The sequence below is a fragment of the Ambystoma mexicanum genome, chromosome 11 (genome assembly GCF_040938575.1).
Source record: "Ambystoma mexicanum isolate Mex_15411 chromosome 11, UKY_AmexF1_1, whole genome shotgun sequence".
In the NCBI taxonomy this organism is placed as follows: domain Eukaryota; kingdom Metazoa; phylum Chordata; class Amphibia; order Caudata; family Ambystomatidae; genus Ambystoma; species Ambystoma mexicanum.
The window spans coordinates 35549789-35693967 of record NC_090934.1 but is presented as its reverse complement, the minus strand read 5'-3'; the positions used below and the strand labels follow the sequence as shown (position 1 = coordinate 35693967).

Here is a 144179-nt window from a genome sequence, read left to right as displayed (position 1 = left end):
AAAGCAGGCGGTAGCGTCTCTGCGCCTGTAATAAATGTGCGCCAAAAGGTGCGCCAACAAATAGCACCTATATGCAGCTATGATGAATGTCCTATACTGTGGCCCTCCAGGACAAATGACGTGCAAAGGGGTACCAACAAACACGGACACCCGCTGACTGAAAAATAACGTGTGCGTGTATTCCGGGGTGCGCGGGAAGTTTCACACTCGATTTGGCCGGGAACGTGGATTTCAGGGGTGCGCGGGAAGTTCCACACGCGATTTGGCCGGGTACGTGCGCGGGAATTTCCACACGCGATTTGGCTGGGTACGTGGATCTCAGGGGTGCGCGGGAAGACTCACACGCGATTTGGCAGGGTACGTGGATTTCAGGGGTGCGTGGGAATTTCCACATGCGATTTGGCCGGGTACGTGCACAGGAATTTCCACACGCGACTTGGCTGGGTACGTGGATCTCAGGGGTGCGTGGGAAGTTTCACACGCGATTTGGCAGGGTACGTGGATTTCAGGGGTGCGCGGGAAGTTCCACACGTGATTTGGCCAGGTACGTGCGCGGGAATTTCCACACGCGATTTGGCTGGGTACGTGGATCTCAGGGGTACGCGGGAAGTCTCACACGCGATTTGGCAGGGTACGTGGATTTCAGAGGTGCGCGGGAAGTTCCACACGCGATTTGGCCGGGTACGTGCGCGGGAATTTCCACACGCGATTTGGCTGGGTACGTGGATCTCAGGGGTGCGCGGGAAGTTTCACACGCGATTTGGCAGGGTACGTGGATTTCAGGGGTGCGCGGGAAGTCCCACACGCGATTTGGCCGGGTACGTGCGCGGGAATTTCCACACGCGATTTGGCTGGGTACGTGTATTTCAGGGGTACGTGGGAAATTCTACACGTGATTTGGATGTGTGCTCCCAGGTATTCTCTGTACACCCCCCATGGCCCCTGCAGGCAGCTGACACCACAGGGGACTACCCTGCACACCTGCTCATGTCACCCAGCACCCCCACCCCCCAGCACTGTGGGGCACCCTCCACCAGGCCCCCACTCATGTCCCCTATCACCCCCACCCCCCAGCAGTGCAGGGGCAGCCTCCACCAGGCCCCCACTCATGTCTACCACCACCCCCACCCCCTAGCAGTGCAGGGGCAGCACCACCAGGCCCCCACTCATGTCCCCTATCACCCCCACCCCCCAGCAGTGCAGGGGCAGCCTCCACCAGGCCCCCACTCATGTCTCCCACCACCCCCAGCCCCCACCCACCGGGGGCAGCCTCCACCAGGCCTCCACTCATGTCCCCTATCACCCAGCCCCCAGCAGTGCAGGGGCAGCCTCCACCAGGCCCCCCTCATGTCCAACTCATGTCTCCCATCACCCCCACCTCCCAGCATCCAGGGGCACCCTCCACCAGGCCCCCACTCATGTTCCCCTGCACCCCCACCCCCCAGCATCCAGGGGCACCCTCCACCAGGCCCCCACTCATGGCCCCCTGCACCCCCACCCCCCAGCATCCAGGGGCACCCTCCACCAGGCCCCCACTCATGTCCCCCTGCACCCCCACCCCCAGCATCCAGGGGCACCCTCCACCAGGCCCCCACTCATGGCCCCCTGCACCCAGGTCCTCACAATCCCCAATCATGTGCGTTATGGTCAGCCTCCACAGCCAAAAGGAAAACACCCAACATGACATGCATGAAACCAATGAGATGATACCACACAGTGAAGTATGAAAACAAAATTGTATTAAAAAAAATTGAATGAAAATGAAATGAAACAAACTACAATGAAAAAAAGATAAGCTGCATGTCCGTCAAAAAAATATTAAAACTACAAATCCAAATTCAAAAAAATGTTGTCCAAAGTCACATTAAAAATAAAATCAATCCGAGAGAGAAAAATAAATGCAAAGACCATTGCTCCATGGTGAATAAATAAAAACAAAAAAAATAAAACAATCCAATGAAGAACTATGTACAAAACATCCAAGGGTCCATGAGCCCAACTGAACAAAGGAATCCTACAAAAAACCCTAACTAAAATGCAACTATATACAAAAAGTGGAGCAGTGTCCGTCGACTCCAAATCATAAGAAGAAACAAAGGAAACCTAAAACTAAAGAACTATATACAAAGGCGGCGGGCAAGTCCAGCGGCTCATTCCGTGGTGTTCCGGGCCAGGGCATCATCAAACTCCTCTTCGATGTCCCGGAGGCGGTCCTGTTCCATGGCCCGAGGGTCCGCAGGGACAACGCCATCTGCTCCTCCAACCCCCTGCGGATTGCCTCGAGGCACTCGGCCCGCCTCAGGGCCCTCCGCATGGAGTTCTCCGCCCTGACCATCGTGAGCCGCGCCTCTTCCGCCCGCCGCCGCTCCGCACCTATCTGCTGGCCCAACCGCAGCCACATGGAAGACACTTCCTGTCCTGGGTCCTCCTGGCCTCCGGCGGATGCCTGCCCCTCCGATGTTGATGGCCCCGAGCCATGATGCCTCCCACGTTGACTCTGCTGCTGCCTCCGACTCAACTGCCTCTGCCAGCACGACGGCATCCAGGCTGATGAAATCCACCAACGCCGTCGTGCACGTGCCCTGCCTGATGATGCCGGCACATCCTCCATCTGCTGGGGTACATTTGCTGTGGTGTCCACCCCTGCTGGACCTCCGACTCCCGACTGTGGCAGGGATGGGATCCCCACCAAGCTGGCTGCATTGGTCAGGGCAGGACAACAGGGGGCCCTGGTGGCATCTGGGCCGGAAGACGGCAAGGAGAACGACCGGCGTATAGCCTCCACAGAGGAGGAGGGGGCCGCAAGATTGGCCGACACATGCAGGAAACCCCCGAACATGGAAGATCCCAATTGGGCCACGTCGGCACGGTGCTCTTCGTGATGACATGCGTGCTCCACCCAGGAAGCACGCACGTCATCACGAATTGCACCCGCGCGCATCGCGACCCCAATCAGGACCTTCTCCATACGGCCACGGGTCCCCTCGTCCACAGGTGGAGGGGAGTCAGGTGACATGGACATCCCCTCTACCTGCGGACGGGCCTGGGACGGGGCATCCCTGCTGGTGCATGGTGGTGCACTCACAGGGTCAGGGACAGCGACATGCACAGGCCCCTCCACGGTGACCTGTGCTGCCTCCTGCCCCTGCCCAAGGACTGCACCACATGCACCAGCAGAGATGCCCCCTCCAGGCCCCATGTGTGCCTCAGTGGCGGCCTCCTCCTCCTCTGTGGAAACCACCAACCTGGATGGCTCCTCACCGTCTTCCGCCGTAGCAGGCCCCTGTGGGGGTTCACCCACCCCTTCCACTGCAGCCGTGGGGGCATCCCCGCCGCCTTGCTCCACAGCGCCGTCGCCGCCCTCTTCTTCACTAGCCGCTGCGTAGAGGGAGACATAGAACACAAGCATCAGGGTACTGTACAATGGTCCCCTAGACAGGAAGCAATAGCAGATGAGTACCACTGTCAAAGTACACTTCCATCATGTCCCTCCACAACACATGGGTCAGTCCAGGCAAAACACACACAGTAACAGGCATGGTGCATGCCATGGACATTTCCATACATGTCCAATGGACTCTTGAAACATACAATGATATGGAACTCACATGCATCATGGGTCATGCCTATCACATGCACACACTTCACCTCAGTCACATCCATCTGGCCTCATACATCCCAAATACAGCGGATACAAGGATAACTAGGCTGCATCAGTGAATCTGTGCATTGTCACACACATGTGTCATGCATCCATGGCATTCACAAGTCACAGACACGCAGGTCAGGCACACAGACATGGCTACCATATATGCACCTGGCATCAGCACCCATCCCTCACCCCCACCCATGTCCAGGAACAGAGACTGGCATGCTCTCATGTGTAAAATCTGCATAGGGCTCCCCATGTCGCATTTAAACACATGCAACGACCATGTGGTTCACACATCACAGGTCGCACATGCATCACCATGATATCCCTGCACACATACATGCGTACATGGCCTATGTCACACATACAGGCAAGTATCAGACAACCAGCACACTGCAACATGCCCTGTCTCACGCAGCAATGCTTAGCCACTTACTGCTCAACTCCAGACGGGTCTCCCTCTCAAGGATCTGGGCGTGGAGCGCTGGGCGTACGCGTTCCAGGACCCTCATCTGGATGGAACTCATGCGGCCCTGGCCCCCCTCCACGAGGCGCCGGGCCTTCACGAGGGTCCTGGACCTCAAGTCCTCCCAGCGCTTCTTGATCTTCTGGACGTCGCGGGTTGCCACCCCCTCCGCGTTGATGGCAACCACACAGTCGGCCCAGATCCTCTCCCGTCCTTCCTTGCTGGCGCGGGACGATCCAAAGAGGGCATCATACTATCATACTGCCCCAGGACATGCTCCACCAGGACACCAACTTCGGTGGCAGTGAAGCTGGTGCCCCTCTGCCCCTCTGGCCTGGGGTTGCCACTGGTGCCAGATGTCGAAGTGCCCGACATGGCAACCCCAGAGGCAGGAGTGGGTGGGCAACTGGGTCCTGGGGCTGGGCTGTGGAGCGATGTTATCCCAGTCAGGAGTCTTCTGTTCCAGCAGGGGTGGACACAGCAACTGGACCCCTGCAGATGTCTGATGTGCAGCCACCAAATGGCAGGGCACGGTGGCAGCAGGCAGGCAGGCAGGCAGGCAGCAGCAGATGGCACGTGAGAGGCTGCTCGGGGCACTGGGGGGCAGTAATTCGGCCTTCTGGGCAGGAGCGTGGTCTTCCGTGTGTTTTCGCGTGGCCAGCTTGATACGGAGTGATTTGGCACGTGAAAATCCTGCACGTCAGCGTGAAATTTGAGGAAAGGCCCTTAGCGCGTAAGCGCGTCAGCACGCATACGAGATTCTATTGGACCAAAGGCCCTCAGCGCGTAAGCGCGTCTGTGATGTGACCCGCACGGGTGTTTCCCTCATAGCACGTGATGACAGAGCACACGTGGAAAGACTGCACGTCAGAGTGTCATCGCGTGTAATTGGACAAAAGTGCGCGTACATGCGATTGGCCTATGTACGTGTATTTCAGGGGTGCGCGGGCACTTACACACGCGAGTACATCAGCGCACGTGTATTCCGGGGTGCGCAGGAATTTCCACATGCTATTGGCCTGAGTACTGGATTTCAGGGGTGCGCGGGAAGTTTCACAGGCTCGCCTACAACACGCGCAAAGAAACACGTACGCCAGTAGGAAGCAGGCATACGTCGACCCGCGACGCATAAATTTGCGCGCAAAAAACTAACAAGCTCAGACGCCAGGATGAATATACCGTTCCTAGCAGCAGTGGCCGTGGGCTACCAAAGGAGGAGGAGGAGGATAGTCAGGGCCAGAATTTTCACACCCAGAACCAGCCTTTTCGGGATGTCTGATGACCAGGTGTATGGGAGGTACAGGTTTCCACCACACATAATACTGGACCTGGTGAGTGAGTGGGAGGATGACCTCACATCACCCACCCTGTGCTCCCAAGCACTCAGCCCCCTGGAGAAAGTCCTCAATGTACTGCACTTCTTAGCCACTGGATCATTTTAGCGGACAAGTGCCGTAGTGGGTGGGGTGTCACAGGCCACGCAGTTACGCTGCCTACACCAGGTCTTGAACATCATCACTGCACGCCCATCAGTCCGCAGGCACATATACCTGCCCAGAACACCTGCAGAAAGGCATGCTGCCGCCCCGGATTTTTACGGTGTGGCACGATTCCCCAAAGTGCTAGGTGCCATCGACTGCACCCATGTGGCTCTACGTCCCCCCAGGGCATCTGAGCACATCTATAGGAACAGCAAGCACTGGCATTCCATCAACGTGCAGGTAGTATGTAATGCCAAGGGAATCATCACCTCAGTATATGCCAACTATCCCGGGTCCACCCACGACAGCTTCATTTACCGAATGTCCACCCTAAGCCGGGACCTAGAAGCTGGGCGGCATGGCGATACATGGCTGCTTGGTGAGTATGAATGCCACTGCACATGCATGCATGTCAGATACTGAGCAAGGTCACAACCCCACCAATGATACCCATCACCACCTCCACAGGGGACAGTGCCTACCCTCTCAGCCCCCACATGATGACGCCAATTCGGAACCCCACCACGCCACCCGAGGTAAGATATAACACAGCCCACATTGCAACCCGGGGCATAGTGGAGCGCACATTCGGAGTGCTTAAGTCATGCTTTCGCTCCCTTGACCGTTCTGGCGGGCAGCTGTTATACGCTCCCCCAGTACTGTGCAGGATCATAGTGGCAGCATGTGTCCTGCACAACGTTGCAATATGCTGGGGCCTGGCCGTGGACATGGTGGTGCCCCCACATCCCCAACCACATGCACGCCCGCTGCGCATGGGAGGGGGAAGGGCACGGGGGGAGGCAGCCCGTACACAGCTAGTGGCTAATTACTTCACATAGAAATCACACCCCTGTGGAGTGCACACTGCCCTGGCACATACCATCTGACAATCAATGATGACTCAACCTGACACTGATCCTGAATGTCTGGAGAATCAACCGTCAAAACCATATCAGCCTGAGATTGTTCACCTGGAAGTGTTACAATGTGTGCATCCCTACCTACACAGCCACCACCAATGCAGTTTCGTAAAAAACACATTCATGCAGCTAAAATGAATACCCACTTGCAAAATGCAACATGAGGACAGTGCCATGTCACCCAACCCATCCCCAGCACCGCCACATGACACACCATGCCATGTCATGCTATGTGCGGGTAAACAAAGTAATCCCCACAACATGACACAAGTGTCACAAAGTACAGTGTCCCTAATTGAAACTCGCGACACCTGAAATGCTCACAGTAATGCAGGACCAACAACACATTTGAGCAGGTATTTAGCAATAACACTTATCAGCTACTGACCATCAAAACTACCATTAACATGACATTACGAATGTAAGGAATTAGTAGTCTCACCACCTGGAAATGCCTGCACTCCCACCACTTCCAACTGTACAGTGTTGCCGCCATGTAGATTTGTAGGTGCACTGCTGCCAACATGGACTCCATCTCCAAAGTAGAGTGCCTTGTGTAGACATGAGGAAAGGACCTGCAAATTAGGAGGTAGACATGGATGATGAGTTACACATCAATGCAACATTCAGTGTACAACACAACAGCAATATGCACTAGGAATGTATACACAGTATTGACTAGACTACCCACACATGTAGTGGGAGTCCAATGTCACCATGTACGTCAATGTCTCTTGGGCACACCCTTTGCAAGCCCATGGAAACGGGAAGCAGGAGGGGTGTGTGTGACAAAAACCCAAGCATCTGAACCAAATACATGACAAGCCTGCATGTGCCCAGCCACAATGCAGCGTATGCCCACGGGAGCCACACAAGGCAACACACTGTCCCAAAAAAAAAAAAAAAAATCAAAAATGGCCATTAATGGGCCCGGGGGGGTTGGGGAGGCCACCCAGGAGGTCCGAGGACAGGGTGCACACCAAAACCCACCTGTGTGGATCTTGCAAAAAAAAAACACCTCCATGGGCTCATGGCCCACACGGCTACCCTGTTGTGGGAGTATCACTGCTGTCGCTATTCTCACCCTGTGCAGCTGCATCCGGAGGTGGTGGCACTATGGGAGGCAGCCCACACAAGGCCCTAGTCTGTTCCTCCATGGCTGCAAGCATGCGGGTGTGGTAGGTCTCGTTCTGGAGGATGAGTGTGCGGAGGTCCCCATGCAACAACTCACGGGATGCCCGGACCTCCGCCCTAGTTGCCTGCATCTCAGCTGAGAGCGTACGGGTGAGACACTCCAGCTGCTGTTCTGTCCTTCGGTTTGTTGAAGCCTCAAGCTCAACAAGAGTCGTCCTGAGGTGAAGGAGTTCCAGCCTCAGGGCTTCCCTGTGGCCCTGGGACTCTATGGAGATGGCTTCCTGCAGAGTCGCCAGTGCCGCCCGGCTGTCCCTGTTGGACGCCAACATGTCCTCCCTGTGTGACTGGCAGATGGAGTCGGTTGCCTGCTGTAGTCGCTCCATCAGCCTTTCGGGGGGGATAATGGAAGTGACCACCCTATCCATGGCCTGAGCCACCATCTCTGATGATGCTGCCTGTTGGGTTGCCATACCGTAAATGGATTGCTCCCATGCGGTATTGCCAGGTGGCGTACGGCCACCACGTCGGCGGGCACCACACCTGTCTGGGGAAAGGCGAACTGCGCCTTGCTGTGCCGGCACTGCCTGAGGCTGCAGGACTGCATTCCCCCTCTGATCTGCTGGCCCAGGAACAGGATCAGATGTCGCGGAGTGTGACCCTGCATCCGTAACCACCAAAGGCGTAGCTGCCAACACTGACATCCCCATTGAGTGTTCTGACCCTGGTGCAGGTGGGTCGGACAGAACAGAATCCCTCCCAGGAACACTCACCTGCGACGGCACGTAGGTCTCATCATCCGAATCAACACCTGAGTACAGCTCGGGGGAGGTGCAGCCAGAGAGACCCCTTGAGAGCACGACCTGCAGCAGTTGTGGGTTCTCACCCACCACCACACCACGTCCCTCACTGGTGGTCGGTCGGCCCTCAGACCCCTCCTGGGTCTGCACCATCTCCACAACCCCAGCAGTATCAGGTGCGTCATCCCCTGCAAAGACATAAAAGCAAACAAATGGAAACAGGCATTAGCACCATGGCACACAATGAGGGCTGAGAAGCTACAGAACCAGTACTTGATTGACACATGTCCCACATGACTAAAACCCTCCCATGCATGCACCCTCACTGCGTATGAAGGGTAGGCAAATGGCACACACTGATGACACCAAGATGGAAGATGAACACAGTTTCTGCATGCTGCCTAGCAGTGGCATCACACATTGGCCTGTGATTGCCAGGTGAAATACACATGCCATCACATAGACGGCATGTACCATTGCTATTGAGTGAAGATGGAGAGGAGGGCAGCACTTATTCATTCAGTCCAGTTCCCTCATATAATAGCTTTTCTAATTCAAACAGGTCTGATTTTTCACCTGGAGCTGCCAGTCCAAAATGGTCCGATTGCACAGGGACATGTCTAAACAAATGATATCCAGGTAACAAAGTCACTCCACTTTACCATAGCCATGTCAGACATGTGACTAGAGGACTGAGAAATGCCTAGTAAAAGTGGTGGAATGCAAACAATCTGCCTGAATGAACATAGAAAAATAAGCAACAATGTTGTGGCAAGGTGACACATCAAGGGCAACTGGCGTGCTGTTGGGCTAGATGTCTACTGTTGGCAGAAGGGATACTGCTATGGCCAAATGCTGCTGCGCAGAATGTATTGCATGAAGCACATGGGTGACCCAAACGACTCAGGCGCACACACCCTCACCTGGCACACAAACAGAAGCCCTCACACACACACCATGCACATGGATGACACACACATGCATGTGCACTCACCGGACAATGCCTCATAATCAGGCAGATCTCCCACGCCTTGGATCTGTTCCTCCGTGACGTAGGTCCCAGCGACTGACTCATGTGGAGTGAGTTCCATGTCTTCTACTGGAGACCCACCTCCAGTCACTAGAGTTGCGGCATGACTTGAGGCCAGCTTATTCTTTGCCCTGCGCTTTAGGTCATTCCAGCGCTTATAGCAATCATTGGCTGTGCGCCTCACGATTCCAAGGGCACTTACGAAGTCCGCAACGGTCTGCCAGTGTGCCTGGCGTTGTGCAGGTGTGGTCTTGGATCCTGCAACAATGACCATTTCGTTATCATGTGTGGACACATACTCGACAAGTGCATTCAGTTCGGCATCCGTGAAGCTGGGCTTCCTCGACGGGCCGGACTGTGTAGCCGTGTCTGGGGCATCAGCCTGTGCCGGACGAGCACTCTTCCTCTTCCGCTTGGAAGGTGGTGGTGATCCTGAGTGTCCTACGCCGCTCTGGACACTAGGGGCAGGAGCCCTGGTGGACTCTGTATCAGGAGTGTGGGATTGCACACTCAGCATGGGAGTTGGTGCAGGCATTGGCTCAAGTGTAATGGTGTCAGGGGGAATGTCAGCAGGATGGACTAGGACCGACACTGTCCTGGCTGGGTGTGTGAGAGCTGGGGTGGATGGAGCCGCAGATGCCCCTGCAGCCTCTCCACCCTGCCTACTTGGGGCAGCAGATGACCTTGCTGCCCCTGATCCACGTGGCCTGATGACATCAACGTGCACCAGCACACGTGTCATAGGCCTGCTGACCTGGAAGTCAGCCATGGAGTCAGCCAGGTCTGGTGCCACAATGGGCTGGTCCAACAAGGGCTGAGCATGGATGGTGTCAGCCACATCAGCCTCAACCAGGGGGGGTGGAGGGGGGATTATGGGTGCCCTTGACTGGTCCTCCACACATGGGGGGACAGGGTCACCCTGCAAGTAACGACCACGTCCCCTACCGGATCCACCATGGCCACCACTTGTGGCTCGTCCACCTTTGCCACCCTTACGGATTCCTCGCCTCCCAACCATGGCACTGATGTTAATGTGCGTATGGGAGTGGCTGTAAACTATTGTCCTGGGCAATTCGGGGTCAAAGGGGTTGGATACCATATGGAAATTGTACCCTAGTGCTCTAGCAAGGCTGAATGTGATCCCTGGGGAAAGATGACGGGTCACGCAAAGCACAGGAAGCCCAAAAAAGGGAGATGACGTGCACGCAACCCCTCCTAGACCACGTGTGCAGAAAAAAAACCCTGCACTACGCTGTGGCACCCAGTAACACAAGAATGAACGTATGCATGTCACACGCAGCCTAGAATGACCTCTGAAGGGGTAGGCTACACACGGGGCAAGCACAGATGTAAGATACGTGCGTGACTCACCGTCTGCCAGGAAAAAGAGTGTGAAAAAGAAGCGCGTGTGTACGTTGGCAACACCCCCGCCAAAAGAAGAATTGTACGCTGTCTGAAGAGACAGGACAACAGTAGAAGGGAACGCTGTTTGAGGGAACAGGCCCAGGAAAACCAGAAAAAGAGAAAAAAGAGAAAACGCTGTCAGAGGTAACAGGGAGTACGAACTTGAAACGCCGTGAAGTAAATCACGTGTGAAACGACAAGAAGTACAGATTTCACCCACTCGCTCTCCACGAAAAGCACGTACAAGGAAATGGTGTTCTACACGTACCTTTTATGCAGGCCCACACGTCCAGCGTCACTTCCGCGTGTACGCACTAGGGCCATTTCCACCAATTACACACTTTGTCAATTCCGCGTGTACGCGCTAGGGCCATTTCCACCAATTACACGCTTTGTCACTTTCGCGCGTATGTGCTAAGGCCATTTCCACCAATTACACGCTTTGACACTCAGACGTGTCTTTCATTTTTTTAACACGCAATATTTCAAACGTGTGCCATATTCAACGTGCACGTGACTTCATAGACGCGCATACGCTGGTGGCCTTTGGGCCAATTAATGTACAGACGTGTGCTGACACGCTTACGCGCTAAGGGCCTTTCCTCCAATTACACGCAGACGTGCTGAATTTTCACATGCAAAATCACTCGGTATCAAGCTGGCCACGCGTTCACACATGGAAGACCACGCTCCTGCCCAGAAGGTCGAATTACTTCCCCTCAGAGCCCTGAGCACGCTCCCACCTGCCATCTGCTGCTGCCTGACTGCCTGCTGCCCACGTGCCCTGACATTTGCTGCCTGCACATCAGCCAGGGGTGCTGTTGCTGTGACCACCCCTGCTGGAACCGAAGACTCCCGACTGCTTTTCAATCGCCCCACAGCCCAGCCCCAGGACCCAGTTGCCCACTCACTCCTGCCTCTGGGGTTGCCATGTCGGGCACTGCAACATCTGGCACCAGTGGCAACCCCCGGCCAAGGAGGCAGAGGGGCACCAGCTTCACTGCCACCGAAGTTGGTGTCCTGGTGGAGCATGTCCTGGGGCAGTATGATGCCCTCTTCGGAAGGTTGCGTGCCGACAAGGAAGGACGGAATCGGATCTGGATGGACATCGTGACTGCAATCAACGCAGAGGAGGTGGCAGTCCGCGACTACGAACGTGTCAGGAAGCGCTGGGAGGACTTCAGGTCCAGGACCCTCAACAAAGCCCAGCACCTCCTGAAGGCAGCGGATGCTAAGGGGCGCCGTGGTCACTTGTTGGAAGATCAGATGAGGGTCCTGGAACGCATATCCCCAGCGCTCCACGTCCAGGTCCTTGAGAGGCAGACCCGTCTGGAGTCGAGCGGTAAGTGTACATGCATACTGATTGTAAGCTGTGCGTGTGGTGTGCCAGGAGTGTGCAGGTTGAACATGTATTTTTATGTGGGCAAGTAGGGGGGGGGTGTACAGGGCCGTGAGGGTGACACATGCGAGGGGTCTCATGTGTGACACATGGATGGTGCTTTTGTGTGTGCGCTTGCATGGCACAGGATGTGGAGGAATGATTGTCAGGTGTGTCATGGATGTCGATCGGAACACTGCGACAGTTGGCGGAGGTGTACACATGCATGCAAGTTTGGTGGTGTGTGTGCATGTGTAGTGTACTCCCTATGTTGCATGTGATGTGTGGATAACCTTTGGCTGCTCATGCTGTTGTATGTGAATGGATGGTGCTGGCTGTTGCAATATGGCTGTGGTATGGCTCATGTGTGCAAGTTGAAATGACATGTGTGTTGGGGATTGTGATGCCATGTCTGAGGTTTACCAATGCCACTCATGTACAACTGTCATGTGTGTATGAGTCCATTGTACAGTGCCCTGATGCCTGTGTTTTATTTCTCCCTGTATGCAGCGTCAACTGATGAAGAGGGTGGAGAAGGCGCTGTGGAGCAGAGCGGCAGGGGTCGCACCGCCAGCCGGAGACGCAAGGCCCGGCTCCCCTCCCATGTTGTGATCTCGTCGGGGAGTGAGGAGTCCGGTGCCGCATCCCAGGCCACAGCTGCCGGGGGGAGGTCCAAGAGGCGGAGGTTGGAGTTGGACTCCTCGGCAGCAGAAGGGGCAGCTGGGACCCCACAAGGCCCAACGGAGGAAGATGGCACGGAGTCATCCAGGTTGGTGGGGGGTTTGGAGGAGGAGGAGGCCGTGCAAGCGACAGAGGCAGGGTCTGGAGGTGGGGATTCCACTGGTGCTAGTGGTGCAGTGCAGGATCAGGGACAGGAGGCAGCACAGGCCGCCGCGGAGGTGCCTGTGTGCAATCCTGTCCCTGCTCCTGTCACTGCATCATCTTGCACCAGCGGGGATACCTGCCTCCAGATCCGTTCTCAGGGAGGGGATTGGCTTACAACACCTGGCCTTCCTCTCCCTGTGGATGTGGCTATCCTGCACCAGGTTGAGCCTGTCCAGGGTGGGGTGGCGTTGCGTCAACGGGCCATGCGAGCTGACCTGCAGTCTTTTCATGATGAGTCTGCACGTCTTCTCGCATGGCTCGTTGACCGCGTTGACCCACTGGGATAGCTCACCAGGGCTGGATTCCTCCGTTTCCTGGACCTTGTTCCGACCCCCTCGTCCACCACGGAACCCTCTATGCCCCAGTCGTCCTCCATGCCATCTTCCCACCCATGTGTCACCTGGGTGCCCTGTGGAGCTGCCTCTGACCGTGCGGCCAGGCTGGTGGACAACAGATCCCTGCCACAGTCGGGAGTCGGACATCCAGCAGGGGTGGCCACATCAACGACTGCACCCCAGCTGGAGGAGGATGTGCAGGCACCATCGGACAGGGCATATGGACAGCAGCAGCTGCAGCAGCAGCAGCAGGAGGCTGTAGGTGGGAGCCACGATAGCTCGGGGCCTTCAACATCGGAGGGGCAGGCATCGGCCGGAGGGCAGGAGGACCCTGGACGGGAAGTGTCTTCCGTGTGGCAGCGGTTGGGCCACGCCATAGATGCGGAGCGGCGGCGGGCGGAAGAGGCGCGGCTCACGATGGTCAGGGCGGAGAACTCCATGCGGAGGGCCCTGAGGCGGGCCGAGTGCCTCGAGGCAATCCGCAGGGAGTTGGAGGTGAACATGTCGGCGTCCCTGCGGACCCTCGGGTCCATGGAACAGGACCGCCTCTGGGACTTAGACGAGGAGTTCGATGATGCCCTGGCCCGGAACACCACTAAGTGAGCCGCTGGACTGGCCCGCCACCATTGTATATAGTTATTTAGTGATAGGTTTCCTTTATAGTTTATTTTTATTTGGAGTCGACGGACACTGCTCCACCTTTTGTATATAGTTCCATTTTAGATAGGTTTTTTGGTAGGTTTCATTTCTTCTGTTGGGATGATGGACCCTGAATACTTTGTACATATTTGGACTTTGGATTTGGATATTTTTTTTACTATGAATATTTTTTCCCATGGAGCAATGGTTTTCTATTTCTTTTTTCCCTTCATTTCCTTTTTATGGACTTGAACTTTGGAAGACATTTTTTTGGATTATCATTTATTGATTTTAATTTGAAAAGTGACAGCCAGCTTAATTTTGTAATTTTGTTACTTGTGTATTTTGTTTAATTTTGATTGCCATTACTGTTGTTTTTAATACATTATTTGGATTTTTTCATTCTTCAATTTGTGGTTTCATCTCATTGTTTTCATGCATGTCATGATATGGGTTTTCAGGTTCACTTGCAACCATTGTGTGTGTGTGAGACACGTGTGTTGATTTACATTGTTTCCATTGGAGTAGTATCATGGGCACATGTAATACTTGATTGTGTCTTTGGGCTGTGGTGGCTGGCCATGAGGCCCATGCTTGAGGATTGTCAGGGCCTGTGGGAAGGGGGACATGAGTGCGGGCCTGGTGGAGGCTGCCTCTGCACTGCTGGGGGGTGGGGGTGGGTGGGAGACATGAGTGGGGGCCTGGTGGGGGCTGCCCATGGTGGTTGGGGGGTGGGGGTGGGTGGGAGACATGATGGGGGCCTGGTGGGGGCTGCCCATGGTGTCTGGGGGGTGGGGTGGGTGGGAGACATGAGTGGGGGCCTGGTGGGGGCTGCCCAGGGTGTCTGGGGGGTGGGGGGGTGGTAGACATGGGTGGTAGCCTGGTGGGGGCTGCCCATGGTGGCTGGGGGGGTGGGTGGGAGACATGGGTGGCAGCCTGGTGGGGGCTGCCCATGGTGGCTGGGGGGTGGGGGTGGGTGGGAGACATGAGTGGGGGCCTGGTGGAGGCTGCCCTTGCACTGCTGGGGGTGGGGGTGGTGGTAGACATGGGTGGGAGCCTGGTGGGGGCTGCCCATGGTGGCTGGGGGGTGGGGGTGGGTGGGAGACATGAGTGGGGGCCTGGTGGAGGCTGCCCCTGCACTGCTGGGGGGTGTGGGTGGGTGGGAGACATGAGTGGGGGCCTGGTGGAGGCTGCCCATGGTGGCTGGGGGGTGGGGGTGGTGGGAGACATGGGTGGGGACCTGGTGGATGGTGCCCCGCACTGCTGGGAGGGTTGGGGGGTGGGAGACATGAGTGGGGGCCTGGTGGAGGCTGCCCCTGCACTGCTGGGGGGTGGGGGTGGTGGTAGACATGGGTGGGAGCCTGGTGGGGCTGCCCATGGTGGCTGGGGGGTGGGGGTGGGTGGGAGACATGAGTGGGCGCCTGGTGGGGGCTGCCCATGGTGGCTGTGGGGTGGGGGTGGTGGTAGACATGGGTGGGATCCTGGTGGGGGCTGCCCATGGTGGCTGGGGGGTGGGGGTGGTGGTAGACATGGGTGGGAGCCTGGTGGGGGCTGCCCATGGTGGCTGGGGGGTGGGGGTGGGTGGTAGACATGAGTGGGGGCCTGGTGGAGGCTGCCCCTGCACTGCTGGGGGGTGGGGGTGGGTGGGAGACATGAGTGGGGGCCTGGTGGGGGCTGCCCATGGTGGCTGGGGGGTGGGGGTGGGTGGGTTTACATGAGTGGGGGCCTGGTGGGGGCTGCCCATGGTGGCTGGGGGGTGGGGGGGTGGTAGACATGGGTGGGAGCCTGGTGGGGGCTGCCCATGGTGGCTGGGGGGTGGGGTGGGTGGAAGACATGAGTGGGGGCCTGGTGGGGGCTGCCCATGGTGGCTGGGGGGTGGGGTGGTGGGAGACATGAGTGGGGGCCTGGTGGAGGCTGCCCCACAGTGCTGGGGGTGGGGGTGGTGGTAGACATGGGTGGGAGCCTGGTGGGGGCTGCCCATGGTGGCTGGGGGGTGGGGGTGATAGGGGACATGAGTGGGGGCCTGGTGGAGGGTGCCCCACACTGCTGGAGGGGGGGTGGGGGGTGGGAGACATGAGCAGATGTGCAGGGTAGTCCCCTGTTTTGTGGGCTGCCTGCAGGGGCCGTGGAGGGTGTACAGGGAACACCTGTGAGGACCCACCCAGCCTAATCGCGTGTGTAACTTCCCGCGCACCCCTGTAATACACGTACCCAGCCAAATCGCGTGTGATAATTCCCGCGCACCCCTGTAATACACGTACCCAGCCAAATCACGTGTCATTATTCCCGCGCACCCCTGTAATACACGTACCCAGCCAAATCGCGTGTGACAATTCCCGCGTACCCCTGTAATACACATACCCTGGCTAATCGCGTGTAAAACTTCACGCGTACCCCTGTCATACACGTACCCAGACAAATCGCGTGTGATAATTCCCGCGTACCCCTGTAATACACGTACCCTGGCTAATTGCGTGTAAAACTTCACGCGTACCCCTGTCATACACGTACCCTGGCTAATTGCATGTAAAACTTCCCGCGTACCCCTGATATGAATGTTATTCGCTTTGCGTTCCTTGTTTGGCAGCCCTGTAAACTGGTCCAGGGTTAGCGCAGCCCTTTGCGATGATTTAGCGATTTTGATGGCTTTTCCTTGTGCGAGGGCGTTCTTGCGGGCGTTACTGGCGCTGCTGCAGGGTCGCTGCGATACTCTGCGCCACTGCTGGTTTGGGAGCCTAAAATCCATGAATATGCTGTGCGCGGAAATCGGTTTTGGCGCACGCGCCTGGCGCAGACAATCGCACGTGGACACTCTGCGCCAGCCACTTGCGACACTTTTCTGCGAAATTCTATGAATTACCCTGTTAATGCTTTGGCAAAAAGTATAGACCTTAGAACAAGTAAGGGAAAGGTTATGGAGGGAGGCGGGAAAACAGAACATAGTCAGAAATAGAATAGGATATATATATACATATATATATCATGAAAACATGGAGGAAAAAAAACGCACTCCACGTGTGAGGTCAAGAAGTCCCAAAAAAAGGAATAACCACAAACTCGAGTGAAGTAAACAACACGAGTTTAATATATGGTAAAAAAATGTTTTTACAAAATGGACAAAACACACAGCAAAACAAAACAGGATGCCAGAGCAGTGTCCTGAACGACGCATTTCGCGCTACACACAGCGCTTGATCCATAGCTCTCAACCATTTGTGTCGCAAAGGCGGGTGAAATCAACCGAATTTGTTTTTGGCGGGTGAGACGCCCATTGGAATGAATGGGCGTCCAGGAGGCTTGGCGGGTGAGTCAGCCCTTTACAAGGCGGGTGACACCCACCAAAAGCGTGTGAGTTGAGAGCTATGCTTGATCACGTTAGGGAGACGTGGAAACACTGACAATAGATATTGTAGGTTAGTCCTTTTTCCATGTCGCCTCACAACACAAGTTAACAGCTTAGTCAAGAAATCATGGTGGCCATTTTGAAACGTAGCAAGAACCTGCAGTGTATATGGGAAGAGCAAGTTAAAAAAGACAAATTTATACATGGCACATTGGAATCATACTGAGAATATATAAAAATGTAATATGCATTTAAAAAAGAGACATATAATTCAATACATTTAAAAAAGTCTCACTCAGAGAGATGAATAGAGGTAAACAACTGCGACATAAAATGCAAGTGCATCCCTATGCTAATAAATGAACCTGAGAGCAAAAATGCAGCGTACAGCTGACAAATAAAGTGCAAAGGCATATCTGGTTAAACATGACAATATAGTAGTCATGGACAGAATGTACACAGCTGGGACAGAATAATACTATCTAATATAAACTCTCTGATGACAATAATAAACAATCAATATACACACCCCTTGAAATAAAAACATGTTACAAGCAGAGACCAAAAAGTGCCAATTGTCAGTCTTCGAAAAAGCGGACACATAATGCTACAATATACAGTGCAAATGCATATGACAGTAAACATATCGACTTAGCAGCAACGAACAGAGAAGATAGAATAGTAGGCATAAAGTGCAATTCAAGTGCCAGTGTCCTTCTAATATGTGTGTCTTGATTAATACACAAATAACTGCTGACTGGGTGCGAATACATACCCTACGCATATATATATGGGAAGGAAATAGTGACTCAAAGGGTGAATAAGTAGCAAAAGGGAATACAGGGGAGGACACCCGAGAAGAGAGAGGATACCGGGGGTGGGGGGACACCCGAGAAGAGAGAGGATTCGCCTAAATTCCTACGCTTTGATATAGCGGCTAGAAGAAACTTGCATCCAGAGTCCTAAATTAAGAGGAACAAATAGGTCACCACAGCGTTTAAAGACGCTTTGTGAAAGGGATGGATTTAAACTCCATGTCGGGGTAATATTAGAGGCAGAGGTCTATGTAACCAGCTGGAGTTTGTCTAGTCTGTCAACGTCTGTTTTATGTGTTATTTGTTGTGATGTCATAGGTCGAAATATTTTCTTAGAGGAACCAACATAAAATGTACGCGATTAAGTAACGGAGATATTGTAATGTACAACCTGATGTTTTTTTAGTAAAATAGAAGATATAACGTTTTGTGGAAAAAACAGGATTGGTGCTCGCTCATATTGTTGAAATTGTTTAAGTAACGAAAGACATTAACAAGTGTTGTATAAAGAGGAAGTGAACAGATTTAAATATGGAAGACATGACTCCATTAGTGCACATGTGCAAGCAGTTTCCAAAACATGCACCTAAGCTGAAAAAGTACAGTGCAGAATGGGTTAAAGGAACTGCAAACAAGATGTTTATGCCTTGGCCCCAGGGTTGATTGTTATCTAAAACAGTCTTGCTACACATAACAACATACTTGCACGCCACATACACAGGCAAAATGTTAGACAAACGGCGAGCTAGTCTACAAATGTGAAAAATGTACCAACAAGATAAAGAGGAGGAGCCGCCAGTAGATTGGATACTTAATGTCTGCACAGAGGGGGGTGAGACGCCCTCAGCGCCACCCGCCCCATCTGAAACGAAAACTGAAGACAGTAAGGACGAAGGGTTATACCCTGTGAGGTGGGACCCGGAGTGGAAGGGGTAGCAGGAGGGGTAGCAGGACTCCACGGGGTCGCGGCAGCGGGCCGCGAGGCGGAGAGTGCAGCCCCATCCCGCCTGTCCTTACCAGAATTCGCCGAGGCTGCCGTCAAGGCTTACAGCCCGGGGTCTGGGCTGGTGGCGGCAAACCCGCGGGAGATGCGGGTAGCCGCGGGCAGCAGACCCACGCAGCCCACCAAGCTTCTCTCACCGCCGGGAAAGGCGCGCAGGGAGAGACGGCTTGCTCGCCGAGGCGGTCCGCTCTGCAGCAGCCGGCATGCGCTGACCCACATGGCAGGAAGAAGAGCCTCCCAGGAGGGGGGGGCCTCACGGGGTGGACAGGACTGGGAACAGGTCTCTCCTGACAAGCGGGGGAACCAAGTGCTTTGGGAGGAAACGGCAGCCTTTAAAGGAGGCGGGACATGGCATTATCAGCCAATGGGAAGCCCGATTGACATGGGAGGTTTTCATTGGGGGGGAAGTAAGTCACTCACATCCCATAAAAGCCCGGGAACTAATCTACTCGATGTTGTTGATTTTCCTAGTCATACGGAGAGGACGAGGAAAGAAGGAACAACTGGTGGGCCTATCCGGACACCAAGGAGGCTTAGGAGGGTTAAGTCACGTCCTTGGAAGGCTGCCTAAGAGTGAAGCAACTCTCAAGGAGTTGATGGACTGTATTTTCTTTTGGTTAAAGTTATATGAATAAAGTCTAATTTCAGCAAATCCAACCTGGTCCGGGTCTTTATTCTTACATTGGCGACGAAGGTGGGATTATCGACAACGCGATGGAGACCCTAATTAAAACCCTGACGGATGGCCAACAGCAGTTGCAGCAATCAATACAGCTGCAAACACAACAAGCGGCGGCTGACCGCCAGACATTCCAGCAAGCCATCCAACTACAGGGTACCTTACAAACCACAGCCCAGGGCAAACAACATGAGAATATTACCAGGCTCACGGATGCTGTGGCCAGCACAAGGAACCAACCCATGGTGCCGTCCACCCTGCTCCAGAAGTATAAGGAAGGGGAAGATCCAGCCTTTTTCTTCACAAGTTTCGAGAGAATTGCGAGAAATGCGCAATGGCCACCTGAGCACTGGGGACAGTATGTTGCTCCCCTGTTATCTGGAGTAATGCAGGGAGCATATCAGGCTGTGAACCCCAATGGCAACACTCCATATGGGGAAATCAAAGCAGCCATACTGGACCGTTTAGGCCTAGATGAGGAGGCCTACCGCATTCAGCTAAGGGACACCAAGCTAAGAAGTGGGGAGAGTCCCAGGCAGTTATATTACTGCCTTAAAGATCTGACGGAGAAATGGATGCAGTCCCCCACACCAGCCAACCAACCCCTCCTGGATAAGATAATACTGGAACAATTCATAGAAGCCTTGCCAGGCCCAATGCAAAGATGGGTTAGACAGCATCATAGGCCTACATTGGTGGAAACCGTGGACATTGCGTCGGCTTACCAAAAGGCCGGTTATAGCCGCTTTCCCCCTACTAGTATACCAGGAAGGATGACCTCGTCAAGCATCGAACTTCAGGTACAAAAGGCCCCAAGAGTGACACACACCAGATGGAGGCAACCAGAGGAAGCTTTCAGGAAACCAGAAGAAAGGAAGACTGGGTATGAGGAGAAACAGTCTCCTATATCCCCAGGGTTTCGACAGCCCCAATGCTTTGAATGCAGTGAATGGGGCCACATCACCCGATTCTGCCGCAGAAGGAAGACTACGGAGCCTATGGAAATTGGCTATATGAAGCCACATCCGGAAGAACACAGCCCGGGGCCATACATTGTGGATATAAGGGTGGATGAACGGCCGACTCAGACACTGCTGGATAGCGGGAGTAGACAAACAGCCATATCTCCGACCGTGAGTAATACACCTAATTTATCTAACATTTTTATACCGATAAAGTGTATACATGGGGACGTAAAAACATACCCGATGAAAGAGATACAGATAGAGATGAATCATGAAACCACTCGGTTAAAGGCTGCCATCCTTCCTGCCCTACCCAACCCGGTGGTCCAAGGAACAGACCTGCCTCACTTTGATAAAGCACTAGATGAAGAAAGAGCGAGGAACAACAAAACCTCAAACGTAGGTGACTCTAGAAACCCTCCCGGACATAAAATACGGAATAGATTAGAGTGGTGCCAAGCCAGTTACATGACCCGACCCATTAATTGGAAACCCGAAGATCATGAGGATTCCCTGAGGGGGGAATCCCTGACAGATCCCACCCTTCGGGTAGCCCGTGAGAGAGTGGCCAATGAGGAGGATCCAGATGTAACGAAAGGACCTGGCTTTCTGTTCCGTCACGGACTTTTGTATCGAAAATATAAGGCGGAGGATGGGAATGTAAGGGAACAACTGGTATTACCAAAACCCCATAGGATGGTCATAATGTAGCTTGCACATAACCACCCCTGTGGCAGACACATGGCCTCCCTGAAAACGCAGCAGAACATCCTGAGACGGTTCTACTGGCCAGGCATATATGGTGAAGTAGCTCAGTTCTGCAAAGCAAGCCCCACTTGCCAGCTAACAAGTGGCGTCTTACCAGCAAGAGCCCCTTTGCAGAAAATGCCCCTTATTAATGTTCCTTTTCAATGAATAGGCATGGACATTGTTGGACTAATAGAACCCGCGTCCCGAGGATATAAGTATCTACTAGTCGTTGTTGACTATGCTACGCGGTATCCAGAGGCATTTCCCTTGAAGGGAACATCAGCCCGACAACTATGCGACCAGCTCATTCCCTTCTTCGCAAGAGTGGGATTACCCTCGGAAGTTATCACCGACCAAGGGACCAATTTTATGTCCACCTTACTTCGGCAGGTATGCGAGAGACTGCAGATTCATCAGTTATGCACCTCGGTATACCATCCCCAAACTGATGGCCTTGTCTAAAGCTACAACAAGACGATCAAGAAAATGATATGGAGAGTGACCGGACCAGATGGGAAAAACTGGGACCGCATATTGCCCTTGGTCTTGATGGTGTTACGCGACACCCCACAGTCGTCTACCGGCTTTTCTCCATTTGAGCTCCTTTTCGGAAGACAACCCCGAACCATATTGGATCTTGTAAAGGAAGAATGGGAGACTTCGGATGAGGTTTCATTAACAGTGTACACCGAAGAGTTAAAGGAACATCTGACAGCACTCCACTCAATGGCTGAGACGAATCTAGGACACGCACAATTAAACCAAGAGAAAAACTATAACAAGGGAAGTCGGATGAGAACCTTCCAAATAGGAGACCAAGTACTAATCCTACTACCCACCAGTACTAACAAACTATTGGCCAGATGGAGAGGTCCTTATGAAGTTAAGGAAGTTCTCAGCCCTGTGACGTATCGGATCCACCAACCCGATCGAGCCACACCAGACAAGGTATATCATGTGAACTTGCTAAAAGCATGGACCACACCTGTATTAGCAGCCACAATGGACACCGGTGGAGATACCTCAGAACAGAACGTGAATCGTGAACAGGCCAAGCTGGAAGACATACAATGGGGAACCATCTTGACTCCTTCCATGAAGTCAGAACTTTTGACCCGACTGTCACCCTTTGGAAACACGTTCTCGGCCTTACCAGGAAGAACGAATATAATCGAATATGAGATCAAAACCAATCCCGGACGGACTGTTAGGCTAAGGCCCTATCGTATTCCAGAAGCAAGAAGGCTAGTTCTCAGAAACGAGGTGGAAGACATGCTCCGCATGGATATAATCGAACCATCAGTCAGCTCATGGTCCTCCCCGATAGTATTGGTACCAAAGCCGGACGCTACAATTAGGTTTTGTATGGATTACCGACAATTAAATTCGATTTCCAGTTATGAAGCATATCCTATGCCACGGATGGACGAGCTGTTGGAAAGGCTCGGATCCGCTAACTTCCTAAGTACGCTAGACCTAACCAAGGGCTACTGGCAGATCCCCTTGAAATCCACAGACTGGGAAAAAACTGCCTTTACAACTCCCCAAGGTCTGTATCAATTCAAGGTTTTGCAATTTGGTCTACATGGTGCCCCAGCTACCTTCCAGAGACTGATGGACGTCATACTACGTCCCCATGAGAAATATGCTGCGGCTTACTTGAACGATATCGTCCTGTATAGCACGATCTGGAGGGACCATCTACACCACTTGGAACAGGTCGTATCTGAATTATTTAGGGCAGGCCAACACATTAATCCAAAGAAAATGGTGATAGGGGCACACGAGACGAAATATCTGGGACATATGGTAGGCGGAGGCACATTACGACCCCAATTCTCGAAGATTAGAGCCATTGACGAGATTCCTACTCCATCTACAAAGAAACAGATCCGTGCCTTTTTAGGTTTCATTTGCTACTACCGTAGGTTTATTCCAGATTTCTCCACGGTGGCGGCTCCCCTAACTGATGCTTTGAGAAACAAAGGGTCACCTGATTTAACCAAAAACACTGCTGCTTTGGAAGCTATCGATGTCCTTAAGCAAAGGATCACTTCGAACCCAGTACTTCGGTGCCCCGATTTCCATAGCCATTTTTTTCTTCAGACGGACGCGTCGAACCAGGGTCTTGGAGCAGTGCTTTCGCAGGAACAGGATGGTGAACTCAACCGGTCTGTTTTGTGAGCAGGAAACTCATGCCACACGAGGAGGCCTATTCCACTATCGAGAAGGAGTGCTTCTCGTGGGCAGTGGAGACCCTCAGATATTATCTCTTGGATCGCTGCTTTACGTGATATACTGACCATGCCCCCCTACAGTGGCTCGCAAGACATAAGGATACCAACCAGCGTGTGCTTAGATGGTTCCTGTCCCTGCAACCGTTCAATTTCCTTACCTTACACAAACCTGCGGGATTCCAACTGGTAGCTGACTATCTGTCCAGAAATGCTCCCTTGCCCAATCGGCCAGGGTTTGTGATCGGGAGATGTGAGGTGGGACCCGGAGTGGAAGGGGTAGCAGGAGGGGTAGCAGGACTCCATGGGGTTGCGGCAGCGGGCCGCGAGGCGGAGAGTGCAGCCCCATCCCGCCTGTCCTTACCTGAATTCACCGAGGCCGGCATCAAGGCTTACAGCCCGGGGTCGGGCTGGTGGCGGCAAACCTGCGGGAGACGCAGGTAGCCGCGGGCAGCAGACCCACGCTGCCAGCCAAGCTTCTCTCACCGCCAGGAAAGGCACGGAGGGAGAGACGGCCTGCTCGGCGAGGCGGTCTGCTCTGCAGCAGCCGGCATGCGCTGACCCACATGGCAGGAGGGAGAGCCTTTCAGGAGGGGGGGCCTCACGGGATGGACAGGACTGGGAACAGGTCTCTCCTGACAAGCGGGGGAACCAAGTGCTTTTGAAGGAAACGGCAGCCTTTAAAGGAGGCGGGACATGGCATTATCAGCCAATGGGAAGCCCGATTGACAGGACAGGTTTTCATTGGGGGGAAGTAAGTCACTCACATCCCATAAAAGCCCGGGAACTGATCTACTCGATGTTGTTGATTTTCCTAGTTATACGAAGAGAACGAGGAGAGAAGGAACAACTGGTGGGCCTATCCGGACACCAAGGAGGCTTAGGAGGGTTAAGTCACGTCCCTGGAAGGCTGCCTAAGAGTGAAGCAACTCTCAAGGAGTTGATGGACTATATTTTCTTTTGGTTAAAGTTCTATGAATAAAGTCTAATTTCAGCAAATCCAACCTGGTCCGGGTCTTGATTCTTACATACCCGTTAAGAGAACTTAAAGCAGTGACATGGTATAGCAACCCGGCATATGAGTCACCTACGCAAAGTGGTGACGAAAATCTAGACGAAGATAAAGATAGAAATATCACCTCCAAAGTCCCGAGGGACAAGGAGAGACACGAGAACGAGAGAAAAGAACAGCACAAGTAAGTACATCTCTCGATACAGAGAGAGAATACAAAAGATGGAAAGGGAATGAGGATAGAACTGATGAGATAGCACTCACACAAAACAAATGGATAGGAGGTCAGGTTTTATTGAAACTCGATGGCAAAGGCATTGATAAGCAAAACAAAAAGAGAAGCTAGATGATGTACAGAGAAAGGAGTAGGAAAAGGAAAAAGGGTTGATAGACGAAAGAATAAGGAAAAAAGATGGGCAGAGATGAGAACAGTTATATCGTGAAGAGCAAGAAAGGCAACACAACCATAAACAGAGAGTAGCCAATGATCAAGGTAGACAGGAACAGCAAAGGATAGAGGAAGAACAAAGGATATGAGAGAAAAGAATAAAGAGACAAAGGGATGAGGAAATCCAAAGGGCAAAGGAACGTAGAGACGCAAAGGAAGAGGAAGAAGATAGGGTCAGAGAAGAAGCGAGGAAGCACAGAGAATTCTAAATCGATGCACAACGTAAGCGAAGACAGAGAGCACACGATCTCGAATGTCTGGAAAGGGAGGTTAAAAAACCTGAGCCAGTAGTAGACTGGGAAGATATAGAAGAATTATTTCCTGAGTACAATTCAGTACCAGGCACGTCTAGGGCAAATATTGTGGATGACTTAGACACCAGAAGCATCGGAGAAATGATCGATAGAATATATGATGAAATGGGGCTAGAGCAAGTACCCCAAGGGAAGGGGGAAGACGAGTGCCTGGAGAGTACTTAGCTGTACGATACTGAGGATGTCTCCCGAAGTAGTGGGAATAGAGAACTGTCCCTAGATAGGTTGGAAATAAGTAGGAACAAAGAGGATGCAAGAAGTGCACGAGTTGGGGGCAGACAATGTCTGACACCGAAAGAGAGGTGCATGAGGAAAAGGAGGAAGAAAGGAGATGCGAAACGTGATTCACAGGAGGGAAAGGGATAAGATGGTTAGATTCTAGTGGGTCTGCACCGAGGGCATCAGAATCAGCCACGCAGTCAGACCGACACGAAGAAGTACCTCACGGTCAGAGGGGGGTGTCTCCACCACCCTATGTGAGCTTGCTAAGGACATTGCCAGGTAGGGGTTGATGCAGGAATATTACTCCTGCAATAGACAGAAGAACAATGAGAGAAGAGAGAGAGGGCTATGCGCCCCAATTTCCATTGCTCGAGAAAGGTGGAACGAGACCACAGTATATTCCATGGCCACACATGGATTGGGAAAACCTGAAAAATAAGCTTCCAATGCTGACATCGGGAGCCGGAAATGGATACACAAACTAGAATAAATGACGGGAGGGAACACGTTAGCCATAGGGGATATAAAAGTTCTATTAATCACCATACTTGGTGATAGAGCAGACGATGTGTGGACACGGCAGGTTACTCTGGTATGACCACAGTTAATACTGCACATGACGGAGCTCCATTTAACAATTGCAGAGCCACGGTATGCAAAGCATTACGATTGCTATATCCAAATACTTCCAACATGGGAGCTATCATGACTCGGAAAATGAAGAAGTCGGAAGACCCGTTGATTTACATTCAGAATTTCCAAGACACGTGGGTACTCGCGACTCGGGAATCTTGGGGGAAATCTATACCTGTGTTCTACCATATTTTGTGCCAAGGGCTGCCAGAGCCGGTACAGAAACAGCTCAAGAAATTGGTGGGAATCGAGGCCAAACTGTGGTCCGAAATACAGCTGACCATCGCACACTATTGCAGGCTACTGCATGAAAAGAATCACAAAAAAGAAGCTGCACAAAAGGTTGAAGAAGCAAAATTAGTGCAGAAGAAATTCTGCACTGTCAAAATATGCCCTTGAAGGAGCAATGATAACTAGCACAGATGGATCGAACATGCAACAAGCCAATAATCCACAGAAGAATAATCAGGGCAATACCGGGATTTACCCCAGGAGAAGAGGATTTAGAGGGAGATGATGGCAGAGTAATCAGGGAGGTTTTCAAAGTAATCAAGGAGGTTTTCAAAATATGCAAAATGGCAACCAAAATATGTAAAATGGGCAATTGATCAGACCACCGCCAGTATGTTGGTTGTGTGGGATGACAGGGCATCTAGCATGCACATGCAGAAGTCAAGGCATGATGCAAAACGGCCAAGGAACAGAAGCAGGGATGGTGAATCCACCTGTGTTTTTACAGCTACAGGGAAATGGAGTTGCACAGAATCACACGGTGCAACAGCAAACACCAGGAGCACAGCAAAGCTTGCAACCCTGGAATTCAAATAATTTTCCACAGGGACAGTCTCAACTGTCACTGATGCAACTGTCACAGATAGTAAGTACAGGGCAAGCTGCGAACCATGGAATGAAGAGTAACACTGTTGATGGCGGAAGTCCATTTGCACAAGGTGGGACAAAATTATATATGGACTAGGACCGCTCACTGGGAACCCTGATGTGTTCTATCCTATCAGTGACACCAAACCCTCACCAGGAACCAAGGGTAGATGTCGTTGTAGGGGATAAAGAATATTCCTTCCTAGTTGATAGGGTGCAACACGTTTGTGTATATGTGAAGGTAAATTTTCCTTGTCCGGGGATGCCATAAATACTCAGAGTTTCACAGGAGCTACAAGTCATGTTCCTTTTACAAACACACTTCCAGTCTCTATAGGAGAATGTGATATGAATGTACCTTTGTTATATTCGCGACAAACCCCTGTAAACATTTTGGGTTGAGATCTAATGACAAAGTTAAATATGACAATCTCGTTCACGGAGGATGGCATAGTATGTTCCACTCCAGGAATGCATTATTTGAAGGTATGCAAAATGATTAGAGCATATGCAGGACACACAGCCAAGAGGGCTGTACCACTAGAGACAGACATATTTGCGTATGGAGTATGTGTGCTAATGGCAGGACTGCCAGGCCTTGCAGACAAAACTATGAGGACCCCAGATGGATTTCTCTTTAGGCCAAGAATACCTATGCACGAGGAAATGTCAGGTTTCATGGGGTTTGGTTGAATGTGGTGAATGTGTATATGATTAATACAAATTATGGTATGGGCCTTAACTTTTAAGTGCAGAGTGTTGAGAGCTTCCCAGGCCAAAATGGAGACTTCAAATAAGATCAGTGATTGGTCAGAAGTAAAAGAAAGGCATTGTCAGAACATTCTAAACTGCCTTTCATTGTCAGCAGCCCAGCAGGAAGGTCTTATGTTTGGAGTATGAAGATGTATAAACTTTAGCTGGGCCCTTATGTCTATGTGAACGTTATTAGGATCAGGAGAGAGTTTGGAGAATCTAAGAACAATACCAGAAAAGTTCAGTTACAAGAAAGAAGCAAGCTAAGTGACTTATTTTCATTTGAACTCTGTTTATCTGCTCTGTGTGAGATTTATAATTCCAATATAGTTTTATTTCAAGTTTCCACAATCTATTTTTAAGGAAAAACTTTATTTAGTAAGAGATTGTTTAGAAAATTTCTTTCTAAAGACTTTAAGTTGACTTTTGATTAATTTTTTTATTCATTGGTTGTCAAACGTTTTCAGCGCGAGTCATTCCTGCGTGAGAGAGCTTGTGTTTTGTTAAGGCGTTGTGTTTCTTTCGGCCATATTTAATTAGATCACTGTTTGTTTTTATGGTGCTTTCTATAGCGTCGGTTATGTTTAGAATTCTCGCGCTGTCTGCGCAAGTGACAGCATGTCAGGAACGAGCGCGACCCTGTGGCGTATCGTTTTATTTTTAATTACTAACAAACTAACCTTGTGCATGTCCTTCAGCAGAAATCAATCGTAAGGAGTCTTTGTCGGGAACTCTGATTTTACTCCTTCAACTCAATTTTTTATATTATTATAATTCGAAGGAATTGAGAGTGTTCACGCATGCGCATTGATAATTTTGAACAATCCAATACTCTCCTCACATGCATGAACCAATTTACAAGTTAAAAAAAGGAGCGCTATACTATCACGCATGCACATTAATATTTTTGAGCAACTAAGTACTCATCTGACTTGCGTGAACTAATTTACAAATGAAAAGAAGGACCGCTATATTTGTACGCATGCGTGTGACTCGTTTCAAGTGAATGCAGTTTTTCTCTACCAGCGCAGAGTTCATTTAACTAAATAAGAAGTTTGCTTTCACCCGCTTGAGGACTACTACTGCCATAAAGAAAGATTGTTGTTCTTTTATTTATTTTCCTATGGAACACTACAAGTTCAGTGCCTTTTTGAAGTGAATCCCACTATGACTATTTCAGCGTGCATACAGGAATGTAAACTTTGGAAATAGAACTGCAAGTCAATTGTTTTCATGGAACTTTCAATCTGAATTCAGTCAGCAGTCTTCCAATTAAGAATTTATAGAAAATAGAACTAGTGAAAAAGACACTATTCTCTATCAGTAAGAAATTACAACCTCTGAGTTATCATAAGAGGATATTCAGGTATGGAGTGTGTTTTCTTTTCTCGAATATTATGGGAAGACAGAACTCAGTAAAAGAAAGGTTAGTGATTAAAGGTAATCTCTTATTGTTTTCCACAGGTTGAGTGATTTCAAGAAAACTGAGTGACACCTGAAGTTTTTTATTTTGTCCCATTTTCCCCCTTTCCCTTGGGGATGTTCTCAGCTAAACTGTTGACAATCCATTGAGAGGTTAGCATCCAAAGGGGACTGTGGGGGTTCAGCAGCTTCCGTGGACAAAAAACCCGATCGAAGATAAAGCCTGACAGAAAAAGGGACAAGTATTTCCCTTGGTGATACACACCGCCATAATACGAGGGAAAATGGCTTTGATCGATGGTTGTGATGATGAAGGCCGACAATGGTGTACAGTAATCGCCATTGAAGATGGGTGCAGATTGACTGACGTCACTGATGATGATCTGTTTCACGAGCAAGCAGATGGGGAAGAAACAGCAGTTGAGGTAAACCTCACTTTTTGTGTGAAAATGATCAAAAGAGAAGTACTTCAGAGAATTATGCTGGCACAGAACCGTCCTGAATATTTCGAGGAAGACATGGCCCAGGTGCTTGTCTCAGTGTGGACCACAGACCCCTATGATGTAGGCTTACTGAAAGGGGTGGGAGAAGTGAAAATCAAACTGAAGCCAGGAGCAATTTTACCAAAAGCACGACAATACCCCATGTCCAGGGAGGCAGATAGCAAGGCATTTTGGTGACGTCAGAGTCACCATGTAATACGTCAGTGTACCCTGTGAAAAAAAGTAAAGGGGGGTCTTGGAGGCTAGTGCAAGATCTGAGGCCGATAAATGATATTGTTGAGGCTGAGTTCCCTTTAGTCCCTAACCCGGCTACAATTCTATGTAATATACCTGTTGAGGCGAAATATTTCACGGTGATTGACCTGCAAAATGCATTTTTCACAATCCCATTGCACAGTGACTCACAAGATCTGATGTCATTTACGTTCCGACAGATGAGTCTGAAAAGCACAAGGCTACCCCAGGGGTACTGTGAGTCTCCTTCTATTTTTAACAGAGTCCCGCAGATGGACCTAAGCAATATTGCATTAGAAAGTGTTGTCTTGCAATATGTGGATGACATCTTAATTTGCAGCATGACAGAGGAGCAATATAGACACGATTCTGTTCAGCTATTGATTATATTGGCTAAGAAAGGATATAAAGTTAACAGAGAAGTTACAATATTGTCAGCAAGAAATGCTATACATAGGTCAGCTGATCTCACATGAGGGGAAAAGAGGGGAAAAGAGTTACCCCAGAAAGAGCTGAAGCCATACTGAACACAGCCAAGCCACACACGGTAAAACAGATGCAGAGTTTCTTAGGCCTTTGCAATTATGTCAGGGCATGGGTCTTCAACTACAGCTCATATACCAAGCCGTTGCTTCAAGCCCTAAAGAAGGCACAAGTGATGAAAGGAAAGATTGAATGGTCTGAGACCATGAAGGAAGGATTTGCTGAACTCAAAAGAGCCATTTGCATGGCACCAGTTTTAGGGATTCCCAATTATGCAGAGGAATTCTACCTGTTCTCACACACGAATGGCAGCATCATGACGGCAGTGCTCACACAGAGAACCACATTGGGGTACAAGCCCCTGGCATATTATAGTGGAAATTTGGACCCAGTGATGAGGAGCCATTTCCTGTGTGAACAAAGTTTAGCTGCTGCAGCGTTCGCCATCAAGAAGGCTACTACCATTGTAATGGAATGCTCAATGACGTTGTACGTCGAGCACTCACTATTCGCTATTCTAGAGAAACCAAAGGGCACACTGACATATCAGAGAGCTTCTGCTTATGAAGTTATCATATCAAATCCATCGATTAAAATAGTCTGATACAAAATCGTGAACCCAGCTATGTTCATAGCCGAGCCACTCACCGAAGGAGAGCCGATACATGACTGTGCGAATTGTGAAGAATTCTCTGATGAAATCCCAGAGTGAAAGAAAATGCATTAGCAGAAGGAGAAATTGTCTTCATTGACGGTTCTTCAAAAATTGATCGAAACGACGGGCAAAGATACACAGGCGTCGCTGTAATGAAACACACAGCAAATGGAGAATTTAGAGTGCTACTTAGTGCACGAATACCATCTCATTATTCAGCACAGGCTGCAGAATTATTAGCAATGATACTCGTGATTGAGAATCACGCAGACCAGGAAGTAACGGTGTGCAGTGACTCTGCCTATGTGACGTCCGCAGTGCACGCAGGCTTAGCGTGCTGGAAAAGGAGGGGCTACCTCCAAGCGGACGGAACGCCAGTGCAGCACGCCGCCCTATTGGACAGGTTGATTAAGGCACTACAGCTCCCAGTGGGCATACCGGTCATAAAATGCACCGCCCATACGAAGGGGACAGATTTTATCTCACGAGGAAATCAAGCAGCAGACACGGAAGCCAAGCGTATGGCATCCAAGAGCGAGACAATCATGGATGTGGAAGTCACTAACATAAATGAGAAAATGATTGTCGCACAGAGCGAACCTAAAAGTTACAATAATATGGGACAGACACAGTTAATGGAACTCCAAGGGAAGGCAACACAGGATGAGAAGAACTTATGGAAGCAGCGAGGGTGCTCTTTAAACCCCCCCGAAAGCTTGTGGCAACAAGACAGCACTGGTAAACCGGTAATGCCTATAGCCCTGTTAAAAATAGCGCCGGAGCAGTTACACTATCCAGCACACATGACAAAAGAGAATCTAGCACCAACGCTCACTGAAGACTGGTTCAAGTAATTTTGCATTTCAGACCCTAAGATTTCTCCTGTCGACTGGGCATCACATCTAGCCCTGTCTCGGGGTGTCAGTGGGGTGCACATTCTTCTTCCTATGGCTATTTTGTGCGGCATAAGATGATGGTCAGAACCGGGTTGGTTCCTGAGTGCATAAAGTGCACTGGTTAAAGTGCTATAACCAGAATCAATAGAATCTAGAGATAATATTGCTTAGAAATTATATTAAAAGTTAGCATATTTCAACAGATGATCGAGATGGGGATCCAGAGCAGCAATCTCCCTCAGGAGGAAAGACGCCTGTACTTTTCTGGAAGTTAATGCTGCCGATTGACCAACAGGGGCATAATATATTTATGTATATATGTATATATGGAGTATATATTCATCATTGTTTTACTGGCACTGACGATCAGAACTGCATTTTTTATTGGTGCACAAAGTGTTCCAATTCCAGTGCACCCACCTAATGATGTACACATGAAACCTACGAAGGCACCCAGACCTTACATAGTCATTCCAGTCCCTAGGAGATCTGATGGTGGAATTAATTAACTTGAGATGGATGTGATTAGCAATGACACACACACTCTTGTGGTAACAAACAAATTGAAAAGCTGGAGACAGGGTCGGCAGAGTGTGAATGTAAAAAGGTTACTGACAACCACACACATGCAAACATTGAATGCACACACATCAGCCTAGTGTCAACAACTGCAGAACCACAATCCAAAGTATGGAAGAAGAAAAGACTGCCTACTATGAGAAGCTCCACTACAAGTGAAGTGAAAAGACAAATGGAAGAAGCTGAACTCCTGAAGAAACAAGAGGAGTCAGAGAACAAACCACCAGAGACAACATTAGCAAGCATGTATGTTCCAGTGAAGGGGACAAGTACAGGTTCTACAGCACAGCCAAATACTGGACCAATGACAGAGTGGATGCGGACATTTCTAATCAGAAGAAAAAAGATACAAGAGGACAAGGAAAGAACTGCCAGACTTTTGTCTACTCAAATGGCACAGATGAGGAGGCCTGCACCATGGACCAGGATACCCGAGAATCCTCCAGAAAGAAGAAGCCATACAGATGCATTCAGGGATGTAGTTATAGCGAACTACATGAAAACCCTAAGGATCAAGAGAAGCATGCATGGAGACGACAGTGAATTAAACGATTACTTGGACAGCACAGCACATTTGGAAAACAACATTTGGTACCAGCATATAAAAGAAGTGGGATGCTTTCTTTGTGCACTCCTACCATACAGCATGGGAAAGTCCAAGATATTCGTAGCTGTAGAAATTGATGTCCACACAGCACACTGTCTTTCACACGTAGCCATGTGCAAAACTAGAGGCCAGTTCATGAGTAGTGATGCCTCACTGAAGTGGGAAACTGAAGCAAACGATCCAAATGAAGATGATTATGTCCAGGATATAAAGACAGGAAACAATGGAAAGACAAAACATTATGTGGGAAGATGGGTCTACTGTAACTCAAATGAACAGTGTCAACTAATGACGTGGAACAAGGACGAACACGTAAGAACAGCAGGAAGCTTGAAAGGAGTAATAAAGATATGGACCCCAAAGAGACATTTCTTCAGACCATCATGTATAGACCCAGAAGACGAAGAAAGAATGAACCCAGAAAATGAAGTTAAAGTGAATGCAGAGGAACCAAAGAAGATGGATCTAAAGAAGGAGGTGAAAGTGGTCAATGAATCCCCCAGAGGGGGGAGTGTAGTGGAGGTCACAAATACAGCCTGCACTCCAACAGTCCATTTTGAACTACCAGGAACGTTCACGCCAAAGTATGTAACGTATGATGATCAAATAAACCAGCATAGAGCCGCAGTAGGGCTCTGTTGAGTACCTATCAGAAGAACAGCACCTATTGAAGTACCGATACCAAGGAAACCATGGACAGTAAGGTATCCATTGAGAAGCCCATATCAACAAATGAAATGAAATGAAGATCGTCTAAGTACAGTCCCTGAAGAAACCAAAACGGTCTTAATGGAAGACGAATGGTGAAGTCACAAGAACCCGGACTGACTCACATTTATAAGAAATGACGACCAGAGAATGACGTAAAGAGACGAAACGCCATGAGCCAAGGATATCGTGAACCTAAAGTGAAAGGACGATGTCAAATGTAAGAAGCTTAAGCCATGAGCATAACGAAGATATTCGACCAGTTTACACATGTACATATGCTTGGAACTGCAAGAAAGCTAAGAAAATCGTGCAGCTTGCTATGCTTAGTAGAAAGATAGTGCGGCAAGCGCCATTATACATATCTACCTCAAACGAAGCACATTATATAAGTGTATTTCCACTTTGCACAAAAAGCAGAATTTACCCAAGGTTACCAAAGGCCACACGAGAAGGGCTTCATATTTAGCAAAATCGAGAATAGGCAGCAGAAGCGAAACCCAGCAAAGACGAACCGAGCCAGGAAAACCAAGGTTGTATCAGTAGAATAGAAGAACAGTAGCTACAATTAATTGAAGCTAAGAACAGAATATCCTGCCTCTGAAAGGTCAAGATAAGAAGATGAAGGCAGGTGGTGGGTGAAACGAAAATCAAATACACAAATTATGTGGAAAAGAGGCAAATTCACGGTGTCTGAATCACGTGACCAGCCGAGCAAGAAGAAGCGAGAGGTTCACACCTACGCATGGCAGCAGGCCAGGCGAAGATAGCAAACTTTTCCAGACAGGAGATGCAGTCTCGAGGCCAACCACAGTGAAATAATTGACACATGGCCACTAAAGTGATGATTGATTGTAACAATAATTGGAGGAAGGCTGGGGGAATTTAGGGGCCCCCACACCTGGCCGACTATTCTGCATGCTGCTAAGCAACGTGGAAAATTATGTATGGGGCTGGTGCCAACCCAATCACAATGAACCAAGTAATGTAGGGTCCTTTAGTCAATAGAACCAATAGGACGTCAGACTTTTAGTGACGCCTTCCGTAGCCATTTTGAAGGAAGGGCTTAGATGCCCACCTGACAGTGTTTACCCAATCCCATCACTCTGTTACCATATACAGATATACTACCTATACTAAAGTTACCTTTCCTGAACCAATAGACTTGCATGCCAACTTTAAAGTGTTACACGTCAATGATGAGTTTTCAGTATAAATGTTATGATTTTTATGAAGTTCGTTGGAGTTCAATCGAAAAGGAAGATCGCGCCATTGCTGATATTCATAACTCCCTGTTTTTTGTACTTGTCATTAAACGGACTCCTTTGCCAAACTGTCGAGTTGCCATTATTGATTTGGTGTTGGAGTATTTAATCTGCACCCCCATCCATTTCACGTGTGCTGCTATCTTGTCTTAAAGTGCTTCTGGGCAAACCCCGACTCTATGGGCCAGTTGGGGGTCCCGGAGCACACTCCCCACACGTGTATAACGGTGTACCCTGCTTTCCTGCTCCCCATGCTGTTGCTATATATCTGTATCCCCCCTCCTGTCACTGTAAACCCAGCCCCATGTCTCTGTGTCCGTGTGTCGCCCTGTTCCCTGACATCCTGTTAACATGCCTGGTCTCGGGTGCTTCAAAGATAACTATCATATCACATCACTACGCTTACTCTCTACTTTACACCATCATTCAACTAGAACACAGCTATACCCCTGCTTAATTCTGCCTAGCTGTTCAAATACGAATACGACCCCATGAACACCCCATCACCCTAATAAAACACAGCTCGCCGAGCACATTCCGGCCTAGTTGCTCACATATGTGTCCTTCAGGTCTAACGCAGCCAGAGCCCAATCTGGGTGTCCACCCACCAGACTGCACACATCCAACTGATATCTCCAGCACCACACCTAACGCTAGGATGCAGCTACCACCTGGCAATTACATCAGCTGCACACATATCTGGTGCACCCACGCACCCTACGACACTATCTCTCCACTGCCCAGAACTACGGTTCCCAAGGGCATTCATCCTACCAGCGCTTTGAGGTCATACCAATGATATATAGAGCACTACATAAATGTCAAGTAGCATAACATAACATAACATAACAGATACATACTGTCAAAAGTGTTTATTATTTTTCTCATTAGCCAAGTGCAGAAACGCTGAGCACAAGGCAAACAAAGAGATGCAGAGTAAGCTTGCAGCTGCTTATCGTAACTAACCCTAGGGAACTACAGGATCATGTAAGGAGCCGGTGTTAGGCAGAAACCTGTGCAGTTCCCCCTGGGACCACTGCAAAAGATTTAGGACTACAGGCGTTGGCGGTGAACCCACTTGGTAGCAGTCTGCACCACACAGATTCACGTGGTAGCTGTGGCTGAGCAGTCAGACTTCTCTCAAGAAAAGTTGAGCAGTATGTGGAGTATACAAAATGGGACGATTCTTCACAGCAGGACAAGCAAACACGTACCGAAGCTTAGTGTAAAGATATTAAGGCATTTATTTATAACAGAACATCTATAGAAAACACTAAGGCAAATCACAGCAAACAAATCAAACACAATTACTCTACGAAGTAGACGATCAATCCCCCTAGCAATATCGACAACTCTAGGCTCTACCGGTACCACTTATTTTCAGACAGAGGTGTATACCTCAACCCAGATGACACTCAAATATTAGTTAGGACGGGAGAGAAAAAGATAGGCAGGTCATGAAGTCAACACAGTTCAATCCTAGCGGATAAAATGCAAGGCAAGAAGGCAAGAATCACAATAGATCGTAAAGTTCAGAGGCCAGGCCCACTCGGAGAGAGGCAAGGCGCGATGTCCCAAAAAGTCTCTAGTGGAGATGCATTCAAGTCTGTGTAGCAAATTGTTATCGGCAGGTTGAACCAGTTCAGAACAACGAATGAGAAAAACTTGGAGGCGACCCAACGGAACGGAGAGGATTAAGACACCTCGCTCGAACCGATCGAAAGGGAAGCCAGGCGGACATGGTACCTTGTTTGTGGAGGGCAGCTCCGGCGGGGGCAGTCGTTCCTGGTGGTGGATGCACGTCGGGTCTTTGCCAAGAGTAGAGATGATCTCGTCGTCGAAGAAAATTAAGTCCGGTACACCACCAGGGAAGAGACCAGCCACGGAGTGCTCCGTCACAAGGCACCACCTTTTGGTCGCGGTACAGGGGTAGTGGCTATCCGGTTGCCGGGGTGCTCTGCACGGGCAATTCGACCACTGCGTCCTGAGGCGAATAAAAAGCAAAGGGGACTGGTTGTTCCCACCAGCCAGGGGAAGAGACTCTCCGGCAGGGAGATCTCCTCTGTCGTCGGGAAGTGGTGAGTCGGTTCCGCAAGGCTCCACCGGAGGTGTCGTCGTGCAGGTCGGCTCAGCGTTACCCTCGTCGGATTCTTAGGTCCTGTGGCGACTTCTGAAGATCCAGTCCCAAAAGCCCTGCTTTTATGCAGAAAACCCCCATTCATTCAGCCTAACTGTCAATCAACACATGCTAAGTGGTGAGCGGGAACGCTCACCACTTCGGCCAATCAATCCAGAGTGCGACCTGAGTTGGCAAGGCAACTCGGTCCAGGGTGCCTAAACCCCCTCCCACACCCCTGAGGTAACCCAGACAGAATGGCACCACTTTGGAGGGTCTCTGTACAGAGGCCTGCCAAAAGTGGAACAAAGGGCTCAACCTTTGGTTTAGGAGTCACAGAGACGAACACAGACGCCATTTTACAAACCGAGTTCTGGCAGAAAATACCATCCGATAAACTTATTTAAGATAAGTAGATCGGTGGTATGTTAGAGATTAACGAGAAAAAGTATCAATCTACAACAATGGGACGAATCCCATAGGGTTATGCTCGGGGTCGAACATAATAAGTAGTGTCCACTGCGACCAGCCAAAACTCGACGAGGGGGGACGGGACAGTGCCCCCTCGAGTACCAGGGCTAGGAGTAATCGAATTACCCCTACTAGTACGTCCACAATAAGATGGTTTGTACTAGTCCTGTTGGTAAATTTAGGTCTAGTAAAGCCAATGATGACTTTACATGCCCGGGGAGACAGTAGTCAGTCCCCGGGTATGGAGTCTATGGTGGGGGTCCGCTAGGACGCCCCAGTGTTACGGCACGTAGGGTGCGGTGTAACACACATAGAAAAACATAGGAGACCCTATGGAGTAAAAGACCCCATAGCCCATCGAACACATTGACATCTCAAAGGAATTACACACACATACATGCGCAAGAGTGGGAGAAAAGAGTCTCACTCTTGGCAGGATGGAAAAAAACAAACTCCAGAAATCCAGCAAAGCTGCTGGGGGACTCACTAGGTTAGGAAATTCAGCCTAAACAGAGAATTCTCCCTAACACTCGCCCCCCCCAGACTAAGAGACAGGAGGATTTAATCCACTCCTGGATGAATCTCATACCTCTAGTCGATGAAATACATCCTAGAGAGACCATCAGCATTTTGGTGGTGACACCCTGACCTGTGCTCAATGGTGAAATCAAACCCTTGCAGGCAGATCGACCATCTCAATAGTTTTGGGTTTTCCCCTTTCATTTGCATTAACCATCTCAAGGGTTGGTGGTCAGTGTGAATGACGAAAGTAGAACCATACAAGTACGGCCTAAACTTGTTCAGAGCCCACAAGATAGAAAAGCACTCTCTTTCGATTGTTGCCCACCTTGTTTCAGGAACCTTCAGCTTGCGGCTGATGAAGCAAACGGGGTGCTCCCTACCTTTCCCATCCAGTTGACTGAGTACGGCACCTATCCCTACATTGGAAGCGTCTGTCTGCACAATGAAGTGTTGGCGGTAATCAGGAGCTCTGAGTACTGGGGCTTTGCAAAGAGCCTTTTTCAGGTTTTCAAAAGCCTGATTGCACTCCTCGTTCCATTTAACCTTTTTAGGGAATTTGGGCGAGGAGATGACATTCAGTGGAGAAGCTATGGTCCCATAGTTCTCTATGAAATTCCTGTAATACCCGGTGAGGCCTAGGAAGGCTCTCACCTGAGTTTGAGTAGTCGGTGTTGTCCAATTTTGCACAGCTTCAATTTTACTGAGCGAAGGCCTTATTTCTCCACTGCCTACCTCATGCCCAAGATAGACTACCTTACTCTGTCCAATTTGGAATTTACTCGCCTTTATGATCAGATTGGCTCGTCCAAGAGCCTGCAAAACATCTCTCAGGTGGGTTACATGTTCTTCCCAGGAATTGCTGAACACTGCGATGTCATCCAAGTATGCCATGCAGAAGTCCTCCATCCCATTCAGAACCTGGTTTACCATCCGTTGAAACGTAGCAGGTGCATTTTTCAATCCGAATGGCATTACCTTAAGCTGGTATAAGCCAACGGGGGTAGAAAATGCAGTTTTCTCCTTGGCATGGTCTGTCAGGGCTATTTGCAAATAGCCTGACGTCAAGTCAAATGTGCTGAGGAACTTGGCGGCGCCAAGTTTATCCACCAACTCATCTGTTCTTGGCAAAGGGTGGGCATCAGTCTTGGTGACTGCATTAAGAGCTCTATAATCCACGCAGAATCTAAGCTCTTTAGATCCGGCCTTTGGTACTAACACAACTGGGCTAGACCATGGACTAGTAGAGGGCTCTATTACCCCGAGATCGAGCATCTTGCTGACCTCACCTTTGATGTGGGTTCGTACGTTCTCTGACATTCGGTATCCTCTGCTCTTGACAGGCAGACAGTCACCAGTGAGTATGTCGTGCTGGACCCACGGGGTCAAGCCTGGTGAAAGCGAGAACAGAGAGGCAAACTGATTCAACATAGATTTGCACTCTTCTTGTTGCTCGGGTGTCAGATTCACTCCTTCAATTTTTTCATCTAAAGGTAAGCCTCTGAGGAGATCCGGAAGAGCTTCACTCTCTTCTTCTTCCTCGGATGATGCTAGAAGCAACGCTCCTACATCAGGTCGTGAGACATACGCTTTAAGTCGGTTGGTGTGAAAGACTGTCGGAGCCTCCTTGAGATTGCCCAAGTCCACCAGATAGTTAACCTCTCCGAGTTTACCCACTACTCGGAAGGGTCCCATCCACTTATCTTGCAAGGCCCTCTGCCTTGTTGGGATCATAACGAGAACGAGCTGGTCTTGAGCAAACTCAACCATGTTAGCCTTTTGATCGTGCCAATGCTTGATCAATGCTTGTCCAGCTTTCAAGTTATCGCTTGCTCCCGTCATCATGTGTGACATTCTCCTCCGGAGACCTATCACGTAGTCAGTCACTCTGACTGGCTTGGGGGAAGGAGCACTCTCCAACCCCTCCTTAATCAGGGCCAATGGACCTCTGACGGGATGACCATAGAGTAGTTCGAAGGGAGAGTAACCTACTCCCTCCTGAGGGACTTCTCTATAAGCAAAGAGAAGGCATGGCAGTAGAAGGTCCCACTTACGTTTAAGGGGTTCCTCTAAAGCACCTATCATGCTCTTCATGGTTCGGTTGAACCGTTCCACCAACCCATTGGTTTGGGGGTGGTAAGCCGTTGAGAACTTGTAAGTAACTCCGCAGGTTTTCCACATGGCTTTCATGTAGTGGGACATAAGTTTGACCCCCTGTCAGAGATTACTTCCTTAGGAAACCCGACCCTAGTAAAAATACCAAGGAGGGCCTTAGCCACAGCCGGAGCTGTAACAGTCCTCATAGGAATTGCCTCAGGATACCTAGTAGCATGGTCTACTACAACAAGTATAAACCTGTTGCCTGAGGAGGTTGGAGGATCAAGGGGACCAACGATGTCAATCCCTACTCTCTCAAATGGGACTCCCACAACTGGGAGAGGCACTAACGGTGCCACAATCTTGGAGCCAACCTTACCAGAGGTCTGGCAGGTGTGGCAGCTCCTGTGGTGTTTTTCTACCTCGGCCCCCATCTTTGGCCAATAGAAGTAGAGAGAGAGCCTTTCCTTAGTCTTCTTGAAACTCAAGTGACCAGCCAAAGGAATCTCGTGGGCTAACTGCAAGAACTGTGGTCTGTTCTCTTGGGGTACTACAAGTCGTTTGTAGTCTCCAGGTGCAGACTCGGTCGGTTCACTGTAGAAGAGGCCATCTTCCCAGTGCAACCTGTGTTTCCCAGGCTCTTGCCCTTCAGCCTGAGCTTCTACCTGGTGGCGAAGACCTTCCAGAGTTGGACATTCACTCTGTCCCTTACTGAAGCATGCCCTGCTGGGGCCACCTTCTGCCAGTAACGACTGCAGCTCAGGATGGTCAACAGGATCCAGATCTCCAATGAGTTCCTGGCCTTCCATTAGCTCTTCCTCAGAGTCTAATTCTACCACGCAGGGTTGTACCTCCCTCTCAGCCTCGGCTGGAGGTGGAGTTACGGGTGTGACTTTGGACAACCGCGGGGAAGTCCGTGTCGGCTGCACTGGAATGCTGGCGGCTGGTTTCAGGGTAGAAGTCTTAGGTTTCCCTTTCGCTTCTGATTTCTTGGAAACAGCGGCCGACAATTCCAGTGGAGCAGGAGTGATATCCTTCTTCATCATCTCCTGGAGAGTTCCGCGCATGGTCCTCTCTCTTGCAGGTCTGGTTAGCTCCTGTAACCGTTTACTAGGAGGTCTGGGAGTATGCGATACAACTCCGAGAGTTTTCAAATCATTACCCAACAGTACGCGTCCTGGTACCTCACTCTGTATGCTGACAGGTATCTTCACAGTCATGTCGTTACACTGGATGAGAACTGGTAATTGGGGAAGCATCTGCACAGGCCCTCCAGCTAACTTGGTGAGGCGTTTGTGTGCCTTAGCAACATCCTCGGCCTGAAAAAATGATTTATCCACCACAGTAATGCTGGCCCCAGTGTCCCTAATGGCAGGAGTCTCCTGACCATTCACCTGGACACTGTCCTTATAATACTCTTTAGTATTATCGGGGATAGAATTATAGACATCTAAATTCTGTTGTTGCCACAACCCCAGATATACTAAAGAAACGCTGGCTGAGACTCCAATGGGTTCGTCAGCTAGCAGTAGAAAGTTTCCACTTGCCATTTGGACTTCCTCCTCTGGAGCGAAGGCTAAGGAGACAAGCTGGACCCCTGAAGGTTTACCCTTACATCTGGGATCTCCTTTCACGTGGTCAGTCGAGCCACAAACAAAGCATTTACCAAATGCTTTCTGGAATGGTGGCTTGTTCTGCCCTCCTTCCGGTTTTGCACCAGAAGGCATACTATTCTGCTGTGGTTTTCCCGGTGGCTTACCCTTCTGGTTTTGTTTGGGGCCCTCTTTGGAATGTGAGTTATTCGAATTCTCTTTTGAGTCTTTTTTAGGCTGTTTTCCCTCATCCTTTTTCTGAGTTGCCCCAGAATCCTGATGAGTAGCCCTGTTGGCAACCCACAAGTCAGCAGCCTTAGCTAGTTCCCTGGAATCCAATTCCTTCAAATCAGCCAAGTGCTGTCTGAGCTCAGGAGAACAGGCATCATAAATAGACTCCAACATAAAAAGATTTCTCATACCCTCATAAGTGTTCACTTTGTAACCCTTAATCCATCCCTCTAAGTTTTTCAACCCTTCACTCACCCAGGTAGCCCAAGGTGTACCATCATGCTTTTTGAGGGTTCTAAACCTCTTAAGATACTGGGAAGGGGTCTTCCCGAATCTAGCTATCAAAGCTAGTTTCACACTTTCATAATCCGTCTTATCCGTCTCCCCCAATTCCATTACCACATCAGTCGCAACAGGAGGGAGCCTAGAGAACAACCAGGGAAGCAACGCATTCCCGGTGATGTCCTGGAGCCCATGATTGTATTCAAACAGTTTCAACCAATCCAACACATCAAATCTCGGTTCATACATACCCACTAATTCCTTCGGCATCCGGGGTCTTTTGGGACTGGAGCTCCTAGAGGAACCAGAGGAGAGAGAAGCATTTTCCATAGACAACTTTTTCATCTCTAACTCGTGATTAAGTTCTATTTCCCTGAGTCTTAACTCAGCTTGCTTCTGCTCAGTGTGGGCATTCATCCGTCTGAACTCGAGCTCTTGGTTTCGTTCAGATTGAGCCAAGAACCGTTTGTATTCTAGTTCGAGCTTCATTTTTTCAAGTTCAAAATAAGCAGGGTTACTTGTGGGACCTGGTATGGGCCCCGTAGGCACAGCTGGTAAGGCAGGTAGAGGGGCAGGTGAGACAGTTTCGTTAGCCTCGCCGTCCTTGTCAGCCTCTTCATTGCTATCATCAGAATTACGATTCAGATCAACACCATCACTGTTATCTACAATTGCTGGAGAGATTGGTTCCTCTGAACCAGTACCCAGACTTTGGTTCGCCAGCAATCTCTCAATTAATTCTAACTTCTTGCCTCTTACAGAAAGATTATCTTGCCTACAGAGAGCTCGCAAACTCTCAGTATTTTCACCTGACAAAGACTCTTGACTGTAAGTTTCCATCGTAGATATGGTTTTGAAAATTGCTTTTTGTGCAAAGTTTTGTGGTTAGTTATCCTACAGTGTCGAAAAGCACTCTAAACTGTATTCTCGATACAAATCCCACCGCTGTACACCAGTGTTAGGCGGAAACCTGTGCAGTTCCCTCTGGGACCACTGCAAAAGATTTAGGACTACAGGCGTTGGCGGTGAACCCACTTGGTAGCAGTCTGCACCACACAGATTCACGTGGTAGCTGTGGCTGAGCAGTCAGACTTCTCTCAAGAAAAGTTGAGCAGTATGTAGAGTATACAAAATAGGACGATTCTTCACAGCAGGACAAGCAAACACGTAACAAGGCTTAGTGTAAAGATATTAAGGCATTTATTTATAACAGAACATCCATGGAAAACACTAAGGCAAATCACGGTAAACAAATCAAACACAATTACTCTACGAAGTAGACGATCAATCCCCCTAGCAATATTGACAACTCTAGGCTCTACCGGTACGACTTATTTTCAGACAGAGGTGTATACCTCAACCCAGATGACACTCAAATATTAGTTAGGACGGGAGAGAAAAAGATAGGCAGGTCATGAAGTCAACACAGTTCAATCCTAGCGGATAAAATGCAAGGCAGGAAGGCAAGAATCACAATAGATTGTAAAGTGGGCCCACTCGGAGAGAGGCAAGGCGCGATGTCCCAAAAAGTCTCTAGTGGAGATGCATTCAAGTCTGTGTAGCAAATTGTTATCGGTAGATTGAACCAGTTCAGAACAACGAATGAAAAAAGCTTGGAGGCGTCCCAACGGAACGGAGAGGATTAAGACGCCTCGCTCGAACCGATCGAAATGGAAGCTAGGCGGACACGGTACCTTGTTTGTGGAGGGCAGCTCCGGCGGGGGCAGTTGTTCCTGGTGGTGGATGCACGTCAGGTCTTTGCCAAGAGTAGAGATGATCTCGTTGTCGAAGAAAATGAAGTCCGGTGCACCACCAGGGAAGAGACCAGCCGCGGAGTGCTCAGTCACAAGGCACCACCTTTTGGTCGCGGTACAGGGGTAGTGGCTATCCGGTCGCCGGGGTGCTCTGCACGGGCAATTTGCCCACTGCGTCCTGAGGCGAATAAAAAGCAAAGGGGACTGGTTGTTCCCACCAGCCAGGGGAAGAGACTCTCCGGCAGGGAGATCTCCTCTGTCGTCGGGAAGTGGTGAGTCGGTTCCGCAAGGCTCCACCGGAGGTGTCGTCGTGCAGGTCGGCTCAGCGTTACCCTCGTCGGATTCTTAGGTCCTGTGGCAACTTCTGAAGATCCAGTCCCAAAAACCCTGCTTTTATGCAGAAAACCCCCATTCATTCAGCCTAACTGTCAATCAACACATGCTAAGTGGTGAGCGGGAACGCTCACCACTTGGGCCAATCACTCCAGAGTGCGACCTGAGTTGGCAAGGCAACTCGGTCCAGGGTGCCTAAACCCCCTCCCACACCCCTGAGGTAACCCAGACAGAATGGCACCACTTTGGAGGGTCTCTGTACAGAGGCCCGCCAAAAGTGGAACAAAGGGCTCAACCTTTGGTTTAGGAGTCACAGAGATGAACACAGACGCCATTTTACAAACCGAGTTCTGGCAGAAAATACCATCCGATAAACTTATTTAAGATAAGTAGATCGGTGGTATGTGAGAGATTAACGAGAAAAAGTATCAATCTCCAACAATGGGACGAATCCCATAGGGTTATGCTCGGGGTCGAACATAACAAGTGGTTTCCACTGCCACCAGCCAAAACTAGACGAGGGGGGACGGGACAGTGCCCCCTCGAGTAACAGGGCTAGGAGTAATCGAATTACCCCTACTAGTACGTCCACAATAAGATGGTTTGTACTAGTCCTGTTAGTAAATTTAGGTCTAGTAAAGCCAATGGTGACTTTACATGCCCGGGGAGACAGTAGTCAGTCCCCGGGTATGGAGTCCATGGTGGGGGTCCGCTAGGACGCCCCAGTGTTACGGCACGTAGGGTGTGGTGTAACACACATAGAAAAACATATGAGACCCTATGGAGTAAAAGACCCCATAGCCCATCGAACACATTGACATCTCAAAGGAATTACACACACATACATGTCCAAGAGTGGGAGAAAAGAGTCTCACTCTTGGCAGGATGGAAAAAAATAAACTCCAGAAATCCAGCAAAGCTGCTGGGGGACTCACTAGGTTAGGAAATTCAGCCTAAACAGAGAATTCTCCCTAACAGCCGGGAAGGACCATATACGACTAACCTATGGGGAACATAGCACAGTGTAGAAATCATAGAATAATTATAATGAGAATTACATGAGGCTACAAGCCACAGGACGAGAGACGAGGGAATGCAGAACCAGGCTGCAAAGAACAGCAGGCCAGGCCTCACAGGCAAGGTCAGAGACAAGCAGCACATTCCAAACCTAAAACGACAAGAGGCTATCTGCAGAAAAAAAGAATAAATCCTCGAAAATTGGAAACTAGAGAGCTCGATTTCATGGTCCCCAATCACGTGATGCACCGAGCTAGACAATGGTCATTCCTCCGCGGTGGGAAGACGAACGGTTCTCAGCAATACAGACATGAAGTGAAACATGGAATCGTTAACAATGTTGCAACGCTGAGGGCACTCTCACAGGCAAAAATGTTAATACTAACGGTTACATTGGGAGCACATAGTCCTACTCATCACCTTGAGAAGGTGCACAGAGCGCTGAGAACAGAGCTGGCTCCCAGGACGGGGGAGATCATCTGCAACCAATCAGGGAACAGAAATCCAGGGTTGGATGGCAGAGGGCAAGGGCCAATGATAATCCTGCGACCCTGCAACAATGTAATAGATAGCTTCTTGGGGAAGGAGCAGGCCAGCCACCTTGCATGTGAGGATCCATGAAACAATATCTATAGGTGCAATCCATAGGTGATACCACCCCAATCACCCAACCAGGCAGACTCTTAGGCTTTTTTGCGAAGGGCCCGTGTTGTGTCGTCGATATGACACAGAATGGCCCGACACGGGTTTGGGAGTGGTGATTCTGGGAATTTTCGAATATCGTGTATGATCCCTGTCTGTTTGCTGAATAAACAACAGTTCTAACTTGCCCTTGGCTGAGTCCTTCGTTTGAATACTGGGGGAGGGCTGTTGGGCCCTGGGAGCTGAGACCGGGAGCCCTGGGAGCTGAGACTGTGAGCCCCGTGGTAACCCCCAGTCCTTTGGAATACCTAAGCCAACAAGTTGGTAGCAGAGGCATGGTTGGCAACGCTCATTTGTCATAAGCCACCTCTTCCGCCGCAGCGCCTGGAGGCTCACAGAAAACGAGCCCTACGGGGAGGTACAAAGGCCCTCAGGAGGAGCCCAGCAGATCATAAGGGTGACATGGAAGCTTTGGGGGAACCGGTGGCCGAACAGCGTCAGCCGATCATGGAGTGTAAGTATTGATGCAGCCACACAGCAATTGTGGGGGGTGGTAAAGTAATGTTGGGTGTGGGGTGGTACCAAGTATTGTTGAGCATCTTGTGAAGTATTCTTGAGTAGTGTTTAGTAGTGTTGAGTATTGTGAAGTAGGGAAAGGAGCGCAGCTAGATGTCATTTCTGTGGTTAGGGAACATTTGGTGTTGAGGGAAAAGGTTCTTGTGAATAACGTAGACTATTGACTTAAGGGCACGGGGGACGTAAGCTATCTGAATATATTGGATTTTCTGTGGATTGGGCATTTTAGCTCGCGTCATGGATGATGGTATCCCTGTGTAAAGGCGTAGCAAAGGGAGCTAGCCTAGATTGCGGAAGGTTTTCTTCTGGTTAAGTCTCGCAGAGGTGTTTTATCTGCAAGGCAACGCTCTAGGTACAGATTGAACATGAGAAATATTGCTACTGTAAAGAATATAGCCACCCGACAGAGAGGCACTGGTACTCTCCCATTAAGAGTTTAGCCATCTGACCTCGGGATGCTTCTACTGTCCCACGACCACACTGCCTCCAACCCTCTCTTCCTAAATATCTCCCTTCTCGAGCTCTCTGCTCATCCACCTCCAACTCTCTGAGGGTCAGAAGCTTCTCCAAGCAGAGAGTTGGGGGTAAATATATCTCCTCGGCTGGTGCCTCCCCCTGGAACACCCTCCCTGCCTCTCTCAAACTTGAGCAGAACCACCACCGGATCCGGAAGCAACTCAAGATCTTCCTCTTCGCTTCAGCTATCCCCCTTCTTCTCCCCTGCTGATGCACCAGACTGCTCAGTGCACTGGCCACCTGGCCACTCCCTTAACTTGGGCCAAGCTATGCTGCCTGTCCAGTTGCACCTGGTACTTCCTCTTGGCTCCCCCAGCACTTGTGGTCTGCATCTGTAACCCTACAGTCCCCTCTCTCTGCACGTATGAGCCACCTGTTGGCTGCACTTTCTGATCACCTGCACTGAGCCACCCCTGCTGCAATTTTGTTTAGTTACCTACATTTCATCATCCCCTAGCCCCCCTTGGCACTTCCCCCCTTCCCCTAACCTGCGCTTGCGCAATCTGAATGGCACAAGGCCTAGTAAGATTGTTGTTTCGTCCTCCCTCTGTTTCCCCCTCCTTGTCTTGTTACACCAAGAAACACTTGCGTACAGGCGCATTATTAATGCCATATCATATCATTAGTGGTATGGCTGCCCTACTGAGGAATTCTGCTGCTACTGTCCTATTAAAAGTATAGCAGCCTTGCTTAGAAGTGCTGCTATTGTCCATTTCAAACTATTTCTGCCCTTCTATGAAGTTGTGTTACTCTCTCATTAAGATTATAGCAGACTTTTGTGGTAAGTGCTGCTACTGTCCCATTATTATCATGGCTGTCCTATTGATGAGTGCTGCTACTGTCCTGTTAAGAGCATAGCAGCCTTGCTGGGAAGTGCTGATACTGTCTTGGTAAGAGTACAGCAGCCTTGCTGGGAAGTGCTGCTACTGTCCTGTTGTAAGCATTGCAGCCCATCTATGAAGCGCTGGCACGATCTCATGAAGAGTATAACAGCATGGCTGGGGAGTGCTGCTACTGTCCTGTTAAGAGTAGAGCAGTCTTGCTGGGAAGTGCTGCTACTGTCCTGGTATAAGTATTGCAGCCCTGAATTTCTGGCAATATCTCATTAAGAGTATAGCAGCTTTTCTGGGAAGTGCTGCTACTGTCCTGTTGTAAGTATTGCTGCCCATCTATGAGGCGCTGGCACGAGCTCATGAAGAGTATAACAGCATAGCTTAGGAGTGCTGCTACTGTCCTGTTAAGAGTAGAGCAGTCTTGCTGGGAAGTGCTGCTACCGTCCTGGTATAAATATTGCAGCCCTTCTATGAAGTGCTGGCACTATCTCAATAAGAGTATAGCAGCCTTGCTGGGAAGTGCTGCTACTGTCCTGTTATAAGTATTGCAGCCCTTCTATGAAGTGCTGGCACTATCTCATTAAGAGTATAGCAGCCTTGCTGGGAAGTGCTGGCATTGTACTATTAAGAGTATATCTGTCCTGCTGGCAAGTGTTGGTACTGCCCTGTTAAGAGTATAGCAGCCTTGCTGGCAAGTGCTGCTACTGCCCTATTAAGAGTATAGCAGCCTTGCTGGCAAGTGTTGCTATTGTCCTGTTAAGAGTATAGCAGCATTACTGGCAAGTGCTGCTACTGTTCTGTTAAGAGTATAGCAGCCTTGCTGGCAAGTGTTGCTACTGTCCTGTTAAGAGTAGAGCAGCCTTGCTGGAAAGTGTTGCTACTGTCCTGGTAAGAGTATAGCAGTCTTGCTGGGAAGTGCTGCTTCTGCCCTGTTAAGAGTATAGCAGCCTTGCTGGCAAGTGCTGCTATTGTCCTGCTAAGAGTATAGCAGAATTACTGGCAAGTGCTGCTACTGTTCTGTTAAGAATATAGCAGCCTTGCTGGCAAGTGTTGCTACTGTCCTTTTAAGAGTAGAGCAGCCTTGCTGACAAGGGTTGCTACTGTCCTGGTAAGAGTATAGCAGTCTTGCTGGGAAGTGCTGCTACTGCCCCGTTAAGAGTATAGCAGCCTTGCTGGCAAGTGCTGCTATTGTCCTGTTAAGAGTATAACAGCCTTGCTGGCAAGTGCTGCTATTGTCCTGTTAAGAGTATAACAGCCTTGCTGGCAAGTGTTGCTACTGCCCTGTTAAGAGTATAGCAGCCTTGCTGGCAAGTGCTGCTACTGCCCTATTAAGAGTATAGCAGCCTTGCTGGCAAGTGTTGCTATTGTCCTGTTAAGAGTATAGCAGCATTACTGGCAAGTGCTGCTACTGTTCTGTTAAGAGTATAGCAGCCTTGCTGGCAAGTGTTGCTACTGTCCTGTTAAGAGTAGAGCAGCCTTGCTGGAAAGTGTTGCTACTGTCCTGGTAAGAGTATAGCAGTCTTGCTGGGAAGTGCTGCTTCTGCCCTGTTAAGAGTATAGCAGCCTTGCTGGCAAGTGCTGCTATTGTCCTGCTAAGAGTATAGCAGAATTACTGGCAAGTGCTGCTACTGTTCTGTTAAGAGTATAACAGCCTTGCTGGCAAGTGTTGCTACTGTCCTTTTAAGAGTAGAGCAGCCTTGCTGACAAGTGTTGCTACTGTCCTGGTAAGAGTATAGCAGTCTTGCTGGGAAGTGCTGCTACTGCCCCGTTAAGAGTATAGCAGCCTTGCTGGCAAGTGCTGCTATTGTCCTGTTAAGAGTATAACAGCCTTGCTGGCAAGCACTGCTACTGTCCTGTTAAGAGTATAGCAGCCTTGCTGGCAAGTGTTGCTACTTTCCTGGTAAGAGTATAGCAGCCTTGCTGGGAAGTACTGCTACTGTTCTGTTAAGAGTATAGCACCCTTGCTGGCAAGTGTTGCTTCTGTCCTGTTAAGAGTGTAGCAGCCTTGCTGGGAAGTGCTGCTACTGTTCTGTTAAGAGTATAGCAGCCTTGCTGGCAAGTGTTGCTACTGTCCTGTTAAGAGTAGAGCAGCCTTGCTGGGAAGTGCTCCTACTTTCACGTTAAGAGTATAGCAGCCTTTCTGGGAAGTGTTGCAACTGTCCTGCTAAGAGTATAGCAGACTTGCTGGCAAGTGCTGCTACTGTCCTGGTGTAAGTATTGCAGCCCATCTATGAAGCGCTGGCACGATCTCATTAACAGTATAGCAGCATAGCTGGGGAGTGCTGCTACTGTCCTGTTAAGAGTAGAGCTGCCTTGCTGGGAAGTGCTGCTACTGACCTGTTAAGAGTATAGCAGCCTTTCTGGGAAGGGCTGCTACTGTCCTGGTATAAGTATATATATATTTTTTTTTTTTATTGAAATTTCAGCGCAGAAAACCTGTTGGGAAGCCAACAAGTCACCAAGCTTTTGTTACAACACATCGTCATATGTGCCTTGTTATCCATTACAGTGTAAACGAGTATAGCAGCATAGCTGGGAGTGCTGCTACTGTCCTGTTAAGAGCATAGCAGCCTTGCTGGCAAGTGCTGATACTGTCTTGATAAGAGTAAAGCGGGACTTGCTGGCAAGTGCTGCTACTGTCCTGGTGTAAGTATTGCATCCCTTCTATGAAGCGCTGGCACGATCTCATTAAGAGTATAGCAGCATAGCTGGGGAGTGCTGCTACTGTCCTGTTAAGAGTAGAGCAGCCTTGCTGGGAAGTGCTGCTACTGTCGTGTTGTAAGAATTGAAGCCCATCTATGAAGCGCGGGCACGATCTTATTAAGAGTATAGCAGCATAGCTGGGGAGTGCTGCTACTGTCCTGTTAAGAGTAGAGCAGCCTTGCTGGGAAGTGCTGCTACTGTCCTGTTAAGAGTATAGCAGCCTTTCTGGGAAGTGCTGCTACTGTCCTAGTATAAGTATTGCAGCCCATCTATGAAGCGTGGGCACGATCTCATTAAGAGTATAGCAGCATAGCTGGGAGTGCTGCTACTGTCCTGTTAAGAGCATAGCAGCCTTGCTGGCAAGTGCTGATACTGTCCTGGTAAGAGTACAGCGGGACTTGCTGGCAAGTGCTTCTACTGTCATGGTATAAGTATTGCAGCCCTTCTATGAACCGCGGGCACGATGTCATTAAGAGTATAGCAGCATAGCTGGGAGTGCTGCTACTGTGCCGCTCAGAGGATGTCCTGCTGAGCGTTGCACTCTTGCTGGGGAGTGCTGCTGTCGTGCCGCTTACGTTGCAGCGGCCCACAGGCGAGTGCTAGCACTCTCCTGGCAGGTACGAGTATTGCAGCCTTCTATGAAGCGCAGGCACGATCTCATTAAGAGTATAGCAGCCTTGCTGGGAAGTGCTGCTACTGTCCTGTTGTAAGTATTGAAGCCCATCTATGAAGCGCGGGCACGATCTCATTAAGAGTATAGCAGCATAGCTGGGGAGTGCTGCTACTGTCCTGTTAAGAGTAGAGCAGCCTTGCTGGGAAGTGCTGCTACTGTCCTCTTAAGAGTATAGCAGCCTTTCTGGGAAGTGCTGCTACTGTCCTGGTATAAGTATTGCAGCCCTTCTATGAAGCGGGGGCACAATCTCATTAAGAGTATAGCAGCATAGCTGGGAGTGCTGCTACTGTCCTGTTAAGAGCATAGCAGCCTTGCTGGCAAGTGCTGATACTGTCCTGGTAAGAGTACAGCGGGACTTGCTGGCAAGTGCTGCTACTGTCCTTGTATAAGTATTGCAGCCCTTCTATGAAGCGCGGGCACGATGTCATTAAGAGTATAGCAGCATAGCCGGGAGTGCTGCTACTGCGCCGCTCAGAGGATGTCCTGCTGAGCGTTGCACTCTTGCTGGGGAGTGCTGCTGTCGTGCCGCTTACGTTGCAGCGGCCCGCAGGCGAGTGCTAGCACTCTCCAGGCAGGTACGAGTATTGCCGTCCTTCTGTGAAGCGCTGGCACTCGCCCATTAAAGGTGCAGCGGCTGAGAAGGAAGTGGCTGTTCTGTATTTGAAAAGAAAGTCCGTGCTGCCACTGCACGCATGGCCCAGGGTGTGGCTGGCAGTGCCCCGACCTTTGACCTCGGCTTTGGGCGCGACATGTCTGATATTGTCATCCTTTTCCGTGCATCTGTTGTAAAGGGGGAGGAGCCGGGTCGGGACGCAAATGACTTCCCTTTTGGACAAACATCTCGTGCGCTCGGGAGTTCGCGGACGCGGGAGCTGGGCGGCAGCTGTGCGGGTGCAAGTTCGCGGACGCGGGAGCTGGGCGGCAGCCGGGGCTTCCAGGGCTCTGACGGCAGGCAGATCCCTGCGGGTAGATACTCAGCTGCTTGCAGTGCTCGTGAGAGGCACGTGCCCACTGGAGGATCCGGCAAACACCAGCAGCTCCCTGCAGTTTACGTGTAATCACCGTGCGCGACCACCATGGATCCCCACAGATCACCAGGGACCGTTTGAGACCACCAGCTTCCTTCGGCCCACATCATCAGCGGCGCCTGATTAATCACCCGGGGATTTGCTCGGTCACCAGTGATCACCAGGCCTTCCTACAGATCCCGTGTGGACCCTATGATCCCCAAACAGCAGGTCCCGGTGTGGCTGAAAAGGACAACTCATGCTGGGCACCAGAATACACAGCCACCACCTGACGCTTCACAAGTGCACACACTCATTCCTCGTGCACTGGGTCGGTCACAAACCAACTTCCAACAGCACACTCAGGTGTGCACAGACTCTCGAATAGACCCGTGTGTGCACGTATGTTCTCACACATCCATGCACAGTCCCTCTCTTGCACTGAGCCGTGCACCCCACCTCTCACACACTGATCTGTGCATTTACCCTCTCACACTCCCTCCTCTTCTGACCCTCTGGCCGGCTCACACATGCACACTCACTGACCCAGTAACCCACTGGCACACTCACTTGTGCACTCACCCTCCGCACACGTGCACTAAAGCGCAGGCACTTGCCGTCTGACTCACTCGTACTTACTTGTGCGCTGGCCTTCTTGCACACTCGCTCGTGCACTGACTCTCTCACACACTAGTGCATGGATCCTTTCTCGCACTCCCTTTTGTCTGGTTCTCTCAAGCACACACTCGATCACTAACCGTCTAACACAGTTACTTGCTTATTGACCCTGCCGCACACTCACCCATACACCAACCCTCGGACACAATTGTGCATTGACCCTCGTGCACACTCATACACTAACACTCTGGTACACTCACTTGTGAATTTACTCTCTCGCACACTCAATTCTACACTTGCTCTCTCACACACGGACTCCTCCACTAACCTTCTCTCACACTCACTCGTTCACCGACCGCCCTGCACACTCGCTTATGCACTGACTCTCTCACACACTAGTGCATGGATCCACTCTCAAACTCCATTCTGCACTGACTTTCTCACACACTGAGAGACTCACGAGTGCACGAAAACCCTCGCACACTTACTGGTCCACTAACCCTCTAGCACACTCACTCATACACTACCCTCTGGTACGCTTACTTGTGCACTGGCCCTCTTGCACACTCACGCATACACTAACGCATGGATCCTCTCCCATACTCCCTGGGGCGCTGATACTCTCACACACCCAAGTGTGCACTGCCCCCTTCCCCCCCCCCCCCACACACACACTCAGGGCCCGCTCAGGATGTCTCTGGATGGGTGGAAGTTTAAGGAGTTGGGGGAAGGCGACTCCGGCTGTGAGGACGATGACCTGGACTCAGTCAAGGCCCTGACAGCCAAGCTGAAGTTGCAGACCCGCCGGCCCTCCTACCTGGAGTGGAAGGACCAGGTGCAGAAGCAGGGCTGGAGCAACCCCGAGAGCGCGCCAGGTCACAAGTGCGTCGGCAGGGTGCGCCAGGAGGGGGCCGCCAGTCCCCCCAGAAGGAGGCCCAAGTGGCCACCGGTGCATGAGGAGGAGCGGGGGAATCTATCCAGGAGTGACCCCAAGAGGGCGCCAGTGCAAAGGCAGGAGGGGGTCACGCTGGCCAGGAGGGCACCAGTGCACGAGGGGGAGGACGGCCGCTCCCCCAGGAAGGACCCCAAGAGCGCACCAGAGAGCGAACAGGGCAAAGGCCCCTCCTGGAAGGGCCCCCACAGGGCACCAGCGAGCGACCAGGGCAAAGGCCCCTCCTGGAAGGGCCCCCACAGGGCACCAGCGAGCGACCAGGGCAAAGGCCCCTCCTGGGAGGGCCCCCACAGGGTACCAGACAGCGAACAGGGCAAAGGCCCCTCCTGGAAGGGCCCACACAGGGCACCAGACAGCGAACAGGGTAAAGGCCCCTCCTGCAAGGGCCCCCACAGGGCACCAGACAGCGAACAGGGCAAAGGCCCATCCTGGAAGGGTCCCCAGAGTGCCCCAGTGCCCGTGAAGGAGGACACAGTGTCGCCCTGCAACGAGCCTGGGCGAGTGCCAGAGGAGGAGGGCACCCGCCACACCCCCACCGCGATTGAGGACGTGCCCCTGAAGAACTCCCTGGGCTTTGCAACCCTGGGCCAGGTCCTGGAGTGGCTCCGGCAAGAACTGGTGAGTCTGACACCCCATCCCGAGTGGCTGGAAAGCTGAGAGTCACGTGACTTCCTCCCTCACCCGCATACCCTCTCCTTTCCCTGCCCCTTCCCCCTTCGGTGGACTGGCAGTGCTTTGAAACGGCCTTTAACACGCAAGAGCTCTATACGAGCTGGTAAGATGACACGCCTGCCTGGCCCGGGTGCTAAGAGGTCCTCTTCTGGGCTTCTATAGAATGATTGGGAGAGCCACAGCCATAAGAGGGAGGGGGAGAAGGGGGTGGTAGGGGAAAGGAAGAGTGAGAGAGGGTGAACGAGAGAGAAGGGAGAAACATTGAGAGAGGGAAAGAGAGACAGAGAGGGGGCTAGGGGGAGATAGGGGGAAGAAAGAGAGACAGAGAAAGGGGGCGATAGGGGGAGAGAGACAGACAGAGAGAAAAGGGGGGCATGGGGGAAGAAACAGAGAGAGACAGAGAGAGAGAGGGGGAGGGGGGAGAAGGGGGTGGTAGGGGAAAGAAAGAGAGAGAGAGGGTGAAAGAGAGAGAGGGAAGACACATTGAGAGAGGGAAAGATAGACAGAGAGGGGCCTAGGGGGAGATATGGGGAAGAAAGAGAGAGAGAGAGAGAGAGAGAGGGGTAGATAGGGGGGAGAGAGAGACAGACAGAGAGAAAAAGGGGGCATAGGGGAAGAAAGAGAGAGAGACAGCGAGAGAGAGGGAGAAAGAGAGAGAGGGGAGACACATTGAGAGAGAGAGAGAGACAGAGAGAGAGAGGGGTATGGGGAGATAGGGGGAAGAAAGAGAGAGAGAGACAGAGACAGAGAGAGGGGTAGATAGGGGGAGAGAGAGACAGACAGAGAAAAGGGGGGCATAGGGGAAGAAAGAGAGAGAGACAGCGAGTGAGAGAGGGAGAAAGAGAGAGAGGGGAGACGCATTGAGAGAGAGAGAGACAGAGAGAGAGGGGGGTAGGGGGAGATAGGGGGAAGAAAGAGAGAGAGAGACAGAGACAGAGAGAGGGGTGGATAGGGGGAGAGAGAGACAGACAGAGAGAAAAGGGGGGCATAGGGGAAGAAAGAGAGACAGAGACAGAGAAAGGGGGGCGATAGGGGGAGAGAGAGAGACAGACAGAGAGAAAAGGGGGGCATGGGGGAAGAAAGAGAGAGACAGAGAGAGAGAGGGGGGAGGGGGGAGAAGGGGGTGGTAGGGGAAAGAGAGAGAGAGGGTGAAAGAGAGAGAGGGGAGACACATTGAGAGAGGGAAAGAGAGACAGAGAGGGGCCTAGGGGGAGATAGGGGGAAGAAAGAGAGAGAGAGAGAGAGAGAGAGGGGTAGATAGGGGGGAGAGAGAGACAGACAGAGAGAAAAAGGGGGCATAGGGGAAGAAAGAGAGAGAGACAGCGAGAGAGAGGGAGAAAGAGAGAGAGGGGAGACACATTGAGAGAGAGAGAGAGACAGAGAGAGAGAGGGGTATGGGGAGATAGGGGGAAGAAAGAGAGAGAGAGACAGAGACAGAGAGAGGGGTAGATAGGGGGAGAGAGAGACAGACAGAGAAAAGGGGGGCATAGGGGAAGAAAGAGAGAGAGACAGCGAGTGAGAGAGGGAGAAAGAGAGAGAGGGGAGACGCATTGAGAGAGAGAGAGACAGAGAGAGAGGGGGGTAGGGGGAGATAGGGGGAAGAAAGAGAGAGAGAGACAGAGACAGAGAGAGGGGTGGATAGGGGGAGAGAGAGACAGACAGAGAGAAAAGGGGGGCATAGGGGAAGAAAGAGAGACAGAGACAGAGAAAGGGGGGCGATAGGGGGAGAGAGAGAGACAGACAGAGAGAAAAGGGGGGCATGGGGGAAGAAAGAGAGAGACAGAGAGAGAGAGGGGGGAGGGGGGAGAAGGGGGTGGTAGGGGAAAGAGAGAGAGAGGGTGAAAGAGAGAGAGGGGAGACACATTGAGAGAGGGAAAGAGAGACAGAGAGGGGCCTAGGGGGAGATAGGGGGAAGAAAGAGAGAGAGAGAGAGACAGAGACAGAGAAAGGGGGGCGATGGGGGGAGAGAGAGAGACAGACAGAGAGAAAAGGGGGGGCATGGGGGAAGAAAGAGAGAGAGACAGAGAGAGAGAGGGGGAGGGGGGAGAATGGGGTGGTAGGGGAAAGAAAGAGAGAGAGGGTGAAAGAGAGAGAGGTGGGTGGGGGAGATAGGGGGAAGAAAGAGAGAGAGACAGAGAGAGGGGTAGATAGGGGGAGAGAGACAGACAGACAGAGAGAAAAGGGGGGCATAGGGGAAGAAAGAGAGAGAGACAGCGAGAGAGAGAGGGAGAAAGAGAGAGAGGGGAGACGCATTGAGAGAGGGGAAGAGAGAGACAGAGAGAGAGAGTGGGGTAGGGGGAGATAGGAGGAAGAGAGAGAGAGAGACAGTGAGAGAGAGAGGGAGAAAGAGAGAGAGGGGAGACACATTGAGATAGGGAAAGAGAGAGACACAGAGAGAGGGGGATAGGAGGGGATAGGATGAAGAGAGAGAGAGACAGTGAGAGAGAGAGGGAGACAGAGAGAGGGGGTGGAGATAGGTGGAAGAGAGAGAGAGAGACAGCGAGAGAAAGAGGGGAGACACATTGCGAGAGGGAAAGAGAGAGAGATAGGAGAAAGAGAGCGGGGGCAGAAAGAGAGTGAGAGGGAGAGTGAGAGAGAGAGAGAGAGAGAAAGAGAGAGAGAGAGAGAGAGAGAGAGAGAGAAGGGGAGAGGAAACGAGAGAACATTAAAAATAGAGCGATAGAGAGGAGAAAGAGGGAGAAGGAGGAAGATAGAGAGAGTGAGGGAGAACGGGAGAGAAAGAGGGCGCGAGGGAGAGACAAAGAGAGAGTGAGAAGGAGGGAGGGAGAGAAAGAGAAAAGAGGGAGAGAAAGAGAGGGCGAAAGAGAGATAAAGAATCAAAGAGAAAGAGAGAGAGAGAGAGAGGAGGGGTTGAGGGGGCTAGAAGGGGAGAAATAAAGAGGTGGAGAAAGAGAGAGGAACAAGGGGATAGAGAACGAGAGAGAGAGATAATGAGAGAAAGAAAGAGATAGAGAGGAGAGAGAGTGAACAAGATAGATGAGTGAGTGAGAGAGTGAGAGATCGAGGGAGGGAGAGAACGGGAGAGAGAAAGAGAGAGGGAGGGAGAAGGAGAGAGAGAGACAGAGAGAGAGACGGGGAGAGAGAAAGTTAGGGAGAAGGAGAGAGAAAGGGGGAGATAGAGATATAAGGAAAGAAAGAGAGAGAGAAGGAGAGAGTGAAAGAGAGAGAGAAGCGGGTTGTGTGGTGCTGCGTCCCTGGGTTGTTCTGAGTGTGTTCAATGCTGTTGAAGGTAAGGTGACAAGTTGGGGTACATGCGTCATTCACCCTTCGCTCTCAGAACTGCTCAATATCCCCCCCCCCCCCCGATATTCAGCATCCCGAATGTGGGCAGGTGCACTGTTGCGCAGCGTGTGAGCAGAGTGATGACAGCACAGACTCACTCTGATCACCTGAACTTCATCATGAGTAAAGCTTCCCCCTGAATTTCAAGGGTTTTGTTATACAGTAGTTTCTTCAGGGCCCACTGGCCACTGGCCACGTTTCTCCAATAGGTTTCTTGATGGGGCCCACTAGCCGTGGCCTCTGTCCATGTTCCAGTAATAAGTTTCTTAATGGGGCCCACTCGTTGTGGCCAGTAGCCACTGTTCATGTTCCACCAATAGGTTTCTTAATGGGGCCCACTAGTCATGGCCTTCGGCTGTGGCCACTGTCCATGTTGCACCAATAGGTTTCTTAATGGGTCCCACTAGTCATGGCCAGTGGCCACTGTCCATGTTCCACCAATAGGTTTCTTAATGGGGCCCACTAGTCATGGCCAGTGGCCACTGTCCATGTTCCACGAATAGGTTTCTTAATGGGGCCCACTAGTCATGGCCAGGGGCCACTGTCCATGTTCCACGAATAGGTTTCTTAATGGGGCCCACTAGTCATGGCCAGTGACCACTGTCCATGTTGCACCAATAGGTTTCTTAATGAGGCCCACTAGACGTGGCCTTCGGCTGTGGCCTCTGTTTATATTCCACCAATAGGTTTCTTAATGGGCCCACTAGCCATGGACTTCGGCTGTGGCCACTGTCCATGTTCCACCAATAGGTTTCTTAATGGGGCCCACTAGTCATGGCCAGTAGCCAATGTCCATGTTCCACCAATAGGTTTCTTAATGGGACCACTAGTCATGGCCAGTGGCTACTGTCCATGTTCCACCAATAGGTTTATTAATGGGGCCCACTAGGCAAGGCCTTCGGCCATGACAACTGTCCACGTTACACCAATGGGTTTTTTAATGGGGCCCACTAGGCATGGCCTTCGGGCATCGCCATTGTCCACGTTCCACCAATAGGTTTCTTAATGGGGCCCACTAGCCGTGGCCTTCGGCCGTGGCCACTGTCCATGTTCCACCATTAGATTTCTTAATGGGGCCCACTAGCCATGGCCTTCGGCCATGGCCACTCTCCATGTTCCACCAATAGGTTTCTTAATGGGGCCCACTAGCCGTGGCCTTCGGCCGTGGCCACTGTCCATGTTCCACTAATAGGTTGCGTCTTCCTTTATAGTATCGGTTATCACACGGAATGCCCGCATTATTACCACTGTTCATGTTGCACGAGTAGGTTTCTTAATGGGGCCCACTAGCCATGGCCTTCGGCCATTGTCTCAGAAGTGGAGTGGTAATCAAAAGAGGTCCTGGAAACTATTTTTAAAGTGGACCCTTACTACCCATTTTCAGCAAGCCCAACCCTTTTCTTCTGAGAAATGAAGGAATAAAATAGGTTACCACTCAGAAGAGGCCCAGGGTGCAGAGGCCCACCAGAAAATCTCCAGAGATCCCTATAGGCCAGTCCACACTGCGTGGCCGCTGTACGTGTTACACCAATAGGTTTGTTTGTTTGTTTGTTTGTTTGTTTGTTTGTTTATGACTTATAATGCGCATCATACCCTAGGGCAACAGGGCGCAGTGGTTACACGTATATGCGAGGCTTAGTTGCACACAGTAAAATACAGGATACATTCAAATAGTACATATATACTTAGTAATTTACAGATTACCTATCGTTAAATTTCAGCCAGGTGATAGTGTTGGATCTGAATTTGTGGTAGGTTTGGTCTATTCTTAAACTGGGAGGCAGCGTGTTCCAGAGCTTGGCTGCTTTTACAGGGAAACTATTACCTCCGATGGTAGATCATTTATATTTTGGTATGGATAGTTAGTCTGTATTGGCAGATCTTATCGGTCTTGTAGCCTACTGCTTATGAAATCTTTCTGCAAGGTAGATCGGTGCAGCATTGTTGAGGGATTTGTGAGTTAGCGATAGGGTCTTTAGTAGTACTTTGTCGAAAGTTGGGAGCAAATTGTTCTGGGGACTAGTTTCTGAGATGTGGTCTCTTCTGGATATACCAAGGGCCACTCTAAGTGCATTGTTTTGAAGAGTTTGGATTCTTTTGATGGTGGCTTTGGAAGATCCTAGATAAAGGGCATTACAGTAGTCCCGGCGTGATAGGATGAGGGCTCTGGCTAGGGTGATGCAGCTGCTGTCGGAGAAGAATGGCTTGCCAGTGCGTATCAATTTACACGTGCAGCCAGTGGAAGATGCCAGCGAATTGACCTGTTTAGTGAATGATAGATTCGAGTCAAGGTAAAAACTAAGAGTTTTCACCTCGTGTTCCACTTTTATGATGTTACCATCGATTATGAATGATGAGTAAATGGAGCCCAATTTTTTTAGGTTAGATGGGGTGCCCAGAATGATGAGTTCTGTTTTATCATTATTCAGGCATAGACCATGCGTGGCCATCCATGTCTGGATGATGATATACACTCTGTTCACCAAGGCCAAATCCTTTTCATAATTCCCAGAAAGCGGGAGGAGGATCTGGGTATCATCTGCATAGTTAGTGTAGGTGATACCGAGATGGTCCAGAACATCGAAAAGGGGCTTGGTAAAAATATTGTAGAGTGTAGGTGAGACGCAAGAACCCTGGGGTACACCGCAGGTAATAGGTGTAGGGTCTGCAGATGCTAACGGCGAGAAGACCCTCATTGTTCTGCCGTTTAGGAATGATCTTATCCAGATAATGGCTTCATCAGAGAAGTGTGCTGCTGTGTTTAGATGGTTGCAGAGGATGTTGTGGTCGACTAGACCGAACGCCGCAGAGAGGTCTAAGAGGAGGAGCAGTGCTGATTTGCCTTTGTCTTTAAACTCGTCAATTTGAGTCTTTAGATCAATAAGAGCGGTTTCTGTGCCATGGTGGGGATGGAAGCCTGATTGTCTGGCTCCTAACAGGTGATGTTGTTCTAGGTGTTTTTGAATTTGAAGGTACGCTACCTTATCCAAATATTTAGAAGGAAGGGCACAGTGGTGACAGGTCTATAATTAGTTGGTGTCGCTGGGTCAAGAGTCGGTTTTTTTAAGAGTGGGAGTACCCATGATTGTTTGAGGTTGGTGGGAATGGTGCCAGTGGTGAAGGACGCATTGATTAGTTTGGTGATGAATGGGGATAAGTCACGGGCAGCATCCTTGATAAGCTGCGCCGGGCATAGGTCTCCCTGACAATTCAAAGGTTTAAGGGAGAGAATAGTACGTTCCACTTCAATAGTAGACTTTGGTAAAGTAGAAGCGCGTGGAATCATCTGTGGTAGTCTTATGTGTCGTGTTCGAGATAGGGGGATCTTTTAAGGCTATTCTCTTGCATGAGATTTTTTTCTGTAAGGTGGCAATTTTGTTGGCTAAGGCGTTTTGAATATTTTCACACCATATTTTGTCTTTCGTACAGGTCTCCGGTAGTGCTATTGGGGTCTCTATTTCTTTGAGAATTGTGAAGAGTTCCTTTGTATTGGATTTGGCATTTATATGTGTGTCAAATGATTTGCGTTTTGCTAGACAAATTTCCTTTTTGTATAGGGAGGACAATTTGGTAAGTTTAAGCTTGTTGGCTTCAGAGGGGTGTTTAGCCCAGGTGGCTTTGCAGTTTCTTTTTTGTAATCTTCAGTTTTTTAAGAAAGGTGTGTACCATTTATTTAGATGAGTTTTCTGCTTGCTTGGTCTTCGTCTCGCTGGAGCGATCTGGTCCAAGGAGGTGGTCATAATTTCATTATATTCTTCGACCAAGCTCTCAGGGTCCATGTTGTTAGGGAGTGAGTTGAGAGTAGGAAGAAGAAACGGGATAAGCCTATCCATGGTAATGCTCTTTTTATTTCTGTTTAGGGTGGGTAGGGCCCTGGGAGCCAAAGTAGGTGGAGGTCTAATAGTGGAGAGCGTGATGGACACACAGAGGTGTTCTGTCCAAGCTAGTTGAGAGACCGACAGGATATTGGCCTGGCAGTTATAGTCTGCCACCCAGTCGAGTATTCTGCCTTTATTATGGGTAGCGGCGATACATCTTTGGGTAAATTCAAGTTCGGATAAGGTATTGGCGGTGGTTGTGGCAAGTTGGTCTGATAGGTTATTGAAGCCCATATTCAAGTCTCCAAGTAGAAGTACTTGAGAGGAACTTTTAAGGTTGTTGGTAAGGATAGAGTTCAAGTCATCCACAAAGGTTCCAGGAGGGCCTGGGGGACGGTACACCAGGTGGATGTTCAGGGTTTGGGCGTTGCTTAACGGGACTTTGACTGAGAGTATTTTGCATGAATGGATACCTATCTGTGTAGCTAGTCTCATGGAGAGGCCACTTTTATAGATGATAGCGATGCCTCCTCCTCTGGAGTTAGGTCTATCGTGTCTCAGGATAGAAAAGCCTGCAGGGGCTGCTACGTGATCATGGGGCCTGCAGCGGGATGTAGCCTTATCTCGGTGATAGCGTGGAAGTCGAAGTCATCTTTCAGAATCAGGTCAGCTATTTCTGTAGTGTGTGCTACCATAGATCTGGAGTTTAGTAGAGCTCCTTTTAGCTGAGGGCTCGTAGTAGTGAGTGTAGTTAGTGGGCGTGTTAGTTGTGGTTTAGGTTTGCGATGCTTGGTTTGGCTTTTTCTTGGGTACTTGGCGCTGCAGCTAGGGGCTAAAGGCGGGCTAGGAGTCCTAGATTGTAGGAGGGTGTTTAACGATCTAGTGAGTGGCTCAAAGAGTTTTGCTTGTCTCGCTATAAGGGGTTGGTTTCTATCCTTGGTTGGGCAAGGCTTGCAAGGGAGGTAGTTTATGGCAGCTGCCATGTCCATTGGTGATGTGGTACTTAGAATAAATGAGGTCAGGGGAGACAATGACCTGTTAGCGGGAGTGGTAGGTATCATAATGTGGAGCGTAGTGCCTATGGTAAGGATTATCGCATAGAGGCTCAGGCTGGCTACTAAGGGGGGGGCATACTGATGCTTAGTGCCGTCATGAGCTAGGTGTTAGCATATGGCTGAATACCGCGATGGTGTAGTGGGAAGTGGTAGGGTAGTGGGCAGTGGTAATGCTTAGTGGCGCTGACTCGAGAGACTATAGGTTCAGTATCCAAAATATTCCTGATTCAATGTATGTTATACGGGCTATAATGCAAATTCGAGTCAGTGGTTAACCTAGAGGCAGTTCAGGTTAGTGGTGCATCTAAATTCGAGTTGCGCTAAAAAGCCATAGAATACAGTGTTCGGAAATCAATAGTGTGCCTGAGAACAGTGCAGGTCGATGGATCACCTGGATTCGAATTTGGTGAGAGGCCTCAAAACCATTGAGATGCAGTGAACAGGCAATAGTGGTGCACCTGAGGAAAATGTAAGACAATAGTTTGCCTAGATTCGGTTTTAGCTGAAGAGCCTTAGAACCCTTGGAGTATAGTGTGCAGGCAGCTGTGATACCCAGAAGTCAAGTCAGTACATGGGCTCTGGATTATCTGGTTTCACAGTTGGCTATATATGCTAAAGTGCAACGCGGTCGGGCATGAACCGCTGGCAGTGGGTCAGGAGTTACAATCATGCAGAATCTAAAGCATAGCTAGATTGTAAGAGTACGTCTTTAAGTAGGTGCAAATCAGGCACGGCGGTAGTGGGCGAGGTCAGGTAATAGATGTGTAGATTTGAATACGTCATGCGCTGTAGCGACGCTAGTATATTTAGACCACAATAGTGGCGACACGTGGGATGAAACAATGGTAGCGCCGAGTTACCTCCCCGCAGGTGAATTTTCCCTCCCCACCCATCTCCCTATCACTCTTTGTTTCGTATGACACACTTTTATTCCTGATCGCGTCTTCCTTTATCTCACAGAATGCACGCACTATGACCACTGTACATGTTGCACAAATAGGTTTTTTAATGGGGCCCAGTAGACATGGCCTTCGGCTGTGGCCACTGTCCAAGTTCCACCAACAGGTTTCTTAATGGGGCCCACTAGTCATGGCCCGTAGCCACTGTCCATGTTCAACCAATAGGTTTCTTAATGGGGGCCACTAGTCATGGCCTTCGGCTGTGGCCACTGTCCATGCTCCACCAACAGGTTTCTTAATGGGGCCCAGTAGCCATGGCCTTCGACTGTGGCCACTGTCCAAGTTCCATCAACAGGTTTCTTAATGGGGCCCACTAGTCATGGCCTGTAGCCACTGTCCATGTTCAATCAATAGGTTTCATAATGTGGCCCACTAGTCATGGCCTTCGGCTGTGGCCACTGTCTAAGTTCCACCAATAGGTTTCTTAATGGGGCCCACTAGTCATGGCCCGTAGTCACTGTCCATGTTCCACCAATAGGTTTCTCAATGGGGCCCACTAGTCATGGCCAGAGGCCACTGTCCATGTTCCACCAATAGGTTTCTTAATGGGGCCCACTAGTCATGGCCTTCGGCTGTGGCCACTGTACATGTTGCACTAATAGGTTTCTTAATGGGGCCCAGTAGCCATGGCCTTCGGCTGTGGCCACTGTCCATGCTCCACCAACAGGTTTCTTAATGGGGCCCAGTAGCAATGTCCTTTGGCTGTGGCCACTGTCCATGTTCCACCAACAGGTTTCATAATGTGGCCCACTAGTCATGGCCTTCGGTTGTGGCCACTGTCCAAGTTCCACCAAAAGGTTTCTTAATGGGGCCCACTAGTCATGGCCCGTAGCCACTGTCCATGTTCCACCAATAGGTTTCTTAATGGGGCCCACTAGTCATGGCCCGTAGCCACTGTCCAAGTTCCACCAACAGGTTTCTTAATGGGGCCCACTAGTCATGGCCCGTAGCCACTGTCCATGTTCAACTAATAGGTTTCTTAATGGGGGCCACTAGTCATGGCCTTTGGCTGTGGCCACTGTCCTTGCTCCACCAACAGGTTTCTTAATGGGACCCAGTAGCCATGGCCTTCGGCTGTGGCCACTGTCCAAGTTCCACCAACAGGTTTCTTAATGGGGCCCACTAGTCATGGCCCGTAGCCACTGTCCATGTTCAACCAACAGGTTTCTTAATGGGGCCCAGTAGCCATGGCCTTCGGCTGTGGCCACTGTCCATGTTCCACCAACAGGCTTCATAATGTGGCCCACTAGTCATGGCCTTCGGCTGTGGCCACTGTCCAAATTCCACCAATAGGTTTCTTAATGGGGCCCACTAGTCATGGCCCGTAGCCAGTGTCCATGTTCCACCAATAGGTTTCTTAATGGGGCCCACTAGTGATGGCCAGAGGCCACTGTCCATGTTCCACCAATAGGTTTCTTAATGGGGCCCACTAGTTATGGCCTTCGGCTGTGGCCACAGTACATGTTCCACCAATAGGTTTCTTAATGGGGCCCACTAGTCATGGCCAGAGGCCACTGTCCATGTTCCACCAATAGGTTTCTTAATGGGGCCCAGTAGCCATGGCCTTCGGCTGTGGCCACTGTCCATGCTCCACCAACAGGTTTCTTAATGGGGCCCAGTAGACATGGCCAGAGGCTGTGGCCACTGTCCAAGTTCCACCAACAGGTTTCTTAATGGGGCCCACTAGTCATGGCCCGTAGCCACTGTCCATGTTCAACCAACAGGTTTCTTAATGGGGCCCAGTAGCCATGGCCTTCGGCTGTGGCCACTGTCCATGTTCCACCAACAGGTTTCATAATGTGGCCCACTAGTCATGGCCTTCGGCTGTGGCCACTGTCCAAATTCCACCAATAGGTTTCTTAATGGGGCCCACTAGTCATGGCCCGTAGCCACTGTCCATGTTCCACCAATAGGTTTCTTAATGGGGCCCACTAGTCATGGCCAGAGGCCACTGTCCATGTTCCACCAATAGGTTTCTTAATGGGGCCCACTAGTCATGGCCTTCGGCTGTGGCCACTGTACATGTTCCACCAATAGGTTTCTTAATGGGGCCCACTAGTCATGGCCAGAGGCCACTGTCCATGTTCCACCAATAGGTTTCTTAATGGGGCCCAGTAGTCATGGCCTTCGGCTGTGGCCACTGTTCATGCTCCACCAACAGGTTTCTTAATGGGGCCCAGTAGCCATGGCCTTCGGCTGTGGTCACTGTCCAAGTTCCACCAACAGGTTTCTTAATGGGGCCCACTAGTCATGGCCCGTAGCCACTGTCCATGTTCAACCAATAGGTTTCTTAATGGGGCCCAGTAGCCATGGCCTTCGGCTGTGGCCACTGTCCATGTTCCACCAATAGGTTTTTTAATGGGGCCCACTAGTCATGCCCTTCGGCTGTGGCCTCTGTACATGTTCCGCCAATAGGTTTCTTAATGGGGCCCACTAGTCATGGCCTTCGGCTGTGGCCTCTGTACATGTTCCACCAATAGGTTTCTTAATGGGGCCCACTCATCATGGCTAGTGGCCACTGTCCATGTTGCACCAATAGGTTTCCTCCCCTCCGGTCGTTTTCCCTTCCTAGCTCTCTCCCGATATCCTCTATCCCTCTTTGTTTCGTGTGACGCACTTTCATTCCCGATTGCCTCTTCCTTTATAGTATCGGTTATCACACGGAATGCCTGCATTATTACCACTGTTCATGTTGCACGAATAGGTTTCTTTAAGGCCCACTAGCCATGGCCTTTGGCTGTGGCTGCTGTCCATGTTCCACCAATAGGTTTCTTAACGGGGCCCACTAGCCGTGGCCTTCGGTCGTGGCTACTGTCCATGTTCCACCAATAGGTTTCCTAATGGGGCTCACTAGCCGTGGCCTTCGGCCGTCGCCACTGTCCATGTTCCACTAATAGCTTTCTTAATGGGGCCCACTGGCTGTAGCCTTCGGCCATGGCCACTGTCCATGTTCCACCATTAAGTTTCTTAATGTGGCCCACTAGCTGTAGCCTTCGGCCGTGGCCACTGTCCATGTTCCACCAATAGGTTTCTTAATGGGGCCCACTAGCCATGGCGTTCGGCAGTGGCCACTGTCCATGTTCCACCAATAGATTTCTTAATGGGCCTCACTAACCAAGGCATTTGGCCCTGGCCACTGTCCATGTTCCCCAAAAAGGTTTCTTAATGGGGCCAACTAGCCGTAGCCTTCGGCCGTGGCCACTGTCCATGTTCCACCAATAGGTTTCCTCCCCTCCGGTCTTTTTCCCTCCCTAGCCCTCTCCCGATATCCCATATTACTCTTTGTTTCGTGTGATGCACTTTAATTCCCAATCGCGTCTTCCTTTATAGCCTCAAATTATTTAACGAAATGCCTTCACTGTTACCATGATAACACAAATATTTTTGAACTCTAACCCGTTCCACATACCATCTTCATCCCCCCAATTTCTCCTTCTCCTTCTTCACCACTGGCCTGATGCCATTTTCTCATTTTCCTCCCCCTAATAGCTTTTTTAACTTTTCATTTAACCGTGGTTATCGCTCACATTGAGCAAAAAAACATTGGCAGATTTTTCATTTCTGTAAATCCTCTCTGCTGCAATGCACCGTGGGAGATAATGCTATATTTTGGGAGAAGGGAGCACCCCGTTCCGCGTCAAATATTTTAAAAACTATTGGATGGAAGAATCCCAGACCTGTCCCAGGAATTATAAGTCAACGCTTCGTGCTCAAGATGTTTCGTATTTGATTGAGTTCTGTTCAGCGTTTTTTGCGCTCCGGTGCACTAAAAATGTGACTTTTTCTCTATCGAAAAACAGCGTTTTATTTTGCTTTCCTAATAACTTTTTCATTATTTAAGGAATCTTTCCCAAATGTTCAGTCTGGAGGGTGGGGCGTGGGAAAAGTCCATCTACCAAGTCAAATGTTATTAGAAATACAATTTTCGGATTTCCTATGGAACTAGGCAATCATCTTAACTATATAATAAACATAATTAGTACCCGCCGAGGGAGAATCAGAATGAAAGAACCATTCTGATTGGCCCTCGCCGGGGCATTACCCTGCCGGGAATCCCTCGTCGGGATTCCACGGCCTTTGTTTGTCCGCGCGGGGGGCGTGGCAACCCCTCAGCCAACGAGGAGGCTCGAAGCAGGGCCATCCCCGCTCCGAACCTCCCCAAGGCTGAGAGGCTACCTTCGGCCCCCACTGGGGGGAAGGCTTTTTTTTCCCTTCCCTCCCTCCTCCCACCTCCCTAGCCTCCACACCCCACTTACCTTCTATGCCTTGGCCATCCCCACTCCGAGCCTCCACACGGCTGGAGACTTCCATCGTCCCCCGCCGGCGGGGGCCCAGGTATGTTTATTTATTTTTTTTCCCTTTTCCCTCCCTTCCGCCCTCCCAACCCCACTTACCTTCTTTTTTATCGGGAGCGGACGCGCTAGAAACGCTTCTGTTTCCAGTGTGTCCGCTCCTGATGGCCGCCATGGAAAGGGAAAACGGACTCCGCAGTTTTTGCGGGCCGGGATACTAATAGCTATATGCCCCTCCCGGTGGGGGCATTACTGACTCTGGTAATGCCCCGGGGCCTATATCTATGGGCTCCGGGGCATTACCTGAGTCGGTAATGCCCCCGCCGCTCGGGGCATATTGCTTAAATATATATTATAGTGCAGCGATCACCGCACTACAGTTAAGTTGAGTATCAAGTTCCATAGGCACCTGAGCATTGAATTGCTAATAATGTTTGACTTGCATGACGGATTCGGCTGATATTTTGCTGATAGTTTGTCAAGGCACCCCTCCCCCCAAGAATGGATATTTTGGGAAAGATTCATTACAAAATGAAAATGTTATTAAGAAAGCAAAAAAACACTGTTTTCGGCCTACTCCCTTTCATTTCCCAATAGAGAAAAAGTAAACATTTCCACACAGCGCGCAGCGAAAACCACTGCATGGAACTGGACCAGGTACGAAACAACTTGGCCACGAAGTGTTGACTCGATTTCCGGTAGGGGTCAGGGGTTATTCCGTCCAGTAGTTGTAAAAATATTTGACGGAGAGGGGGGTGCCCCCTTCTCCCAAAATATAGCAAAATATGTGTCCCACAACGCATCAGCAAGGCTTTTCATAAATGAAAATGTGCCATTGTTTTTTATCGATGCGAGAGATAACCAGGGTTATTACGAGTATAACTAGGGTTAGCCAAAAACAAAAAGTGGAAAAATGCCATTTGGAGGAGGGAAGAGAATGAAATGGCGCCAGGAGTTGCAGAGGGAGAAAGGACACCATGTGAAATGGGGGAGTTCGGGGTGGGCGGCTGGGGTTCAGGTTCAGGGCTCCATTGTTTTTGCATAACCCCAGTTACAGCAGGAATAACCAGGGTTATAGTAGAAAACGGGAACGGGAATGAAAGTGCATCAAACTAATAACCAGGGTTATTTTACCAATAACCAGGTTATTTTACAGCGAATCACGGTTAATTGGACAGATAACTGGGGCTACTTATAGCGCTTTACTATTATTATGGTTATACTAACTGTGGTTATAAGAAAACTTTTTTTTTCAAAAAAAGGGTTAAAAAAATGAGATTAATACAAAAGCAGTGGAATGTTATAGCTACAGTGAGGTGGGGGTAATGGATGTGGCCGAAGGCTATGGTTACTGGGTTACTTTAAGGACCTGAATGCTGCAATATGGAAAGTGGACACGGCCAAAAGCCATAGCTAGTGGGCCACAACAAAATGTACTGTGGCAACGTGTCAAGGGACCACAGTGAAAGCCATTATTTATTTATTTCTGTATTTGTAAAGCGCCTAGCAAGCCCAGAGGAATCGAGGCGCTGTTTCAAGAAAGCATCTTAGTTACAGGATGTAAGAGGCAGTGCATGGGTTACAAGTGGCAGTGCCTTACAGGGTGGACGTGCAATCATGGATGACATACAAGAGATACTTGATATGATGTACAGCACAGTGGTAAATCAGACATGAGATGCAGATGAGGTGCTGGTATCGTGGCACCTTAGAGGTTATACAAACAGCATTGTTTTGATTGCTTTTCTGAAGGCCGTGTGGGTCTCAATGCTTCTGAGTGTGGGGGGAGGAGTAGGTTCCAGTTGATGGCTGCTGTAACTGGGAAGCTTGAGCCGCCTGCTCGGACCTTGAGGCTTTTGGGGATGGCTAGACGGTTAGTGTAGCTTGATGTAGTGGGTCTGTTCAAGGGGAGGGCAGATAATCTTTGAGAGAGGTAACAACGTGCTGTGTCGTGGAGACATTTGTGGGTAAGTGCCAAGGACTTCACGAGGATATGTTCCTTAACGGGAAGCCAATGGACAGATTTCCTTGTGGCCGAGATGTGGTCTCTCCTGGAAATGCCTGTGGCTGCTCCGAGGGCATTGTTTTGCACCGTTTGGAGTTTCCTGATGTTCTTTGCTGATGTGCCTAGTAGGAGCGCATTGCAATAGTCTAGGCGAGATCCTGTGATTGCTCTGGCGATGGTGAGGGAGTTTTGTTGCGTTAAGAATGGCCTGGCGGCCGTGATAAGTTTCGAGTGATGGGCTGCTGCTGATGATATTGCATTCACCTGTCTTGTCATGGTGAGATTTGGGTCTAGATATTCTCCCAGGGTTTTGAATGACTGGGATACAGGGATGCAAGTGTTGTCGATGAGAAAGGAGTCTTATTCTGATCCCATTTTTCTGATTGTGTCCGGAGATCCGATGATTACGAGTTCTGTCTTTTCACTGTTAAGACAGAGCCGATTTTCAGCCATCCAGGTCTGGATGGTGGCGTAAATGGAGTTGAGGGTTTTCTGGTCGGCCTCGTAGTCTCCCGTGAGGGGGATGAGGACCTGCGTATCATTAGCATAGTTGGTGTATGTGGTGCCCATGGAGTCCAGGTAGTTGAATAGTGACCTCTTGAATAGGTTGTACAGAGTGGGCGAGATACAGGATCCTTGTGGAACTCCACATTTGATTAAGTGGGGTTGGGCGCAGGCTTGGTCTGAGAAGATCTTCATCGCACTACCACTGAGGAAGGACAAGATCCATGCAGTGGCCTTGGGTGAGACATTGCCAGCCGTAGAGAGGTGGTGGCATAAGGTGTCATGGTCAACCAGGTCGAAGGCCGTGGAAAAGTCAAGGAGTAGTGGGAGGGCATGTTTTCCTGCGTCCTTGAGGTCATCTATTTGGTTCTTGAGATCCAGTAGGGCAGTCTCTGTTCCATGGTTGGGGCGAAAGCCTGACTGTCGGAGACCTAGTAGGTGATGAGTTTCTAGGTATTTCTGGACTTGAAGGTATGCTGCTTTATCCAAGATCTTCAGTAGGAAGGGTACCATAGTGATGGGCCTGCAGTTCCCTGGTGTTTTTGGATCCAGTGTAGGTTTTTTCAGCAGTGGACGCACCCAGGCTTCTTTGAGGTAGGAGGGCACTTGGTTGGATTTGAAGCAGGCGTTGATGAAAGCGGTGAAGAAGGGTGACAGTTCGGGGGCACTGTCCATGACGAGCTGGGCTAGACATGAATCACCCTTACAGTTGGTAGCTTAATAGAGTTAAGTATAGCTAGGACATCCTGTCCTTTCATTTCTTGGAATGAGAATGCTGGAATTTCAGCTGGTGCGTTCTGGTGTAGGTCCGTTAGTTGTTGTTTTAATGATCTTTGGTGGCTGATGGTTTTTTCTTGTAGGGTGTTCAGTTTGTTGAGCATGGCTTCTTGGATTTTGTTACACCATTCTTTGTCTTTGGTAAGGGAGTTAGGTGGGGGGTGGGCGTTTCCAGCTCTCTGAAGATGGCAAAGATTTCGCGGGAATCTAGATTTGGCTTTGGCTATCCTGAGTTCAAGGAGTTGGCTTTGGCTGATATGATGGCAGTTTTGTATTGTTTTGCAATAATTTTGAAGGCAAGTTTGGTGGTGTCGCTGGGATTAGTTTTCCATGCTGAGAGGCTTGTGGGCCCGTTTAGGAAACCTATTGGAGCGATAGGCCAAGACCATGGCTAGTGGGACTGGAAGAAATTAAATGGGGCAACATGTTAAAGTCATGGGCGAAGGCCATAGCTAGTGAGTGGGAAAGAAAGGTAGTGTTTTAAAAGCTACAGTGGGCATGGCCTAAGGCCATGCTCAATGCCCAGGACCAAAGGCCCTGGCTTGTGGGCTTGACATACATGTAGAGTGGCCTAGTGGGCCCAAAAGAAACATATTGGGGGTGCAGGAACAGTGGACACGGCCAAAGGCCGTGGCCACTAGCGATGAACGGAGGCCATGGCTAGTGGGCCGTAAAAAAATGTTGAAGGTTTTTATACCACACACAGGTGCCACTTGTGTGGTCTCTCGGTGCTCTGGCGGTCTGTGAAAATATAAGGGGGGGAGAGGATACGGTTAGTGGGAGGAGTGGGAAAAGAGCAAGGGAGCCTTGATTTGCTATTGGCAGCTTCAGTTTGGATGGATCCTTCACTGAGCTTGGTGCGAGATTCGGAGGTGGGTGTGGTGTTGTGCAAGGTTATGTGTGCAATGTCTTGTTGTTGCAGTGTTGTGAAGTATGTGCAGTTTGCTGTGCTGAGGAGTTCTGGTTGTCTTTAGTGCAGTGTGTGCGAGGTGTATGCGAAGGGTTGTGTGTTAGTATTAGTGCACCCAGATGCAAGTGATGGCTAAGCAACACAGTGTGCCCAGAGATGACAAATGGCTAAATAACGCAGTTCACATAGATGTGTAAAATGGCTGACTAACGCAGTTCATCTGGGTGTGACAAATGGCTGATGTTCACATTTCTGTCTAGATGTGACACAAGCTAGTATGCGAAATTCTGTCTAGATGTGATGGAAGTTAATATTCACATTTCTGTTTAGATGTGATGCAAGCTAGTATGCACACTTCTTTCTAAATGTGACCCAAGCTAGTATGTATAATTCTGTCTAGATGTGACGCAGGCTAATATTCACATTCCTGTCTAGATGTGACGCAGGCTAATATTCATATTTCTGTCTAGATGTGGCGCAAGCAAATAGTCAAATTTCTGTCTAGATGTGACGCAAGCTAATAGTCACATTCCTGTCTAGATGTGACGTAAGCTAGTATGCACAATTCTGTCTAGATGTGACGCAAGCTAATATTCGTATCTCGGTCTAGATGTGATGCAAGCTAATATTCACATTCCTGTCTAGATGTGATGCAAGCTAATATTCACATTCCTGTCTAGATGTGATGAAAGCTAATATTCACATTCCTGTCTAGATGTGACTCACGCTAGTATGCACAATTCTGTCTAGGTGTGACGCAAGCTAATATTCGTATCTCGGTCTAGATGTGATGCAAGCTAATATTCACATTCCTGTCTAGATGTGATGCAAGCTAATATTCACATTCCTGTCTAGATGTGATGAAAGCTAATATTCACATTCCTGTCTAGATGTGACTCACGCTAGTATGCACAATTCTGTCTAGGTGTGACACAAGCTAATATTCACATTCCTGTCTAGATGTGATGAAAGCTAATACTCACATTTCTGTCTAGATGTGACACAAGCTAGTATGCACACTTCTGTCTAGATGTGACGCAAGCTAGTATGCATAATTTTGTCTAGATGTGACACAAGCTAGTATGCACAATTCTGTCTAGATGTGACACAGGCTGATATTCAAAATTCTGTCTAGATGTGACGCAGGCTGATATTCGCATTTCTGTCTAGATGTGACGCAAGCTAATAGTCACATTTCTGTCTAGATGTGACGCAAGCTAATATTCGCTTTTCTGTCTGGACTAGCTAGTGCACTTAGAATACAGTCCACCTAGAAGTTAAATGTCGCTGACTAACAGTTCTCCTAGATGTGAGACCTGGCTAGGCAACATAGTTCACAACTCAGAGAGTCTATATGGAGCAACAGTTGCTAATTAGAAATGGGTGCATGCAGGCTGCAAGCTCTTGGGTGGTGCAGAAGATAAGATATGACAGAGGGGGGCCAGTTCAGTGGGGCGCAGTGATTGCTGTGCCCCCTGTCCGCACCACACTTTATTTGTCTGTCGCTGCTGGTTGACAGGTGCCTGCTTGTTTCTCCGGCGGACACCAGCAAAACCTCAGTTAAGAGAGAGTTAAGGTGATCTGAAACCTTTAACATGGGTCTCCCGTTCATGTGCCCCACAATGTAATTTTGTTCTCATTTTGCATCCCCTCTGTGATATCATGTATTGTAATGTGGGGTGGGCATTGAGTTAAGATGCCCTGCCCACTGTACATTCTGCACCAAAGATTTTAACAGCAGGCAGGTCACTGGGCGATGCGCATAGTAACTAACTAGATCCCACCAGCCATAGCCTAGGCCCATGGCCCGTGGCCTCAGTTTACATGTTGCACCAATTATTAAAAAAGGCCCATACCCTAGGAGTTCTGGTCCCGCCTCTGTGCAGGTTTGAAAGACTATCGACAAGTCCCCGTGGCCCACTGTTGACTATACTCCTTTTATCACTTCTTTTATTCCTGCAATAATTTCTCACGCTAGTGAACCTGTGTTGGGCCCTTTAAGGTGAGGTACCAGCATCTGAGATGGTTGGGGATGCAAACCTTACTCATACATCGATAATCAGACCGACTCAGGACGTTTGGCAAAATCTCAGCTGTTTTAATAACATTTGTTAAAACGGGGATTACAACGGGCATCAACAGACGCCACACAGCTCGCTCAACGAGTTCTCAAAAACGTTTCATAAAAAACATCCTTATATAGCAAAAATTCATCCTAAGTGACGTCATACTACATGGCAAAGTAAGAAAACCTAAGTGGGATTGTGGTTGGTCTACGGGGAACATCTACATATACTTTCTATGGGGTATTGGGCTGTGATTGGGTCTCTAAAGTCAGATGGACAACTAAGCCCACCCCAAGTCCACACCCAATTGCGCTCTGAAACACTTGTGTACGAGCCCGCTATGAATAAAATATTTAATTTCAAGTGCAAGTCATCTTCCGTGTTAGACTAATACACAATGTCATATTGGCTTCTGAAACTATAGGGCTCTTTACTACATGGCCCTCTGTAATTGGTTGGCACACTTGTACCCTTTTGGAATATTCCAATCGCTAGCAGCACACAAGCTGGTACCCCAGGTGTTGAGGGGGTCGGCCTGGTCATGCCTCCCCACCCAATTAGCCCAACGTCCATCATCACTCCTGCGGTCTGCCATTCAATTACTATGTTTGAACTTGGCCTTGTGCAGGCTCTCTGCGCCTGGGAATAAAAGGGAGTGAAGGCATAGTCTTATCTTCTGGTCTCGGGGCAGCTCAACCCAAAGTCTATTTTCATCTGAGCATGTGACTCGAGATCACGTTATGAGCTCCTTCTTTGCATTTTATTTTATTAAATGGAAACTGGTGCCTCTAGTATTTTTCCATTACACCTCAAACAGGAGCTCAGCTCACTTCTCACGTTATTGTATCCTTTCGAGTAGATAATCAGGCTCTCGACAGCCCCGACTCTTGACACTGGGCCAGGCAAGCCTTCTCCGATCTTCCTTCGCCGTCAGTCAGCTATTCTATTCTGCTGCGCCACACTTCCAACCCTTTCATTCACAGGGTCCAAGTTGACTTCATTGCATCATGGAACATCCATATTCTATACATTCCTAGACATATACACTGGTGCATCGCCTGCAATCTATTTACTACGTAGCCAGCCTCATGATTACTTTGTCTAATGGTGTTACTGTGTCTGTAAAATTGTAAAATGATTTAGAATTTTCTTCAGTGCTTCTCCGCACGTGCCATCCTCATTTGGCTCCTGAAATGTTGCTTAATTCGCTACTTCATCATCAGATTCTATAAGGTCTATATTCTTTCTTCATCAGCATCTCTTCTGGGTGCGTCATTTCTGCTTCGTGTGACATCACCAGTCTTCTCTTTCATTTTCTTTCACACTTCTTCTGGAATTACCATCAGAAGACCGTCATTTCTCTGCGGATACATGTAGGGTTTTCTTAATGGATTCCTTGTTTCAAGGACTCTTCACGTCATAGGTAGCATTACTTGCTTAGCACATGTCGCAATTTCTGGTTGCCAGCATGTAGGCAGGATGGGGGTGGGACTTCCAGTAGGAGTACTTGGCTTCTCCTCTACACTATTGATAACCTCTTTGCTACCGTCCACTGTTCGTGTGGAAATAGTTCCCAGAAATAATTAATGCGGCAATGCAGAGTCTTCGGAGTCCCACTGTGATATAATGTTTGCCGATTCCCACGCTAGTGGGAAAACGCTAAAAAAGGAGAAAGTGTTCACTGGCACTCACAATCTGTCCCACTCAATTTTCCTTGGTCTCCCCACTTCCCTCCACTGTGCATTCCCTGCCAGACCCTCTCCTATTACCCACTTTCACTCTTCGGATCCTGTGACGCAAGCGCGTCTTACAGTGTTACTGAGGAAATCACGTGATAATCCTATGGGATTCCCTCAACAACATGAAACATGTATTCCCTAACAGGATTTTAATTTTTGGTATTACCGCGAGAATCACTTGTATCAAGCCAAATAAAAGAATGTCAGATTTTCACTTGTGAAAGGCCTCTCAGTCTCTCAGCTACAAAAAGCACCATGGGAGATATATAAATGTTTTCGGGAGCAGGGGCATCCCCTTCTCTGTCGAATATTTTTAAAACTACTGGATGGATTTACCCCAAAACACCAAAAGGAACATCTGTGATGCTTTGTGCACAACATGTTTCTTATTTGGTGCAAATCTGTCCAGTGTTTTTTGTGCTATGGGTGTTCAATTGGAGCAATTTTCCTCAATGGGACTAGGCCGAAAACAACGTTTTTTGTATTGTTTTCTAAAAAACCTTTCCATCTTTTAATGTATTTTCTCCAAAATGTCCAGTTTGGAGGGTAACAGGACAAATCTGTCCTGTGTTTTATTTTTTTGGAAGTGTCGAAACGTAAGTACAAAAACTAGTGATATACATTTTCTGCCGTAGGCAGTGGCACAAAAAAAAGGCATACAGGTTTGGTGCCTGGACAGTGGGCCTGGCACTCGGCAAGGGCGAATGCCTACTCTGATTTACTTATTGGGGCAAGCGACATGGCCGAAGCTGTAGGTTTAAGTGGGAAAAAAGCCTGCTTGCGGCTGCAGATCGGAGTGCTGGACGGGATTGCAGCAAGGTTGTGCGAGGATAATCAGCAAGGACCTGAAAGGATGCTTTTGGAAATCTGTCCTGTGTTTTACTTTTTTCAAATTGGCGAAACCTAAGCACAAAAAATAGTGATATAACTTTTCCGCTGTGGGCAGTAGGCCTGGCCTTCGGCAAGGACAAATGTCTACTCTAATTTGCCTATTGGGGTATGTGGAATGGCCGAAGCCCATGCCCCATGGATTGTGGAGACTGGCCATGCAAGCTATCAGCACTGGCCATTGGTCACATTATGAGGGTATAGTGGACACAGAGCTAGGATGCAGGGTAGATGCAGTGGATAATGGGGGTGGTTTGGTGGGGCTGGGGTCATGATCGAGCCTCATGCCCTAGGCAATTGACCCATGACTAGCATCCCCAGCATGCGCGGCTGATAACGGTACACATAAGTAAACGTTGCAAAAAATATGTTTGTTAAAGGAGGTGAATAGTTCTTTTATATATGTTAAAAGAGGCCTTATTAATAACATATATACAGTGATGTAACATGAAACATTTTCACTTATAAAACCTATTCAATTGACAGAAAAAAGATTGTTAAATGTACGTTACGGCTTACGTGTACCACACCCTTGGGACTCCTTTTCCCCAGCAGTTAGCTAGTGGCCTTCCACCTTGGCATACATTGGCATTTCCCTCCTAGGCTCCCATGAGCACTTGTCCATCTCTACTGCCTCTTTTATTTATGCACTTCTCTCACTGCACAATGCATATGTGCACTTTAATTGATCGGCGGATATGCGTGTAAATGGTTTAAAGCAGGCAATGAGGGTGTGTTACAAACATAACAGTAAAAAGATTAGAAGGGCTGTCTTGTGTGATGGCGTGCATGTGCAATCTGGGTGTACTAATAAGGCACGGGTTAGACAGGGGAATTGTTTTGGTGCTTTTTTCTGTTTCTCTAGTATACAATTGTCCATTATTCCCATTAGCATAGCAGAAAATGCTAATGGGAATGTTGGAGAATCCTGGTGAGTCTCACTACTTTACTGAACAATGTGAAGTAGCTGGAGTCTATAAGCTTCTTTTTTAACTGTGAAAGTTGGCTCCTAAAGGAACCTTTCTGTATGTTTTTTCTTTTCTTTTTGCAGGAGAGGCCAGACAGTAAGGTGGGGGAGGGAAACGAGGGAAGGGCCGTCAACCACACATATGGAGGGGCAGGTGGACAGGAGAATATGTTGCACATGTTTTACATCTAAGGTAGGGGGCAGTGTTTCTAAAGCACTTCCAAATTGCTTCCCCCCACAGAGTGGTGTGTTGCAGTATACACAGAGTACTGTTGTCTTTGAAAGATATGGATCAACAGCTTCTTTTATGGCTTGCAAGGAGCTGGTGGGATTTTGTATCCCACAGAAGCAGGCTGTGTGGTTACAGTACTGGTTGAGGAAGATGCGGTGGAGGAAGACAGCCTACTACTTCCTAAGAAAGGAACAACCTTTCTGAAAACATTGCAGTGGTTGGATTTGGTGTGGTGGCGCATGAAGGTAGTCCGTTAGGAGTACTGCTCAGGTTGTCCGCGACTGAGTACAACGTTGCACTCAGTGCATTTCACTTTGGTAGCTTTAGGCTTTGGTACATTCCCAACAGTGGTAAGAACTGCCACACCCATGATTCTCTCTGGGTGCTAGAGGGAGGCACTTCCTCTACCTCATCTTCTTGGTCCTCTTCATTGGCTTTGGAAGTACTGCGCTTCTTTCGTAGTGTAGGTCCTCCAGCTGGTGGTGCTGGTGGCTCTTGGGGCGCAGGGATGGCAATAGCTGATGCCATTTTTAAGCTAAATAGCAGTTTTGTATATCCTTGTAAGTATATTGTGGACATCTGGGTTCTGGTGATATGACTCTTACTCCCTGGTAATTATAAGTGGTTCTTTAATTAAGTCCCAGCATATTATATCCAGTTCTTTGAGTCATATATACAAGATGGTAACTTCCAGGTTACAATGGCAGGCACCAGCATCCTCTCTCTCAGAGAACACCAGTCACACATAAACATTCTATCCAGTAGCATTCCAATGTCAGTCAAGCCTCCCTTCCCTAGGTTCTACTAGAATGCAAATGAAATGCAAATCCTTGCATATGTGCTTTGTACTAGATTGTTAATGGATAATGAGTAAGAATAGGTGCAGGAGCTGTGCAAGGGGACATTTTCAGTTTAAAACTTCCTAGATCAGATGGAAATGCAGTTTCAAACTGTTTGCAAAGCACGGACCCGTTTGCATAGTACAGACGCATTCGCGTACACGTCATCTTGCTGTGCGCGTGCATGACACTGTTCGGAAAGAGGAAAGACCGCTATGACATCAGATGTTCGTGAACTTCAATGAACACAAACACTGCGTAAAAAGTTGCAATGTACTGCATTTATGGTGTCAGGATTACACCTCTTTTCATTGGAGAAAGGGTTTGTTGACTTCTCTCAATGTATACCCTAAATAATTGAAATGCTTCCTTGCTCCTCTAAGGGAGGAAGGCTCTTTTTGCTCCCCCCTGTACATTCTGCATGAAATAAGTCCATTTGCTCATCCCATCACAGGGAGACGTCCCCCTTGTCTTTCACTGACAAAAGTAGAAGGAAGCAAATGGATGCCACCTCAGACTCCATCTTGTTTGCTAGGCTGCACGATGATCTCTAAGAAGCCTTCTCTCCTCTTGACCAGCGATGCGCACAGCCTGCTCTGAAACCCCTACCTCCTCCTCTCCTGTCTGCACCACACCAGCCCTGTTCTCACGGAAGCCCAGGCGTCAATTGTTGCAAACAGAAAATGTATTCTTTCTCCTCCTCTGAACTCACTGCCCTGTGTGTGACCGGGGTGAATCTTGACTTGTGTACTCATCAGTCTCCACAAACCTGCTCCTGCCCCTTCGACCCCCACCTTTAGAAATGATTGCCTGCACAACCTTTTGCCCCTCTATTCTCCTTTCGCCTTTCATGTAGCAGTGGTGAGACCCTTCCCACGGACCACCCTAGATTGCCCACAATATACCTAATTCTATGTGATGATATATTCTCCATGGACTAAAATCTATCAATCCATTCGTTTGAACCATGTGGCACTGTCCATTTATTCTGAATTTGGGATCTGCGTTTTGGGGAATGACCACCTTCACTCCCAATAAGACATCCCACACCAATTGAGAGGGGACGGCCATCCTCACTCTGTCTAGATCGTAATCATGGTGGAATTCGACCTGCGCGATGTCACATGATTGGATAGCTCCTAATCCTGGTATGTTAGCTATTCATCTCATGAAATACATTCTTTTTAAAATCATATCTTCTGCAGGCTTTCCCCTGCTCTCCAAATATAAACACTGATTACGATTAACCTTATTCAAAGCCCGGCCAGAGCTGACATTGGGTATCTTCCTGAAGATACTGAGGCCCCACTTCCTTTTGGGGGTTGATGATTTATATGGGGCCCAATATCAGCTGTATCCCCATTCTTCTCTGTCCCTCAAGCTTTAAAGGAATCATATCTAGACCATCGTGAGTAGCTTCCCTTCTCTCTTGCCTCAAGTGGGTTTGAACATTGTCTGAGAGAAGTCTTCTTTGTTACAATGTATAACATTTCTGGGACGATTGAGATTTTGGGTGTCCTCGAGTATTGCCTAATTGAACAAAATCCACTGGATGAAGACTACAAGTTCATTTTTGTCAGCTTTTGACAGAAAAGTCCTAATCAATTGTGTCGTCCACCAATGAGTGTGTTGTGAGATTGAGTAGGTCAACTTCATCTGCTGATGTCTCCTTTAAGTCTGCTTGATTCTGAGTCGTTGTTAGATTATTGATAGTTTCCTCTTGATAATTGTTACCGACTACTGGTTCTTTTTCTGTCAGACATCTTTACTAATTTTAACTTTGGCCTTTGATTGTTCTTGTTCAGGGGCGGCCGCAGGGTGTAGATAAGGCCGTAGACATTTTCATGAGCTAAACATGGACGATCGAATTAAGGACTTTCCATCATTTGGCTTTTTGCCTGATTGCACAAGTTTAGGTCCCCCTTTCCGATTGCCAAATATTAAAAAATTGGTTCTCGAGTCTGCGGCGGGACCTCACTGATTCCCTGAAGCTGATCCTGGAGTCGCTTACTATCCCCTTCATCAATAATGATCTCCCCTTGGAATATCGGGAGGGAACCATCATCGTAGTTATCTCCTCCACATTCAGGATTTCCGGATTCCAGTCTACAGCTCTGGGGCAACCAGACTTGTTATCGTGCTTGGATGTACCTCCTGTAGGTTTCCCACTCGCTACAAACAAAGTAATACCGCTGCTCGAGTGTGTCCGTCAATCTCAGTCACCTTAGAAATAAGTCTAGCCAATAAGATTGTTTGTTAATGTGCTTTTGTATCCAAAGTTGAGACCATTTTGGCTAAAGCCAATAAGCCTGCATTCAGCGCTGTTAAGGTAACCTCTAACATGGGGGTAACCCCCCCGCCCCTGGATTCAAATCAAACGACCTACAGGGTGTTGGATTCACAAATGATATTGATGAACTTGAGGAAGAATTTCACGATTTCAGATATAATATTGCGGAGCCTGAGCGATTTTTTTGGATGAGGAATACTGATCAAAGCTCTATTCAAGATGTATTCAGCCAACCCGCACTATCTCAAACTCTGAGATATTTAGACATATTGCCTCGTCAAACAGAGAAGCACTCAGCCTGCTGTCACGAGGCAAACTTAGATAGAAACCTTGTGCCCTACTTCACTGTGCAGCCGCTCTCCTAAACCCAGAGGGCTTGCATACGCTGCCTTACTAGCACCTATTCAGTCAAGACCTCACCTCCAACACTATTTAGAATACGTCTACCTACCATAAGTTTACACGCCTCCGTCCTCATCCTCCTGAACCTCGCTACTTATTGTAAGATGGCATCACATTCGTCCATATTGCACCTTCCTTATAGGCTCACCGACCAGACTCCACCCCATACAGATCCAGCCAACTTTCAGCTACTACCCAGTCTCCCTCGTACTACCATAGACAGGAACCTAGCACTCAGAGCTAGACTAGCCAAAATTCACGAGCCACTGGCCCGATCGCTGCCTACCTTACATAGATCCTCAAAGCAGTCGCCTCAACTCAGCCCCAACATCAAAACCTCTAACTTACATCACAACCTCACCTCCAGTCCCATACTCATACACCCTTGCCAGAGTACACCTGGACCAACTCAAGATAAACGCCACACAAGCACCACTGAAAACACAACCACCACCATAAATACAGTCAGCCCTAAAATCAAGGGAGCCCTGATCAACGCTAGATCCTTAGTAGCACATGCTACAGAAATAGCAGACTTGATCCTCAAAGACGACCAAGACTTCCTCGCTAACACCGAGACCTGGTTACACTCTGCAGCAGGCCCCATGATCATGCTAGCAGTCCCAGATAAGTACACCATCCTGAGGCAAGATCGCCCTAATTCCAGAGGAGAGGGTGTCGCCATCATACATAAACTCAGCCTACCCATGAGACTTGCTACACCCACCAATGTCCAATCCTGCGAAAACTTATCAAAGTGCCACTCAATAATACCCAAACCCTCACCATCCACCTAATTTACCGTCCGCCAGGACCCATCGGTACATTCGATGAAGACCTCAACGCCATTCTAACTAGCAATCTTAAAACCTCATCTCAAGTCCTCACCTTGGGGGACTTTAACCTAGGATACAACGATCCAGCAGACCCAATGTCTAATTCTATAATCACCAACCTTGCTGAACTAAGCTTCGTGCAAAGAAGCATGGCCCCTACTCACTCGAAAGGTAGAATACTTGATTGGGTGGCCGATCACAACTGTGTAGCAAACATCACCAATATCTCACCTCTAATCTGGACCGACCATCACTTAGTCTCGTTCTGGCTAACTACCGATAGACCTACACCTCCGCCTATCACAACAGCCCCACCTATTCTCACCAGAAACAAGAAAAACATTACCGCAGAAAGACTCATCCCGAACCTACTCCCCATACTTGATTCACTCTCGGACAACACAGACCCAGAGATCCTAGTTGAGGAATACAATAAAGCCAGGGCCACAGCACTGGACCTCATCGCCTGTCTCAAACTCAGACCGAGCAAACAGAAATCACACCTTAACAATTGGTATACACCATTCCTCAAAAGCTTGAGGCAACAAAAGAGAAACTGTGAGGCTACAACATGGAAAAAATGTCCCTCAGCTGCTAACAAACTCAATCTATCTAAAATAACTGCACTCTACAAAAAAGAAATATACATGGCCAAACAAACTTCCTTTGACTCTCGCATATCGTCTGCCAAGTCCAATATGAAAGAACCCTTTTCCATTCTCAAAGAAGTCAAAACCCCCATACTACCCCTTGATACCTGCACCAAAGATATAAACTGGTGCTCAGAAATTCAGAATGCCCTGGCCAATAAGATCAAGACCCTTCAAACTAAAATCTCCAGCAAAAAAGCGACCTTAAAAGACTTGCCACCTTCCAAAAAACCGGACAAGTGCACAACCACAGACCCCACCCGTTTCAAATTTTCCAAAGTCAATACTCTCGACGTAGAAAAAATCATCTTGTCCTTGAAACCTACTAACTGCCAGGGAGACCTTTGCCCAGCTCAGCTCATCAAAGACGCTGCTCGCGATCTTTCACCCTTCATTACGAAACTGATCAATGCCTCTTTCACCACTGGCTCCATCCCCATTAATCTAAAACAATCCTGGGTACTTCCTTTACTAATAAAACCTACTCTTGACCCAGCCATACCTACCAATTACCGACCTATAACGACTGTTCCCTTCTTACTAAAAATCCTAGACAAGGTCGCCTACGTTCAAATACAGAGGCACCTGGAAGAACACCACCTCTTAGGATCCAGACAATCAGGGTTCCGCGCCCTCAACATGGGACTGAGACTGCACTCATCGACCTGAAAGCTCAGATTGATACACTCAGGGACAAAGGACAAGTTGCCTTGCTCCTCCTCCTTGACCTTTCTGCAGCTTTCGATTTGGTCGACCACTCTGTCCTATGCTCACATCTCCACACAGCAGCACACTTCTCTCCTGAGGCCATCTCATGGATCACCTCATTCCTTAACGGAAGAACTATGAGAGTCTTTTCTCCCACAGCGGCAGCAGACCCCATACCTATCACCTGTGGTGTACCACAGGGCTCCTGCATCTCCCCTACACTGTACAACATGTTTACCAAGCCCCTTTTCGATGATTTGGATCATCTCGGTATCACCTACACTAATTATGCAGATGATACTCAGATCCTCCTTCCGCTGTCTGGAGATTATGGAAAGGATTTAGCCTTGCTAAATAGGGTGTACATCATCATCCAGGCATGGATGGCCACTCATGGACTATGCCTGAATGATGAGAAAACGGAGCTTATCATCATGGGTACAACACAAAGTCTAAGGAAACTTAGCCCGGCCTACAACTCTTTCAAGATAGATGGGAACAACATAAAAGTTGGACAGGAGGTTAAAACATTGGGCTTCTACTTAGACTCTAACCTCTCCTTCAAAAGATAACTGAGTTCACTGGCATCCTCATCTGCATATACGTGCAAATTAATCCGTGCAGCTAAACCATTTCTGTCAGACACTAGCTGTTTTACACTCGCTAGAGCCCTTATACTATCCCGCCTTGACTACTGTAACGCCCTTTACCTAGGAACCTCCAAGGCTACCACTAGCAAGCTACAAACTCTCCAGAATAACGCCCTGAGAGCAGCCTTAGGCATCCCCAGAAGAGAGCACATCTCAGGATTCAGTCAACAGAACAATTGGCTCTCCGCCAGAGATAAAATTCTCCTAAAAACGGCTTCACTTACCTACAAATCCCTTAACAATGCCGCCCCGATCTACTTGATTAACAGATTCCATAGACAAGCCTCCGCAAGACCCCTCAGAACTGCTTACAAAGACTGCCTGTCTGTCCCAAACTACAAACTTGCCACCATAGGAGGTAACAGTTTCCCGGTAAAAGCAGCCAAACTATGGAACTCTTTGCCTCCCAACCTGAACTTCTGCTCTAAGGTAATCTCTTGGCTGAAACTGAAGGACCTCCCAGACAACTAAGTGCCAAGGCTATCCCCCATGCGATCCGCACACTGTGTATCTGTATGCATGCCACCTTTTAATGTGTATATACTGTATATATTGCTTGCTTTCCTCTGCTGTTTTGTACATTCTCCCGATGCCAATTTGTACTTTTTACACCTTGTAACTAAGCTTTGCATATTCGTGTAAATGCTGCGCCCTGATACCCCTGGGTATAACTGCGCATTATAAATAATAAACAAAACAAAACAAAACAAAACAGGAATACCTACACTCGAAGGCTGTGTATCTTAAACTAGCGCCCGGTCAGTTAGTAATATTGAGGCTGAAACATCGGATGCATTATATTCCGGTTTAAACACGCTTCAAAATCCTGCATGATTATGGACCTCTCTTTCAATATGTCCATGGGGCTAGGATGAAACCCGAGAGATTGCTTTTAGGACTGGAGAGATCCCCTTTCTAAATCTTCCCTGAAAGGTACTTGGGCTCCCGTAATGGCCAGTCTGTTCTCTCTCGGCTCATTTTAAGACCTCTGTTGCAGAATATTATCCTGGATTACTGCAGAGCCCTCATTCAATGATGGTGAAGATACCCCTTAATTCATGCTCCTGATTCCAGCAATTAGAGCTGAATCTGGGATATCATCTAATGTATTAGTGGCTCTACAAAGCTCTGAGGATCCTGGTTCCACTGTGTGACCTCTTCTACTGTCGGTGCCTTCTCTAGTATTTTAATACTTGTATTCCCCCTCTTCCGGTTGCATCCAGTAACCCCTGGTAATGGAGGTCAAGGACTTTGTAGGCTGCTTTATGATGTCCAATTTAGGCCGAGTCGGCAACCGTTTCATCAAACCCTGGATGTTCAGTGGTGGATCCTTAAGATTCGTATATTCCTGGGAGTGTGGCAATGTGACATAACACACACAAAAGGGAAGGAATGAAATGTACCAACAAAAATATAGGGCCCACACTCCGCCACTTGCCGTGTCCCACAGGTGTTCCCACGAAACACCGGATTCCAGCAGCAGGGAATATACGGAGTGTCCAAAGTATAATGAAAAATACAAAGTAAAAGTACAAAATATCTCGCCCTTGACCAGCCAAACAGCCAAACAGCCAAACAGCCAAACAGCCAAACAGCGTTCTGGGTGCACTCTTGAGTGCACGCGTGCAAAACAGCTTTTCAAACGTTCCGGCGGCCAAAGGCCGTGGCTTGACTCCGATATAGTAAAGAATTTGAGTAAAATGCCCAAAATCCAATTATTTTAAAAGTCTCTGTAATAAAAGGTAGGAATTACACAGGTGAAGAAATCTGGCATCAATTATCCAAGGAGAGAAACCTTTTCAGACAATCCACTGTACCTCGCAGCCCTGGAAACCTCGATATAGCCCAGCCAAACATCACTCTGAGTCACACTCTTACCATTATCATGTGCAGAGGCTGCGGCTGGAAGAAGCTCCTGGGAGGAGCACTGGGAAGTGCTAGAGGGCGCTTAGAGCTTGAGGGGGCTTTGTGAAGCCCGCCATAACGCTCAGTGCCTCACACGGGTGCTATAATGCCCACCGCTTGAGAGGGGGTGTTAAAAAGTCTCAAAGATACCCACAATGAGAAAGGGGTATTGAAAAGTTTTATAAAGTGGGATGCAGAAAAGCTCTAGAAAGCCCCTAGTGCCTGAGGGGGGCTCTAAGAGGTTTTGAAAATCACCCAGCGCCTTGAGGATGTGCTCATAAACTTCTAACTGTGTGAATCTGTGAAGAACTTAAAATTGGGAAAGACTTTCAGAGGCCAACTAAAAACTAGTAACTTTGAGAAAGGAGTAAAGTGGCGGAAGAGTAGATTCTAAGAGACTAACAGAGAGGGATAAGGAGAAATATAACTTTTTTTTTATTGTGAATTATTCATGCACAATCACAACACATATCCATTAAAAAATATGCACATTTCTAAAATAAGCACAAGTACATATACTGCCCGCTATTTAAGTAAACCTAATTCATCCAGCATTTGTACAATTGCATATGTTAAAGTTCTGACCCTGCAGACATGCGGTTCCACAAATCATCCAAGTGTACAAAATTATTTGCAGTGTAGAAAAATCGACCCAAATATTTGGTTCTCACTGGTACCAGCGTTGGGCATTCCACAAGTGTATGCCAGAGTGTTTCTTGTTTTCCTGCGGAATTACAATGATGGCAAACAGCATCTCCCTCGTCCTTTTGCTTTCTTCGGACATATGAAACATCCCCAGTTGGTAAAAGGTTCAATCTGAATCTTAGAAACTTGGTTTTTGTAGCAGGACATGGATGTTGTTGGAGATAATTTGGTAAATGTCCAAGGAGTTTGTCAATTAATGAAAAGGTAGAGTGCAGTTCATATCCTCTTGTGCATGAGGTGGTACCAATCCAGCCCTATTCTCCAGGGCCTTCTTTACTCTCACTGGGTTGCCCATCAAATCGGAGCGATCTTTGTCTATTGAGACTTTCGACCGAGGATGACATCTTGTTCAGAAATGGTGATGTTCTTGCCATCAAGCAATTTTTAGAGATTCACATATAGGGAGTTTCTCATAGGCAACAAAATGTTTCTAACCAAAGATAGTATCCACCAATTAAACTAATATTCAAGCGACAAGAGTCCCAATTCAAAACGTAATGGGGCCATGGGAAGGGAGGAAGGCAGTCCCCAGTGCCCCCTTCGATAGTCTGCCCTCCAATCTCTAGCATGGAATGTTATATGTAGCCAAATCTATCTCTACACCATATGTTATCTTTGGTGTAACCTTACCTACATAAAAAATAATCAGAGGTTTAATTGTAAATGTACACAGTTTTCGTTGTAGCCCCCTCGTTTGAAAGACCACTTGGTCAACTTTCTTTTAAATGCTGTTGATGACAAGTGATCTATTTGAGAGTTTGTGTAAATTAAACCCCAAATAATGTACTATCTCCTTGATCTCAATACTTGTTTCATTGATAGACCAGTTACACCTTCTGAATTGCTTTCTTTTTGATGTTCCTTTTTTTCGGCTTGATAATCGGATCATTAGCCTCTGCATATTCGCTTAAGGCTATCATCAGCCTCTGTAGCCCCATGGCTGAACCTTCCTTAGGTGCCACGTCGTCCGCATAGGACAGGCAGCTAATGGGAAGCCCACCCACCTTAGGACTAATCAGGGCTGCCTTTCCCAATGCATCGTTCAGATACGCCGAGTATAGATTATATAAGCTTTGAGCAAATACCCAACACTGGTGGAGTCCTTTCGATGTGGGAAACCTGCCTGTGAGGGATCCCCCGGCATCTATTCGCACCCTCACAGACATACCCTCATGTATATATTCCAGGATAGCCAGCAAAGAAGCGGGGGTGCCCCATTTTCTTAACTTTCTCCAAAGCAAATCCTGATTCACAAGATCGAAAACCTTGGAGAAGTCTATTAGTGCTACATACATTTAGTTTGGCACTCCCCTCGCCTCACTCCAAGTTCCATCTTGAATGGCAGACATAATAAGCCCATTGAGTGTCATTGATTGCCCCTTTTTTAAACCACATTGATTCCTGGGTAAGATGTTCTTTTCTTTGATCCATAGTTTCAACTTTTCTAGAACTAGTGCTGTAAAGATTTTACTATCGCAGTCTAGAAGGGCAATCAGCCGATAGTTGTTAGGATCGGGCCGATTGCCCTTCTCGAAGATTGGAACAATTATGGATTCCTTCCAGGAACTGGGTGTAGAGCCTGATCTGAGAATATCCCTGAACAAATGCGTCAGGACCAGGGACCACAGTTCCAGGTTTGACTTAAGTATGGTATTCGTGACTCCATTAGGCCGTGCTGCATTAGAATTCGATGATTTTATAATTATCTGCCTAAGCTCTTCCTGTTTGAAATCTACGCTCCAAGGGCAATAATTACCTCACCTCCTAAGCGACCTTGATGCCATGTCGCACATATCGGCCCAGTGCAGCCACCATTCACATTCTCCTGTTGAATTACTTTGTAATTTGATTTGATCTGTTGTGTCTGTATTGATTATGGACCAATAATTGCGGGTGTTGCTTTGTGTGAGTGCTGACAGCATTTTTCACTGTCATGCTGAAATATTATATGTTTCTGGTTCTGCGTCCAGTTTTTGTAGCTTCTTACTAATTCCTTTTTCTTTTTACCATATACTTCACTATCAAGTGGCTGCCGCCGCAGTAGTGCTCTGTCTGCCCTGTGCTTTTTCTTTCGATCCCTTATCACTGGGTTAAATACGTGGGCATGTGTAATGTGCCGTTTTGCAGGTTTATTTTGAGCTTTTCACCTTCCCAAATAAACTCATTAAAAGCTACCCTCGTACACCTTTCAAGGATACGTTCTTCCTGCTCGTGGTTAACAAAGGCTTCTAATTTCTTTGTTAGGTTCGCCCCATTATGGAAAGTATTTTGAAGTCTATTACCACCACTGCTGACCACCAATCCCTGAAGTTGCTCCCTAGGTTGGGGTTTGGCATATAGATCAAGTCTGGCTACCAGTATGTTACGGTCGCTCAAATGCGTGGTATTGATCTCAACCTATTGCAGTGCTTATAGATCAATCGGGATAATATTAAGTAGTCGATATTAGATGTTTGATTACCTCTGCCCGTTCGCTACCAACAAGTCCTAATCTTCCAGGGGCTGAGCCCATTTTATACTGCACATGGATGTTACTAGTTCCCACCCCATATTCACCGATATGATTCATGTTAAAGTCACTGCCCATCATTACATGCCTTTCCGTATTAACCCTCCAGCCCATCAAACACGCTTCTGTATAATTTATGAACTCATTTATCTCACCTGCCTCTCGTTCCAATATACATTAATAATCAGAGTCTTCAGATGATTATTTTTACCCATTTTATAGTTCGCTGCAATTACCAGGATCCCGGGCTAGTGTTTTAGAACTTCCAAGATCACATTAAACCTGGTTTTACTGCCGATTGCTATGTTATTGGAAAGCCATCCATCCACATTGGCTTTAGCAGGTGATGATGTCCCCTTCGAGAACATCTGATTCTACTTTTTATGTTTCATGAAGCTGGTATGTTCTATCGTGTTCCAAACTACTATTCCTAGAGGCCCTTCTGTCAAACGACTTCTTCCCCTAACAGTTCCTTGGCCAGGTCACTCTTCAGAGATTCCAAGACCAAAGCCCAACTTCCCGGCATCTCTTAGTGATTCAGTAACTCGCGGACTTCTTTTCTCGTGTTACACCAGCTCCCCTGTCCTTTCATATCCACCCTATATCGTTCCTCTTTTAAGTCATCTTTGGATTCATTTCTTTCTTGGCAGACCCTGCACCTCCAGATCTAACAGGGACCCTCTTTCTTCCAATATTGATTTTCCCACAAACTTTGATTTTAAATGGATCTCTAATAGACCTGGCCTTTTTTCACACAGGAAGCTCACAGACTTAATGTCCTCCCAGGAAATTCTTTCTAATTCGGGGTGGACATGTGTTAGGGAGAATTATTACCCAAGTGCTAAATTCCCTCTAGCTTGGAGCCCTCCCGTTCCTTTGCTATATTTTGGGGCTTTGAACTTTTCATTTTCAATGTGTTTTACTTTTGTGTTCTTTGGTTATGGAGTTTTAAAACAACTCCAGTGGCATCATCTTTTCTGTGTGTCACAGCATCTTCAGTGCAGTGACACAGGAGTGTCTTTCAGACTCCCCAAGATTTAAATACCTTCTCTGGGACTGACTACTGTCTCCCAGTGCATGTAAAGTTAAATTGACTTTACTAGTCTCTTTAAATTTACAGACCCAGCACACATCATCTTCCTATAGAGTGCTGGAGGGGTTGCCTAGCATCCCCTGAGTCAAAACCCTCATGTAACAGTCAAATGTTACCTTTTCCTAATTTAAATGTCTGGTGGCAGTGGTTTAGATCAAAGTACCATAATTTTTCCCAACCGCTTACAACGGTAGCTAAAAATCGGGTCAGCCATGTTTTTCAATATGGTGCCCAAGACCTATCTGTAAAAAGAGACTCTGGTCATCTTTTTCTGCCATTTCTTTTAGGAAAAGTCCTTCCTGTGTTTGTCTCTGCACGCCAAACCAGGTTTGGTCCCTTTGTTCGTTGGCCTTTGGCGGGCTTCAGTGCTGAAGCCCTCTGGCGCCTGAGTGTGTGGGATGGACAGATGTGAGGGAGGTGCCGAAAATTCCCTGTGCTTAGTCTCCTAGGAGACCTGAATGCACTCTGGCGTGATTGACCAGCTGGCTGTCCGACAAGGGTATCTTTTCGGCCACAGAGAAAGTGTGTGAAACTTTCCCAACTTCGAAGGCTTGTCCTACCCTAAACATTTGTCAAACTTTTCTCCTAGCCAAATTCTTCTAAAAACCGTGGCAACGACTTAACCGTTTACTACCAGACTGTGCTATCCTATACAAAGACTCTGAACCATTGACTTTGGCCCAGGCCTATGAACTTAATTGCTGGTTGTAGTTTACTGAAACCCTTTGTCCTGCCTATGAAAGTATGTGTGCTGTTGATTCTTATAACCTTGTCTTTTTAACCCTTTGAAAAGTATCTGAAGTGCCATTTTGCTCCCACTTCAGGGGAGCTGAACTTGTTCAAGTACTTACCGGTTGTGTATTTGTGGTTTATTAGTGTGTGATATTGAACTGCTCTTGCTAGTGTAATGTTTTCAAACTGGCTGTGTAAATAAATGTATATTCTTTTTCCAAGAAACCTTGAGTAAGTGTATACTTGAATCACTGTATTGGTTGGTCCTTTGTGTAACTTGTTCTGTTGCTCACTTAACTGTTGATATAGGTCTGGCTGCTCAGCCATCACTACCACTTTACTGTGTAGTACAGGCTTGTACCAAAGGTGAAATTGTACTTACACTTGTAGTCTTAATTGCATGTTCCTAAATGGTACTGCATATGATTCTGTCTAACAAAATGTAGCATTTTCAATAAATTGCTAGGATTCAATATTAGTTCAATGTTAATATTAGGTCTGAGTTAAAAAGTTCCAGATCTGGCTTCCTCCCCCTCACCTGATCATCAGCCAGCTTATTATTTATCCTATCGTTCCTTGTATTCTTATTGGAAGGCACCTTGGGTAGGGGATGTTTTATATTGAAAAGCTCCATTAACCTCTCTCGATCTCGCCCCATTATTCCATTATTTCGTGTTTGTATGGGGCTGGCCATTAACTCTTTCCCCCTCCCTATCCGACATCCTTCCCAGTTCGGCAATAGACTAAGACCTGTGTCCATTTTTACTGAAATGTAGATGCGCCATCACCAATTGGGTGCTAATTGGATTCACCTTTGCCATTTTTTAAATAATGCCTCCCAATCCCCAATCTCCCCTTTTTTTCAGGATCTTTAGGTACCCACTGAATTGATAATGCCATGGACGTTACTTCTTGATGCTCCATCTTGTCTGCCTGGCCTGGGGATTGAGATGTCCCTTCTACAGCCCGTCGGCATCATTTGGGAGTACATTTTTAACCAGCTCACCAACTTCTTTCCTGGGCGTCGGCTGGCATGACATGTGACAAATACTTGTTCTCTTTTTACTGAGTCATGGCTTGATCTTATTATCGATTTTCTCTGTCAAGTCCATAGCTGCATGTCTCGCTGAACACCTTTGCGTTTCACTCTCCTCTACCCTTGGTCCATTAGTGTCTTGTTCCACCAGTTCTATCAATGAAGAGGTACTAAGAGCCGTGTCATCTACTATCACAAGTCTTAGCTATTTTCCTCAATCTAATCGCAGCTGGTTCTTCCTTCCATTCTTTGATTTTTTTTGGGCCTTTTTTTTTCCCAGAGCAGTCTCCTTCTATTTGTTTCTCCACCTGCTGTTCCTACTTTTTTCCATTTCTTTGTGTGCTTTCAATGGTATCTTGTTGATGCGACTTGTCATGTGGGGCCTTAATTATCTGTCTGCGGCAGCATCTTCTATAGTTGTTTATTTGTCATGCATAATTGTAGTTTCCTTTTTTCGTTTGTTTTAACATTAAGTTGGACAATATGGCAGTTTTTACATTCAGTTCACACAGGAACAGTGTGTGCGCTTTGACGTCATCTTTGATGTTTTCGTACAGTTCAACTGAGGCAATAAGGACTGTGTTGAGTGCTGAGATTGATGGTGAGGTTAACTTAATGTGTTTGTCTGCCTCCCTTAGAGTATGATGCAAAATCCTAGAACGCTTCTTGTCTGTTTCATAGTCTACCTCACTATGGCACATTGCATCCAATAATTGTGATGGGGAGCCTGCCAACAAAGCTGATTTTTCCTGGATGGATACTACTGCTGGTTGACTATGACTCAGTCCCTGAGTGTCGCCCAGAAGCTCACTGTCACCAGAGCTCTGGTTCTCTCTAGGCTGAACTATTGCAACAGCCTCTTTCTAAACTTGCCTGCTTCTACTCTCTGCCCTCTGCCACTTATCCAGAACAGGACTGCAAGACTTGTCCTTGGCCTCAAGCCCAGGGATCGTATCTCTCCAGGACTGAAATCTCTGCACTGGCTCCCAGTGTCTGCAAGGATTACGTTCAAAACCCTTTGCATTGTCCACAAGGCCTTCCGGGGCCTGGGTCCTCTGTACCTTCAACTCTCTCTTCCCAAATATCTTCCTCCCTTGAGCTCTTCGCTCATCCGCCTCCAACGCCCTCAGGGTCAGTCGCTTCTCCAAGCAACGAGTTGGTGGTAGATCTATTTGCTCGGCTGGTGCCTCCCTCAGGAACAGCCTCCCTGCCTCCCTCAAACTTGAGGAGAACCATCTCCAGTTCCGGAAGCACCTCAAAACCTTTCTCTTTGTTTCTGCTTTTTCCCCTCCACTCCTCTGCTGACTTCCTAGCGGTAACTGGAACTACACTGGCTACTTGGACACTGTCTGATCTCGGTACCAGGTCCCTCCCACGCCAGCATTTCACACCTGCACTGCCCTCCTGGTGACCCCCGCACTTGGGGACTGTTTCTGTATCCCAACAGTCCCCCTCCCTGCCCGTGACACCTGTTGTCTGCACACTTCCATGCACTTGCCACATGCTGGCCGCTACTTACTTATTGATATCATCTTGCCATGTACTGCACTGTCCCTGCCCCCTTCCCACGCACTTGGGCGATCTGAATGACACCTGGCCTTGTAGGATCGCTGTCTGTCCTCCCTTTGTTCCCCTCCCTACCCTCATCGCGCCTTGAAACACTTGTGTATAGGTGCATTATAAATGCCATATCATATCATATCATATAATATCGCCATACTCAATCAACAGTGGCTATTGGCCACCCTCGCTTTTATTACCAACTGAATCCCCAACACACATGCTAGCCCCCTCCAGTAAACCAATGACAGTGATACAGTGATATCACCTGGGAAGGCCAGCGTTTAGTTATTTAGAATTTCTGAGATCAGTACTAGTGCCAATTTGTTTGTAATAATCAGTGATTTTAGGATCCATTCTGACGGTTGTATTTAGCGAACCCGTCGGACTTAGGTTTCCATGCCGTGTAAACTCCCCTCCCGTGATCTGATAAAGTGTCAACACGCACAATACCACTAATATCTGTACATGCACCCTGTACATCTATATGGCCATTCAGTAAAAAAAGCCAGACGGCTCCAGCTTCCCATATCTCGCACCCACTCACTGGAACGCCCTACCTCCTATAATCCGAGGTGAGGCCTCCCTTTGCACCTTCCGCAAATCCATAAAAACCATTTTATTCACATAAGATTCCTCGCACCAGCTGAATACATCTCCTATGTTCCATTGCATAAACTGTTTGTAATGACCAACTGTACCAACCAAAACAGCAGATCTATGCCTGTTGAATACATAATGTACTGATGAATGCTTCTTTGCCTGTAACTAAGCTCTTGCAAGTAACAGCGCCTCAATGCCCATGGGTTACTTGCGCGCTATATAAATTTAAATAAATAAAATAAATAAATAAATTGTTTGTTCTGTCATTCTTAAATTGCAACAAACTGAATCTACCAACTCCTTGTCTGTGATTTTGGTGCAGAGGCTACATTGCATTTTAGCATCGTGTTCAACAGTGCGTATTTGATCCTCTGCTTCTTTACTCAACGTGCATCTTCTTATGTTCTTAGAGGCCATCAGGGTTCTCTGTGTATCTTCCAAGGGGGCTGGGTGTAGTTGTTTCCTTGTAATTTGAGGCAAAGTTTCAGACTTTTATTACGTTAATTCAGCTGTGTTACGGTGTGTGTCACTTCACACTCAATAGTGTATAGTAGGAACTCAAGTGTAAACTGCTAAGTATCAGTCTACAAACCCCTCTCACGCACCCCACGCTTACACATTTTTCATTAGATAACTGACTTGCAATAATCCCACCAAGGCAAGTTCAAAGGCTCCCAGCCCACAGTCACTTGCTTAGTAATCCACAAAATAATAAGTCAGGATGTAATTGCCAGGGGTCTCCCTTCCCCACGTTTTGAGCACGGGACAAGGTGGATCTCCTGAGCACAGCACACACTCAAGCCTTTCCAGCACAGGTCAACAATTCAGTTCAGATATCAGGATCTTCGATGGTTGAGTCTCTTTTCAATAAAAGTCTCTTGCCTCCGAGGGCCTGATACATTCAACAAACAAACACAAAGTTCAGTTCCACATATACTTTGAGTGACGGCTTCACCCCTGGTTCCCCTATTCCGCGTGCAGACCCCTCACAAATCGTATTCAACAAATCGATTGAACAGTTTCTTTCTTAATTAACTTTGGGTGATGACTTTCCACCCCTGGATCTCCCTCTTTCATGTTTCGGACTCCTTTTCAAATGCTACCCTCCCTCCTTCGGGTTCGCAGTGGCTTTTCTTGTATTCACGAGTCTTAATGTCTTTTCAAACAATTCACTGTGGACATCCCTCCGTCGGGTTAATTCCTGTGAACACACTGTTCATGTACTAATTTTCACCATGCAGGATTCCTTCCCTTAGTTTTAACAATCATCTGTCGGTCAAAGACTTTCGACGGTACAGAGGATTTTACAAGACCCTCATATGACCACTTTGACCTCTCTTCGCCTCTTCACAAGCCCTTTTGGTTACGGTAGTCTCTACCATCGGGTAATCGCCCAGAGTTTCCTCTGTGTGCACCCACGTGGTGCCGGACGCCTCTGTTGCGGGTTTTCCCCCTCTTTCTCAATATTTCCTTTATACCTTACAAAGTTCAATTTAGCTGCTTGAAACTTTTCATTCAACACAGTTCGGTTTCTTTTCGACTCTTCCCTCGACTCACCAACTGTGATGAACTGCTCGGCTTTCTTCTCCTTCGAGTCAAGGTTGGTACCACGGAGACCAGAGTCTCTGCAGAGTCTCTGCAGAGGAGGGTCTCGTGTACCACTGACATATGCTGCAACACACGCAGGCCTTTGTTCGCGGTCGTATGTTTCCGTCTGCTGAGGAGTTTTCACAGGCCTTGATCAAAAAGGGCAAGGTCACTTCTCTCCTTGTCACCCTCTCGGTATTCGCCGTCTTTCGCCTCTTCTTGAACTGCTATGCTAAGTTAGCTCTCAAGTTGTACAGTCTGCTTTTCTCGTCCTGTGCTCTCGTGCTCCACATTTTATCCCTGTGGGGAAGGGAAAGGGCCATCAGGTGTGTGTGATTCTGGTCAATTGCCTGACTTTGCCTGACCCTTGTGTTGGAACATGTCAGTTAACGGCTCTGCTGTTAGTCTGTTGTCTTTGGTGTTGTGGAAAAGTTTTAGTGTCGGAAAAGGGCAGGGCAGTGTTTTGGAATATCCTACGTGGTAGGATGGGGTAAAGGTGTTAAAAGAAGGAGACTACTGTGTCTCACCCATCGATGTCCCAATCCCACTCCCCGAGGACCCCCGATCCAGGTGATCCTCCTTCACTGGTCCACCCCCAGGAACTGGATCCAATAGTGATGGCCGTGTCCTGGCCACCTAGATGACAGATCCCATGGGACTAGCTAGGTAGACACCTTCAGGTTTCTCACAGTATCCGAAATCTATTCAGTCACTCGCTGAGCCAGGACCTAGATATGTTTTTGCTTTTAGTATAAGAATGTGTCTGTAGTTATTAACTATTGCAGGTCATTTCAATAACAGATAGAGGTCCCGAACTACCCAACCTGGGATTACTGCAGAGTTCTCCCTGGCCACTCGTCAACTTCAAAGTATTTGAAAAAATAATTCTCCACTAATTCGAGGTCAAAGGCAATTTGTCGACAGTCCCTCGCAAGTTTGATGGCATGTGTTGCAGAAAATCAGAGCATTGGAGTGTCAGATATGGCGAATTCACCCTGCTGGGGGTCACAGGGCTGGTTCTTTTCCTAATCTGCCCAGTAGCTCAAAGCAACGCGAAGCCCAAACAAAAGCAGGAGACAAAAAGGTACTGCTGCTTAGAATGGACGATCACTGTTTCCCCAAAGTCCTTGCTTTTTGCTGGAGTCCCAGTGAACCACAGTTGCTTCCAGGAGGATAGTGGCCTCCGTCCCTGACCGCGGAACACCTAACACTCACTGCACTCTATGTTTGTATAAGAAACTGTCTAGTATGAGTCTTAAGAAGGACACTTTGAGATTTGGGCCCATGTCCCTCTGTTCTTGATTAAACTGTGCTGCAAATGGCGTCAGAAGATGGGCCCAAGAACCTGTCCAAAAGTCCTGACCCTCTCCCAAGAAAAACGTCCAGCCAATAATGGTTCACACAGGGGGGTTGCAGGCTCGGTTACAATTATTTGAGCTGCCCATTCAACTCTCCAGAATGACAAAGAACGTCACCCGGCTACCGGAAGATGGCCCTTCTAGGAGCTATATTTTTTAGAGCAGCTGTTAAAGGCATAATCAAAGGCTTAAGGGGTAAAACATTTGATATCCCTGCACCTGGAGAGGTTCAAACAACCCAAACTCCTTGGAAATACCATTTCTAAGCACCTGGATAAGACTCGTGGGGACTCTGAGAGAAGGCTGGATGAATAGATGTTTAGATGGAATAGTTACCACCGTGGGAAGCCAGCAAGAAAATATGATGACACAGTACATGGGGGTGACATTGTGATCCAAGGGACTGAAAGCACCTGAAAGCAAAGCAGCAGGGGCCGAATCCGGGATTACGAGCTTTGCCAATCAGTCCAAGGGGGAACGCTGCACCTGTCTAGCGGCGTAAAGCCCTGAAGGAGCTCTCTCTCTCGCTTAAGCAACGCCAGGAATGTCTCCTGTCGAAACCTAAGAGTCTACAACAAGGAAACAAGGATGCACTCGAACAAGAAGGCAAACACAGGTGCCACCAGCGACCAGCCAGCAACTGCAACCTGCAACTGATTGGCATCAACTGCCAAGTACTGAAGAGAGGCCTTTCCTGACTAAATGAAGGGAGGCGCTGAAGGAACAACGCAGGATCATAGACATGGGGAGGCCAAAGTCCAACACGTGCCGGCTGCTGTGGCCACACGGAACAAGGTCCCGGCAACACCTACTCTGCGGAGAGCGGAGTGGGACCAAAAGTAGAGACCCAGCGAGAAGCTGCCAGCTTGGGCAGAGCCAGAAAAGGGCCAGACCCAACCAGCATCAAGTGGGCACCTGAGGTCTGGGGACACTGAGAGACTCCAACCCAACAATAACAAACTATTAAGAGAAACGGAGAGGAAGAACACAGAGAAGTCAAGTCAAGGCTGGAGATCCCTGGGAAGAGGGAAGACGTGAAGAAGAGATGTGCACTGCCCACGGTTCCAGGCAGCAGGCTGGTCGCGCATCTGCTGAAGCAATGCATGATGGATGTGCGCTGCCCACAGGGCCCGGCAGCAGGCTGGTCGCGTGACTGCTGAAGCAATGCATGATGGATGAGCGCTGCCCACAGGGCCAGGCAGCAGGCTGGTCGCCCGTCTGCTGAAGCAATGCATGATGGATGTGCACTGCCCACCGGGCCAGGCAGCAGGCTGGTCGCCCGTCTGCTGAAGCAATGCATGATGGATGTGCACTGCCCACAGGGCCAGGCAGCAGGCTGGTCGCGCATCTGGTGAAGCAATGCATGATGGATGAGCGCTTCCCACGGTTCCAGGCAGCAGGCTGGTCGCGCGTCCGCTGAAGCAATGCATGATGGATGAGCGTTGCCCACCGGGCCAGGCAGCAGGCTGGTCGCGCGTCCGCTGAAGCAATGCATGATGGATGAGCGCTGCCCACCGGGCCAGGCAGCAGGCTGGTCGCCCGTCCGGTGAAGCAATGCATGATGGATGAGCGCTGCCCACCGGGCCAGGCAGCAGGCTGGTCGCGCGTCCGCTGAAGCAATGCATGATGGATGAGCGCTGCCCACCGGGCCAGGCAGCAGGCTGGTCGCGCGTCCGGTGAAGCAATGCATGATGGATGAGCGCTGCCCACCGGGCCAGGCAGCAGGCTGGTCGCGCGTCCGCTGAAGCAATGCATGATGGATGAGCGCTGCCCACCGGGCCAGGCAGCAGGCTGGTCGCGCGTCCGCTGAAGCAATGCATGATGGATGAGCGCTGCCCACCGGGCCAGGCAGCAGTGGTGAAGCAATGCATGATGGATGAGCGCTGCCCACATTGCCAGGCAGCAGGCTGGTCGCCCGTCTGGTGAAGCAATGCATGATGGATGAGCGCTGCCCACCGGGCCAGGCAGCAGGCTGGTCGCCCGTCCGGTGAAGCAATGCATGATGGATGAGCGCTGCCCACCGGGCCAGGCAGCAGGCTGGTCGCCCGTCCGCTGAAGCAATGCATGATGGATGAGCGCTGCCCACCGGGCCAGGCAGCAGGCTGGTCGCCCGTCCGGTGAAGCAATGCATGATGGATGAGCGCTGCCCACCGGGCCAGGCAGCAGGCTGGTCGCGCGTCCGGTGAAGCAATGCATGATGGATGAGCGCTGCCCACCGGGCCAGGCAGCAGGCTGGTCGCGCGTCCGCTGAAGCAATGCATGATGGATGAGCGCTGCCCACCGGGCCAGGCAGCAGGCAGCAGGCTGGTCGCGCGTCCGCTGAAGCAATGCATGATGGATGAGCGCTGCCCACCGGGCGAGGCAGCAGGCTGGTCGCGCGTCCGCTGAGGCAATGCTTGATGGATGAGCGCTGCCCACCGGGCCAGGCAGCAGGCTGGTTGAGCGTGCTCAGAAGACTACTTTGAAAAACCACTGACAGGCACTTCCAGTGTAAAGTTTGATGGTAAGGCTTTAATAAAGTGAGCTGAAAGTGTTACATGCGGAGGTGTTTTTGTCAGAAAAGGTCATGAACTGGGTGCGAATGGCCATAGGGATTACCACGCCCATGGGCAGTCAATTGGTGGGCACATAACCAAACAACACTTACAAGCTGTGTGTCCCTCATCATATGCCTTTTCTCCCTCTCTGTACTCTAATGGAATAGTTTTGGCTAATAGGTGGCAGCACCTAATAGTCCAAATCAGTGCTTTACGTGGGCTGGGCCTAGCCAGGGCTGGGCCCTGGCAGGCTCAGAAAATTCTGTCTGAGACAGGCCTCTTAAGTGCCCTGCTAGCCCCAGCCCACCGGGCTGCTACATGGCACACGTGTTTACGAGAGCTTCAGGAATTAGACAATAAAAAGCCTGACCTTTCATTTGTCGCGTCTGACCTTTCGCTGCCAGCCACCCCTTTCATCAGATATGCAGGGATGATAATCTCTGCCAGACACCCCTTTCATCAGATGTGCTGGGATGATAATCTCTGCCAGACACCCCTTTCGTCAGATGTGCTGGGATGATGATCTCTGCCAGACACCCCTTTCGTCAGATATGCAGGGATGATGATCTCTGCCAGACACCCCTTTCATCAGATGTGCTGGGATGATAATCTCTGCCAGACACCCCTTTCATCAGATATTCAGGGATGATAATCTCTACCAGACACTCCTTTCATCAGATTGCAGGGATGATGATCTCTGCCAGACACCCCTTTCATCAGATATGCAGGGATGATGATCTCTGCCAGACACTCCTTTCATCAGATATTCAGGGATGATGATCTCTGCCATACACCCCTTTCGTCAGATGTGCTGGGATGATAATCTCTGCCAGACACCCCTTTCATTGAAGATTCAGGAATCATCACCCTGCACCCCAGGTGCATATCAAGTGAAAGGGGTGCCTGGCAGGGGGTCAGCGCCACAATTAAAGCCAAGACAACACTTACCTGACCTGAATGATGGCAGTTAGGCCACGGGCCCGGCTCTTTTGCAGAATGGATCTGGGGCTCTTACGGGGGAGTGGCCTAACAGGGAGCACTCAGGTGAGGGAAGTGTTGCCTCTTTATTGAGGAGCCGACCCCCTGTCAGGCCACTCCCACTAAGAGCCCGGCTCGAGGCTGCAGGCCACTTAAGGAGCTGGCCCTAACTAGAACTGGAGCCCTGAGTTGGGTGGGGAGGGTGGGCTTTCCCTCATCAGGACTGTTATGGTGCCACTCTCCAGCCCAGTTTTAGTTTTAAAGTTGCGGGTATTATAACACTTGTCACGCGCAAATCCTTACGGAAGCAAGCAGGAGTACTGAATCCAGGCGCAGATGTTATAATGCTTGCTCACGTTAAGTATAATCACCCAATTCCTCAATCAAACGAACAGGAACGTGTTCAGCTTTGAGGGAAAGCAACAATGGAAGGGGCATTGCACAACTCAACTGGGAGTGAGTTCCAGAGGCCAGGGCCTTTGATAGAGAAACTAGGATCCCCCGGGGAGCGTGATGAGAGGGGGAACCGAATGAACGCACCGCTCGGGAGGGCTGATAAAGCTGAATTTTGGATATCCGGGATCTGGGTGCCGTTCCTTGGATACATTTGTAAATCAATCACGATGTCCAATCCTTTTTCTGACAGGCAGCCAGAGCAGTTTCCTCCGAAGTTTGGCGATGGGAGCACGTTTTGGGATGATGTTGCAGACGATGTAAGTGGCTTTTTGGGGCACTCAAAAGAAGGGTGCCACAGTAGTCGAGCCTAGAATTAACCATGGTCCCCACAGCCACCACCCGATTGAACGGTAGAATAGTTGTCAATAGCCTTAGTGGGAAAAAAACAGCTTTCACTGTCTCTGAAACCTGTGCATTATGGTCCAACGATGCCTGCCAAAGGCAACCAAGATGTCTTACGTTACTGGGATAGGACGTATTTGCATCAAAGATGGCAGGACAGGCATCGGTGGCAAGATACTCCTTACGAACATTCTTTAGGCCAAACATTATTACCTCTGTTCTGTTAGGATGAAGCTGAAGCTTGCTTTCCGTCATCCAATTTGTTATGACTTTCGCAGAAGCTAAAACACGGTCTGTTGCTTCCGGGACGGAGTTAGATCTGACGTAAATGTACGTATCATCCTCATAGGAATGGAACTCGGGAGGGAGACTCTGGAGGATAGCTCAGGGGCAACGTGCTCACCTTGGAAGCAAGATGACACGGAGCACCACGGGTTCGATCCCCGTGTCCGGCTGAGAAACCTCTGGGTATTAAGCACGTTATAAATAACATATCATATCAAATCATACTCCAGATTAAATCTTGAAAATGTTTTCATCAGAGGGCGAATATAAATGTTAAATAATATAGGGGACCGTGATGCCCCTGAGTAACTCCAGATATGACTGGTAAGTCATTACAATAAAAGGCTGCAAGTTTAACCGCTCGGGTCCTATGTTTCAGAAAAGAGGAGAATCACTTCAAAGTGTCCCCCGAGACCTGAGCAACCACCGAGAGTCTCTTCAGCAGCTGGCCGAAGTCTACAGCTGGCCGAAGTCTACAGCTGGCCGAAGTCTACTGTGTCAAACACCGCTGACAAATCAAGCTCGATCAGAATGCTCATATCACCTTCGACAGTGGCCCCTAAAATGCCGTCCCGTGCAGCCACCAGGGCGGTCCCAGTCCTGTGGCCGGGTCTGAAACCAGACTGGAAGATTTCCTCCAGGTAAGTCTGCAACTGTCTGGTGACTATTCTTTCCAAAATCGTTGCTGTCCAAGGCAGGCCTGCAATAGGCCGGTAGTTCCCTAACACCTGATGACCCAGAGTGGGTTTTTTCAGCAAGGGCGTAATGACTGATTTCTTTAGTCATTTTGGCACCATCCCCTGGGCTAAGGGAGCATTCACAAAATGTGTCACAAAGGGTTTGAGAGATGACACATGTTGTACTGCCAGATGAGCTGGGATAGGGCCATCGTCAGGATTAGTAGGTTTTCCAATTGAGAATCAAGGCCTCAATGTCCTCCGTGTCTCCCGGTGAGAAGGAGAAGTAGGACGCTTGGGACAATCCACGTTCAGGTCACCCGTTACTGTGGGAATGGTTTGTGAGTCAATGTTCTAGTCCCTGAATCTGTGTCCCGGCGGCTTCAGGTACTGGCGGGAGAACCTCCCAGACTCTAGAAAATCAGATGTGATTGGCGCCTTTGGAAGGGATTTCGGGTCCATGGTATATTTTTAGGTCACACACCAGACTGTCCTTTTGCTTCCGGCGCTGAGTTCTGCGGTAACTCCTCAGCAATTGATGCAGAACAACCATTTTAAAAATCCAATTACACTTCATAATTCTCTAAAAAAGGGGATCTGGCATTTTCTTGAATCCAAAACTCACAGGAAAATGGACCGGAAAGAGGTGCTCAGCTGTTTTAGAATCCCCTACATTTCCTACAGTAGTAAATAAAGTATTCAGCTCTGCGCGCGACAGACATGTGATGACCACACAGGATAAAAGAGTTCCCTAAAAATGACAAAAGCTAACACTAAAAAAAGAGTACTCAGCCTTGACCTATGAATCACGTGACAGAGATGTGGTAAACTCCAGCATTACAGGGAAAGGGGCAGAGGCTACACTCCCAGAACCGTAAACACTAAAAGACATTTCTCTTGGAAGCGCCCTTGTAGTGCTTCAGCTTGGTTCCATGTGTAAAAATCGCAGCAAAAATTGCTGTGGTTACAAACTATTGCAGCAGAAAGGCTGTGGTTTTGCCGCAGCAATCCATGTGAAGGATGCGGGGGACCCCCCTGCAACCCACTGGACCCATTATACCATTTGAGAGGGGCGGGGGACACCTCCGCAACCTCCGCTCCCCTTAAATGATATAATGGGGTACACCTTTACCGAGTCAAACCACAGCATTTTTGCTGCGATTTTATCACTGCATACCTTCAGCTTTCCCGCACTCACTGTCTTTTCCACCACCACCACCAGCTTTTCTTTCATAGGTGTGTCAGTCAGACAGCGCATTGGTGCCCTTTTGGGGTGCACATGTGTGACCACGCGCCCTTAACCACAGAAGAACATGGCTCCAGGTGGTGGCCCCAAAAACACACTTAAGGAATAACTAACAAAATCCAAAATGGCCGACCCGGTTTGTAGAACCTGGCCTTTCCTGGTCATGTGACAAGAGCCAGAAAACTGCTCGAGATGTGAAAATGAGACAAAGCGAAAACTCCCGAAGCCAATGGAATTTGAAAGAAAGGGGAACGATGCTCCCTACTGATCAGGTCTCAAGAAGAGGAGTATAAAAAGGGCAGGATTTCTGAAAGAGAGTTAGCCGCCACCTGGAGCTGGTGGACAAAGCATTGACCTGCTTTATGAAGAGGCTGCAAAGACAGCCTGCTGTTCCCAATGCCCAGAGAGGGGAGCCTAGAAGTCTGAAAGACTTCTGGAATGTGAGAGGGGCATTGACACGTTTTGGAACCCACCCCTAGACTTTGAGAGGCATACTGACAGTTCTGAAAGATATGCCGCATTGGAGAGAAGCAGTAAGAAGTTTTAGAAGGTACCTACAGTCTGGGAGGGGCACCTATACGTCTGAAAGACATTAGGAATGTGCGAGGGGTGTTGGGAAGCTTTAGAAGGAATCCTGAGGTTGAGAATAATGCTTAGAACCAGGGCAAAGTGCCTAGATCCTAGGAGGGGTGCTAGGAAGTCAAAGTGGCTACACCATGAGAAGCCGTTAAAAAGCGTTAGAAAGTGCATAGAGACTCAGAGTGGCTCTGCATCATCTGAACACACCTATTACCTGAAGGATACTGAGAAGCTTGAACACATCCGCAGCCTGAGAGGCACTGAGAAGCTTGAACACATGCGGAGCATAAGAGGCACTGAGAAGCTTGAACACATCCAGAGCCTGAGAAGCACTGAGAAGCTTGAAAACATCTGGAGCCTGAGAGGCACTGAGAAGCTGGAACACATCCGGAGCCTGTGAGGGACTGAGAAGCTTGAACACATCTGGAGCCTGAGAGGCACTGAGAAGCTTGAACACATCTGGAGCCTGAGAGGCACTGAGACACTTGAAGACATCTGGAGCCTGAGAGGCACAGAGAGGCTTAAAGACATCTGGAGCCTGAGGGGCACTGTAAAGCTTGAAGACATCTGGACCCTGAGGGGCACTGAGAGGCTTGACGACATCTGGAGCCTGAGGGGCACTGAGAGGCTTGAAGACATCTGGAGTCTGAGGGGCACTGAGAAGCTTGAAGACATATGGAGCCTGATAGGCACTGAGAGGCCTGAAGACATCTTGAACCTGAGAGGCACTGAGAAGCTAGAACACATCTGGAGCCTGAGAGGCACTGAGAAGCTTGAACACATCTGGAGCCTGAGAGGCACTGAGAAGCTTGAAAAGATCCGGAGCCTGAGAGGCACTGAGAAGCTTGAAAACATCCAGAGACTGAGCGAGGCATTGAAATGCTTGAAGACATCCAGAGCCTGAGAGGCACTGAGAGGCTTAAAGACATCTGGAGCCTGAGAGGCACTGAGAGGCTTAAAGACATCTGGAGCCTGAGAGACACTGAGATGCTTGAACACATATGGAGCCTGAGAGGCACTGAGAAGCTTGAAAACATCCAGAGCCTGAGAGGCACTGAGAAGCTTGAAAACATCCGGAACCTGAGAGGCACAGAGAAGCTTGAACAAATCCGGAGCCTGAGAGGCACTGAGATGCTTGAAGACATCAGGAGCCTGAGAGGCACTGAGAAGCTTGAACACATCTGGAGCAAAGACACTGAGACACTTGAACACATCTGGAGCCTGAGGGGCACTGAGAGGCTTGAAGACATCTAGAGCCTGAGGGGCACTGATAAGCTTGAAGACATCTGGAGCCTGAGAGGCACTGAGAGGCTTAAAGACATCTGGAGCCTGAAGGGCACTGCTAAGCTTGAAGACATCTGGAGCCTGAGGGGCACCGAGAGGCCTGAAGACATCTAGAGCCCGAGGGGCACTGATAAGCTTGAAGACATCTGGAGCCTGAGAGGCACTGAGAGGCTTAAAGACATCTGGACCCTGAGGGGCACTGCAAAGCTTGAAGACATCTGGAGCCTGAGGGGCACTGAGAGGCTTGAAGACATCTGGAGCCTGAGAGGCACTGAGAAGCTTGAGCACATCTGGAGCCTGAGAGGCACAGAGAAGCTTGAACACATCTGGAGCCTGAGAGGCACTGAGAAGCTTGAAAACATCCAGAGCCTGAGAGGCACTGAGAAGCTTGAAAACACCTGGAGCCTGAGAGGCACTGAGATGCTTGAAGACATCCATAGCCTGAGAGGCACTGAGAGGCTTAAAGACATCTGGAGCCTGAGAGGCACTGAGAGGCTTTAAGACATCTGGAGCCTGAGAGACACTGAGAAGCTTGAACACATCTGGAGCCTGAGAGGCACTGAGAAGCTTGAACACATCTGGAGCCTGAGAGGCACTGAGAAGCTTGAAAACATCCGGAGCCTGAGAGGCACTGAGAAGCTTGAAAACATCCGGAGCCTGAGAGGCACTGAGAAGCTTGAACACATCCAGAGCCCGAGAGGCACTGAGATGCTTGAAGACAACCGGAGCCTGAGAGGCAATGAGAAGCTTGAACACATCTGGAGCAGAGGCACTGAGACGCTTGAACACATCTGGAGCCTGAGAGGCACTGAGAGGGTTAAAGACATTTGGAGCCTGAGGGGCACTGCAAAGCTAGAAGACATCTGGAGTCTGAGGGGCACTGAGAGGCTTGAAGACATCTAGAGCCTGAGGGGCACTGACAAGCTTGAAGACATCTGGAGCCTGAGAGGCACGGAGAGGCTTAAAGACATCTGGAGCCTGAGGGGCACTGCAAAGCTTGAAGACATCTGGAGCCTGAGGGGCACCGAGAGGCTTGAAGACATCTAGAGCCTGAGGGGAACTGATAAGCTTGAAGACATCTGGAGCCTGAGAGGCACTGAGAGGCTTAAAGACATCTGGAGCCTGAGAGGCACTGAGAAGCTTGAACAGGTCTGGAGCCTGAGAGGCACTGAGAATCCTGAACACATCTGGAGCCTGAGAGGCACTGAGAAGCTTGAAAACATCCGGAGCCTGAGAGGCAGTGAGAAGCTTGAAAACATCCGGAGCCTGAGAGACACTGAGAAGTTTGAAAACATCCGGAGCCTGAGAGGCCCTGAGATGCTTGAAGACATCCGTAGCCTGAGAGGCACTGAGAGGCTTAAAGACATCTGGAGCCTGAGAGGCACTGAGAGGCTTTAAGACATCTGGAGCCTGAGAGACACTGAGAAGCTTGAACACATCTGGAGCCTGAGAGGCACTGAGAAGTTTGAACACATCTGGAGCCTGAGAGGCACTGAGAAGCTTGAAAACATCCGGAGCCTGTGAGGCATTGGGAAGCTTGAAAACATCCAGAGCCTGAGAGGCACTGAGAAGCTTGAACACATCCGGAGCCCGAGAGGCACTGAGATGCTTGAAAACATCCAGAGCCTGAGAGGCACTGAGAAGCTTGAACACATCTGGAGCAGAGGCACTGAGACGCTTGAACACATCTGGAGCCTGAGAGGCACCGAGAGGCTTAAAGACATTTGGAGCCTGAGGGGCACTGCAAAGCTAGAAGACATCTGGAGCCTGAGGGGCACTGAGAGGCTTGAAGACATCTAGAGCCTGAGGGGCACTGATAAGCTTGAAGACATCTGAAGCCTGAGAGGCACTGGGAGGCTTAAAGACATTTGGAACTTGAGGGGCACTGCGAAGCTTGAAGACATCTGGAGCCTGAGGTGCACTGAGAGGCCTGAAGACATCTGGAGCCTGAGAGCCTGAGAGGCACTGAGAGGCTTGAAAAAATCTAGAGCCTGAGAGGCACTAAGAAGTTTGAAGACATCTGGAGTCTGAGGGATAATGAGAAGTTTGAACACATCCAGAACCTGAGAGGCACTGAGAAACTTGAAGACATCTGGAGCCTGGGGGGGGGTCACTGCAAAGCTTGACGACATCTGGAGCCTGAGAGGCACTGCAAAGCTTCAAGACATCTGGAACCGAGGGGTACTGATAAGCTTGAAGACATCTGGAACCCGAGAGGCACTGAGAAGCTTGAAGACATCTGGAACCTGAGAGGCAAAGAGAAGCTTGAAGACATCTGGAGCCTGAGGAGCACTGATAAGCTTGAAGACATCTGGAGCCCGAGAGGCACAGAAAAGTTTGAAGACTTTTGGAGCCTGAGGGGCACTGAGAGGCTTGAAGACTTTTGGAGCCTGAGGGGCACTGAGAGGCTTGAAGACATCTGGAGCCTAAGAGGCACTGATAGGCTTGCACGCATCTGGAGGCTGAGAGGTACTGAGAGGCGTGAAGACAACTGGAGCCTGAGGGGCACCGAGAAGCTTGAAGACATCTGGAGCCTGGGGGCACTGATAAGCTTGAAGACATCTGGAGCCTGAGAGGCATAGAGAGGCTTGAAGACATCTGGAGCCTGAGAGGCACTGAGAGGCTTGAAGACATCTGGAGCCTGAGGGACACTGATAAGCTTGAAGACATCTGGAGCCTAAGAGGCACTGAGAGGCTTGAAGACATCTGGAGCCTGAGGGGCACTGAGAGGCTTGAAGACAACTGGTGCCTGGGGGGCACTGAGAGGCTTGAATACATCTGAAGCCTGAGGGGCACTTGTAAGCTTGAAGACATCTGGAGCCTGAGAGGCACTGAGAGGCTTGAAGACATCTGGAGCCTGGGGGGCACTGAGATGCTTAAAGACATCTGGAGCCTGAGACGCACTGAGAAGCTTGAAGACATCTGGAGCCTGAGGGGCACTGAAAAGCTTTGTTTCTTTATTTTTACATGTATTGAGCATCTTGTACTAACCCTGAAGGCCTCAAGGCACTGTTATATTGCAATGTTACATGGTTAAGTACTGGTCAGATGTCAACGGTACACAGGACCCCCCTCCGCTGATTACCAAGCCGGGGCGAGACACTTGTCTCTGTGGTACCAACCATGACTCCAAAGAGAATGAAAGCCAAACGGTTCATCACAGCCGGTGAGATGAGGAGAGAGACAATAAGAAACTGTGGTGACCGAAAAGTAGCAGCGTCTAATTTGAACTGTGAAAACCTTAAATAAAGTATTAATGAAAAAGGGTGAAAACCAGCAACAGAGGCGTCCGGCACCACCTGGGTGCTCACGCAGGTAACTCTGGGCAATTACCCGATGGTAGAAACTACCATAACCAGAAGGCCTTGGGAAAAGGCAAAATAGGTCAACGTGGTCATACAGGGGTCTTGTAAAATCTCCTGTACTGTCACAAGTCTTTGACCGACAGATGATTGTGAAGGAAAGTGTAGAGGAGCAGCTGTATGCATCTGCAGGGGATCCCACCCCCCTGCCTTCTCTGTATTGGAGGCATGAGATTGTGGCGTACCTAACACCGGCCATAATACCAATACCGCAGCGAGTTTATGAAAGCAGATAACTGTTGAGACAACCCTACCAAATCTACCCTCGATGTGATGATTACCTACAGGAGGAAAACCCTGAAGGGGTATAAAAAGCAGCTAAACTGGTGGATTGATGACATCATGAAGAAGTGTGCACAATGTCTCAAAATAAATAAGTACGACAAAGTATGAGTCCTAACTGACAAACAATGACGCAAGAGGTTGAAGGAACTATCGATGTAGACAAGAAGAAGACTACAAAGTAAGTAAGATGTTGCAGAAAACCAAAGTTCAACACTTGTACAGATGCTGAAACGCAAGGTAGATTAAGTCATCATATAGGCCATCTATCAGTAGTAAATAGAACGAGGGTGAAGCCACCATTGTACAGACTGGACTTTGGTATCATGAAATAAATAAGCCAGAAACCATGAATGGAGATGGAAATTTGTGTCGCAGCAGAATAGCAGGCTCGTGGATCTGCATGGCAAGGCTGTCTGGCCCAAAGTCAAGACTGAAGAAACCAAGGTCAGCCCGAGCGTGCAGAGGATATATCCTCTCTTGTTAGGGTGCAAGAAAAACACCAAGGATGCCAAGTTAAAACCTGCAAAATGGACAAGATCATGGTCTCCTGTCATGTGAGCCAAGGATGGAAATAGAGTTCCAACTTGGAGCCCCAGACACGATAGCGAGTGCCCTCACTCCTGTGCATTCCCAAAGATGAGAATACTCTACAAGGCCACGTACAAAGACAATTTATGGCAGAAGGCATGGGCGATGAGAGATGTTGGGCTAATTGGGTGGTGGGGTAGTAGCATGTCCTATCTCCCTGCACCTGGGTCTGGGATTACGTGCTGCTAAATTAACCGAATGTTCCAGACATGGCACAAGCGTGCCAACCAATTATATTAGTCCATATAACGAAGGACCTTACAGTTTGTAGGTCAATGAGAAACTGTGTATCTAATGTTTCTGAAATGACATGTTTTTAGAGGTAGGCATAAGTTGTCCACCTGATATTGGACAGCCAGTAACAATCCTAGCTCCTTTACAATTGTATATCTAGATGTTTCCCTTAACCAATCCCGACCCTTGAAAGGTTTTCTCACTATTGCCACGTAGTATGACATCACTCTGGTGCAATATCACTATAAGAATTGAATTTTTTGTGGAGATCTTTGAGAGACTGAGCGTACGTACGTTGATGTTCGTTGTAACCTCCCTGTATTAGATAATTGTTAATAAAACAGTAATTTGCCATCTTCCTGAGTTGGTTTGGTTATTTGGATTCAGAATTACTCTGGTGTAATCCCATCCATTCCATATGCACGTTCCTAAGGGCCATATGCTCACGTGGTAGCAGAGGATGGTTTCAAGATCCACACCAGTTCAGCTTCAGAATTTCAGACGATCGGGCATCCTCTGCCATTAGCTAGAAGAACGCAGGGTTTCCTGTGGAGAGCGGCCAATAGAAATAAACTTGCAAGAAGAATTGAGACGGTGGGCAGGTCCCTCTTTGAAGAAATCCCTGCTCAGTTTCCACAGGCACTGTGCCGATGGAAGGCGCAGTGGACGGATTGAAGGGGGAGTCGATACCGAAGGACTCGAGTTGATTAACGAATGAAAGTAGACTAAAGGAAATGGCAATTTAAAAGGGCGGGATTGTGATATTTTGAGTAACTGGAGCATTTTGTGTAGCTAAAGGAATGCCTAAGTAATGTTAGTTCAAGGGAATTAGAAGAAGATGTTTCAAACTCCAACAGGAGTATTAATAAAAAAGGGAATACGCATGGTCAGGTCCATGAAAGGTGATGTCTTAAACCCTGTAGAGGTTAAAATAAGTAGAAGCGAGAGAAGTATACCTCTTATTAAATACGAATACCCGCAAGAGAAGGTGATGATGAGGGTTAATAATGTGTAGTGTGTGGTTATTTTAAGTATTGTTTTTTGTGTGAAGTATCAAAAAGTAATAGAATTGTGAAAGGTTGGAAGTAACAGTGTTTGAAGTTAAGGTGTAGTAAAAGATTGGGCCAATCAAAAGACAGATAGGTTATTGAAACAAAAGAGGATTGAGTGGGCATAAACGGTGCTTGCTCATATTTGTTGTTTTAAAACTAAAGCTGGTGATTTGAGCTAAAATAAAAGGTTTATTTAATGATCTGGTAAGTATCGACAGTCAATCAAGACTTGTCATTATGGAGGATACTCCGGTGATGTATCTTTTTAAGACATTACCACGACATGCGTCCAAGCTTAAACAGTACAGTGTAGAATGGTTAAAGGGCACAGCTGATAAAATGTTCATGCCATAGCCACAAGGGGGATAATTGTCAAAGGTGGCATTGCAACACATGACCACATACGTGCACGCTGCGTACACGGGAAAGAAATTAGAGAAAAAGCTGGCCATTTTAGAACTTTGGAAGACCCCTGGCAATCACATCCTGACTTATTATTTGTGAACACTTCTTTCTCTTTTGAAAACCCCTAGCCCACACTCTTTCTGTAATTAGTTGTAAAGATTTGGCAATAGTGTTTTAGTATAGGCCTTTTACTTTGGTAAGATGCCACAAGGACTGCCTTATTTTTCATTTGATGGTCGAAGCTTGCTCCCATCTTAGATTTAGGTTTAGATTTGGTATTTTTCCACCCTGCATTTACAGTTTAATAAACACCCTTGAACTGTGATCACTTGTGTCTGTCTTTACTGTTGCCACCTTGAGTTCCTTACAACTTCCTGCCCCGGCTACATGTGATTTTATCGAATGAAAAAACAACAAATGAAATTTTAACGAATAAAAAACAACTAATACGGGTACAAACTGCAGCCCAAGAGCAGGGCAGAGAAGCCCTGAGGATCCTGGGGGAATCGGTAACGGCACGGAGGTCACATCAAGCCATTCCGCCGACTGTGCTTCAAAAATACCAGGCGGGAGACGACCCCAGTTTGTTCTTTGTACATTTTGAAAGAATAGCTCGAGCAGCACAATGGCCCCAGGACCGATGGTCTTTCTTTCTGGCGCCCCTTCTTACGGGAGTGATGCAAGGAGCCTATCAGGCGGCCAATCCTAACGGGGACACCCCATATGCCGACATCAAGAAGTCTGTACTGGAGAGGCTAGGAATGGACGATGAATCATATAGGCTCCAATTCCGTGAAACCCGACTAAAAACCTGCGAAAGCCCAAGGCAGCTGTTTTATCGAGTACAAGACCTAACGGAGAAATGGTTACAGACCAATACAGCCACAATGGGGCAAATAAAAGAGAAGATAATTGAGCAGTTTATTGAAGCCTTACCAGGGCCCATCCAGAGGTGGGTTAAGCAACATCGCCACTTGACCCTGTCGGAAGCTATTGATGTAGCCACGGCCTACCAAAAAGCTGGAATCCCTCGCAGTGTTACAACGATACCAGCAAGACAGCACCATGATATACCTTCCTTGCGCGGTGACAACTGAGGAGGCGCCCCGGAGCTGAGAACAAGACCTGAACTGAAAACTAATAACGGCTCCAACCTAATGAAAGGACAAACGCCCCAATGCTTTGAATGTGGAGAATGGGGGCACATTGCCTGGTTTTGTGCCAAGAGAAACAAAACCGAACCAATGGAAATAGGGACCTTCCAACCGCATGGAAATCGGAAAAAAGCTGCCCTATGTGATAGAGGTAACAGTGGATGGACATCCACAACAAGCTATGATGGATAGCGGAAGTCGACAGATGGCCATACAGCCACATGTGAGCGAACCTGATCCAGGACAGGTGATATCTATTGACATTAAATGTGTACATGGGGATATTAAAGGGTACCCAACAAAAGATGTGGTATTAGGGTTACAGGGGAAGGAACTACCGGTTAAAGTGACCATTATCCCTACCCTACCCACTCCCGTCCTAATAGGAACAGACATTCCTGAGTTTGATCAATGGTTAAAGGAAGCCCCTTTTTCACAAACAGAGATAAGAGGAAGAGATATAAGGGGAAAACTCGCAAAGAACCAGAAAAGGAAGAATAAACAGAGTGGGAAAAAAGAAGAGGATATTGCCCTCATAGACTGGAGAGTGGGGGATCATCTGCCATCCTTCCGGACTGAATCAGGTCTACACGAAACCCTAAAACGAGCCAGGGAACAAGCATTAAAGAAAGAGGAAAACCCAGCTACCACTCCATACTTCAAGGAGAAACAAGGATTATATTATAGGGTGACACGAGGTACAAATAACTAAGAAAAAAAACAACTGTTGGTTCCCCAGTCCTATAGGAAGACGCTGATTCAGCTAGCACATGATCATTCCAATGGAGGTCACTTAGCTGAAAACATGATAGGGAAGCGGGTGTTACAGATCTTCTACTGGCCTGGGATATACGCAGATATAGCTAAATATTGCCAGGAGTGTGTCATACGTCAGAAAATCGAGCAACCACATACCAGCCCGAGTACCCATGCAACGAATGCCCCTGATCAAGGAGCCATTTCAGAGGATAGGAATGGACATAGTAGGGCCATTAGAACCCTCTAGTCGAGGATTTAAGTTCCTCCTAGTAATAGTGGATTACGCCACTAGATATCCTGAGGCGTTCCCCTTAATAGGAACCTCAGCTAAACAGGTGTGCGATGTACTATTACCCTTCTTTGCTAGGGTGGGAATACCCCTTGAGATTGTGACAGATCAAGGGAGCAATTTCATGTCAGTTGTAATGAAGGAAGTGTGCAAAACCCTAGGTATACATCACCTAAAAACCTCAGTGTACCACCCACAGACAGATGGTTTGGTGGAAAGATATAATAAAACCATTAAACAGATGATAAGGAGAGCCACCAGCCCTAACGGACTGGGGTGGGAACGGGTTTTACCATTGGTGCTAATGGTGCTAAGGGATACACCCCAATCGTCCACAGGGTATTCCCCTTTTGAGCTGTTATTCGGAAGACAACCCAAGTCGGTGCTGGGATTACTGAAGGACAATTGGGAACAACAAGAAGAAACATCCCTCACTGACTATGTTCACTACCTGAGGGAGCAATTGGGGAAACTGAGGGACTACGCTCAAGAAAACCTGGGTAGAGCCCAAGAAAGGCAAGAAAAGTATTATGACCAAGGAAGCAGACCCACGTCCTTAAAGATAGGTGACAATGTACTGGTACTACTGCCTACCCACACTAACAAAATGCTGGCCCAATGGCACGGGCCTTATCAGGTAACCAAAATCCTGGGACTCGTAAACTATGAGGTGGAACAACCCGAACGGAAAAACAAATATCAAAATTACCACATCAACCTACTCAAGCTGTGGAAAGAAGGAACCCAAAGTGTGCTGTGTTCATCCTTATCAGATATGTCCCTCCCAGAACAATTGGTTCCAAACCAAACTAGTAGCATACAGGATGTGCAATTGGGGGAACAATTGAATGAGAAACAAAGAACAGAATTGTTTGATACATTGAGCCCAGCAGCAGAAACCTTTTCGGGTATACCAGGGCGAACACATTTGGCAACCCATACCATACCAACGGAGGAAGAGAAAACGGTACGCCTTAGACCGTATAGAATTCCAGAGGCAAAACGAGGAGAGATCGCCAAAGAAATAGAAGGGATGCTGGCTCTAGGAACCATTGTACCCTCAAAAAGCGCCTGGTGTTCCCCTGTCGTCTTAGTGCCAAAACCAGACGGCTCCACCAGGTTCTGTATGGATTTTAGGCAATTGAATGCCATTTCGAGGTATGAAGCTTACCCAAAGCCCAGAATCGATGAGGTCATAGAAAGACTGGGTTCAGCCACATACCTGAGTATTCTAGACTTGACAAAAGGTTATTGGCAGATTCCCCTCGAACCGGCTGACCAGGAGAAAACAGCGTTTGCCACACCCAGGGCCTGTTCCAATTCACGGTTTTGCCCTTTGGGCTACATGGGGCTCCAGCTACTTTCCAGGCACTAATGGATAAAATACTGAGACCACATGAACGATATGGGGCTGCATATCTCGACATTATAATTTTCAGTAAAACGTGGAATGAACATTTATTACATTTAACCCAAGTAATACAGGCGTTAAAAGAGGCCGGTTTACTTATTAACCCAAAAAACTCGAAACTGGCTGCCCAAACCACAAAATATCTGGGGTATGAGGTTGGAGGTGGTATCGTAACCCCATTGATGGACAAAATTCAAGCCATCCAAAAGTTGAGAATGCCGGAAACAAGAAAAGAAATTCGAGCCTTTCTAGGGTTCGTGGGGTACTACAGGAGGTTCCTGCCTCATTTCTCAACCATAGCAGCCCCTCTTACGGACGCTCTGAAAACAAACCATCCTCTACAAATCTCCATTGAGGCAAAACAGGTTTTAACGTTTTGGTTTTCAAACGTTAATACAAATGATTTCATCCAAACCCGTTCTACATTGTCCTAATTTTGCCAAAGAGTTCTATTTGCAAACGGATGCCTCAGGGTGTGGATTGGGAGCAGTACTCTCACAGGGTACCGAACAAGACCTATGTCCTGTAGCTTTCATCAGCAGGAAACTCCTTCCACATGAGATCCCATACTCTACTCTGGAAAAGGAATGCCTAGCAATTAAGTGGGCAGTAGAGACACTAAGGTATTACCTACTGGGAAGGCGGTTCACCCTCTTTACTGATCATGCTCCACTGAAGTGGTTGGCAACACAGAAAGACTCCAACCATAGAGTCCTATGGTGGTTTTTGACTTTACAACCATACCACTTCATAACAGTTCACACACCTGGAAGATATCAATTGGTGGCAGACTATCTATCCAGAGCCATTGACATGCCCTAACGGCATGAGTCTTTGGGGTGAGTATGTAATGAGGAACCAATAGCGGCCAATACGGAACAATACAAGAGGGAGGGGGATGAGTCTATGATCACACCAGACCATATAATGACAAGTTTAAGAGAGACGCGGGAACAAGTAAAAGCCCAGACTACATGTCCCAGAATGCCCCACCAATCAACTATCACACCGGACAATACAAATATAAGAGACACAAAAGAAAAGACACAAACTACATATCCCAGAATGCCCCAACGGATACATAATCAAAACAAAAGTCAGAAAATGGGAATAGAAATCAGACAAGGAAGACGGAAAACCACGTTTCCATATAATGGGGGCTCCGGGCAGGCGAGGGTTAAATGCAAAGCTAACTCCGTGAAGTTGAAGCTGGGAAGAGGTGAATTAGCCTCAGGTCTAAGGAGCCCAGGGCTGGGAACGCCTAACGCTAATTACTGGAGAGGAGACTCACCGGGGTTAAAAGCATCAGAAAACAGCTCAACTTATCTCTCGTTTTGCAGGAGTGGAAGGAGGCTGACCGAGTGAACTCGGAATGGTATGAGGACAGTACCCCATATCGGTGGGCGTATTAGAGAGAAAAGGAAGACTCACCGGAGTGTACCATACCGGACCTGTAGTCAAATCCGACTGCACAGCAGATGAAGACGCCTGAGTCCCAACGGCGGAAAAGGGAAAGTTTGGTTATTTACTGAAGTCCAGCCAAGGCCAGTGTGGAACGGCTGGCTCCGAGCATCGGCCGCAGAGCTTGAACCGAAAGGCTCGGAACCATTCGGAAGTGTTGAGTAAACGCTCGGGGCTGAATATTGCTGCTTTGAACAAAGAAAAACTGCTATTCCTGTGTTATCCGTATTTTGAACTGCATTTATTTGTGAACAAGCAATATTGCAATCCTTGAGTTTTGTCTTTTGAGCAACATAGAAGACCCTTTAGTTTTTTTTTTTTTATATGAACGCTAAAGTGAAGTTAATTGGATAAAGAGAAGTCCGGGTGCACAACAATTTAACCTCTGGTGAGCTGTAAGAAATAAATACTATTGGGTAACTTACCTCCTTGTCTCTGGCTCACTACTTTGCAGCTGGGTTGGTGGCAGTGTGCGTCCTGCCCATACAGTGACACTGGCAGAGATGGTGGCAGTGTGCTTCCTGCCCATAGGGTGCTGCAGGGTTGGTGCCAGTGTGATATCTGCTCTTCGGGTGCTGGCAGGGTCAGTGGCAGTGTGCCTCCTGTCCATAGGGTGCTGGATGGGTTGGTGGCAGTGCTTCCTTTCCATGAGGTGTTTGCAGGGTTGGTGGCAGTGTGCTTCCTGCCCATGGGGTGGCACTGGCAGGGTTGGTGGCAGTGTGCTTCCTGCCATGGGGTACTGGCAGAGTTGGTGGCAGTTTGCTTCCTGTCCATGGGGTGCTGGCAGGGCTGGTGGCAGTGCTTCCTTTCCATGAGGCGTTGGCAGGGTTGGTGGCAGTGTGCTTCCTGCCCATGGGGTTGCACTGGCAGGGTTGGTGGCAGTGTGCTTCCTGCCATGGGGTACTGGCAGCGTTGGTGGCAGTTTGCTTCCTGTCCATGGGGTGCTGGCAGGGCTGGTGGCAGTGTGCATTTTGCCCATGGTATGCTGGCAGGATGGGTGGCAGTGTGATTACTGCTCTTCGGTGCTGGCAGGGTCAGTGGCAGTGTGCCTCCTGCCTGTGGGGTGCTGGCAGGGTTGGTGGCAGTGTGCTTTCTGTCCATGGGGTGCTGGCAGGGTTGGTAGCAGTGTGCTTCCTGTCCATGGGGTGCTGGCAGGGTTGATGGCAGTGGACTTTCTGCCCAGGGTGTGCTGGCAAGGTTAGTGGCAGTCAGGGGAGTATCCAGTATTGCAAGAGTGGGGGGGGAGGCGATCTGCGAAAACAGTTCTGCTACTGTCCCCTATATGCAGTGTGCGCAATTCTTACGGTCTCATTCGCGCCCGCAAACCACCCACCCCTGCTCCAATCTACTTTTTGGGTAACATTAGTGGCAGATGGCATTTTAACACATAACAACAACAAAATCTGCAGGTTCATTATAGATGCAGGAAACTCATCCATTAGAGCTCTATCCAGGCGCTCTGGGGCAAAATACATGCAAACCTCCTAATTTGCATATGTGTTTCACCCACAGAAGTGACTTCACAGAAAAGGACATCGCAGGGAGCGCCATCAGTCTTTGATACCTGGAGGCGCCATGGAAGTGACTTTAGAATAAGTTGCCATAAGTAAGCCAAGTGGCAACTAACTTCTTGGTGCAGAATACCTAAACTGCACTATTATTATATATGGAGCGACTATATAGTAATTCGTTTTTTAAAACAAATAATAGCATGATATATTAACATAAACTATGAAGTGAATCAGAATCACTTACAGAGCTGCAAATAAGAAACAGTGCGAGTAAATGATTGGCCCAGGATTACACACGTACACACGTTGGTTTAATGGTGAAACCGGGATGTGGACAATTTAAGCAACTGAGCACATCTTCCCAGGTTTAGTTGCAATAGATATTTATTGTGCTTTAATACTTCTTATTTATAGCAATGCCTTGAAAGCAAACCACATTACATAATAAACCAGCCTTTCATATTAAACTAACCATACACTATATACATTGTCATAGAAATATGTTGAGTAATAAGAGTGTGGCTTTAGTTTTATTCTCCCCATCCTGCATGCAAAGTCACAATGGCATCATGCAGATTGATGTATGCCTGACACATTCCCCTTGAGTTTTAAAGGCATAGGGATTATTTCATAAAGCCGGCACCATTATGCACCCTTCCCACTTCTGATCACTCCATTCACATTTCTAAAGGGACAAACGTCGCTACCAATAGTCCCTCTTTCCTTCCCATCAGCGGGGTCGGACTATGGCATAAAGGTATCCCAGGCACCAATGAAAAAGTGGTCCATGGTTGCAAATGGCAATTCATTCGTTCTGTGACACTGTTTGAGTAGTACCCAAAGGGGGAGGTTTTTGATAAAGTGTGATACTAACTACTAGCCGAACAGTGAAGTAACTATCAAATTGGTCGTTGGCCAAAAAAGTGGCGCACTTTGACAAAAAAACTGGCCCACACTAGCATTTTGTGTTTTTGGTTCGGGCATTGCCTTGTTGCCCTGTAGGTCAGTCCGAGCCGCCCATCAGTGCCTAATGGCTCACCTTGAAATGCTCAGTTTTCACAGAGCAACGTGAGAGCCCCTCTGCTGCCCGGTACTACTTGGGGCATTGTCCTGGCAGCGGGACATCTCTCCCGTTCAGAAAGGGTCAGAAATTGCTCGGCACACAACGTTCTGCTTGAGGGACATCTTTCCCACTGGGCGCCCTCATTGAGGTGCCGAACGGGGGAGGTGTCCGACTGACAAATGTCCCGGTCTGGCTCTTAAAAGAGCAAGGGGGGGAGCTTGCCCCCCCTACCTCCCTGCTCAGTACACCACTGGTGGCAGTTTGTTTCCTGACCATGGGGTACTGGGGTACTGGCAAGGATGGTTACAGTGTACTTCCTGCCCATGGCTTGCTGGCAGTGGCGTTGCAAGGGAGGGGTGGGGCTGAGGGGGCTATAGCCCCGCGTCTTTTGGTTGTAGACCTGGATATGATGTGATATGGCATTTATAACGCGCCTATACACTAATGTTTCAAGGCGCGACACAGCAAGTGAGACGGAACAGAGGGAAGACAGAGACAGCAATCTTACTAGGCCAAGTGTCATTCAGATCGCGCAAGTGCAGGGGAAGAGGAAAAGTGCAGAGTGGAGGGGGGTGGGGACAGTGCAGTACAAGGGGTAACAGAATAAATAAAACAATAGGAGACGTAGGTCCAGCTGGTGGCAAGTGCAATGGTAAGTGCAGACATCAGGTGTCAAGTGCTGGTAGGGGACTGTAGGGATACAGAAAACAGTCCCCAAGTGCAGGGTTGGCCGGGGAGGCAGTGCAAGTGTGTAGGTTGCAGGGGAGGGGCCCTGGGCACGAGATCAGAGTGTGGCCAGGTTACCAGTGCAGATTCAGCCAGGAATTCAGCAGGGGAGAGGAGGAGAGAAAGCAGAAGCAAAGAGGAAGGTCTTGAGGTGCTTACGGAACCTGAGATGGTTTGCCTCATATTTCAGGGAGGCAGGGAGGCTGTTCCAGAGGGAGGCCCCAGCCGAAGAAAGAGATCTACCCCCAACTCGTTGCTTGGAGAAACGACTGCCCCTGAGAGAGCTGGAGGCGGATGACCGAAGAGCTCGAGAAGGAAGGTATTTGGGAAGATGGAGTTGAAGGTATTGCGGCCCCAGGCCCCAGAAGGCCTTGTGGACAATGCAGAGGGGTTTGAACTTAATCCTCGCAGCCACTGGGAGCCAGTGACGAGATTTCAGTCCTGGAGAGATGCTCAGGGGTTGCCCTGGAGAGATGCTCAGGGGTTACCCTGGAGAGATGCTCAGGGGTTGCCCAGGAGAGATGCTCAGGGGTTACCCTGGAGAGATGGATGCTCAGGGGTTACCCTGGGGAGATGCTCAGAGGTTACCCTGGAGAGATGCTCAGGGGCTACAACCAAAAGGCCTTTGCCAGCCTCGAGTCCTGCCAGTCCCAACATTAGCATAGCCCTGGATCTTTTCCAGACCTAGCAACGCCCTTGCTTGATGGCAGTGTGCTTCCTGCCCATGGAGTGCTGGCAGGGTTGGTGGCAGTTTGCTTCCTGCCCATGGGGTACTGGCAGGGTTGGTGGAAGTGTGCTTCCTGCCTCTGGGGCCTTTACGGAGGGGGGGTGGGGCGGCAGCGCTATTCCTGCTCCTCGGGTACTGGCAGGGTTGGTGGTGGTGTTCTTCCTACCCCTCTGGTACTGGCAGGGTTGGTGGTGGTGTTCTTCCTACCCCTCCGGTACTGGCAGGGTTGGTGGTGTGCCTCCTGCCCATGGGTGGCCCCAGCTGTACTGACAGGTTAGCGAGGTGACTTGCTATTGCGGGGCCGCCTAGAGGGCCCCTGTCTGCTCACTACCCCCCAGAGTGCATGGGAAGCAAGCTGCTGTGCCCTCTCGGCCAGCCCTAAACGGATACACCTTGGAAATAAACATGTCGGAGAACACAGGTTGCTGGGAAGTGGCCTGGCAAAATGACAGCAAAGTAAACAGGAGATGGTTGCCCCTGCCAGGAATCCGCTGCAAGGCTTCCAACACGTCTCCTGGGACACTGGGACTGGGACCAGCCCCTGGCTTCCTCTCAGTACAGACAGGGATCCTTGGAGCTTCTCCAAACCTCTTCCCCAGTCTACACAGCTCCAATGGACACCTCAAATAGAGCCTGGCTCTTGCTTTCTACAAGGCACACCTCCCTGCTCCAGGCCTCCTGCTCAGCCTTCACAACTCCAAGGCACACCTCCCTGCTCCAGGCCTCCTGCTCAGCCTTCACAACTCCAAGGCACACCTCCCTGCTCCAGGCTTCCTCCTCGCCCTTCCCAACTCCAAGGCACATGCACCGCTAAACTCCAGGCCTCCTGCTCAGCCTTCCCAACTCCAAGGCACACCTCCCTGCTCCAGGCCTCCTGCTCAGCCTTCACAACTCTGAGGAACACCTTTGTACTCCAAACCTCTTCCATAGTCTACAGAGCTATCAGGCACGCCTCCACGCCCCAGGCCTCCTCCTTGCCCTACACAATTCCAAGGTACACCGCCACACTCCAGGTCTCCCCAATGCCCTACACAACTCCAAGACAAACCTCCATGTTCCATGCCTCTTCCAGCATATGCATAACTCAAAGGCACTCATCCACCCTCCAGACCTCCTCCTTGCCCCACACAACCCAAAGGCACACCACACTCCAGGTGTCCTCCTTGCCCTGCACAACTCCAAGACACTCATCCACTCTCCAGGCCTCCTCCTTGCCCCACACAACCCAAAGGCACACCACACTCCAGGTGTCCTCCTTGCCCTGCACAACTCCAAGGCACACATCCACTTTCCAGGCCTCTTCCTTGCCCCACATAGCCCGAAGGCACACCTCCACACTACAGGCTTCCTCCTTGCCCTACACAACTCCAAGGCACTCATGCACTCTCCAAGCTTCCTCCATGCCCCACAAAACCCCAATGCACTCATCCTCTCTCCAGGTGTCCTCCTTGCCCTGCACAACTCCAAGGCACTCATCCACTCTCCAGGCCTCCTCCTTGCCCCACACAACCCAAAGGCACACCACACTCCAGGTGTTATCCTTGCCCTGCACAACTCCAAGGCACACATCCACTCTCCAGGCCTCTTCCTTGCCCCACATAACCCGAAGGCACACCTCCACACTACAGGCTTCCTCCTTGTCCTACACAACTCCAAGGCACTCATACACTCTCCAGGCTTCCTCCATGCCCCACAAAACCCAAAGGCACACATCCACTCTCCAGGCCTGCTCCTTGCCCCACACAATCCGAAGGCACACCTCCACACTCCAGGGTTCGTCCTTGCCCTACACAACCCCCAATGCACTCATCCACTCTCCAGGCTTCCTCCTTGCCCTACACAACCCCAAGGCACTCATCCACTCTCCAGGGATCCTCCTTGCCTCACACAACCCAAAGGCACACCACACTCCAGGTGTCCTCCTTGCCCTGCACAACTCCAAGGCACACATCCACTCTCCAGGCCTCTTCCTTGCCCCACACAACCCGAAGGCACACCTCCACACTCCAGGCTTCCTCCTTGACCTACACAACCCCAAAGCACACCTCCAAACTCCAGGCTTCCTCCTTGCCTTGGAAAGTTTAACTTCATTGTTGCAAGAGCGATTGGATAACGAGGCAGAAATGTCTGCAGTCTGGCAAAACAGGCTGAGTGAGATAGCCCCTGAAAGATAATACTGAAAAAAACACTCTAGTGGAGGCGGTCCTGGGACCTATGAAAGCAATGCTCTCCCATGGAAACCTCACACCCTGTACAGAGTCAGGACAGGTGTGCCAAGGAATGAACGTCGGAACTCAGTATTACATCCAAGGAGAGGTGCCCAATCCAACTAAATAAAATATAATGGAAAAAACCATGGAACACATTGCATGTGACCTACGAACTCAGACAGAGGGGAGAGCGGGGCTTTCCAGGAGTATGCAAGCAATCCAGTCGACGAGTAGTAACGCCGATGACACCAGAGCGGCCGGTGCACACGGATGTGCAGGGGCGTTGCTAGGGGGGCTAAGGGGGCAATAGCCCCTGATCTTTTCCAGACCTAGCAACTCCCCTGCGGCTGTGTATCAGTGGCTCATACAAGTTCTGAAGTGCCCCTTGGAAAACTACACATGGAAAGCTTAGATAAAGAACCTACACGTCTGCCTACTCCCCACTCTTCTCTTTTGGGATATTTGGTGGTGCTGCACCGACCATAAGCGCTGGTTCTTGTACAACTAAAAAAAGAAAAGAAAAAATAATCATTTACCGAATAGAGAAACTGGCAGGTCAAGAAAATGTATAAGACACTTAGCAACACCGCGTAAAGCAAGTCTTTTCCTGCGAGATAAAACTGCTCGGCCTGCTAAATTGACACAGAAGGCGGGCGAGTTAACAGTAGCTGAGGTAATGTCCAAAGCCATCCCGTTAAATCCTAATAAACGACCGAGAATGGCCTCTGATGGAAATTCTACCCAGTCAGTGGCCTCAGCTGAAGAGCTATGCAACCTATCGACGTACTCCGAAGGTTGTGAGGAGGAGAACAGCGCAGAGTGTCAGGAAGTGAGGGCTAATGTCCAAGCCTGCATCACCGGGGCCAACAATAACACAGAGGAACTTTTCCAAATCTTCAACCATCCCCCTCTCCTCTTCCCTCCCAGTCCCCCTGCACTGCACTGGCCTCCCACTTCTCCCTCAAAACTCAGGACATCCTATCCTCACCGTCTTCTACTCCCCTCCCCATGCCCCTCTCCTGTCTCCCTCGGCCTCCCTCTCCTGCGCCCCCTCCATACTCTCCTCCTTCTCCCCCATTTCCCCAGATGAGGTCTCCAGAGTAGTCCGCTCTATCAAAGTCTCCTCCAAACAGGTGCTCCCCTGCTCTTCCAGATCCATCGAGGCAACATCTCCTCTCTTGCCCCTTCCTTGGCTGACCTTTGGAATCACTCCTTTGCCACTGGCTCTTTCCCACAACCCTTCAAGCACTCCTTGTGCACCCTCACCAATAAAAGCTGCCTGCGGACCATTCATGCCAGCTAATATCGTCATATCTCTATCACCCCTTTCTTGGGCAAACTCATGGAGAAGTTGGTCATCCCCCAACTGACCCACCAGACCGAATCCGCTGGCTGCCTCCATGACCACCAGTCTGGTTTCAGATCATTCAGAGGCACGGAAACTGTTCTTCTGAACACCCATGAAGACCTTCTCTCTAACCTGGATTCTATCTTTCCGTCTGTCCTTATCGTTCTCGATCTTTCTTCTGCCTTTGACACCGTCAATCATGCCATCCTCATAAATGTCTCCATGATACCCTAGGCATCACAGACAGGGCACTGGCTTGGCTGGCCTCATTCCTTACAAATCGACCCTCCCAAGTGCAATTGGGCCCATTCCTCTCCTCCACCGCTCTCTCCACCTGTTGCGTCCCTCAGGGCTCTATCCTATCGCCCTGACTCTTTAACATCTACCTGGCCCCTCTGGCCGACTTGATCTCCACCTTCTCCTCTCACTACCAGCTCTCCATTAAGCTTCCATCCTCTAACACCTCTCCCTCCTCTCTCATACCTTACCGCTATCCAGGCATCGTGCTCTGCTAATGATCTCTGCCTTAATACCAGTAAGACAGAGATCCGTCTCATTGGGATACCTGCTGTTCATCCCCTCACTTCCCTCTGGCCGCCCTGCTTGGGTCCCCTCCCCTCACCCTCTTGTGGGGTTAGAAACCTTGGGATCATCTTTGATTCCTCACTCTCCTTCTCTCCACACATCACGGACCTTGCCAAGAAGTCCATCCTTCAGCTCCACCTCCTCAGAGGCATTCTCCCATTCCTCACTTTTCCCCAAAAACTCGCCAGAGCTCTGGTTCTCTCTAGGCTGGACTACTACAACAGTCACTTGCTCAATATGCTTCTTTACATCCTCCCCCCTCTTCAACTAATACAGAATATGGCTGCAAGACTTAACCTTGGCCTCAAGTCCAGGGACTGTATCTCTCCAGCGTTAAAATCTCTCCACTGGCTCCCGGTGACCACAAGGATCAAATTTAAGACCCTCGGCATCATCCACAAGGCTGTCTGGGGCCTGGGACCCCGCAACAACCAACTCTCTCTCCCTAAATACCCCCCTGAGTTCTTCGGTCCTCTAGCTCCAACTCTCTGCAGGTCAGACGTTTTTCCAAGCAGAGAGTAGGAGGTAGATCCCTTTCCTCGCCAGGAGCCGCCCTCTGGAATGGCCTCCCTGCCCCCCCTCAGACTTGAGCTGGATCTCCTTAAGTTCCGGAAACTTCTCAAGATGTTCCTTTTCTCCTCCTCCTTCCCTCTCACCCTACCTCCCTCGCTAATGTCCTGCTGCATCTGTGACTAGTGCCTGGTCCCTTATGAGTCTTACGGGGGCCAAGCCATCCTTGACCAGTTCCCCCAGTGCCCCTAACCTGCACTTGCCCTTGGGCACCCATTCCGGACTCACCTGAATTTGGTCCACCCCGTCCATCGCACTTGTTTTTTTCCCTTCCCCCCTCTCCCCTGGCTCTTGCCTACATGGTCCTCCTCAGCACTTGCTCATCCCCCTGGGCCACCCTCTCCTGCACTTCTCCCCCCCTTCCCAGCCCTGCCCCTCTACCCCCACCCTCCCCTGCACTTTTTTGTCTCTGCACTTGCTCTGTAAGAACGTCACAAGGTCTAGTACGATCGTTGCTGATTTTCCTATGCCCCCCTTTGCCCCTTTTTGCCTTGTGGTGCCTGGGAACACTTGTGTGTAGGCGCCATACAAATGTCCAATAAATAAATAAATACAAATAAGAAAGTATAGTTAGACTGGCTGCACCAAAGTATTCCAGTCTAGCTAATTGATAGCCCTTACCATGTTTGCTTTACCCTTGATGTCCAGTAAGAATGCCATGCCACAGTAAAACACTATAACTAGACTAAATGCACCAACGTATGCCAGTCTAGCTAATTGATAGCCCTTACCATGTTTGCTTTACCCTTGATGTCCAGTATGAATGCCATGCCACAGTAAAACTCTATAACTAGACTAGATGCACCAAAGTATGCCAGTCTAGCTAATTGATAGCCCTTACCATGTTTGCTTTACCCTTGATGTCCAGTAAGAATGCCATGCCACAGTAAGACACTATAGCTAGACTAGATGCACCAAAGTATGCCAGTCTAGCTACTTGATAGCCTTTACCATGTTTGCTTTACCCTTGATGTCCAGTAAGAACGCCATGCCACAGCAAGACACTTTACCTAGACTAGCTGCACCAAAGTATGCTTGTCTATCTACATAAACAGCCCCCCTCATTGGATTACACAACTCCAAGGCACAGCTCCACGCTCTTCCTCTGCCTACACAACTCCAAGTAACTAGTTCCAGCTGCAAGCTTGCTTCTTGGTTGACACAAGACCCAGGGGCACCTAACACTGCTCCTTAAGTACAACACAGCTCTGATGGCCACTTTCCTGCCCAAGCCTTGCCCAACCTACACAACTCCAACTGGCACCAAACACAGCTCCTTACTCACTTCCCAACTCCAAAGGACACCTCCTGGCTCCAGGTCTCCTCATCCGCCTACACAACGCTCAGAGAAGCCTACACTCTGAGACACCTGGCGCTGCACCGCGCCTCATCCTGGTGTGCACAAGGCCCATCGGGATCTGGGCCACTGCCAGGCTCGCCCAGGTACACCTGGCAGCGGGTCCTTGGCAGGTCTGCGTGCCAGGATGACGTGGAAACAGAAGGGTACACTCTGCCATTGCGCCTGGCCTCTCTTAAGCACCTGGACAGCAGGTGCCCCTCTCTATGGCGCCACGGTGGACAGCAGGTGCCCCTCTCCATGGCGCCACGGTGGACAGCAGGTGCCCCTCTCCATGGCGCCACGGTGCCCACAGAAGGTGCCCCTCTCCATGGCGCCACGGTGGACAGCAGGTGCCCCTCTCTATGGCGCCACGGTGCCCACAGAAGGTGCCCCTCTCCATGGCGCCACGGTGGACAGCAGGTGCCCCTCTCCATGGCGCCACGGTGGACAGCAGGTGCCCCTCTCCATGGCGCCACGGTGCCCACAGAAGGTGCCCCTCTCCATGGCGCCACGGTGGACAGCAGGTGCCCCTCTCCATGGCGCCACGGTGCCCACAGAAGGTGCCCCTCTCCATGGCGCCACGGTGGACAGCAGGTGCCCCTCTCTATTGCGCCATGGTGGACAGCAGGTGCCCCTTTCTATGGCGCCACGGTGCCCACAGAAGGTGAGCAGCTCACGGGCACCTCATGCTACAGGAATGTGTGCCGGCGTGAGAAGAGAGCTCTCTGCAGCAGCCAGGTGCCTGGGTTGAAATCAGAAGCCTTTGCCAACAGGAAGCCCTTTCCCGGAAGTTCCCCATAAACAGGTTTTTATTTCAGATGGCAGTATGGAGGACTGCGGGCAGGGCTCTTTTTGTGCGTTTCTCCCTGGATACGTGGCGAGCTCGCCTATAGGGAGATCTTGAGATTACCTGATACGCTATTACCACTCAAAGGCCAGCAGGGCTGGGATCAAGTCAGTCATATGTGGGACCTTATCCTGAGGGGTGAATGATACTGCTCGACCTTTTGGTTCCTTTACAAGAGCCCTCCCATTCCATGCATTAATGAGCGGGTTGATGAGGGTTGTCCATGGGGTGACACCGTAGGGTTGGCTGAAGATATGTCAGATCTGGTCGGTGCCTATTTCAATACGATGTTGTTATCTCCCCCCACCCCCCTCCCCACACAACATTTGCCTTACCGCTGGGAAAACAGTCAGAGACACCAGTAGGGTGCTTAAAGTATAATTAAGTTAAAAGAATGCAGCAAGGTGATTAATAGCTGCAGATTATCACAGGGCAGGCAGCCAGCGGGGAGCTGAAACAGTAAATGTCCACTGAAAAGCTATGAATTGCTCGGGTGATAATGTTGGGGAAATGGGAGTTCAAAGTTGGTCAGAATGTTGCTGGTGTAAGGATGTAGAAGTGGACGCGGGACAGGAAGTTAGAAGAACCCCGCCTGTGCCTATCACTAAGAGGGGGGGTTCCGTGCCTCGTACAAAAGTAAGGATGGCGTCACAATGTCCATCAAAAACATGTAGTCCACTATCCTATGTCCCAAACCTATTTCCGTCCCTTATACTTAATAAGAAAACTGCCATGCTGGTTTCTGCCCACACGTTGGGTCCTGCCAGGACCACTCGTCTGGCTGTCTCCCTGCCACCAGACCTCGTGTTCCCCAGCCTTCGGGTCTTCTCCGCATTCTCGTGCCCTGCCTTCCCTCGCCAGGCGCTCGGGTCTGCAGCACGTTCTCTCTATGTGGCTTCGCTCCCCAGCTCGATGCTCCTCTGGCGCAGGACTGACACCAAGGAGAGTCCATCATCAGTTTTTATGGCGGATTGACTCTCGAGTCTTGGATAGCTAGCACGTTTGTCTTGGTGCCGTGTAGGGCTGTTCATTGCCCTGATCCTCCTAGCGTCAGAACGCTTGCAGTCATCCATACTCACTGTTCCTCGCCACAGTATCGTCTGATCGGCAGGGCTGCTCTGTGTGAGGTAACTAGTAGAAGAAAGAGGAGGCAGAGATGGTGGGGGGGTCCATGCTGTTGGGTGAGCGATGCCTGGCGGCATGGTGGTTCACTTGATGCGTTCTCCCTTGATAGTTTTCACCTCTCCCACAGGGGGGTCTCCTTCCATGAGATCCTCCCGCTCAGTACCACACCAAGGGGACTATGGGGTCGTGGCCTCACCTGGTTGGCCTCATGTGAAGGGTCCCTTCCTGGGGGGGAAGTGATGACCACAAGGGACTCATCATACGGGATACTGCAAGAGGGAGGTGACAGGCCGGAGGGCACCAGCAAAGGCAGCCTGTACTGTGCACGCCGTGCATGTTTATTGTCAAAATTAAAGAGGTACGTTTCTGTGTCATAAGTGTGCCAACATAGGGCACCTGAGCCGGGGCCCAGCAATGCCCTGCTGCCCAATATCAACTGAAAAAGTTGAAAGGCCCTGACACCGGCATTGGGGGTGGGTCTATATCAAGCGTTATCCATAAAATGGAGGACAGTGTAAAGAGAGCAGAGTACAGGCCTAACTCCCTGTGGATGCAGTTTGTCAAAGGACTCCTTGTGTGAATACTTTGTGGTAGCCCAACGTTTCTTACGATTTTGGAGACAGTGCAATCCTCTTAGAGAAAACTGAGAATTAACTGTGAAATGAATGACGATCTTACATTAATATTGCAGAGCAGTGTTGAAACTCCTAATGTACAAGTCTCCTAAGTCTGTGATACAACCTCTCAGGGCCTGCTGAAGATGTGTCGGGTCTCGTGAGGGCCCATTTTAAAATGATGTTTTTATGCCATTTGCTTACAGTTGGGAAAAACAGCCTGAGGCACCATTGGGGTGCATACATTATAATGGAGCAGTAAAGGAATACGGGGAAGGGGTTAATAGCTGCAGATTTTCATGGCCAGGTAGCCAGCGGGAAGCAGAATCTCTAAATGTCCACTGAATAGTAATTCATCACTTTTTCATCTGGGTGCTAGTCAAGTCCAAGCTGGAGTAAAAAGGCAGTGAGGTGATATGAACTCTGCTGGATAATGCAAAGACTAGGGGAGGTGGCGGCCCGAGGGCGCCAGCAGAGGAAGCATGTAACAGGCACGCCTGAAAGTGCCCATTTCATGTCCCGTGCACGCGGCCCTTTGACCCAGGACTGCACCCAGCAGGTTTGCTAACCGTGCACAATGCTTGACTGGTTCCCGAGAAGCAAACCTTCCTTGACTCATATTTTGAAAGCTCAGGCAAGATTGACTGCACACTTAAAGGGTGTGGAAAAGTGGAAGGAAGACGGCCACTGACTGAGGGCCCAATTCTGAGCTCGTGCTAAAAGTAGTGAAGAAAGCTGACCTTCACCCCTCCAGTTTCCAGCACCACCACTCTGAGGTGGCTGGAAGGATTGGAGGGGAGATGTCGTGCCTTCCAGCAGCGAAAGCTGCCAAAATCTCTAATTTTGATAGAAACCCGCATACCAGCGGCACTGCAAGCGTTTCTTAAAAGACTCAGGATCTGCTTCTGAGGCCCATTGCACATAGGAAACGCGTCCAGTTTCTGCTAACGCACACTTTTCCATGAAGCAAACCAACCCCAGGGTGGCGGCGGCTGTGAATGAAATCTTGCACTCATGCAAAACCGTGTTTTACGGCAGAGCAATATGCCTAACGGCCGCCCGTCCAGTGCGGCCCTGGAACCTGCGAGCGTTATTTTCAGTCTCCTCCCTCCTGCAATAGGCATCAGCGGCCTCTCATCCGCTTGCTTGAAACAGGGCTTTTGGGCTTGGAACTGTTGTTTTCATTCTCTTGTCATCAACTTGAATTTAGCCCCCAGTCTTGGCTGTCTGTGTTCGCCTCTGGTTAAGGACCAAAGGGTGGCCTTTTGGAGGTTCACATCTTCTCCGTTTTCCCGCCTTGCCTGTGCTTCTTCTCTCACACAGCCGCCTGCTTCTCCATCTGCTGAGTGGTGCCTTGCCTTAGACTGTTGCACGTTCAAATGCCCTGTTTCACTTGAAACTTTCAAGTAAGTGGAGGAGAGGCTGCAAAGCAGTTTGAAGTGAGGAGATTGAAAATGACGGTTGCATCAATTTCAGATCCTTGCTCCCCCCCCCCAAACCCCGACTGTGTGACCCTCTTGGGCTTTCCACGTGCTTTTCCAGCCGCATCTCCACGAGGAGGAATTAACAAATCGTCACCAATCCTTCCTTGCTCCACTAGATAGTAAGGTTTTTTGCCTGTTCAGGAAAGGAAAACCTTGAGGGTTTTAGGAGAATGATGTGTTATATTTGTGCCATACTCTCTAGTGCTCCTGGACCCAAGGACTGGACCTAAGGACTGGATATGAAGGGTTATCTGGCCTTCTCATGTCACTAAGGTGGCGAGTTAGTCTAGCTAGAGTTTATACTATGCTATGAACTGCATGTTTAGGCAAAGCTCAGTTTCTTTAAAAACATGCCCAGTTAGTCATCATTAAAAAGTCTATTTGCACAGCTACGTGTACCCAGGAAAAAGACGTTGCCATAGCTCCCACGCCAAAACCAATGGCATGGCTCATGGCAATGTGCCATATCCATTTTCATTTTAAAATTGTCCTTTCCTATTTTTGATGGTGAATTGCAATGTACTGTGAACTATGCCTTAGATTTGTATAGATGGTTTGCACTCTGTGAGTTGGCGCGGTCTGATGTGGGTGTGTAATGTGTGTCGTCCTCTCCCCCCCACAGAGAGACATGCAGGAGCTGGATCACCAGCTGGCTCGGCAACTGATGCGCCTCCGGGGTCAGATCCACCGGCTGAAGGTGCAGCAGGCCTGCCACCAACACAAGGAAATGCTGGACGATGCCACCTTCGAGCTGGAGGACTGCGAGGAAGACTCGGACCTGCTCTGCAACATTCCCCCCAAGGCAGCCTTTTCCCTCTCCATGCCACTGAAGCACATCGGTGTCACCCGCATGAACATCAACTCACGCCGCTTCTCTCTGTGCTAAGGGACGCAAAGGGGCCACGTGATTCCTCACTCATTCTCCTCTTAAAGGGAAGGAAGCCGCGCCTTACCTACCTAATGCAATCACGTTATTCAACATGACTTACCTGATCTCCCCCAACAACAATCAATAAATCTTCAGCAAAGACAGAATTGTCTCCAACATGGCCACAATCGTCTCCAATAGAACTCAATCTTCTCCATCGCAGAAGTGATCTTCTCCAGCAGTGATCAATTCTTCAACAATGTGGACATGTTCCTTTCCAATTCACTCCAACTTAGACACACTCTCTACAAAATAGATGTGGTCTTCCCCATATGGATCAATTCTTTTCCAATATGAAGACACATTGTCTCCAACATTGGCTCAAGTGTCTTCATTATAGACACACTCTTTACCAGAATGGACACAATCTTCACTTCCACATTGACAATCTTATTCATCATTGATCCAACCTCTGCCATCATGAAGATTATCTTCCCCAACCCTGAGTCAATATTTTCCATCAAGGCTGTGATTTCATTCAACATTGATCAAATATTCTCCAGCGATGGATGGAGTCTTGTACATCATGGACATCATCTTTACATAGAGCCAACCACCTTCATCATGTAGTCATTCTTCTTCAACATTGATTCTTAATGTTTCAGTGATGTTTTCCCTTTCCAACTTGTATATCGTGTTACCCGCAAGATTCACAATCTTATTCATCACTGTCAGCAAATTGGCCAGTGCCGCTTCCAGATTTTATAACATATGTCGTTCGACAAAGCTCCAATATTGCAAATCTTGGGTAGAGTAGTCTACAGCACTTTCACAGTGTTCTTCACCATGGATATAATCTTCTGCACCATGGATCCACTCTTCTGCACCATGGATCCACCCATCTCAAGAATGGGTTCACTCCTCTCAAAATGAATCCAATACTTTCCAACACTGTCGGTCTTCTGCAACATGCATCCAATCTTCTCCATCATTGCTCCAGTATTCACCATTCTAGGTCCATCCTTTTTCAAAATGCACGCAATCTGCTCCAATATTAGTACATTGCAATCAAAAATGGATACAGCTTCCCCAATATGGACGCAGACTCCCCCAACACAATCTTCTTTCACATGGACACAACCATCTCCATAATGTATCCAGTCTTGTGCTACATGGACGGGATGCTCTCCAGCATGGACTCAGCCTCCTTCCATATGGATCCAGCCTTCCCAAACATGTTTACATTATTTCCCACGATAATACCACCCCAAAATCTAGCACAAGAAACAGGCTGTTTTTATTCAGATAATTCTGTTTTATTAGAAATAATACATCAAGAATTTAGAGACTGGCAGCTTCTTTACAGAAATGAAAACACAACCTGCCTTCTGCTGTTGTCTCACTTACGTTTGCATTCACGATAAAATATCAGACACATTTTTCATAATCCTGCCATATATATAAAATCTAAAGTGAAATGTAAATGACTATACTGAACAAAAATGACTCAGAACTCGGAAGAAACTGTTCAGTACTATGAGCAAAATAATTCGATTGTGCGCGCATTGAATTGAACCAGCAAAAGCGATTGTGTCGAATAGGAAAGTGATACGTATGTGATGCTTCATATAGAGTTGTGCCGCAAGCATATAGTGATCTGAGTAAACAGTTTTTCCATCAGTACCATGGACCATTTTTGGACATGACTCAGGTTTTCCTGTTGAAATATCTGGAAATAACTAACAGGTACACACTTTTACTTTGGAGAGAAAATCGCCTTCGTTTATTAAAGTGTCACACACGCATGAGATTATAACATTGAAATGGAAGAGAAATCTCCAAATTAATTTTAATTGGCATGAGGAGTCGTGCAAAATCCTTTTATTTTTGTGCAATGTTACCTGGAACAATTACGTTGGTTTTTTAAACTTACATTATTTTCTTGGGACTGAAGGAGAGAAGCCACCCCCCTTTCCTAGTCCACTTTAATGAGTAGAATCTGTATTCAGGATGTTTTTAAATGTAAACTATGGTTTTCACAGTTCATGATGTTCATTGGTCCCTGCAAATCTATGAGATATGTTGTACACTGCATTTATGAACCCAGATCTAATTTGCGTTTGTGAAAACATAGGGAATTCATTAATATGTGGTTACTGTCAGAGACTAATAGGCCTTTTGCAATTATAGATACTTCGACATTCTATTTTATCTATCCTTCCGCAAAATATCATTTACATTTAAATATGAGACCACTAAAACACTTTTAATTGCAATAAGAGATTGAATTACATATTGGGACATTTATCGACATGCTCTTGGATTATAGTACTCACTTCTGGTTTGTCTTCCAAGGGCCCAGGACAGGTAGGAACTTCAACTGACTTCTGGCATCATCATCAGATAGGTTATTCTGTTCAGTCGGCTCACTTGCTCCCAAAGTCACTCTCGGGTAATCTGGTTCTGTCCTGGGGAAAGCACACATTCAACCTTATCTGATAAAAAGGCCTTCATAAGGAGGATTTACATCCGCTACATCCAGGCGGAGCCACAATCTGATTTTCTCCTGCCGAGCAGACTCTCTCCATTTTCTGCTTTCCCAAAACTCTCAGTTCCTCTAATGCATTTGACTTTGAACACCTAGCAAACACCACCCAGGTAGCATCATTTGATGTGGCACTGTTGGACAGGACAGGGCCTGTGATAGGATGCTTTTACTCACTAACACCCACTCTTTGCTTTGATTGACCCATTGAATTCTCTTTGTCATAAAATGATGCATTTGTAATGAGGTAGCCCTCCATATAGGCATATAAAATCAAAATTAGAATACATTATTTATTTCTTTTTTAATTACTGGTATGAACATATGATGTTACTAAGAAATATATGTACAGATTTGCAAGAATATTTTGAATCCAAAGACATTGTTTATAGTCTTGTAACTGCATGCATAAAAAAGGTTTTAATATATGTGAATGTATTCAAAATTCATACATGTTAAATCGCACAAATGCTTCTAAAATGATAGCTGAAAATGTATTTCCTGCTTGGCCTCCTTCAAATACATAATTTTTTGTTCCGCACATCATAATTTAGCTTGAAATACGTGTCCTCGTATCCACAGAGACATCTGCTGTTATGAACAAAAGAACCTGTTAATAGGCTGCTTTTTAATGATCAGACACCTTCTGCATGAGGTCTTATTTCTCTGTCAGATTTGAGGTCAGGTTTTGTGTAGACATTTACTTCTTTGGGCGCACCATTACCTGTTGACCATGCATTATTACATCTCTTACCATTGTAGTCTTCCAGAAACACTTGCAAAAATACGGCAATTAAAATCATGAGTTTGGAATGCATTTGTAATTATTTTTCTATATTTTACACAAACACCTTTTTCCTGGGTCACATAGCTGTGCCAATAGGCGATTTAATGTCTTGCTCACAGTGATGGGTGACTGGGCCTGTTTAAAAAAAAACAGAGCTTTGCATAAACATGCAGTTTAGGTGAACCAAAGTTCACAGTTCAGTTCACAGTACATAAAAGCCACATGAGATATTCTGCCCCATGCAACAAAATGTGATGTTTACGTTATCTTTATTTATAACACTTTAATAATACATTATTCTGTTCATAAATATTCAAAATCTCTCATGCGATTTTCAATTAACCCCTTAAGTGCCAAGGCAGAGTATGCTCATACTGGATGCATAGGAATGTCCATTGGGACCAGACTATTTAGCAGTTAAGTGGTTAATATTCTGCACATCATTTACCTGCAGAAAAGTAAAATACAGCTTTCACAGTTTACGATATTCCCTTTTTACATGGCAACAAACATATAGCATCTCTTTTGCATTAACTAATTGTGTTCTTCTATAAAGCATGTGACTGTATTATGTTTAACATTCATTACAAGATATTTCAGTTCAAGGTAACTTTTTGAACTGACATTATTCAATGAAGAGCATTAGATTTAATCAAATAATTGCTTGCCGGTGTCCTGTCTCATTAATACTATTTACTTCTTTTCCATCATGGAAACTGTATTCTCCAAAACAGATGCAATCTTTTCCAACATGAAATTGACTGTTGAGCAAGCATTCAGTCCGCACAAACAAAGCTAACTGAACATCTGTGGCAGGGTAAATGCTCCCAGCCAGCTGTAAAAAATAAAGGCTTTTGTTTTCTGCACAATTACGTATCTCTGTCTCTGAACGGCTTTTATGGAGTTATGGCTGGAAAAGACCTCTTCAACATATGGCGGACCACGAAGCGACGCTTTAAATCTTTTACAGATTGAAAGCGACAAGAGCCCAAGGTCTTTGCTGATGAGCGCTGATGTGCAGCAGGTACGGAGAGGGAGCAAAAACCAAGATGAGAGGAGAGAGGGAAGACGCAGCTTCACCCCATTCAATCAAAACAGATGTCTTGTAGTGTGTCCTTTTCCGTGCCTTTGCAGCACGTCGCAGAATTTTGACTTTGGTGAAGTGCATTGTATATAATATATAGTTGGGGTCAAGGGATGTGGGTTAAGAGAAAGAAACATACCTCGATTTTGAGCTCCAAGGGACCAAATAACCCACATTAAACCCTAAGTAGAGTATATGGTATATGGGCAAGTGCCAGTTAAGAAGAATGTGTGTTACACTCCAAAATGGAGGAAAGTATGAGGTGAGATACTGTACTCTAGCACCTTGACGCGTCTCTTGTGCTGGATGAAATTACCAATAAAGATCTGGGACAAAATAACCGGACAGACTCAAAGAATATGGCAAAGTACTACTTTATTCTCAATTTAATAAAGCAGGGTCAACTGGCAGATATCGGACTGATGCATGCACACTCACACACAAACTTGATTACACAGAGGTTTTATTGCCCAATATGCATCATCTATGACGTTATCCCACGTGTCAAACTGTAAAACCTATTGACGGGAGGGATTGGTTAGGGGAACATATCTACTTATAGAATACCTATGGGTTAGCACTTCATTGACTGTATCTTATCTGTAAGACACACCTCAAACTACCACTAAATATGTATTATGCTGATTATAGCAGACCAAATGTCAGCGTATTGGTCTGTGCAAATAGTCTCACTGATTGGTTGGCATCCCCAGCCAACCTTGGACTTTCAGCTCGGCAGGCAGCGCGTAAGCAAAACCAAACCCAAGTGCTTGAGACCCGCCAGATTACTCCCCACTTTCCCAATAAGTCCATCATCTCTCATCAGTCCAGCCAAGAGTCGGAGATTCCCATGTGTAGTTGACCTTACAGCCTGGTTTCTGTTCTGGGACATTCAAAGGAGTATAAGCACATCACTATCTTCATCCAAAGCTCAGTGAATAGCCCTTGTTTTTGACTTCTGGATCATGTGTGAGGAGATCACGAATTTCTCCATTCTGACCTCCTATTTACTACTGTTTGATTCAATTATGCTGGGTGTCATTTCTCCTCTTGCCCTCTAGAGACTTGCCCACCCCATCTTGTAGGACCCTTATTCATTGTTAATTGTACAATACTTGGCTCTTGCAAATAATTGTCTTCTTTTTTAATCTAAGAGAAATATGTCTCGTCCATGGCTTATCCGTTTGCCTACCTTTGTGCTTTGCAGCTATTCCTTGTATTAGCATCCTTGATCCCAGGCCAACATAGACTCCTCTTCGTTTTGCACACAAAGCTAATTCTTCAACGTTTTATGACGCTGCAGCCCTGGTCTGTTTCTGAGGTAGTTGAATTGAATCTTTGCACGAGCCGGCGTCCATTTTCCTATCATGGCTGTCCTTCCCACGTTATATTTTCCTCTATAGCAGGCTTTTATGTTTCTCATCTACCTTGCGTTGCTGCGTATTTACACTTATTAGTCAACAAGTTACTTCATTCTTCTTTGTATATATGATTACTTTATAATTTCGTACGTTTCTCTTATCACTTCAGTTACGTTGTTACTCTTCAGTATTTTCATATTATTTCAGTATGTCCTCGTATAGCTTCTTTATGACATCACTCTGCCACGTCAGATTGCACTCAGCACTGTCCAGTGGTGGGTGCTGACATCCCTCCACACGACATCCTTCCACTACTTCAGTGAGAGGATACATTCAATACGGTCATCTGAGTCCATATCATCTCTCGTACACTCGATGCAGTATAGGCATAAAACATGGTGTCCCATATAGGGCCCTTCTCCTGCTGTTCCAGTATGACGGTGGTGAGGGGGCGGGAGCTAGGGATAATACGTCCACCTGCTCCTCTACAATGCATCTTCCAAAGAGATAGCAGAAGAAGACGATCGTTGAATTATTGTGCATGTTTTCTGGGGGTTTATTTGTGCTAATTTATTTGAAACATGTAAATATTCCTTAAGTATTTGTTATGTGTCAGCAATGGCTGACTTATTATGTGTGTTCTGTGATGGGTAATTTTGTGTTGAGCGCAAAGGCAGGTATTTCATTTCTATTTTGTTTAATTTGTTTGTGGCTGTGGGCTCCGTTTGCAGAGATAACAGCCACATTATTTTGATCAGTGAAGGCAGCTTTAGACAACAAGCAGCCTGAACATGGCCTGGTTTGATTGAAAGGGAAGCAGACCCTCTTTTTTTTGGATAGCTCTGAGTAAAAAAAGTGAATTTTTACAATTTGAATTGTATTTAGGCCTAAGCATGTGCACACCATATAATGTGTTAGTGTAAGCAATAAGCGAAAGACTTTACAAGATGCACATACAGTTTTTTGCTATGCACAGTGCAAGATTTATGGCAGTGTCAAGAGACAGCATTCCTTTGTCATGTTCGTAGACGGGTGTTGGGCAGTGAAGGATGCGCAGCAGAACACATAACAACTGCAGCCTTCAGCATTCAGCATAAGAGAAGAGGGGAGAGCTCAGAAAAAGAGCAGGGCGCCTGATAGTTCAGGTAGTCAAAGCACTGGTAGTTGAGATCCCACATTGTTGTAGTGTTTAGAGGGCAAAAGAGTTAGGTTGGGAAGGTTGTGATATAAATGTCAGTAAGGCTGGGGTGAGTTATGGTTGAATATTTATGGAGAAGCTTTGAGAAAAGATAGGAAGTGTTTGGATAGTAATATCCATGTAAAGTGCCTTGAATCAAGGAGCTATGTAAATATCAGATAATATACATTGAGTAATGTTGAAATATAATGTGAGGGTGGACCTTTTTATAAGGTAGGCAGTAATTGGCATAGATGCATCTGTGTATAGGATTTTTTAGTGACTATATGAAGAAAACTGGCTATAAAGTAGGTTAATTAAAAACACACATCCCTTTTAAGTGGTGTGATCTGAGGCACATAATAGTGTGCATGTGAAAAATAGATTGGGAAAATATGATATTTGGATTATGAGATAAAAGAATGAGTAGAGCTAGCGATTATATATATGTGTGCATGTATATAATTAATGTAGATTGTTCAGCAAAGATAGGCTTGTACGATTTGTACATTTTATTTACATATTTTAGAATGAAGCAATTTGTATATAGTTTTGGACTGACAGTGGAGCGAGTATTAGAATGGTTGTGATGATATATTTTGAAAACATGTATTTTCAATACAGAGCTTGAAGTGTGCAGGGGGGTTGTATACAAATTGCTCGAATGACAAATGACCTTTTCACAATTGACCGAATTGTGAAGGTCAATTGTTACATATGTGTGGGGGAAACCCCCCGCAATCCCCCACCCAACACAAAACCCCCACCAAAAGGCCTTATATTACACGGCCACGTTACTAGCCGTGTAGTTCTGGTTAAGTTGCTGTTTCCATAGGAAGAGCACTTTTTGGGCGGCTTATAACTCCGCTCCCCCTGGACGAATCCTCACCAAACTTTGCAAAATAAGTATATGGGCCACTCTGAATTATTTTTGCAAAGTTTGGAGATGTTTGGGCCGGGGGGGCAAAGTTATAGGGGGGGTCCCAAAAACATATTTTTTTCCAATAGACTGAATGGGGGAAAAGCTTTGCGAACGGCTACAGGTGAAACCGCTGGATGGATTTTGACAAAATCTGCGGCAGATACAGGGGCTTGGTCCAGAAAGCGTGCTTTTGTAAATTTGGTCACCATCTGTGCAGTATGTTTCTTTATAATTATCAAAAAGTAGGTCTGAAATAATTAGTGATATCTATGTTCGCTCCGCAATCACACTTCCCTGTTCGGTCGACGAACAAGATACCGATTGGCTAATGGGCTGGCGTCATGATCGCGGACACGCAACGTCTCTGCCCATTGGCTGCTGCGAGACATGTTCTGCATCAGATGGTTTGGATGCGCCCGACATCTTGGATCCGCGGAAAGCGGAGCAACAACCAGCGTACACATGCTTTTTTCATGAAACTATTTTGCTGTGTCACAGAGCATTGGGAAAGGTTCAGACAGTAAGACATGGGTGATCAATGCATTTGTTCTTCGGTCGTCATGATGTCATTTCTATGGACACCTTGTACGCACAGTAAATGTTGGGTGTAATAACGATAGCACTTCAGTCCATGTAGTGGACAGGAAATTTGTAACTGTTGAAAGCACACGCGTATTAGTAGGCAACATTGAAATTGACAACATGCCGTGAATGCATTATTTTTTCAAATGGGTATTATTATATTCATTAGTACGCCGCCATGGGTGACACATGCTACGGTGGTTGTGGCCAGGGCATAGATCTTGGATGCATGGCCGTCGGCCGAAGGCTGAAGGCCTTACTTCCAAGATTGTAGGCCCTGGCCACCACCACTGCCGCATGTGCCATTCATGCCTGCACCCCTAGTGTTGCATTTTGATTCGCAAGTTGTGGGGAGTGCGTGCAGTGTTGGGTGCATGGCAAAAGGCCATGCACCCAAGAACAAAGTGGTAAGTATTAGACGTGGAAGACACTGCACACCCATCCCATGTAAGATCCACAGACATACAGTTAGGAGTGAAGCCTCTGGCAAACGCACTGAAGGATAACATACCTACAGAATAACCCCCACTACGAAACATCACTGAGGTGGTTGTGGGGAGACCCTGCACTCTTGGGTGCAGGGCCGAAGGCCATGCAACCAATAATACACTTATACTTACTTAATGATGTATGTCCTATGGCCTCCTTGTACGCACAGAAAACGAGGGGTCCAATAAGGCCAGTATTTCAGCCCGTGCAGTGCACGGGGGAGTTGTTACATTTGTAAGGACACGTGTGGTGTTAGGGAACATTGAAATTGACAACATGCCGTGAATGCATTATTTTTTCAAATGGGTATTATTATATTCATTAGTACGCCGCCATGGTGGCACATGCTACGGTGGTTGTGGCCAGGGCTTAGAGTCTTGGATGCATGGCCGTCGGCCGAAGGCCGAAGGCCTTACTTCCAAGACTGTAGGCCCTGCCCACAACAACCGCCGCATGTGCCACCCATGCATACACCCGTAGTATTGCGTTTTGATTGGAAAGTTGTGGGGAGTGCGTGCAGTCTTGGGTGCATGGCCAAAGGCCATGCAACCAAGAACAAAGTGGTAAGTACTAGACTTGGAAGACACTGCACACCCATCCCATGTAAGAGCTACAGACATACAGTTAGGAGTGAAGCCTCTGGCAGACGCACTGAAGGATAACATACCTACAGAATAACCCCCACTACGAAACATCACTGAGGTGGTTGTGGGACACCCTTTACTCTTGGGTGCATGGCTAAAGCCCATGGACGCAAGACTGAAGTCATAAGTGTTATGTTGTTTCCTCTTAAGGGAGGAGTTCTTCATATGTTAAAGGCAATGCATTATGATGTAATAGAATGTTGGTGAGGTTTCTTGTTATGGTTCGAGGAGGGACGGTTGGTTCAGAGAGAGCTGAAGGGAAGGCTGAAGGGAAGTGAGCTCATGAGATGTGGGGTCTTCTTTTCTAACTTATGTACTTAATAAACCAACATTTCAAGCTTACCTGCCTCCGTCGCATCTTCATTACAATGGCGACGAGGATGGGATTGAAATGCCATGGATGGCAGGTGAAGAGAAGACCCCAGCTGAAGTACGCGTGATCAAGCATTTAGCAGGCTCCTATGAACTGGCCCTTTCATTTCCGGCTCCGGAAGGCAACACTATCCACGACACAAGAGCGAAGAAGACCGGACCGTTTAATTCGCTGGATGCCCCATGCGAGTCAGTGTGTCCAGCTGTCGGGAGTAACTGTGGACGCCAGCGGGACTCGTGAACGCCGCCACTCGTGCAGGGGCTGCAGCGTGGGAATCCCTCGGCGTACGATAAGTGGGAGGGCTGCTCCGCTTCCAGACAGCGTTGAGCGGCCCGAGTGGGAGCCTACGAGCTGGCCGCTCCGCTTTCCTGAAGCGTCGAGAGGCCACCGTGTAGGCCCTTCCACCCGCGCAGGGGTCCTCCACGAAGAGCTCTTACGGCACCAGGAGCAAGTCCGGTAGGGCGGCTTTGCTACTACGCAGCGTTGAGCGGCCCGTGGGGAAGCCTGTGTGCTGGCTGCTCCGCTCTCTTGGGGTGTCGAGTGGCCGCTCTTTGGAGTTCGGGATACGTCGAGATCTCCAACAAGACAGAAGTAAGTGTACTTTGGTTACTCCAGCCCTCATCTGGGGCCACTCTTCCGAACTCTGGTAGGTGCCTCTAGCTAAGGTGTGTCGTGGTTGGGGCCGGCAGTTTGAAGTAAGTTGCAGGAAGCGAATTTTCAACGTAGTACCGTATAATACCTAATGGAGGGAAAGGTAAACAAGATTACCGTAGTCCACTAAATGGAAGAGCATAATAAACTGTAAAAAGGCACCAGTTTACCGAACAACTTGATCCTGGGCCAAGGCATCAATAGAGTAACTGGAAGGATAAAAGGGGAGACTCCTAAAAGGGACATTGGAAGCGCTCAAAGCCAACTGTGGCCAGTTGCGCCTGGTGCAAGTAAAATAGAACACGCGCACAGCAAGTGACATTTCGGTTGGCAGTGGACATGGCAGCTCTGCCAGGGATATCGGGTCCTCCCAATTTTATGTCTGCCCCAGGGACGGCGAGGATTGCGTGGCCACAATGGCGCAAGGGTTTTCTGCACTACATGAAAGCAGCTGGCGGAACGGCCTATTCTGCTGAGAGGAAGGTAGCATTGTTGTTGCATTTTTTGGGCTTCGAGGGCCAAAGAATTTTTGAAACTTTACCTCAACTGGCAAATGAGGGAAGTGGGGATGAATTAAATGAGTTCGAGTCTGCATTGGTGAGACTTGATAAGCATTTTAAGCCAAAGAGGAGCACGATCTTGGAGAGGTACAATCTCCGGATGCGCACACAAGCCCAAGGTGAATCTGTTGAGGATTATGTAACTGCGTTGCGTCATCTGGCTCTTACATGCAAGTTCCAAGGACATTTCGATGAACATATTCGTGATCAATTCATGACACATTGTCGGTCAAATAAGATAAGAGAGGAACTGTGGTTAAAGGATGAACCGAGTTTAGATGAAGTATTGGATCTAGCAAAACGTGTGGAGCATTCCTTAGCATGTGTGGCCAAACTTTCCAAATCTGTAGGAGGGGAACCCAAAGAAAATAAGCCGGAGGTATTATCTGTGGCCGAGGGGAAGAACAAAAGGAGAGGAAAGAACAGGGTGACAGGGAGGAGTAATACCGAAGAGAGGAAGAATCAAGAGTCGATGCAGAGATATGAGAAAAAGGAAGA

At 48.6% G+C, this 144179-nt stretch overlaps 1 protein-coding gene across 1 annotated transcript; it reads left to right on the top strand.

Moving 5' to 3' along the window:
- Positions 1-52630: 52630 nt before the first annotated feature.
- On the top strand, positions 52631-137262 carry FAM167B (family with sequence similarity 167 member B). Its single transcript, XM_069622475.1, has 2 exons — positions 52631-55073; positions 132261-137262. Exons 1-2 carry the CDS (start codon positions 54195-54197, stop codon positions 132522-132524), a joined length of 1143 nt encoding a protein of 380 aa, XP_069478576.1. The 5' UTR covers positions 52631-54194; the 3' UTR covers positions 132525-137262.
- Positions 137263-144179: the final 6917 nt, after the last annotated feature.

What these genes read in the sequence shown, in the direction of transcription:
- FAM167B (XM_069622475.1), top strand. Translation starts at nt 54,195, where the DNA reads ATGTCTCTGGATGGGTGGAAGTTTAAGGAGTTGGGGGAAGGCGACTCC. An exon ending in AGTGGCTCCGGCAAGAACTG is followed by an intron (nt 55,074 to 132,260) that starts GTGAGTCTGACA and finishes TCCCCCCCACAG; the next exon opens with AGAGACATGCAGGAGCTGGA.